General features: G+C 38.4%; 8 protein-coding genes across 12 annotated transcripts in view; 3 read left to right on the forward strand and 5 right to left on the reverse strand.

Moving 5' to 3' along the window:
* LOC130562132 (gastrula zinc finger protein XlCGF57.1-like) overlaps positions 1-2,190 on the reverse strand; it is a 2,492-nt gene extending 302 nt beyond the window's left edge. The window contains exons 1-2 of the mRNA XM_057346989.1: positions 1,700-2,190; positions 1-1,501 (exon numbers count right to left, since the gene is read on the reverse strand). The exon at positions 1-1,501 is cut by the window's left edge and continues 302 nt beyond it. Of these exons, the coding sequence (XP_057202972.1) occupies positions 1-1,501; positions 1,700-1,754 (1,556 nt within the window). The 5' untranslated portion in view covers positions 1,755-2,190. The remainder of the gene's footprint in view (positions 1,502-1,699) is intronic.
* An 8,520-nt stretch (positions 2,191-10,710) lies between these two features.
* Positions 10,711-35,608, forward strand: LOC130562133 (gastrula zinc finger protein XlCGF57.1-like). Of its 4 annotated transcripts, none has more exons than XM_057346993.1 (3): positions 10,711-10,985; positions 30,888-31,082; positions 33,591-35,608. In XM_057346993.1, exons 2-3 carry the CDS (start codon positions 31,028-31,030, stop codon positions 34,814-34,816), a joined length of 1,281 nt encoding a protein of 426 aa, XP_057202976.1. In that variant the 5' UTR covers positions 10,711-10,985; positions 30,888-31,027; the 3' UTR covers positions 34,817-35,608. The 4 variants fall into 4 exon arrangements, with proteins under 4 accessions (XP_057202976.1, XP_057202977.1, XP_057202974.1 ...); XM_057346994.1 differs by lacking the exon at positions 30,888-31,082 and adding an exon at positions 13,442-13,614 and having other exon boundaries at positions 10,971-10,985; XM_057346991.1 differs by lacking the exons at positions 30,888-31,082; positions 33,591-35,608 and adding exons at positions 13,442-13,614; positions 13,813-15,615 and having other exon boundaries at positions 10,971-10,985.
* A 1,550-nt stretch (positions 35,609-37,158) lies between these two features.
* Positions 37,159-49,706, forward strand: LOC130562137 (gastrula zinc finger protein XlCGF57.1-like). Of its 2 annotated transcripts, none has more exons than XR_008963903.1 (3): positions 37,159-37,248; positions 39,606-39,800; positions 45,094-47,624. XR_008963903.1 is itself a non-coding variant. In XM_057347006.1 (3 exons), exons 2-3 carry the CDS (start codon positions 39,746-39,748, stop codon positions 48,931-48,933), a joined length of 1,344 nt encoding a protein of 447 aa, XP_057202989.1. In that variant the 5' UTR covers positions 37,159-37,248; positions 39,606-39,745; the 3' UTR covers positions 48,934-49,706. The 2 variants fall into 2 exon arrangements, 1 of the variants encoding a protein (XP_057202989.1); XM_057347006.1 differs by lacking the exon at positions 45,094-47,624 and adding an exon at positions 47,645-49,706.
* A 2,843-nt stretch (positions 49,707-52,549) lies between these two features.
* Positions 52,550-55,022, reverse strand: LOC130562139 (gastrula zinc finger protein XlCGF8.2DB-like). Its single transcript, XM_057347009.1, has 2 exons — positions 54,831-55,022; positions 52,550-53,549 (listed from the first exon to the last, which is right to left on the reverse strand). Exon 2 carries the CDS (start codon positions 53,486-53,488, stop codon positions 52,562-52,564), a length of 927 nt encoding a protein of 308 aa, XP_057202992.1. The 5' UTR covers positions 53,489-53,549; positions 54,831-55,022; the 3' UTR covers positions 52,550-52,561.
* A 2,231-nt stretch (positions 55,023-57,253) lies between these two features.
* LOC130561252 (zinc finger protein 850-like) lies at positions 57,254-81,998 on the reverse strand. Its single transcript, XM_057345456.1, has 3 exons — positions 77,530-81,998; positions 73,336-74,074; positions 57,254-59,614 (listed from the first exon to the last, which is right to left on the reverse strand). Exons 1-3 carry the CDS (start codon positions 78,481-78,483, stop codon positions 58,542-58,544), a joined length of 2,766 nt encoding a protein of 921 aa, XP_057201439.1. The 5' UTR covers positions 78,484-81,998; the 3' UTR covers positions 57,254-58,541.
* LOC130562135 (gastrula zinc finger protein XlCGF57.1-like) lies at positions 62,378-66,894 on the forward strand. Its single transcript, XM_057347001.1, has 3 exons — positions 62,378-62,661; positions 64,850-65,046; positions 65,245-66,894. Exons 2-3 carry the CDS (start codon positions 64,992-64,994, stop codon positions 66,636-66,638), a joined length of 1,449 nt encoding a protein of 482 aa, XP_057202984.1. The 5' UTR covers positions 62,378-62,661; positions 64,850-64,991; the 3' UTR covers positions 66,639-66,894.
* LOC130562148 (gastrula zinc finger protein XlCGF49.1-like) lies at positions 67,982-73,315 on the reverse strand. The gene is made up of 2 exons (XM_057347022.1): positions 71,059-73,315; positions 67,982-70,158 (listed from the first exon to the last, which is right to left on the reverse strand). Exon 2 carries the CDS (start codon positions 70,056-70,058, stop codon positions 69,402-69,404), a length of 657 nt encoding a protein of 218 aa, XP_057203005.1. The 5' UTR covers positions 70,059-70,158; positions 71,059-73,315; the 3' UTR covers positions 67,982-69,401.
* A 6,208-nt stretch (positions 81,999-88,206) lies between the features above and the next one.
* Positions 88,207-92,362, reverse strand: LOC130562145 (gastrula zinc finger protein XlCGF49.1-like). Its single transcript, XM_057347018.1, has 2 exons — positions 92,185-92,362; positions 88,207-90,360 (listed from the first exon to the last, which is right to left on the reverse strand). Exon 2 carries the CDS (start codon positions 90,333-90,335, stop codon positions 89,604-89,606), a length of 732 nt encoding a protein of 243 aa, XP_057203001.1. The 5' UTR covers positions 90,336-90,360; positions 92,185-92,362; the 3' UTR covers positions 88,207-89,603.
* Between the last annotated feature and the right edge of the window lie 20,008 nt (positions 92,363-112,370).

The raw sequence follows: 112,370 nt of genomic DNA on the forward strand, positions 1-112,370 counted from the left end.
CGCTCTTCAGAGTGAATTCTCACATGCTCCCCAAGCGCTGATTTTTGTTTGAAACTCTTTCCACAATGAGAACACGTGTATGGGCGCTCTTCAGTGTGAATTCTTATATGTTTCACAAGACTTGATTTATCTCTGAAACTCTTTCCACACTGAGGGCATACATATGGGCGCTCTTCAGTGTGAACTTTCATATGTCTCGCAAGATTTGATTTACTTGTGTAACTCTTTCCACACTGAGAACATGTGTATGAGCGCTCTTTGTTGTGAATTCTCATGTGCTCCTCAAGAATTGTTTTGCAATTGAAACTCTTTCCACAATGAGAACATGTGTATGGGGGCTCTTCCAAGTGAATTTTCATGTGCATCCCAAGCGCTGATTTTTGTTTGAAACTCTTTCCACACTGAGAACATGTGTATGGGCGCTCTTCAGAGTGAATTCTCATGTGCTCCACAAGTGTCAATTTGAGTTTGAAACTCTTTCCACACTGAGGACACGTGTATGGGCGCTCTCCAGTGTGAATTCTTATGTGCTCCACAAGCGCTGATTTGTGCTTGAAACTCTTTTCACACTGAGGACATGTGAATCTGCGCTCTTCAGCGTGAATTCTCATGTGCACATCAAGAGTTGTTTTGCGATTGAAACTCTTTCCACACTGAGAACATGAGTAAGGGCGCTCTCCAGTGTGAATTATCATGTGCACCTTTAGATTACACTTTTTTCTGAAACTCTTTTCACACTGAGAACATGTGTATGGGCGCTCTTCTTTGTGAATTCTCATGTGCACATGAAGAATTGTTTTGCGATTGAAACTCTTTCCACACTGAGAACATGTGTATGGGCGCTCTTCCAAGTGAATTTTCATGTGCACCCCAAGCGCTGATTTTTGTTTGAAACTCTTTTCACACTGAGGACATGTGTATGGGCGCTCTTCAGTGTGAATTCTCATGTGCTCCACAAGCGCTGATTTGTGCTTGAAACTCTTTCCACACTGAGGACATGTGAATCGGCGCTCTTCAGCATGAATTCTCATGTGCACATCAAGAGTTGTTTTGCGATTGAAACTCTTTCCACACTGAGAACATGCGTAAGGGCGCTCTCCAGTGTGAATTATCATGTGCACCTTAAGATGATTTTTTTTTCTGAAACTCTTTTCACACTGTGAACATGTGAATCGGCGCTCTTCAGCATGAATTCTCATGTGCACATCAAGAGTTGTTTTGCGATTGAAACTCTTTTCACACTGAGAACATGCGTAAGGGCGCTCTCCAGTGTGAATTGTCATGTGCTCCTCAAGATAACGTTTTCGTTGGTAACTCTTTTCACACTGAGGGCAGGTGAAAGACTTGCCTGCTTCTGTCCTTTGCTTTCTTTTTGGTGAGAAATTCTTGTTCTTCTGCAAACTACTAGAAGAGATTTCTAGCATAACAAGATTCTGAGGTTTCTTACACTGATGTTTCTCCTCATCTTCATTCAGTTCATTGCCTTCTTCTTTCAACAAATCTAAAATGAAAGACATTTTATATTATAGATTACAATTAGGTGTTTTTGCATTCCCATGACCATAAAATCATAACAAAATCTTAGATACATGCTATACTTCTATAAGGTAGGTACCAATCCTATGATCTAAATTTAAATGATTACATTTCATGAAATTTCTCACCAATCATTAGTGAAGAATCAAGAATGGACACCAACCTCTTTGTTCCTCAGTATCTTCATGTTTAATTCTGCATGTGTCTGGATCACTCATGTCTTCAATTGTTCACAAGAGTGTGTCACACTGGATTTGCTTTATGAGTACGTTTGAATGAAGTGGCCCCTTCACTTGCAGGATAAGAGGAATTATTGTGTGATATGGTGGAACAGACCTGCCAAAATAAATACATTTTCATATAAGCAACCTTTAAGAAAAAAGTTAATTAAGACAGAAGCTTCGATATTACAATTCACCATGGTTACAACACGTCTGCATATGTTAAAAAAACACAACTGCAGAAAGTCCACAAGAGCAATGCACACTTTCTCTACCGCTGTGCATGCAGTGGCCTTCCTAATAAACTCTACATTCCTAGTGTTATAGACCAAGATGTAAACAACGCTAGTCCATAAGCATTTCCTGTTTCAGCAGTGGCGGCCGGTCAATAGGGGGCGCTGGGGCGCCGCCCCCTAAAGTTAGCCAGAGAAGAAAGCTACTTTAATATGCCAACAATAAGTATACTATATATCGCAAATTAATAACGTAATAAAATAATTTAGTCGTACTATTCCACCGTTAGTCATATTATCATTTATTAAAAAATCTAAATTGTATTTTGTTCATACGTGTGTGCGGGGCGCCGGACAAACGAGTGTGTATGTAGGCACGTACATTTTTGAAAAGCATGTGATTTGAGGCTGAGCTCTAATTGGCTTGTTTCAAATCGTTCCACTTTTGTTGTAAGCGAATCAATATTATTTTTATATTTTTGGCCTCATGTGATTGGACCGTTCTTAACGCCTCTCATTACCGCTCAAGGAGCTTGGTAGTGGTGGGCGATACTGTAAAATTTAGTATCGATCCGATACCAAGTAAATGCAGGGCCAGTATTGCCGATTTCGATACCGATACCAATACTTTTTACTTTTAAAAAGCATTCACTTGAATTTACATTTACTTTCCTGAAAATGAAATGTCATGCTTTATCAGATGAATGCATCATTAATATGCTAAATCTGAATACATTTTCATGACTACTAAAATATTTTGTGATTTGTGCTCNCAAAACAGTGCTGCGTTTGTTTGAGCAGCCCGACACAGCGTCATCCGTCTGTCGACCAATGGCAGACGAGGAGGTGTGTTCGAGAAACATTTGCAATAGTGGTGGGCGATACTGTAAAATTTAGTATCGATCCGATACCAAGTAAATGCAGGGCCAGTATTGCCGATTTCGATACCGATACCAATACTTTTTACTTTTAAAAAGCATTCACTTGAATTTACATTTACTTTCCTGAAAATGAAATGTCATGCTTTATCAGATGAATGCATTTTTAATATGCTAAATCTGAATACATTTTCATGACTACTAAAATATTTTGTGATTTGTGCTCTTAATGTGCCTGTAGGCTAATTTATCATGTAGATGTTAAAACACTGGACATGATTTAAACCAAATAAATCTATTTATTTAGTTAGTTATTCCTGTAATCAAATTTGCAAACATGAACTTTGCACCAAATTATTACTGGAAAATAGTAACAATAACAGATTAACAGAACAGAAAAACGATATATAGCAAAACAATTTCTCGTTATCCCAGTACTACTTCTCTAGCTTTAAAAAAAACAAAATGCACAAAATTATTACTCAAGAACAAAGATTTTAAAACTGCTTTTCCGTTTTTGTTCAGTGTTATGTTTAGACAAAATAATAGAACAAATTAACGTTTCCCTTTCATTACACTTTTTTAAGTGAATTTATAAACAAAGTGCACACTATTATTTAAGCACTTTATTTACTTTGTGTCTGAAACAATAAAGTACTTTCAATCTTTGGCTTTTTACCCGCAAAGGCCCACTGCCATACATCGCAGCTCGCAGTGTTGAAAAACTCCACACGTCGCTCCTCTTCTTTTCGCTGGCTGCAGCAGCGTCTGCGCGCTTGGCGCTGCTGAGTCACGTGATAGCGGACTACAAAACACAGCAGGGCAGGGAGGAGCAACGTGTGCATAGGTGTATGGGAAATAGTTTTTCTTCATTGTACAATTATTAGCTACATTAGTAAATAAATAAAATCAGTAGTAAAAACTAAAAACACATTAGTATCGATATTTTTATGTTACGATCGATCCTTTTCGATACAACCTCAGTATCGAAAGTATCGATACTTCAGGATCGATCCGCCCACCACGCTCTGACCGCACGAAATCCCAACGCATCGCTGTTTCACAAGAATTCCAGCTGGCGGACAGATAGAAGAGACGAAGACCAATAAACCTGCAAAGTTGCTAGCGCTTCCATCAAGGAATCTCCTGTCTTACAGCCGAGCTCCGCTTGATAGAAAACTTGGCTACCATGATGCGATCCATGGCAGATCATGATACATTTTGGGCTATTTATGCTGTTATCAAAGAAAGCGTATTCAGGAATGGCAGCCGATCCTAGACATCCTGCGTAGATGGAATATCAATTGGAGGACCAGATACCTTTTGAATTCACAACTTTGTTGGAAACTGACTGTGCTACATGACGGAGCTTTGGAGTTGAAATAAGACTGAACGTGCTCAAGTTGACAATCACATACGATCTTTATGAGACTGAATTATTCATGTCTTTAAAATTTCGCAGTCGACCAGGTTAGAACTTTTGTTATATTGTCTCTCATCCATCATATTACTCGTCATCATACCAGAATCTTAGTGCATCCATTCGTTTCTACCAAAAAGATCGAGGCCATATGAATTGCTTAGTTATAAATTACTACTATTATACAGTGAGGGAAATAAGTATTTGATCCCCTGCTGATTTTGTAAGTTTGCCTACTTACAAACAAATGAAGGGTCTATAATTTTTATGGTGGGTTTATTTTAACTGATAGACACAGAATATTTAAAAAAATCAGGGGAAAAAAATGTTATATAAAGGTTATAAATTGATTTGCATTTCAGTCAATGAAATAAGTATTTGATCCCCAAGCAAAACATAACTTTGTACTTTGTGGAGAAACCCTTGTTGGCAAGCACAGAGGTCAGACATTTCTGATAGTTGGTCACCAGGTTTGCACATTGTCCGGATACATTTAGTCCCTCCTCTGTCAATCTTTAAGGTTTCTTGGCTGTCGCTCAGCAAATTGGAGTTTTAGCCTCCTTCACAGAAGTTCTATAGGACTAGGGTCTAGAGACTGGCTAGGACATTTAATGTGCTTCTCCTTAAGCACTATTTGGTTGTCTTGGCAATATGTTTTGCGTCTTTGTCATGTTAAAGGCTCATCCATGACCCATCTTCAGTGACCTAGTTAAGGGGAGGAGGTTCTCGTCCAAGATTTTACGGTACATGGGCCCGTCCCTCAGCCCCTCAATGCGGTGAAGTCATCCTGTATACCTGTAGCAGAGAAAAAGCCCTAAAGCAGAATGTTTCCAACACTGTGCTTCTCTGTAGACATGATGTTCTTGGGCTCATAGTCAGCATTTCTCTCCCTCCAAACACAGGAGTCCATTTTGGTCTCACAGCAGTGCCAGCACTTTCGCCAAAGCCTTTTCTGAATCATTTTTATGTTCATTGTCAAACTTAAGACGAGCCAGGCGGGCCTTCTTGGGCAGGAGGACCTTGCGGGTGCTTCAGGATTTCAGTCTACTGTGGCATAGCGTGTTACCAATGTGTTACCAATGTTTTGCTTGCTAACTGTGTTCCCAACTGTCTTGAAATCATTAACAGGCTTCTTCCGTGTAGTTCTGGGCTGATCTTTAACATTTCTCATGATCATCTTTACCCCATTGGGGAAATATTGCAGGGAGCTCCAGAACAAGGGCATTTGATAGTTATTTTTATATCTTCTATTTCCAAATAATCACACCAACAGTTGTCTCCTTCTCACCAAGCTTCTGTCTGTAGCCTATTCAAGGTTTGTGCAGGTCTCCAATCTTGTCGCTGACATCCTTTAAAACCTATTTGGTCTGGACCATGGTGTTGGAGAGGTTGAACTGGAAGATACAGATTCTGTTGGCAGGCATCTTTTATATACATAACAAGCTGATTTAGGAGTACTTTCTTAAAGTGACAGGACTAATCTGTGGTCCATATAGGCACATAACCAATCTGTGGAGCCAGAATTCTTGCTAGTTGGTAGGGGATCAAATACTTATTTCACTGACTGAAATGCAAATCAATTTATAACCTTTATATAACATTTTTTCCCCTGATTTTTTTAATATTCTGTGTCTATCAGTTAAAATAAACCCACCATAAAAATTATAGACCCTTCATTTGTTTGTAAGTAGGCAAACTTACAAAATCAGCAGGGGATCAAATACTTATTTCCCTCACTGTATATATGGTATAAAAATACCCACGTAATATTAAATAGAAGATCATTATTTATTAACCATACTTTTCGGAGCGGTTGTTTTTCGTTAGAAATATGTTGGGCTAACTAATGCTGATTTCAATAACTTAAACATTAAAATGTAATTTCACTGCAACTAATGTTAATAAATTTGGCCTTAGCATAAGACTGGTACCTTTCTCCATACCTAAAGCCTGCATTTTCCTCCTAAGAACTTCAGGGTCGTCGCCTTCAAGTTATAGCCTGTAAATAATCCGCACGGGTGTTTGTTTTAAAACGCTTGAAATTCTTTAGTTAGGTTAGTTGAATTTACTTATTGATGTTAATGAATGCAAAGCTAAACAAGACAGACACTGACCATGAAACGACAAAGAAAACAATATTTGCGGTGGTGATCAGCAGAATTAGTCTTCTTCCTCAAATGCCGGTCACGTAATAAACAACAAGCACTAAAATGGCTCCGTCTTTGTTTTTAGGATCAATTAACAGTCGGTATGGAGGTATCAAGAAGCCTGTTTACTTTATTTATTATCAACATTATAAACAATAAAGCCAGATATTCTTGTCAGATCTGGGTTTTGTTACCGGGAGTTAGAGAAGACAACGCAACGCATTATTCACATTCTCCGCTGTCGGCTTGTAAACTGTCGGCTTGTTGAACAGACTTTCAACAGAGTAAAATAGACCTACTGTATTATGCTTGTTTTTCTTATCAAGAACAGTTAAACAAAATAAACAAGATAACCATATATCACAGACTTTCAATTGCGTTTTGTTTTGTATGTTTGGGTTTTTGTATGATTTCGCTTGCGCAGGTTTAAATGCGTTTTTATGTATTTTTCTATTTTTCCAACGTTGCTAATCTTTTCAACATTAAAAACCCTATATACAGGATCTAATATTAGTGCATTATGAATATTTAATGATAGTTATAAGCTTGATGTGAAATTGTGACTAAATAAAAACGAAACAAATTACTATTTTTTCACTTAATTTAAATAAACGAATATTCGTTTTTTATGAGCCAAATATTCTAATATGAAATTATTGAAAAATGCCATCCCCAGTGCTAGCGCTGTTTGGCAGTATTTCAGAGTGACCAACCAGCCAGTAAAACTGCGACTTAAGAAAAATAAATAATATTCTGTCAAATGTCTGTCAGATAATAAAAATACTCTCTAATTTACTGTATGTATTTGTTCATGTTTTATTAAGAGAAAGTCTAAAGCACACCATAAAATAATTATATCAATTCACACAGGGCTAGTATATACAGCTGTATACAATACACACCCTGGTATCGGATCAGTACCGGTATCGGCTGATACCCTGAGCCCAGGTATCGAATCGGTATCGGGAAGGAAAAAAGGTCGCGAACACCACAACAACAGCGGTTTGCGAATAAAACATCTCTCTGATAATGCAAGCGACATCGAAAGTAGCCGCAGCCATCTTGACAATGCTATGAGCCAGTTTTTTGGAAGCTCAGCATTGCTGAACAGCTAGAGAAGGCTACAGATTGCATTAGAAGGCACAATGAAGAGGTCCACAAGTTTTTTTCTGCAACTTTTCCACAACATCATGCCACACGTGGACATCCTCTATGCCAAACTCCAGAAGAAGGACATAGATTCAGTCCACATTAAGGGAGCATCCAGCAGTTCCAGCAGGACATACAGAAGATCAGGTAGCAGCTGTATTCCTTCTTTTGAATTTGTTATCATTATTATTGTTATTAGTCATACATTTTCTTAATCCTTTGCAGAAATTCTCTCCATTCTCTGGTTAACCAAAGCAGTGAAGGAGCTTCTCAACCAAAGAGGCGGCGGTTGCTTAGTCCAGAGTCCATGAACGGATTGCAACAGAGGTAAGTTTATTGTAGCCTTGTTACTCTGCAGTTTTTCATAGAAAAGCTATCAAAGGAAGCTATCAAAAAGAAAGTAAATATTAACAACAAGTTAAACGGCATGGTTTCATTTACCCTCTTTGGGTACTAAATGTGTTCTCATGTCTTTGAGTTTATAATTTTTTTGCTTAAATATTGTAGCAAAGAGTAGATCCTTTGATATTGGGCTTTATTAAACTTTATGAAACTATACTACATTTATTTGCAATGCATATTTTACTACAAGTCAATCTATTTAACCATTTTCATAGTCTTTAAATTGTGATCTAAATAGATTTGTTATTCTTAGGTTTCCTCTAGTGGTGTGCCCTTTTATCTGATTGATATGAAAATGGCTGATAATAAAAAAATGCTATTAGCGCCCTAAGCATCAGAAGTTCATGAAACTGGCATGTTTGTCTAGTCCATATTACAGTGAGGGAAATAAGTATTTGATCCCCTGCTGATTTTGTAAGTTTGCCTACTTACAAACAAATGAAGGGTCTATAATTTTTATGGTGGGTTTATTTTAACTGATAGACACAGAATATTTAAAAAAAATCAGGGGGAAAAAATGTTATATAAAGGTTATAAATTGATTTGCATTTCAGTCAGTGAAATAAGTATTTGATCCCCAAGCAAAACATAACTTTGTACTTTGTGGAGAAACCCTTGTTGGCAAGCACAGAGGTCAGACATTTCTGATAGTTGGTCACCAGGTTTGCACATGTGTCCGGATACATTTAGTCCACTCCTCTGTCAATCTTTAAGGTTTCTTGGCTGTCGCTCAGCAAATTGGAGTTTTAGCCTCCTTCACAGAGGTTCTATAGGACTAGGGTCTAGAGACTGGCTAGGACATTTAATGTGCTTCTCCTTAAGCCACTTTTGGTTGTCTTGGCAATATGTTTTGCGTCTTTGTCATGTTAAAGGCTCATCCATGACCCATCTTCAGTGACCTAGTTAAGGGGAGGAGGTTCTCGTCCAAGATTTTACGGTACAGGCCCGTCCCTCAGCCCCTCAAAGCGGTGAAGTCATCCTGTATACCTGTAGCAGAGAAAAAGCCCTAAAGCAGAATGTTTCCAACACTGTGCTTCTCTGTAGGAATGGATGTTCTTGGGTCATAGTCAGCATTTCTCTCCCTCCAAACACAGGAGTCCATTTTGGTCTCACAGCAGTCCAGCACTTTCGCCAAAGCCTTTTCTGAATCATTTATGTTCATTGTCAAACTTAAGATGAGCCAGGCGGGCCTTCTTGGGCAGGAGGACCTTGCGGGTGCTTCAGGATTTCAGTCTATTGTGGCATAGCGTGTTACCAATGTTTTGCTTGCTAACTGTGTTCCCAACTGTCTTGAAATCATTAACAGGCTTCTTCCGTGTAGTTCTGGGCTGATCTTTAACATTTCTCATGATCATCTTTACCCCATTGGGGAAATTTGCAGGGAGCTCCAGAACAAGGGCATTTGATAGTTATTTTGTATATCTTCTATTTCCAAATAATCACACCAACAGTTGTCTCCTTCTCACCAAGCTTCTGTCTGTAGCCTATCAAGGTTTGTGCAGGTCTCAATCTTGTCGCTGACATCCTTTAAAACCTATTTGGTCTGGACCATGGTGTTGGAGAGGTTGAACTGGAAGATACAGATTCTGTTGGCAGGCATCTTTTATATACATAACAAGCTGATTTAGGAGTACTTTCTTAAAGTGACAGGACTAATCTGTGGTCCATATAGGCACATAACCAATCTGTGGAGCCAGAATTCTTGCTAGTTGGTAGGGGATCAAATACTTATTTCACTGACTGAAATGCAAATCAATTTATAACCTTTATATAACATTTTTTCCCCTGATTTTTTTTAATATTCTGTGTCTATCAGTTAAAATAAACCCACCATAAAAATTATAGACCCTTCATTTGTTTGTAAGTAGGCAAACTTACAAAATCAGCAGGGGATCAAATACTTATTTCCCTCACTGTATGAAGTTTGGATAAATCAGGGATTCAAACACTGAAACTGGTCTCCGTCTCTTTATAACTTAAAAGTGATCATTTTAAATGTTGCAGTTGAAATACTGTGGGTTCCATTGCCAAAGGATAGACTTTAATATCAAAGATACAAAAAGGCGAGCTGTCTGCAGAACAACTGACATCTCTTCATCCAGCCTAGTTTAAGTATATCACATCTACAGATGGCTTGAAGAGGTCTTCAAAGATAGATACAATTGATAAACAAACAGGTACTATTAAGTCTAAACTACAACACATAAAGTAACCTGAAAACATGACATTTTGTTATGTTTTTACCTCAAATATTGCTGAGCATTAAATCCGCTCGGTTAGCGCAGCTTCTCTGTTGTCGCGGTACACTTTCATTGAATATATATTACCGTAATGATAGTTATACACGCGCACGCTCACTTGTCCCAAGTCAGAAAAACGATCGATACAGAATCAGATCACTGTTTTATGATGGACAGCTGAAATCATGCGGTTTTAGGATATGAGCTTGTACTTTTCTAAATGATCTAACTAACAATAAAAGAGACAAAGGGAAGTGCAGGAAACGTTTTCAGGCAACATTTAGATTATTCTCTTGCTATCTATTCTACCTCGGGATGCTCATCCCATTTAAATGCAGTAACCCGTTTTTAGCTAAAGATTTGTCGGCTTTCCTTCTAAAGTGGCTTTGCATTCGCTCACTATTTCTCATAAAAGGCGAATCAAAGTTTTAGTTTTCATAAGTCGTAGGTTTCATGTGACGTCACGCACTTAGGGGAACGCCCCGCTGGAGGGCAAGAAAACGCTCTCGCTCTCTGCTGTTGTCCGCCATATCACGGAGTTATTTGATTTCGCCTAAATACTGAATATTTTTTGTGCATTCAAATTCACCAACCGACGAGGGGACACGCCTGAGCGAGCGATGCTTCTACAAAATCTCGTCCGCGAAAGAAAACCGCAAAAGGAGGAATTTGTGTCGTAAACGTGCCTCGGTTCTCAGGGAGGTGAAACAATGGCAGCGCCCTAGTACACTCGTATTTGGAGTAAACACGTCATCAAAGGTAACCTCACGTGAACACCGGGTATTTAAAGTTGAATATGTTTTGCCATGTATCATATCTTGATGTAATTTTCTTTGTAATTTATTTGTATTGTTGTTGCAGACGAGGCAACCAACTCCTGTATTTAGTTACACTTAGGTTACTGTTAGCTAAAGTTTTGTGAGGCAGTGTTAGACGTACATTATACAAAGTGAAAATGCAATGATTTGCAAATGCTTTTGCACTTTTATTCGTCCATTGTGTAATACTATGGCCCGGTTTTATAGACAAGGCTTAGCTTAAAGCAACGAGTCGTTTTGGTGTACTGTATGGTTACCCCATGTGGTTGATAAGCGCAATTGTCTGAAACGTGTGTCGTAAATACTGTCGCAAAGTTTCCCCGTTGTCAGCTCAATAAACTGCAGTGTGTATTTCTGATGATGGAGTTGCAAATTAGTGGTGGGCGGATCGATCCTGAAGTATCGATACTTTCGATACTGAGGTTGTATCGAAAAGGATCGATCGTAACATAAAAATATCGATACTAATGTGTTTTTAGTTTTTACTACTGATTTTATTTATTTACTAATGTAGCTAATAATTGTACAATGAAGAAAAACTATTTCCCATACACCTATGCACACGTTGCTCCTCCCTGCCCTGCTGTGTTTTGTAGTCCGCTATCACGTGACTCAGCAGCGCCAAGCGCGCAGACGCTGCTGCAGCCAGCGAAAAGAAGAGGAGCGACGTGTGGAGTTTTTCAACACTGCGAGCTGCGATGTATGGCAGTGGGCCTTTGCGGGTAAAAAGCCAAAGATTGAAAGTACTTTATTGTTTCAGACACAAAGTAAATAAAGTGCTTAAATAATAGTGTGCACTTTGTTTATAAATTCACTTAAAAAAGTGTAATGAAAGGGAAACGTTAATTTGTTCTATTATTTTGTCTAAACATAACACTGAACAAAAACGGAAAAGCAGTTTTAAAATCTTTGTTCTTGAGTAATAATTTTGTGCATTTTGTTTTTTTTAAAGCTAGAGAAGTAGTACTGGGATAACGAGAAATTGTTTTGCTATATATCGTTTTTCTGTTCTGTTAATCTGTTATTGTTACTATTTTCCAGTAATAATTTGGTGCAAAGTTCATGTTTGCAAATTTGATTACAGGAATAACTAACTAAATAAATAGATTTATTTGGTTTAAATCATGTCCAGTGTTTTAACATCTACATGATAAATTAGCCTACAGGCACATTAAGAGCACAAATCACAAAATATTTTAGTAGTCATGAAAATGTATTCAGATTTAGCATATTAAAAATGCATTCATCTGATAAAGCATGACATTTCATTTTCAGGAAAGTAAATGTAAATTCAAGTGAATGCTTTTTAAAAGTAAAAAGTATTGGTATCGGTATCGAAATCGGCAATACTGGCCCTGCATTTACTTGGTATCGGATCGATACTAAATTTTACAGTATCGCCCACCACTATTGCAAATGTTTCTCGAACACACCTCCTCGTCTGCCATTGGTCGACAGACGGATGACGCTGTGTCGGGCTGCTCAAACAAACGCAGCACTGTTTTGNGAGCACAAATCACAAAATATTTTAGTAGTCATGAAAATGTATTCAGATTTAGCATATTAATGATGCATTCATCTGATAAAGCATGACATTTCATTTTCAGGAAAGTAAATGTAAATTCAAGTGAATGCTTTTTAAAAGTAAAAAGTATTGGTATCGGTATCGAAATCGGCAATACTGGCCCTGCATTTACTTGGTATCGGATCGATACTAAATTTTACAGTATCGCCCACCACTACCAAGCTCCTTGAGCGGTAATGAGAGGCGTTAAGAACGGTCCAATCACATGAGGCCAAAAATATAAAAATAATATTGATTCGCTTACAACAAAAGTGGAACGATTTGAAACAAGCCAATTAGAGCTCAGCCTCAAATCACATGCTTTTCAAAAATGTACGTGCCTACATACACACTCGTTTGTCCGGCGCCCCGCACACACGTATGAACAAAATACAATTTAGATTTTTTAATAAATGATAATATGACTAACGGTGGAATAGTACGACTAAATTATTTTATTACGTTATTAATTTGCGATATATAGTATACTTATTGTTGGCATATTAAAGTAGCTTTCTTCTCTGGCTAACTTTAGGGGGCGGCGCCCCAGCGCCCCCTATTGACCGGCCGCCACTGCTGAAACAGGAAATGCTTATGGACTAGCGTTGTTTACATCTTGGTCTATAACACTAGGAATGTAGAGTTTATTAGGAAGGCCACTGCATGCACAGCGGTAGAGAAAGTGTGCATTGCTCTTGTGGACTTTCTGCAGTTGTGTTTTTTTAACATATGCAGACGTGTTGTAACCATGGTGAATTGTAATATCGAAGCTTCTGTCTTAATTAACTTTTTTCTTAAAGGTTGCTTATATGAAAATGTATTTATTTTGGCAGGTCTGTTCCACCATATCACACAATAATTCCTCTTATCCTGCAAGTGAAGGGGCCACTTCATTCAAACGTACTCATAAAGCAAATCCAGTGTGACACACTCTTGTGAACAATTGAAGACATGAGTGATCCAGACACATGCAGAATTAAACATGAAGATACTGAGGAACAAAGAGGTTGGTGTCCATTCTTGATTCTTCACTAATGATTGGTGAGAAATTTCATGAAATGTAATCATTTAAATTTAGATCATAGGATTGGTACCTACCTTATAGAAGTATAGCATGTATCTAAGATTTTGTTATGATTTTATGGTCATGGGAATGCAAAAACACATAATTGTAATCAATAATATAAAATGAATTTCATTTTAGATTTGTTGAAAGAAGAAGGCAATGAACTGAATGAAGATGAGGAGAAACATCAGTGTAAGAAACCACAGAATCTTGTTATACTAGAAATCTCTTCTAGTAGTTTGCAGAAGAACAAGAATTTCTCACCAAAAAGAAAGCAAAGGACAGAAGCAGGCAAGTCTTTCACCTGCCCTCAGTGTGAAAAGAGTTACCAACGAAAACGTTATCTTGAGGAGCACATGACAATTCACACTGGAGAGCGCCCTTACGCATGTTCTCAGTGTGAAAAGAGTTTCAATCGCAAAACAACTCTTGATGTGCACATGAGAATTCATGCTGAAGAGCGCCGATTCACATGTTCACAGTGTGAAAAGAGTTTCAGAAAAAAAAATCATCTTAAGGTGCACATGATAATTCACACTGGAGAGCGCCCTTACGCATGTTCTCAGTGTGGAAAGAGTTTCAATCGCAAAACAACTCTTGATGTGCACATGAGAATTCATGCTGAAGAGCGCCGATTCACATGTCCTCAGTGTGGAAAGAGTTTCAAGCACAAATCAGCGCTTGTGGAGCACATGAGAATTCACACTGAAGAGCGCCCATACACATGTCCTCAGTGTGAAAAGAGTTTCAAACAAAAATCAGCGCTTGGGGTGCACATGAAAATTCACTTGGAAGAGCGCCCATACACATGTTCTCAGTGTGGAAAGAGTTTCAATCGCAAAACAATTCTTCATGTGCACATGAGAATTCACAAAGAAGAGCGCCCATACACATGTTCTCAGTGTGAAAAGAGTTTCAGAAAAAAGTGTAATCTAAAGGTGCACATGATAATTCACACTGGAGAGCGCCCTTACTCATGTTCTCAGTGTGGAAAGAGTTTCAATCGCAAAACAACTCTTGATGTGCACATGAGAATTCACGCTGAAGAGCGCAGATTCACATGTCCTCAGTGTGAAAAGAGTTTCAAGCACAAATCAGCGCTTGTGGAGCACATAAGAATTCACACTGGAGAGCGCCCATACACGTGTCCTCAGTGTGGAAAGAGTTTCAAACTCAAATTGACACTTGTGGAGCACATGAGAATTCACTCTGAAGAGCGCCCATACACATGTTCTCAGTGTGGAAAGAGTTTCAAACAAAAATCAGCGCTTGGGATGCACATGAAAATTCACTTGGAAGAGCCCCCATACACATGTTCTCATTGTGGAAAGAGTTTCAATTGCAAAACAATTCTTGAGGAGCACATGAGAATTCACAACAAAGAGCGCTCATACACATGTTCTCAGTGTGGAAAGAGTTACACAAGTAAATCAAATCTTGCGAGACATATGAAAGTTCACACTGAAGAGCGCCCATATGTATGCCCTCAGTGTGGAAAGAGTTTCAGAGATAAATCAAGTCTTGTGAAACATATAAGAATTCACACTGAAGAGCGCCCATACACGTGTTCTCATTGTGGAAAGAGTTTCAAACAAAAATCAGCGCTTGGGGAGCATGTGAGAATTCACTCTGAAGAGCGCCCATACACATGTTCTCAGTGTGAAAAGAGTTTCAAACAAAAATCAGCGCTTGGGGAGCACGTGAGAATTCACTCTGAAGAGCGCCCATACACATGTTCTCAGTGTGAAAAGAGTTTCAAACAAAAATCAGTGCTTTGGGTGCACATGAAAATTCACTTGGAAGAGCACCCATACGCATGTTCTTAGTGTGGAAAGAGTTACACAAGTAAATCAAATCTTGCGAGACATATGAAAGTTCACACTGGAGAGCGGCCACACACATGTCCTCAGTGTGGAAAGAGTTTCAATCGCAAAGCAAATCTTAAGGAGGCGCGGGAGCTTCTCGGCATTACGTCTCCTGATTGAAAGTTTTTTAGACAATAACGAGTGAAAATGGTTAGGTTCGATACATTTGAGTAGGTCTGTTTTGTTAAAAATCGATAGCTGTAATGCTTCGGTACAGAAGGAAGCCCGTGAGCCACGAAGGTAAGTTTGCGAGCAGATTCGGCTAATTTCCGCCTATTAGACAGCCTAGTCAGCTCATCGTTTTTTGTATTACATCACTTATAGTTCTTAAACCTCTAAAATAGAGTTTAGGAAGATGTATGCAACCACAGTTGTTAGCTTTGGTTAACTATTTTGAAGCCTGGTCTGTTGTCAAAAGGCTCAACGCGACCGCAGACTTTGATGAACACTGCTGGCAGCAGCGACGTCTGTGTCCGTAACATTCTTATCAATGACAGCGTAATCTCGTATCTCCCAGCTCCCAAGTTATAAACCTTGTATCTCCGATTAAACATGGTTTTGGGAAATGTGTTAATGTTGGTACACAACAGTATATGATAGCAATATAAGGTATAATACCAACTTTAACGATACAATGTTTAATAACTCAAATAATATGCAGTTTTTTTAACTTCCTGAAAAATAATGGTTTTGGAGATACGAGGATTCCGCCCGACAGCGACAATATAAGAATTCACACTGAAGAGCACCCATACACGTGTTCTCATTGTGGAAAGAGTTTCAATCGCAGAATAATTCTTTATGTGCACATGAGAATTCACACTGGAGAGCGGCCACACACATGTCCTCAGTGTGGAAAGAGTTTCAATCGCAAAGCAAATCTTAAGGAGCACATAAAAATTCACACTGGATTTGTAGCTCCAACTGTGGTCATTGATGACTCATACAAAGCGTATTCACTGGTACCTCTTCTCTGAAAGTCAAAAAGGCAGATGCAGGCAAAACATAATCCCAACAGCTTTTGATATATCGTTATATACAGAAATCAAGAACAGTGCTAGTTGAAATTTCATGTTCTGATATCAAGAATGAACATTTCTGTGAGTGAAGACATCATTGTTGAGATAAAAAAAATCATGTTCTTACTACCGAAAATCTGTATGTGTCTTATATCAAAAATAGTCATGGTTACTGGTAGAAATTTAATTCCTGTTATCAATAATTATAATTTTAAGTAGTGAAAACTGAATTGTTGATATCACAAATTCATATTCTGCCAAATCAAATTGCTTGACAAGGGTATTGCAAAATTCTACTAGTGACAATGTGATCACAGATATAAAACATAAAAGTTTTTACTACTCAAAATGTAATTTTTTTGATAAGAATTCACATTGTTACTAGTAGAACTTATATTTCTGATATAAGGAATACAGGAATAATCATTTTTACTAGTAAAAAAATCTAAAAGACATCTGAAGAATGTATATAATCAAACAACATTAACCCCCCCTTGACTTCCATTGCATGGCACAAAACCCCAGTGATATTTCTCAAAATATCTTCATTTGTGTTCCACAGGAGAAAGAAAGTCATGCAGGTTTCGAATAAATTACTGTAAGGGTGAATAAATTATGCAAGAAATTTAGAGAACGTTTATAACCTATATTTTGCTCACTGATAGTCATTTAATCATCATATTCTTTGTGTAATGATTGTCTTAATCTGTTTCTTTAATCATTTATTCGTTTGCATGTTTAACTACATCCTTGTTGTTATATTATGTTTGACTATTTTAATATGATGTTGCTTGTTATCTTTTCTGAACTGTCAAGGCCACTATGACCTATTGAATAGTATACTAATAAAATGTATGCAAGACACGTTTTTTGTAAATCTCTAGGTGCTCTGCTGTACTCTTTACTCCTCTTTAATCTTCTTTTTTGAATGCTTTATATTTAACCAATATTTAGGCCAATATCTAAATATTCAACTTTTGGTACAGTAACACACATTTATAAGATGACAGTGAAGTTCTCGGAAAGATTTATTTATTTTGCCTTGTATATAAGGCCTTATGTGAGGCAGTGTCAATGGCAATGAACATTGATGTGCTTCACACCCTATCAATATGGAATGTGAGGCAGCTCTGAGCAAAAAAAGGAGAGGAGGCTTGAAGAATAAATGTTTAATTTGCAATTTTACTACAATTAAAGTACAAATAATGAGGGTCAGAGGCTTATTTTGAGCAAACTTGCACATCATTGTGTCATTTGAAAACATGTCTAGCATGTGTCCTGTCCTGTCCAAATATCTTTCTCTGTTTATCAGGGAATTTTTTTTTACAGATTTGTAAAAACTTTAGGGTGAGTAAATTAAGACAGAATTTTCATGTTTGTGTGTAGTATCCCTTTAATGTAATCTACGTTGTCTTAGCCTTGGTAATCATGGTATCAAATAGATCTTAAAGTCTGTGTTATAAAAGGACTGTTTAAAATGTGGCTTGGTGTTTATATTCCAATTCAGTTTATATTATTCATTTCAATTTTAACATTAATTTAAAATCTGGTTGTTACGTAGACTTGCAGTTGAGCAAGCGATGAGGAATGCCACAGTCTTCACATCTGAACCTTTATTATGCAACTAAACATACATTTATATCACCTATCAATGTTGTGGTTATTTTAATGCTATGAAGAATCACTCACAAAACTGTGGGTTCCATTGCCAAAGGATAGACTTTAATATCAAAGATACAAAAAGGCGAGCTGTCTGCAGAACAACTGACATCTCTTCATCCAGCCTAGTTTAAGTATATCACATCTACAGATGGCTTGAAGAGGTCTTCAAAGATAGATACAATTGATAAACAAACAGGTACTATTAAGTCTAAACTACAACACCTAAAGTAACCTGAAAACATGACGTTTTGTTATGTTTTTACCTCAAATATTGCTGAGCATTAAATCCGCTCGGTTAGCGCAGCTTCTCTGTTGTCGCGGTACCCTTTCATTGAATATATATTACCGTAATGATAGTTATACACGCGCACGCTCACTTGTCCCCAGTCAGAAAAACGATCGATACAGAATCAGATCACTGTTTTATGATGGACAGCTGAAATCATGCGGTTTTAGGATATGAGCTTGTACTTTTCTAAATGATCTAACTAACAATAAAAGAGACAAAGGGAAGTGCAGGAAACGTTTTCAGGCAACATTTAGATTATTCTCTTGCTATCTATTCTACCTNAACGTGAAAAAAGACAACATAAGTCCTAATAATCAGTAATTATGTTCCAACTAGAGGCAACAAATGTCGTGTTTATAATGGGGTTTATTGTCTTTGTTGAGTAGCGTCGAGATGTGGCCAAAGCGCTCGCGTTATTTATTATGTTTAATGCGAGCTTGTTTCTATCTCACACAAACTCTGTATGCTGTATGTGGTTGTTTGTTTATAGTCTTTGTAACGTCGTATATAAAAGGTAAAACAGTTAGCTATAGTTTTTAACTATTTAACATAATATTTTTTTAATAAAACCTTACCAATCCTTTACATCATGCTCAAGTCGCGCTGGCAAAGTTGATGTATCGGCTTGATCATCCTCATTTTCCGTATCAGATTCGGGCTCGAATTGATATAAGGAAGTACCGATGACATTTGATCACCTGTCAGGAGAATTGCGTGCGAACATGATGTTCCGAATATGGTAAGAGGCGTTACATTTCCGTGAAACGCTTGCAGTATTCGACCAATCACTAGGCACTGGTTAACTGGCCAATCATAGCACACTTCGCTTTTCAGAGCGATGAGCTTTGTAAAAAAATCAGCGCGTTTCAGAGAGGCAGGGCAAAGAGGAGATACAAACATGCACGGTATGTGGAAAATACAGCGTTTTTGAACCTTAAATCCTGTATACACATTACATTACATCTAAAACAAACCGTAATATTTGTTTTAGCCATGTCATATGACCCCTTTAATTTAAAATCTGGTTGTTATGTTGCAGTTGAGCAAGCGATGAGGAATGCCACAGAGTCTTTACATCTGAACCTTTATTATGCAACTAAACATACATTTTGCTATGAAGAATCACTCACAAAACTGTGGGCAGGGGCGGTCCTAGACCATTTGGTGCCCTAGGCGAGCTTGACTGATGGCGCCCCTTCCCCACGAGAAAAGAACTCATGTCCAAAGAAGTTTAATTTATTTTTTATGTCAAAGTATTGTTGTAGATAGAGGGATGGCAAAAACTGTTGAAAAAAATAAATAGACATTATAATTTTTATTATATATTTTTTTCTCGCCACATATTTGGCGCCCCTCAATAGATGGCTCCCTAGGCACGCGCCTATGTCGCCTGTAGGAAGGACCGCCACTGACTGTGGGTTCCATTGCCAAAGGATAGACTTTAATATCAAAGATACAAAAAGGCGAGCTGTCTGCAGAACAACTGACATCTCTTCATCCAGCCTAGTTTAAGTATATCACATCTACAGATGGCTTGAAGAGGTCTTCAAAGATAGATACAATTGATAAACAAACAGGTACTATTAAGTCTAAACTACAACACTTAAAGTAACCTGAAAACATGACCTTTTGTTATGTTTTTACCTCAAATATTGCTGAGCATTAAATCCGCTCGGTTAGCGCAGCTTCTCTGTTGTCGCGGTACTCTTTCATTGAATATATATTACCGTAATGATAGTTATACACGCGCACGCTCACTTGTCCCAAGTCAGAAAAACGATCGATACAGAATCAGATCACTGTTTTATGATGGACAGCTGAAATCATGCGGTTTTAGGATATGAGCTTGTACTTTTCTAAATGATCTAACTAACAATAAAAGAGACAAAGGGAAGTGCAGGAAACGTTTTCAGGCAACATTTAGATTATTCTCTTGCTATCTATTCTACCTCGGGATGCTCATCCCATTTAAATGCAGTAACCCGTTTTTAGCTAAAGCTTTGTCGGCTTTCCTTCTAAAGTGGCTTTGCATTCGCTCACTATTTCTCATAAAAGGCGAATCAAAGTTTTAGTTTTCATAAGTCGTAGTTCGTGTGACGTCACGCACGTAGGGGAACGCCCCGCTGGAGGGCGTGCCTCGGTTCACAGGAAGGGGAAACAATGGCAGCGCCCTAGTACACTCGTATTTGGAGTAAACACGTCATCAAAGGTAACCTCACGTGAACACCGGGTATTTAAAGTTGAATATTTGTAGCCATGTATCATATCTTGATGTAATTTTCTTTGTAATTTACTTGTATTGTTGTTGCAGACGAGGCAACCAACTCCTGTTTTAGTTACTCTTAGGCTACTGTTAGCTAAAGTTTTGTGAGGCAGTGTTAGACGTACATTATACAAAGTGAAAATGCAATGATTTGCAAATGCTTTTGCACTTTTATTCGTCCATTGTGTAATACTATGGCCCGGTTTTATAGACGAGGCTTAGCTTAAAGCAACGAGTCGTTTTGGTGTACTGTATGGTTACCCCATGTGGTTGATAAGCGCAATTGTCTGAAACGTGTGTCGTAAATACTGTCGCAAAGTTTCCCCGTTGTCAGCTCAATAAATACACGTGAATTTGTTTACAAAGCTGATGTAACCGGCGTACACAGATACATCGTTTTGAAACTATATCCACCGATCAGGTGAAGCAGCCCGTGCTGCCATGTGTTCTAGATATCATTACAAAGTTTTATGTATTTTATGTAAAGCTTCCCAGTAGTTCAGAGGTAAGAGTAGCGTTAACAACGCCAAGGTAACGTAGACTAAAGGCGGGCATACACTGTGCGAGTTCGGTCCGAATTTGAGTGGAATTCTGAGTCGGACGACTCCTTTTTGAGTCAGGCCGAATTTATCCTTTCTCGTACGTCGTCCAGTGTACAGTGGGATTCGAGAGCCGATTACCCTCTCCCGACCGGCAATCGGAAGGTCGGACGAATATCTGACATGTCAGAAATGTTGGTCGCCGCTCGTGAGTGTATCGCACTGTTGAAGCCGAGCTACGAGCCGATTTTTCAAAATTCGTTATGTTTTCTCTCACTGCGCCTGCGCGAAAACCAAACCATGGCTTCGCTGCGTGTGAAGATGGAGGCAAAACTCGTCGAATTATGGTAGCAAAATTCATGTCTTATTGTGTGGAGTCACTTTCTCAAAGAGGAAATGAAAGTCCTCCACAGACATTCTAAGAAGGTCCCACGCCCTTCATATCATCCATTTACATGCACAATTTCAAGACCAGAAATGGCACAGTGATATCAGCTCATGAAAACAGTGAAATACACGTTTGCTGACTTAAACATACAAGTGAAGCTTTAATATGATGTATTTTTTTGTAAGTAGGTAGTATGTATCACTTTTTGTGATAGACTGAGTACATACAATCTTGTATTTTACCGTGAACAGATTATATTTAGCTTGAAGATTTTATGATGAGCCACAATCCATTCAAACAGATAATCTTTCTTCGACATAAAACGCAAAGAGTGAGGTCTGTTGCTTATCTCAAGTTCGCGTTGCAAAATAGATAAAGCACATTGGCCGCGTCTTCCAAGCCACCTGCGCATCCATATATGCCGGCGTCTCTCTTTTATTTTTTAGGCGTTTCGACACAGAACTGCGAGGATGGCCAAGGCAGTGCGTTTCTTCGTTGAAAGCATGTAGTAAACTGCCACACCAGGTGATCGGAGTTCCCACGTGTGTATTTCACACGCACAGTGAGAGAGCAGCAAGTCGCAGAGCGAAAATCGGACCGCACAGTGAGAGCACATAAATCGCGAGCTTGATATTTACTTCGCATACGGTTTACCTGTACAGTGTGAGTTGGTATTTCACAAGAACTTCGCTGAAATCGCACAGTGTATGCCTGCCTTTACGTAGACTTCACACCGCCGCCGTCGAGAGCGTCAAAGTGGCCGGAAGTCATTCATTTTCAATGTGAGCCGGCGGCGAGGTGCGGCGCATCTTGGCCGTTGAGGGCGTCAAGGAGAGTTGAAATCAGGTCAACTTTATGGTAATGAGCTATGACACGGTTCGGCGGCAACCAATCGGAACGTAGAAGTCCATCGCTTGAGATGATTCAAGAGAAAGCAGCCCAGTAAACTTTGGTTCCGACCACATTAGTTCCCAAGCAGAATGGAGGAGAAGTTGATAATTGCTGTGGCGGGTTTCCCAATCCTATACGACGCGTCCCTGTTTGCGTACAGGGACATAAATTTTAAAAAATGATGCGTGGACCAAGGTGTCTGAGATTGTTTGTGTTCCTGGTGAGTTGCTGATGATGTGCATTAACGTTATACATTTTCTGTAAATAAGCGGGAATTTCATGCTAACTTTAGCGCCAGAGCATGCAAAACAGTGTTACTGCTGCAGAATATTTCCGCTTTGACCAACTGCATTAAAGCTAACGTTACACATCGACCAGGAGAGTTTGTAATGTAGGTTGCACACAAATTAATGTTAATTAAAGACCAAGGCTAGTAAATGTCTCCTATAATGTTGAAATTAGACTTGCACTTAACCATGAACACAAAAGCCACACCACACCAATGGCTTTTAATTGGTTTATTTCGTTAGCAAATGTGTAACTACAATAAAGTTCTTTCCAATGATCAATTTCTTGTTGTCAGTCTGCACAAGATCAACAAGCTTGTTTGCTTGCGGCCCCTTTAAATACAAGATAAGATTTCGATCTAAGTCAGAGCTGCCCAAGACTCTTTCTACAGCGTTGTTGGCAGGGCGGCCAGAGCGATTTTTCGACGCTCTCGACGGCAGCGGTCTGAATGCACAGTAACTGTGTTCCGTACAAAACGATGTTCCGTACAGGTGACCTTTTACCGCAAACCACTTGAATAAATACTTCTGAGTCATACATAAAACATATATCTGTGTAATCCTTATTTTCACCTCCGATCAAGACGGAGACCCTACCTCCATCTGTCCCTGAGATAATCCAGTAAATCTGCTGGGTGCGCCCTTTGCGCTTCAAAATGGATGGTGGGCAAGCTTCCGCCTCTGACTCTGGAGCAGCAAAAATGGGGATTTCGATTTTCGATATGAAATGAATAATATGTTATCACAAATTGTTAAATATGTTACCTTTTGTTGAAAAAATGCTTTGAAATGGTAATATTTTATGTCAAAAACCAGTTGCGGCCGATGACCGCTTGGAGCCTCCCAGGAAGCACGTCTGTCAGCACGTTTGCCCATCATCCTGTGTTCTGTGATCATGTTTAACTTGATTTAGATTATGCTTTAACAAATTAAGCATGAATTAATGTTATAAATTGACTCAATTGTTTGTGATGTTTTTCATTGCCAATTTTTCATGAAAAGTAAAGTTAATCACAATAATACGATATTCACACATATTTAATAACATTTCATACAAAAAGTTATATAACAGTTAAAGTATAAGTTAAAATAACAATTGTTAGATAGTTAAATGTCCATTTTCGCAGCTGAAATCAGGTTTTGCGCTCTGTACGGAACATCATTGCATCATGTACGGAACATCGTTAAACCTAATCATCTTCTGTACACGTGCGGAGGAGGTACATTTCCTCACTTTTCTCAAAAACTACTGGTCCAAAAGACATCAATCAAAGTCTGGATCATGCAATAGGCCTTCCCCCAGAGAATGAGCACACTAACTTGCTTGTCCGTCTCTCAGCAGGGGTCGCTGGCGTGCGAAAAAAGGCGAAAAGTGTACGGAACACAGTTAGTCTACGTTAGTGGGTTCGATCCCAGGGATTGCACAAATTTATGTGGGCAGTCGTGGCCTAATGGTTAGAGAGTCGGACTCGTGATCAGAAGGTTGCCGGTTCGATTCTCAGGGCCAGCAGGTAACCTTACCCCCACTTGCTTTTGGGTTAAATGCAGAGGTCACATTTCGGGTATGGGTCACCATATCTGACAAATAGGTCACTTTCACTTTAAACAGGTTTCCTTGCACCTGGCTGTACCATGAAATAGTTTCAATGCCACGTTGCAACAACCTGCACAAACGCTCTGGATAAATAGCTTTGCTGAAAGCGGCAACGTTCACAAATCAATGTTAATTCTAACACGCAAGCATAGCGTACGCGTAATTTGGCATGGCAGCCAATATGAAAAATAAAAAACATTGCCTTACCTAATGCAGCAAAATCCTGCATTTGGACTTTGCATCATATGCGCTAATGATGTCTTCAATGTTTAGTGCTGCTATGTCATGTCACTCTCAATATGCAGCAGGCTCAAAGATGAAAGTCTTTCCTGGCACATTGTTGAACGCATCCAGTCCCTGACGCGTCGCATAGCTGAAAACGATCTCTCACATGTCGCCGTCCCCACAGGTAAAGTCAGTGCCAGCTTGAAAAGTTTTTCGAAGTTTGGATAAAATCCAGTGGACAGTGCCTCCTTCACAAAGTCAGATGATGTGCGTGGTGAGTTCATTTTGACTAAATTCATCTCGGTACAGGCCAATTTGGGGTTGATAGAGAGGGCGGTTGAATATTCATTCAAAAGACATTGCGCGCCTTCTGGGTCGCATTTTAGCACCGCATCAACACTCCTTGCTATTTCCATGGTCTGGGTGGAAAACCGGGACTGACACTCACCGAGCAGAGTATCCAAAACAGGAAAGTAGAGCCTTTGGGCCCATTTCTCTTTCACACTTTATGTTGTATTGCTTTGGTATTCCCTTTGTCCAACGGAACCCATCACAACACAGGAATCCAGCGCAACAGTTCTTTTTACAGGTCGCTTGTGCGTGTGTTCGCGTTCATCTTCATTTACTTGAATGTCGAGTGAATTACAGAATGCTTCAATCTCCATTCATAATTCCTCCCACTTGTCACTGGTCCTCATACTCTCAAGACTTTTTATTGTCAATTCCATGACACTTGAGGCCTGAGAGAGTGTTGTATCTTTCTTTTGGAGGCACACACAGAACGCGGTCTTTTTGAGCTTGCTTAAAAGACCAGATGCTTCAACGAACCTGCGAAAGGGTGGCACGGCGAATTCGGAAAGAGTGGAGAGCAGGGCTCTCATTGAACTCTTTACAGCTGCTATGTTCTTCCATCGACATGCCCATCTCGTGTTGCTAAGAGCCGTCAGTTCAGCTTTAACTCCTAACTCCTTTTGGTGCTTCTGGTATGCATGGTGTGTGCCTGGCTGTGAGAAAAATGCATACAGACTCTCGATGATGTGAAAAAACATGTTTGCTGTAAGATTCACCTTGCAGGCATCTACCAAAACCAAATTCAACTTGTGGGCCATACAGTGTATGTACACTGCACATGGATGGTCTTGACGCAATTTCTGCTGAACTCCGTTTACATGACCGGACATGACAGCCGCTCCGTCATAACTTTGTCCAACAATGGGCAAAGAGTATATCCCACACGCACCCAGAAAGTGCTTTATATAGCCATAAATTCCAGTAGCGTCAACTCTTTCAGAGCAGTCTACAAATCCTAGAAATCGTTCCTTTATCTCCAACTTTACTGTGTGCCTTATACACACGGCCATTTGTTCCTCTTTAAAACTGCGTGCTTCATCCACTAGAACAGCAAAAAAGCTATTCTCTTCGATGCTGTGGACTATCTTGTCTTTTACTAAATGAGCAGCTATTTCTAAAAATTCGGGACTCGTTAGATTGAACGGGGCATTTAATCGGGCACTGAAAGCCCTGTCGTGTCTGGCATACCAGTTGCACAGCTCCAAAAAGTTCCCACGATTTGCTGAAGTTTCTCCCTCATCGTGCCCTCTCTGTGAAAGTCCTTGTTTTCCTAAATAGAGCAATATATCAACAATGGTTTCTGCATATTCCCTATTGGCCTGCACCGTGGTCTTGTGAGATTCACTTAACGGTGTAGCAACGGAACCAGTAGCTTTGGTTTGCTCAAAGCAGTGCCACTGCTCTGTACACTGGCGATGCGGTGCTCCGTCTGCATGTTTCTGTAATTTTGCTAATATGTTCTTCCAGTCACGTACTCCATTTATAACAAAAGCTGGATCTCTATATGCGGCGCTAGAACTGCACTGAAACAATCGACAGGGGAAGCAGAATACCGCATCTGCCTCTTTGCTGTATTCAATGAATTTATGTCTTGTAGTATTCTGACGAAAATGACCGATTCTGCTTACCGAACAGTGTTTTTGGGTATTTTGGTAAACAAGGCTGTGATGGTCCAGTGTCCTTAGTGCCTAAATCCACGGGCGTGCCACTTTTATTGGTAACATTACCAGAGTTATCCTCTCGACCCTGACTGCTGCTGCCAGGCCCAACGGCTGTACAATCCGTTGGCAACTCTTCTACATTTTCGCCCGACTATAGACTTGAATTTGACGTGTTGTTGTTCAAATCAGTAAAACATGAAGTCTTCGACTTAAAAAATGTTCTTATGTCCATTTTGTTAAATTTCTAAAGTATTGGCTGCCAGCACAAAAGTAAGCTGCAATTAGTGCAATCTATTGCACTCACCAACCCACGTTTTTAGGCGCGTAGCCCACCGGATATGAGAGACTCATAAAATATTTGTATTCTTTGCACATGCGCACGCTATGCAATTACGTTCCCCACAACTGTTGATCTAGGTTTTCTCATTATTTGCATTTTGGGTCAGAGAAGACCGATCCAACAGTTGAGCGCAGCTTTTCCATGTAGAAACAATCAGAACTATCAGCAGGCAGTGGTCATTTGCGCGTGAATATAATTCCACAGCGATTTGAATCACTCGTCTCAAGTCCGTGGCCAGGCCACCAGTGGGAGGCTAAGCCCATGAGGACAATGCAATGTAAGTCAATGACAACAAAGAACGGTAGACCAGTTTTTTTTGCGCGCATACGTTAGTTGTTCTTGTGTATATACGCTGTTTTCATAGTGAGTTGAGTGTAGTTATTACCCAAAACACAACGCATGGATGTGAATGTGTTTATTAACCTTTAGTCATTTTCTGTTGTTATTTTTTTGGAGGGCAGCAAAAACACAATATACAATATAGACAATTATGTATGTACAGGTCTGATATGTGCAAATTTGGTGAATAAATAATGTAAAATAGAGTTGTGTATTCCGCGTTTAATGTCAAGTGTTCATAAGATGGATTGCCTGAGGGAAGACACTGTTCCTGTGTCTGGTCGTTCTGGTGTTCAGTGTTCTGTAGCGTCGACCAGACGGTAACAGTTCAAAAAGGGAGTGTGCTGGGTGTGAGGGGTCCAGAGTGATTTTACCAGCCCTTTTGCTCATTCTGGATGAGTACAGTTCTTGGAGAGTGGGGATGGTTGTACCAATGATACGCTCAGCAGTCTGGACTACCCTCCGTACTCTTCTGAGATCAGATTTGGTAGCTGAGCTGAACCAGACAGTTACAGAAGTGCAGAGGATGGATTCGATGATGGCAGAGTAGAACTGTTTCAGCAACTCCTGTGGCAGGTTGAACTTCCTCAGCTGGCGAAGGAAGTACAGCCTCTGCTGGGCCTTTTTAACAATAGAGTCAATGTGAGTGTCCCTCTTCAGATCCTGAGAAATTTTGGTGCCCAGGAATCTGAATGACTCCACTGCAGTCACAGTGCTGTTCATGATGGTGAGTTTGGGGAGAACAGGGGGCTTTCTCCTGAAGTCCACGATCATTTCCACAGTTTTAAGCGTGTTAAGCTCCAGGTTGTTAAGACTGCACCAGACAGCCGGCTCCTTGACCACCTGTCTGTGAGCAGACTCGTCACCGTCCTGAATGAGGCCGATCAGTGTGGTGTCATCTGCAAACTTCAGGAGCTTGACAGAGGGGTCTTTAGATGTGCAATCATTCGTGTAAAGGGAGAAGAGCAGTGGGGAGAGAACACAGCCCTGAGGAGCTCCAGTGCTGATGGTGCAGGTGTTGGATTTGAATTTACCAAACTTTACTAACTGCTGCCTGTCTGTCAAGAAGCTGTTGATCCACTGACAGAAAGAGGTGGGGACGGAGAGCTGTGCCAGTTTATTCTGAAGGGTGTCCGTGATTATGGTGTTAAAAGCGGAGCTGAAGTCCACAAACAGGATCCTCGCATGCTGAAGGATGAAGTGCAGTCCCATGTTGACAGCATCATCCACAGACCTGTTTGCTCTGTAGGCAAACTGCAGGGGGTCCAGTAAGGGACCAGTGATGTCCTTCAGATAGGCCAAAACCAGTCTTTCAAATGATTTCATGGCCACAGACGTTAGAGCCACAGGTCTGTAGTCATTAAGTCCAGTAATTATGGGTTTCTTTGGGACTGGGATGATGGTGGAGCATTTGAAGCATGAGGGGACTTCGCACAGCTCCAGTGATCTGTTGAAGATCTGTGTGAAGATGGGGGCCAGCTGGTCAGCACATATTTTTAGGCAGGCTGGTGACACACCGTCTGGGCGTGGTGCTTTCCTTCTTTTGTTCTTTCTGAAGACCTGGCGCACATCTTCAGTGATCTGAATTGTAGGTGTGGGGGAGAGGGGGGTTGCTGAAGGTGTGAATGGTTGTGTGGAGAGGTGTTCAGGGCGGGTGTGGGGTGTTTTTTCAAACCGGCAATAAAACTTGTTCAAGTCGTCAGCTAGTTGTTGGTTCTCCAAAGTGCCGGGGGATGGTGTCTTGTAACTGGTGATATCGTTCAGACCTTTCCACACTGAAGCAGGATCACTGGAAGAGAATTTGTTCCTTAAGTTGTCAGAATAATTCCTCTTTGACCCTCTGATCTCCTTTTCCAGTGTGAATTTGGCCTGTTTATACAAGACTTTGTCCCCTTTCCTGTAAGCATCTTCTTTGGCCTGACGGAGCTGTCTGAGTTTTGCTGTGAACCACGGTTTGTCGTTGTTGTAAGTTAGATAAGACTTGGTAGGGATGCACATATCCTCACAGAAACTGATATATGAAGTTACAGTTTCTGTCAGCTCGTCCAGATCGGTGGCAACAGCTTCAAAAACAGTCCAATCAGTGAGAGAGAAACAGGCTTGTAAATCCTGCTCTGTTTCAATAGTCCATCTTTTAACAGTTCTTAATACAGGTTTTGCAGATTTAAGTTTCTTCCTGTAGGACGGGATAAGATGAACCAAACAGTGATCAGAGAGTCCTAAAGCTGCTCGTGGAACAGAGTGATATGCATCCTTTATTGCTGTGGAACAGTGATCCAATATATTACTGTCTCTGGTGGGACATGTGATGTGCTGTCTGTATTTTGGCAGTTCGCGGGAGAGATTTGCTTTATTAAAGTCCCCGAGAATAATTAAAACAGAGTCCGGGTGTTGTTGTTCTGTGTCTGTGATCTGATCAGCGAGTTTCTATAAAGCTGAGCTCACGTGCGCTTGCGGAGGAATGTAAACACTCACGAGAATGAACGAACAGAACTCCCGCGGTGAGTAGAACGGCTTGCAGTTAATGAAGAGTGTTTCTAGATCTGAACAGCACATCTTCTTTAACACGGTTACATCTGTACACCACCTCTCATTGATGTAAAAGCACGTATCGCCGCCGCGCGATTTCCCCGTTGATTCCGCGTCGCGATCTGCTCTGATCAGCTGGAAGTTAGGAAGTTGTAACACGCTGTCTGCAATAGTGCCGTTCAGCCAGGTTTCCGTGAAATACAGAGCAACAGAGTTAGAAAAGTCCTTGTTAAACCGGGAAAGCAGAAGGAATTCGTCCGTTTTGTTGGGTATAGAGCAGAGATTCGCCAGATGGATGCTAGGCAACGGCATTCGAAATCCGCGCTGTCTGAGCTTCACAAGCGCGCCGGCTCGCTTCCCCCGTCTACGCGTCCTCCTGAAGCGTTTGACAAGAGCTACGGCTCCGCCAACAACAATGTCCAGCAAAACGTCAGAAAACTCAAAAACCGGTAAAAGATTTTAAAAACTAGATGGTTTCTTCTCATTGTTAGATGTTGGCTAACTTCACCCAGGCTATGAGTAAAATGTGATGTATGCTGTAAAGCAGGTGATGGGTGGGGCTTGTGAACGTACCCGCGTACCAAAGTTACAAGTGTGATTTCAGCCGATAGAGGGCTGCTTAGGTAGCAGCGGCAGTAAAATTAGTCCACTTAAGAGTTGTCCCACCACTAAAATAATTTTAGAGAGATTACTTTAAGGTCGAAAAACGGCTCGTTGTTGCTTTAAGATAGGACTATGCCTTAGTTAATTTAGGCAATTTAAGTTGCTTTTATTAAAATGCCGTAGAAAAAAAACAACTGGTGTGCATCTTGAAGCAAAACAACGCTCTTGAGGAGTTTCTGCAGTTGTGTTTTTTTAACATACTGTATGCAGACTTATTGTTACCATGGTGAATTGTAAAATCAGAGCTTCTGTCCTAATTAACTTTTTTCTTAAAGGTTGCTAATATGAAAATGTATTTATGTTGGCAGGTCTGTTCCAACATACCACACAGAGGTATTCAATAAATACCAGAATAATTCCTATAATCCTGCAAGTGAAGGGGCCACTTCATTCAAACGTACTAATAAAGCAAATCCAGTGTGACACAGTCTTGTGAAAAATTGAAGACATGAGTGATCCAGACACATGCAGAATTAAATATGAAGATACTGAGGAACAAAGAGGTTGGTGTCCATTCTTGTTTCTTCAATAATGATTGGTGAGAAATTTCATGAAATCAAGTCATTTAAATATAGATCATAGGATTGGTACTTACTAGGGGTGTGACGAGACACTTATCTCACGAGACGAGACACGAGACTGGGTTCACAAGAATGAGACGAGATTTTTAAACTTTTTAAAGAAATCCTCAATGATGAAATATATAACCTTAACACAAAATATAAAAAATGTTGGCATTATAAAATCAACTTGTACTTTATGAACCACATTAAACTTCTATTTTAATGAATTATATTATGCAGTAATAAACAATATGTAAACACTGCAAAAAAAAAACCCTCAAATGACAGGCAGTTATTGCACAAAATGTATGCTTAGTAGCTTTTAGCTTTTTAACAGTAGTAGCTTTTAGTAAAGCGCTGTGGTTGTTTTCTCTAAATGCTTTTGCATAGTGCTGATGTTAGCAGAGGTGGAGATCATATTTACATTTATGCATTTGGCAGACGCTTGTATCCAAAGCGACTTACATTGCATGATGCTATACATTTGTATTTGAATATGTGCAATCCCTGTGATCGAACCACATTGTCAATCCTCCTTCCTCCACTTACTGAACCCTCATAGCCTTCAGAGAAACAGTTAAAGCTACATAAACGCATCATGTTTTATGCTTACATTGCACATATGTAAGAGACTGATGATCTGTTATGAAGAGGTTTGCCTGTGAATGTATTTAAAATAACGTAATGTGAACTTGCAGTTGCTATACCAGGGCTCTAGAGTGCGACCAAATTTCTCAATGGTGCGATTAAAAAAAATCTGAGGTCGCACCGGTGCAACCAGCCATTCGAGGGGAAAAAAGTCTCTGCGACTCTGATAGTCTCCCTGTGGTTCAACAACAGACACATTAGGCCCATATCGTAATTTAAACCAATCAGAGATAGTGAAGGGCAGACCCCCCCTGATTGGCCGTGGTCCAGATATTCCTGTACGTGTGTGTACGTTTGAAAATGCGTGTGCTGCAGTCAGACAGAGAGAGGTGAGTAGCCTAGGCCCGTCAGATAAACAGAGTGGATGTAGCGGATGATGAGAGAATATGAAAAGAAAAATTGACAACTTTTTCGTTAAGAATGTTCAGTTAAGGCCTGATATGTCCGAAAATAATAACCAATGCTCTGACAAGGAGCCATCAACCTCACAGGTTATGTCAATAGGTCTCTAGCTGCGACTAAATGATCACATCGTTTTTCTTAATGGTCGCACCGGTGTGACTGCCAAACTGATCAATATGTAATTTTTGCGTATTATACATTTAATGCACAGAAATGTTATATTGTATATCGTCGCTGTCGGGCGGAAACCTCCTATGTCCAAATTTGGTCAATTTCATATTTTTTCACAAATCGATGCTATTGGTCAGTCCCCATGTGGGTCTGTTATTTTTACAAATTATGAACCAATCTAAAGTGTTGAAAATAGCTTGAGAGCAAATCTCTTAACGCCATTGGACACTTCAACTGTCTGAGAAGTCTCGTAACTCCACCTCTTCTTCACTCCGCGGGAGCTTCTCGGCATTACGTCTCCTGATTGAAAGTTTTTTAGACAATAACGAGTGAAAATAGTTAGGTTAGATACATTAGAGTAGGTCTGTTTTGTTAAAAATCGATAGCTGTAATGCTTCGGTGCAGAAGGAAGCCCGTGAGCCACGAAGGTAAGTTTGCGAGCAGATTCGGCTAATTTACGCCTATTAGACAGCCCTAGTCAGCTCATCGTTTTTTGTATTACATCACTTATAGTTCTTAAACCTTTAAAATAGAGTTTAGGAAGATGTATGCAACCACAGTTGTTAGCTTTGGTTAACTATTGAAGCCTCGTCTGTTGTCAAAAGGCTTAACGCGACCGCAGACTTTATTTGCGTGAAGATTAATTTCCGCCTATATTAGACAGCCTGTTTAACGTTTTATTTTGGTATTGCATCACTCATAGCTCTAACGTTTAAAATAGAGTTTAGGAAGATGTTTGTAACCACAATCATTAGCTTTCATTAGCTCTTAAAGCCTCGTCTCTTGTCAAAAGGCTCAACGCGACCGCAGACTTTGATGAACGTATTATGACAATCAATGAATACTTAACAAACGAATTAAATAAAACGAAAGTGAAACTAAACATTAACTCTGATGCATCTACAGTGTCAACCTAAACGAGATTTAGAGCTCGTCTTTTAGTGCAAACTCTTTCTCAGCTTCACGTCCGCCCTCCGCTATATGCGTTTTCACTTCACATATGAGCTGTGAATGGGTCTCACAAAGAAATACGTCATCAACTAGAATTTATCGTTTATATCCCAGGAAGACTAACTCCTATCGTGTGGGGAATTTCTACCGGTATACCGCAAACGATATAATATCGCCCGTCCCTAATATACGATAACATCGTCACATTGCCCAGCCCTAATGGGAATGCAAAAACACCTAATTGTAATCTATAATATAAAATGTCTTTCATTTTAGATTTGTTGAAAGATGAAGGCGATGAACTGAATGAAGATGAGGAGAAACATCAGTGTAAGAAACCTCAGAATCTTGTTATGCTAGAAATCTCTTCTAGTAGTTTGCAGAAGAACAAGAATTTCTCACCAAAAAGAAAGCAAAGGACAGAAGCAGGCAAGTCTTTCACCTGCCCTCAGTGTGAAAAGAGTTACCAACGAAAACGTTATCTTGAGGAGCACATGACAATTCACACTGGAGAGCGCCCTTACGCATGTTCTCAGTGTGAAAAGAGTTTCAATCGCAAAACAACTCTTGATGTGCACATGAGAATTCATGCTGAAGAGCGCCGATTCACATGTTCACAGTGTGAAAAGAGTTTCAGAAAAAAAAATCATCTTAAGGTGCACATGATAATTCACACTGGAGAGCGCCCTTACGCATGTTCTCAGTGTGGAAAGAGTTTCAATCGCAAAACAACTCTTGATGTGCACATGAGAATTCATGCTGAAGAGCGCCGATTCACATGTCCTCAGTGTGAAAAGAGTTTCAAGCACAAATCAGTGCTTGTGGAGCACATAAAAATTCACACTGGAGAGCGCCCATACACGTGTCCTCAGTGTGGAAAGAGTTTCAAGCACAAATCAGCGCTTGTGGAGCACATGAGAATTCACTCTGAAGAGCGCCCATACACATGTTCTCAGTGCGGAAAGAGTTTCAAACAAAAATCAGCGCTTGGGGTGCACGTGAAAAGTCACTTGGAAGAGCGCCCATACACATGTTCTCAATGTGGAAAGAGTTTCAAACAAAAATCAGCGCTTGGGGTGCACGTGAAAATTCACACTGAAGAGCGCCCATACACATGTTCTCAGTGTGGAAAGAGTTTAAAAAAAAAATCAGCGCTTAAGGTGCACGTGAAAATTCACTTGGAAGAGCGCCCATTCCCATGTTCTCAGTGTGGAAAGAGTTTCCATCGCAAAACAATTCTTGATGCGCACATGAGAACTCACACTGGAGAGTGGCCATACACATGTCCTCAGTGTGGAAAGAGTTTCAGTCGCAAAGCAAATCTTGAGGACCACATAAGAATTCACACTGGAGAGCGGCCACACACATGTCCTCAGTGTGGAAAGAGTTTCAATCGCAAAGCAAATCTTAAGGAGCACATAAAAATTCACACTAGATTTGTAGCTCCAACTGTGGTCATTGATGACTCATACAAAGCGTATTCACTGGTACCTCTTCTCTGAAAGTCAAAAAAGCAGATGCAGGCAAAACATAATCCCAACAGCTTTTGATGGTATATCGTTATATACAGAAATCAAGAACAGTGCTAGTTGAAATTTCATGTTCTGATATCAAGAATGAACATTTCTGTGAGTGAAGACATCATTGCCATGGTTACTGGTAGAAATTTAATTCCTGTTATTATATTATATATCAATTATATTTTAACTAGTGATATCACAAATTCATATTCTGCTAAATCAAATTGCTTGACAAGGGTATTGCAAAATTCTACTAGTGACAATGCGATCACAGATATAAAAAGAATAGTTTTAACTACTCAAAATGTAATTTTTTTGATATCAAGAATTCACATTGTTACTAGTAGAACTTCTATTTCTGATATCAGGAATAATCGTTTTTACTAGTAAAAAAAATCTAAACATTAACTCCCCTTGACTTCCATTGCATGGACACAAAACCATTGTGATGTGTAATATCTTCATTTGTGTTCCACAGAAGAAAGAAAGTCATGCAGGTTTCGATTTAACTACTGTTAGGGTAAATAAATGATGCAAGAATTTTTTGAAAGTTTTTTTTCATATTTTGCTCACTGATGGTCATTTAATCATCATATTCTTTGTGTAATGATTATGTCTTAATCTGTTACTTTAATCATTTATTCATTTGCACATGTTTAACTACATCCTTGTTGTTATATTATGTTTGACTATTTCTATATGATGTTGCTTGTTATCTTTTCTGAACTGTCAAGGCCACTATGACCTATTGAATAGTATACTAATAAAATGTATGCAAGACACGTTTTTTGTGGATCTCTAGGTGCTCTGCTGCACTCTTTACTCCTCTTTAATCTTCTTTTTTGAATACTTTATATTTAACCAATATTTAGGCCAATATCTAAATATTCAACTTTTGGTACAGTAACACACATTTATAAGATGACAGTGAAGTTCTCGGAAAGATTTATTAATTTTGCCTTGTATATAAGGCCTTATGTGAGGCAGTGTCAATGGCAATGAACATTGATGTGCTTCACACCCTATCAATATGGAATGTGAGGCAGCTCTGAGCAAAAAAAGGAGAGGAGGCTTGAAGAATAAATGTTTAATTTGCAATTTTACAATTGCACACTACAATTAAAGTACAAATAATGAGGGTCAGAGGCTTATTTTGAGCAAAGTGTTGCACATCATTGTGTCATTTGAAAACATGTCTAGCATGTGTCCTGTCCTGTCCAAATGTGTTTCTCTGGTTATCAGGGAAACATTTTTTTAACAGATTTGTAACAACTTGAGGGTGAAGACAGAATTTTCATGTTTGGGTGTAGTATCCCTTTAATGTAATCCACCTTGCCTTAGCCTTGGTAATCATGGTATCAAATAGATCTTAAAGTCTGTGTTATAAAAGGACTGTTTAAAATGTGGTTTGGTGTTTATATTCCAATTCAGTTTATATTATTCATTTCAATTTTAACATTAATTTAAAATCTGGTTGTTACGTAGACTTGCAGTTGAGCAAGCGATGAGGAATGCCACAGTCTTCACATCTGAACCTTTATTATGCAACTAAACATACATTTATATCACCTATCAATGTTGTGGTTATTTTAATGCTATGAAGAATCACTCACAAAACTGTGGGTTCCATTGCCAAAGGATAGACTTTAATATCAAAGATACAAAAAGGCGAGCTGTCTGCAGAACAACTGACATCTCTTCATCCAGCCTAGTTTAAGTATATCACATCTACAGATGGCTTGAAGAGGTCTTCAAAGATAGATACAATTGATAAACAAACAGGTACTATTAAGTCTAAACTACAACACCTAAAGTAACCTGAAAACATGACGTTTTGTTATGTTTTTACCTCAAATATTGCTGAGCATTAAATCCGCTCGGTTAGCGCAGCTTCTCTGTTGTCGCGGTACCCTTTCATTGAATATATATTACCGTAATGATAGTTATACACGCGCACGCTCACTTGTCCCCAGTCAGAAAAACGATCGATACAGAATCAGATCACTGTTTTATGATGGACAGCTGAAATCATGCGGTTTTAGGATATGAGCTTGTACTTTTCTAAATGATCTAACTAACAATAAAAGAGACAAAGGGAAGTGCAGGAAACGTTTTCAGGCAACATTTAGATTATTCTCTTGCTATCTATTCTACCTCGGGATGCTCATCCCATTTAAATGCAGTAACCCGTTTTTAGCTAAAGGTTTGTCGGCTTTCCTTCTAAAGTGGCTTTGCATTCGCTCACTATTTCTCATAAAAGGCGAATCAAAGTTTTAGTTTTCATAAGTCGTAGTTCGTGTGACGTCACGCACGTAGGGGAACGCCCCGCTGGAGGGCGTGCCTCGGTTCACAGGAAGGGGAAACAATGGCAGCGCCCTAGTACACTCGTATTTGGAGTAAACACGTCATCAAAGGTAACCTCACGTGAACACCGGGTATTTAAAGTTGAATATTTGTAGCCATGTATCATATCTTGATGTAATTTTCTTTGTAATTTACTTGTATTGTTGTTGCAGACGAGGCAACCAACTCCTGTTTTAGTTACTCTTAGGCTACTGTTAGCTAAAGTTTTGTGAGGCAGTGTTAGACGTACATTATACAAAGTGAAAATGCAATGATTTGCAAATGCTTTTGCACTTTTATTCGTCCATTGTGTAATACTATGGCCCGGTTTTATAGACGAGGCTTAGCTTAAAGCAACGAGTCGTTTTGGTGTACTGTATGGTTACCCCATGTGGTTGATAAGCGCAATTGTCTGAAACGTGTGTCGTAAATACTGTCGCAAAGTTTCCCCGTTGTCAGCTCAATACACGTGAATTTGTTTACAAAGCTGATGTAACCGGCGTACACAGATACATCGTTTTGAAACTATGCCCACCGATCAGGTGAAGTAGCCCGTGCTACCATATGTTCTAGATATCATTACAAAGTTATATATAAGTTTATATATTTTATTTAAAGCTTCCCTGTAGTTCAGAGGTAGTATTATGACAACAAAGAACGGTAGACCAGTTTTGTTTTTGTGCGCATACGTTTGTTGTTCTCGTGTATGTACGCTTTTTTCATAGCGAGTTGAGTGTAGTTATTACCCAAAAAACCATCACCATGGCTTGTACTTGACTTGACTTGCGTTGAACTAGATGGTCTCGTCTTATTGTTAGATGTTGGCTAACTTCACCCAGGCTATGAGTAAAACGTGATGTATGCTGTAAAGCAGGTGATGGGCGGGGCTTGTGAACCTACCTGCGTACCAAAGTTACAAGTGTGATTTCAGCCAATAGAGGGCTGCTTAGGTAGCAGCGGCAGTAAAATCCGTCCAGTTAAGAGTTGTTCCACCACTAAAATAATACGCCCTTTTCACAATGACGTCACTTAACTTCCGCCTTTTTGCAAAGCAGTGTATCATAACATCCGTCTTGCAACAAACAAGAAGAACAAGAAGAAGAAGAACTTCCGTTTTGCCGTCGCGCTGGAATTTAACAACAGTGAGAAAAAAAACGGACAGAACAGTATTCAAGTACTTATCCTAGCACCTTCGCTAACACAAAAAGAAAACAAAACACTTACCTTCATAATCAAACAGGTACTGTTCAACGAAGAATTTGTATCCTTTCTCTAGCTTTGATCTTGTCGTTAGCAAAAATTTGTCTGCAAGACGTTGTACATCATCTAGACGTATTTGTGGCAGATGTGCAAGCCACTTGGTAAACTCCATTCTCAGGCGCGAGCGGAAGTAACTTCTTCTTCTTGAGTTTTACTAGCGGTTGGCAAATCAGCTTATAGGTGCATTACCGCCACCTTATGAACTGGAGTGCTAGCGGAAGTAATGATACACTGCTTCGCGGCAGAACGGAAGATGCGTGACGTCATGTGAAAAGGGCGTATTTTAGAGAGATTACTTTAAGGTCGAAAAACGGCTCGTTGTTGCTTTAAGCTAGGACTATGCCTTAGTTAATTTAAGTTGCTTTTATTAAAATGCCGTAGAAAAAAAACATAACTGGTGTGCATCTTGAAGGAAAACAATGGCACTGACATATTCGGGCAAGTTATTTTCTGTTAAGACAGCTCAAAATGTATTTTAGTCTGGGACTAGTCTTAAGCCTTGTCTGTGAAACCGGGAAATAAAAAAGCTTTATTGTTGTTCAATAAAATTATAATATAATACAATGCAATATAATATTAATATAATCACGGTAGTATAAGGTGAGGTATTCGCCACAAAATAGATGTTTAGTGACTAAAATACTGCGGCAAATGCTGTATTTGGATCACAAGTGCACAAACGTGTTTAAATCTTGGTTTTTCTTCTGTTGAGAGGTGGTTTAAATATTCGTGGCTTGAAGCGGAAGGAAAATTGACCGGCTTGTGCTGTGTCTCTAGCCCAATGTAAACTTTTTTGCAAAAAATCAGCCAAGTAGAGTGTGAGGGTGCAATTAGTATTGAAGATCCCACTCCCACTTTTAAATCATAAAAGTAATTCCTAAAAATAAAAGTAAAATGACATTACAATTACAAGCTGATTTCAAAATGCACCAACTCTTTTGCATTTTGTGATTATAAAATATAATTTTTGTATTATTTTCACCATGTATGATTTCACATTTCAAGAATAGTAGAGAAAGTGTGCAATGCTCTTGAGGACTTTCTGCAGTTGTGTTTTTTAACATATGCAGACGTATTGTTGCCATGGTGAATTGTAAAATCAGAGCTTCTGTCCTAATTAACTTTTTTCTTAAAGGTTGCTAATATGAAAATGTATTTATGTTGGCAGGTCTGTTCCAACATACCACACAGAGGTATTCAATAAATACCAGAATAATTCCTATAATCCTGCAAGTGAAGGGGCCACTTCATTCAAACGTACTAATAAAGCAAATCCAGTGTGACACAGTCTTGTGAAAAATTGAAGACATGAGTGATCCAGACACATGCAGAATTAAATATGAAGATACTGCGGAACAAAGAGGTTGGTGTCTGTTCTTGTTTCTTCAATAATGATTGGTGAAATTTTTATGAAATCAAGTCATTTAAATTTAGATCATAGGATTGGTACTTACTAGGGGTGTGACGAGACACTTATCTCACGAGACGAGACTGGGTTCACAAGAACGAGACAAGATTTTTAAACTTTTTTAAAGAAATCCTCAATGATGAAATATATATGGGGAAAATATAGTCTTTTATTCACCTTAACACAAAATATTAAAAATGTTGGCATTATAAAATCAACTTGTACTTTATGAACCACATTAAACTTCTATTTTAATGAATTATATTATGCAGTAATAAACAATATGTAAACACTGCAAAAAAGACCCTCAAATGACATGCAGTTATTGCACAAAATGTATGCTTAGTAGCTTTTAGCCTTTTAACAGTAGTAGCTTTTAGTAAAGAGCTGTGGTTGTTTTCTCTAAATGCTTTTGCATAGTGCTGGTGTTAGCAGAGGTGGAGATCATATTTACATTTATGCATTTGGCAGACGCTTTTATCCAAAGCGACTTATATTGCATGATGCTATACATTTGTATTTGAATATGTGCAATCCCTGTGATCGAACCACACTGTCAATCCTCCTTCCTCCACTTACTGAACCCTCATAGCCTTCAGGGAAAAACTACATAAACACATAATGTTTTATGCTTACATTGCACATATGTAAGAGACTGATTATCTGTTTTTGAAGAGGTTTGCCTGTGAATGTATTTAAAATAACGTAATGTGAACTTGCAGTTGCTATACCAGGGCTCTAGAGTGCGACCAAATTTCTCAATAGTGCAATTAAAAAAAATCTGAGGACCATGGCTGGTCGCACCAGTGCAACCAGCCATTCGAGGGAAAAAAAGTCTCTGCGACTCTGAAAGTCTCCCTGTGGTTCAACAACAGACACATTAGGCCCATATCGTAATCTAAACCAATCAGAGATAGTGAAGGGCAGACCCCCCTGATTGGCCGTGGTCCAGATATTCCCTGTACGTGTGTGTACGTTTGAAAATGCGTGTGCTGCAATCAGACAGAAAGAGGTGAGTAGACTAGGCCCGTCAGATAAACAGAGTGGATGTAGCCGCGGATGATGAGAGAATATGAAAAGAACTATTGACAACTTTTTCGTTAAAAATGTTAAGTTAAGGCCTGATATGTCCGAAAATCATAACCAATGCTCTGACAAGGAGCCATCAACATCCCAGGTTGTCAACAGGTCTCTAGACTGCGACTAAATGATCGCATCGTTTTTCTTAATGGTTGCACCGGTGCGACTGCCAAACTGATCAATATATATAATTTTTGCGTATTATAAATTTAATGCGCAGAAATGTTATATTGTATATAATTGTTATATTCAGTCACTCATTTTCTTATCTATAGTCACACATTCACTTATCTATCAGTGCCCCCGCCCCCAAAGACGTAATTCACAAAGGACCAAAAGAGCAGACGAGTGAAGCGCTTAATCTTGCAACTGAAATAAATATGCACAGTATACAAGAATTTCCTTAAGGTACAAAACAGCAAAGATAACGAAATGTGTTGCGAGTATTGTATGCATGTGAAGCTAATGCAGGAAACATGTGTTTAAACTTTAAGCACTGAACTTGTATAAAGCTCTCTAACAATACTGCAAAGCATACAAAATGTTATACATCACGCTAAATACTATTTATTTGTAAGTCGCTATTGATACAAGACAAACGTGTATCAGCACAAATGATGTTCGACTCCGTCAATCGGAGATCACAAAAGATAACATTAAAGAGGTGTGTGAGCTCGCAAGCATGATGTCAGACACTGTAATATTCTCTGGCCCCCTCAATGCTTATCGTGGTGATGAGATTTATAGCAGATTATATTCACTAAATGGCTGGTTGTCTGAGTGGTGCCTGCAGAATGATATAGTTTTTATAAATAACTGGAAGAGTTTTGAGGGCAGACCTGACCTGTTGAAACGAGATGGTCTCCATCCCTCCTGGGCTGGGACTTCCATCCTGTCTAGAAATATGGCAAAAAGTCTTAATGCTAATGCTAAAACTTGACTCGCTGGGGCCCAGGTCAGGGAGCAGACAGTATGGCTTAACCAACTGTCTGCTTGCCGTCTCACGTCGCAGAATACACAAAATGTACAACATGTAGTAATCCGTTCTCCCAAACATCACAAAATAGAGACTGTGTCTGTCCCCCGGATTAGCAAACATAAAATAATGCGTAAACCTCTTGAAAGTAATTTAATAAACGTTAAACAAACTAAACATGAACAAAATACAGATAATCAACTGTTACGACTCGGATTGCTAAATATTAGATCTCTCTCTAATAAAGCACTTTTTGTTAACGATATGATAACAGATCATAAAATAGACATGCTCTGTTTGACAGAAACATGGCTAAAACCAGATGATTATATTGCTTTAAATGAATCTGTCCCCCAAGATTATTATTATAAACACGAGCCTCGTCTAAAAGGCAGAGGGGGAGGTGTCGCAGCACTTTACAATAACTCTCTTAGCATTTCCCAGAAGTCGAACTCTAAATATAATTCTTTTGAAGTCATGGTTCTTCATGTTTCAACACCTAATACTAAAGATAAAACACTTTTTAAATTGATTCTAGCTATTGTATATAGGCCTCCAGGGCACCACACAGATTTTATTAAAGAATTTGGTGGGTTCTTATCAGAACTAGTACTGGCCGCAGATAGACTCCTTGTCGTTGGTGACTTTAACATCCACGTAGATAACGTTACAGATGCCTTAGGAATGGCTTTCAAAGACACTCTTAACTCCATGGGCATTAGTCAACATGTGTCAGGACCCACTCACCTTCGTAATCATACTTTAGATTTAATACTGTCTTACGGTATAAATGTGGACGACGTTAAAATCCTTCAGCAGAGTGAAGACATTTCGGATCATTATCTGGTATTATGTTTGCTTCACTGGCCTACGGCTGCAAATAAAACTCATTGTTACAAATATGGTAGAACAATAACTTCAACTACCAAAGATGCGTTTCTCGATAATCTGCCCGAATTGTCTCAAATCATGAGAAATAACGTTGAAGATCTTGACATTACCACTGAAAATTTTAATTCCACCTTCTCGGTAACGCTAGACAAAGTTGCTCCACTACGTTTAAAGAAGATTAAAAATGGCAGCCCCACACCGTGGTATAATGAACACACTCAGGCTCTAAAGAAAGCGGCCCGAAAAATGGAGCGCAACTTTAAGAAAACTAAATTAGAGGTATTTCGTACAGCATGGAAGGATAGTATTCGAAAATACAGGAAAGCCCTAATAACTTCTAGATCCGCCTACTTTTCATCACTAATAGAAGAAAACCAGCACAACCCTAGGTTTTTATTTAACACGGTGGCTAAATTAACAAAAAATAAATCGTCAGTGACTTCTGATCCTGTATATCAGCATAGCAGTGATGAATTTATGAACTACTTCACATATAAAATCCAAGATATTAGAGAAAAAATTATAACAATGCAATCAGAAGTGAAACCCGCTGAACAAACTAACTACAGCGCCCTTAAGGAGAAAATGCAATTATTTTATACCGTAGATCAAGATGAGCTGTCTAAAATTATTAGATCATCTAAATCAACAACATGCATACTAGACCCTATACCTACAAATCTACTGAAAGAGATGCTCCCAGAAATTATAGATCCTCTTCTTGGTATTATTAACTCATCTCTGACATTAGGACATGTGCCTAAAGCATATAAGGTGGCTGTTATAAGGCCCCTTGTCAAAAAACCCCAACTCGACCCTAGAGAACTAAGGAACTACAGGCCTATATCGAATCTACCTTTCATATCTAAAGTTCTGGAAAAAGTAGTTTCAACTCAATTATGCTCCTTCCTCCAAAGGAATGACATCAATGAAGAATTCCAGTCTGGATTTAGAGCATGTCACAGTACAGAGACTGCTTTGATCAGAGTTACAAATGATCTGCTATTGGCGTCTGACCGAGGTTGTATCTCGTTATTGGTGCTGCTAGACCTTAGTGCTGCATTCGATACCATTGACCACAGCACACTCCTACATAGACTCGAAAATTATGTCGGCATTAAGGGAATAGCTTTGAAATGGTTTAAATCTTATTTATCCGACCGTTTTCAATTTGTAGCAATAAACAATGAGGTGTCACGCAAATCGCAAGTCCAGTACGGTGTACCACAGGGCTCAGTCTTAGGGCCTCTGCTCTTCGCATTATACATGCTACCTCTAGGAGATATAATAAAGCGACACGGAGTTAGCTTTCACTGTTATGCTGATGATACTCAACTTTATATTTCCTCGAAGCCTCATGAAACACAGCAGTTCCATCGAATAATGGAATGCATAGTCGATATAAAAAACTGGATGAGTAACAACTTTTTATTACTGAACTCGGACAAAACGGAAGTGTTACTTATTGGACCGAAAACTGCTATAAGTAACAACCAAGAATACTGTTTAACTATTGACGGATGTTCCATAAAACCCTCGTCGTCAGCAAAGAATCTTGGCGTTCTATTCGATAGTAATCTGTCATTTGAGAGCCACGTCGCCAACACCTGTAAAATTGCGTTTTTCCATCTTAAGAATATATCTAAACTACGTCATATGCTGTCAATCTCAGATGCAGAGAAGTTAATTCATGCATTCATGACATCAAGACTAGATTACTGTAATGCACTGTTAGGTGGTTGCCCTGCAGGCTTATTACAAAAACTCCAATTGGTCCAAAACGCGGCAGCTCGAGTTCTTACACGTACAAAAAAGTATGAACATATTAGCCCGGTTCTGTCAACCTTGCACTGGTTACCTATAAAGCATCGCGTTAACTTTAAAATCTTGCTTATTACCTATAAAGCCTTACATGGTTTAGCTCCTCAGTACTTGAATGAACTCCTTTTGTATTACAGTCCTTCACGTGCATTACGCTCTCAGGCGTCCTGTCAGTTGGTAATACCTAGAATTTCAAAATCAAGTGCAGGTGGTAGATCCTTTTCCTATCTAGCGCCTAAACTTTGGAATAGTCTTCCCTGCACTGTCCGGGAGGCAGACACACTCTGTCAGTTTAAATCTAGACTAAAGACGCATCTTTTTAATCTTGCATACACTACTCTTCCATAATATAAATCTTCAGAGGGTTTAGGCTGCATTAGTTAGATCAACCGGAACCAAAAACACAACTGATGTACTTGTTGCATCAAAGAGTACAGAACAGTACTCTACTCTCAGCCAGTCTTGTCTCATTGTTCCAAGGTTACCACAGCGAGCAGGATGCAGTTCATGGCCTGACCTGATGGTAGAGCGGAGAATGGGAAGTGGGGACCTGACAAGAGCTGAGATGATAGAGCTGGATAAAGAAGGACGCGGTCTCTTGACATGTCTTCACCACAAAATTTCAAATGCTATTAGATTATTAATGATAATCTTAAACTATAATTTATTTTATTATTAAGTTTATTTATTTTATTTAGCCTTGTTGTGCAAGTTCTCTGGAGCTTGTGCAGAGGCAGCAGCTTTTGCCAGAGGGGAACTGGAATCCCCTGGTTGGGCCTGGGTTCTCCTGAGGTTTTTTTTCTCGATTAGAGTTTTGGGTTCCTCGCCACCGTTTGCATACTGTTTTTGCACTATCTGCCTGACCGGGGGGGCTGCTTTAGAATCTTAAAGTTTTACTTAATTAATATTGCATATAGGAATTTATTATCTGTTATATTTGACCTGTGCTTCTCTCTCCTTTATCCTAAATATCCTAAATGTGTGCTCTCACTGAGCGTGTGTGTGCGTACTTGTCTGTGTACGTACGTGTGTGTGTGTGTGTTGTGTGTGTGTGCGTGCGCATCCGTGTGTGTGTGTGTCTCTGTGTCTGTGTGTGTTGGTGCGTGTGCGTGTTCTGTGTGTGGAGTGTTTTGTGTGTGGGTGTGTCTGTCTTCTGTGTTTTCAACCTTTTCTTCTTTTTGCAGGTACAACTTTGATTGTTTTGCTTGTAGTCAATGTGTCTCATGTGCAGCTGCTTTGTAACAATGAAAATTGTAAAAGCGCTATATAAATAAAGTTGAGTTGAGAGTTGAGTGTATCAGTGCTTCATGAAGAATAATCACTACAAGCCTTCAGGTCTCGCGGGTTGTTGGAGATATGCGCGTCGCCCAGAGAGTCAGAGCACAAAATACTAAACGGAGTTCGCTTTCGCGCCTTCTTAATCTGAAATGGACATATAAACACAAAATAACATCAAAATTCCCATATTAACAAGAAACCTTGTAAAGGTATTCAGTTTCGTGACCAAACAGTTGGGAAACAAAACACGTGTTCTAGTATATTGCACGAGCTCTTAAGGGGGCAGCAGCATAATAAAGATCTCTGTTTATAATGTTCATCAAACAACAAAGGACAGGTCCAAAAACACTAACTGATAATAAACAATTGTGTTCTCTTGTAGGCATTGTTCACAACAAATAAAGGAAGAAAGTAGCTTTAAGAAAGATGTGCTTTAAATATGGTAAAGTGTTGAAAGAGAGTTTACATATACAATAAAAATAATTCAATCATAAACAATGATTTGTATTAATTTCTAAACGATTTATTAATGTATTAAATACATTTTAATGACGTTTTAGTGATTCTTTTTTTATCTCACGGTGCTATCAAATTAAGGGGTGGTGCCACCAACTGAATAACTTGGTAGCAAAAAAAGTTGGTAAGAAAAAAGTTAGGCGCACCAGTGCAACCAGTCCAAAAAGTTAGTCTAGAGCCCTGTATACTGTGCTTGTGGTACGGACAGCTCAGCTCCCAAAGCGCTGCTGGCAGCACGAATCGCTGTAAATACTAGTGCTTTTATGCGCAAGGCTCTGCAGATGCGGGAAAAGGTTGAAACTTGCCATCTAGCACGTGTTTACATAGAAAAACGGTGGGAAAGTAGCACCGCTGGATGGAAAATCACGTTGTCTATGAATGGCCGGGCTGGTCACTGTAGCTCGGCACGGCACGCACATACTTTGTGAAGTTATTAGTGTGTTCTGTACAGTAATGAAAACAGGTCACACCACAACAAAATGTGCACTCACACAAATGCTCCCAAATATATTTTGAGGTCGCACAGGTTAGATTTAGGGAGCATATGCGACCAAAATGGTCGCAATTTCGAACCCAGCACTCCATCATGCCAATTACGTAGACCACACATGGGATCTCGCGAGATCTTATCGCACCCTTAGTACCTACTTTATAGAAGTATAGCATGTATCTAAGATTTTAATATGATTCTATGGTCATGGGAATCAGGGCTGGACGATGTGTTTAAAAAAGATTATCGACTTTAAAATCATAGCGATATCCGATATTATCAGGTGTGTTTGACTTCATGCAACATTGCACAGACAATCGGCGTACTGATGTCATACGCTGATTTCATAGCTTTTACGCAGTACAAAAATGTTGCCGGTACCTCCCCGCAAGCGTGAGGTTTTGCTCTGCCGATGCAGCTCGTCTTTCTCTGGTCTATCTGTGCAGCGACCGGCACAAAACAGCAGCCCATTCAATTGACCGCAAAACAGCGTTTCCAAAATTCTGTCACTGTTACTTACTGCCTGGGCATATGAACATGAACGTTCATGCTAAAGCCTACGTCACATGATAATGTTATAATGCGTATTTTCCATTATTATCAATTATCGTCTGGTATCTGTCTGTTGTAATCAACATCTTGATATTTGCGAGACATCGGCGATGTACGATAACACCCAGCCCAGCCCTAATGGGAATGCAAATACACCTAATTGTAATCTATAATATAAAATGTCTTTCATTTTAGATTTACCACATCAAGGCGATGAACTGAATGAAGATGAGGAGAAACATCAGTGTAAGAAACCTCGGAATCTTGTTATGCTAGAAATCTCTTCTAGTAGTTTGCAGAAGAACAAGAAGCAAAGGACAGAAGCAGGCAAGTCTTTCACCTGCCCTCAGTGTGAAAAGAGTTTCAAACGAAAACATTATCTTGAGGAGCACATGAGAATTCACACTGGAGAACGACCATACACCTGCCCTCAGTGTGAAAAGAGTTACAAACGGAAACATTATCTTGAGGAGCACATGAGAATTCACACTGGAGAACGACCATACTCATGTTCACAGTGTGAAAAGAGTTTCAGAAAAAAAAGTCATCTTAAGGTGCACATGATAATTCACACTGCAGAGTGCCCTTACGCATGTTCTCAGTGTGGAAAGAGTTTCAATCGCAAAACAACTCTTGATGTGCACATGAGAATTCATGCTGAAGAGCGCAAATTCAAATGTCCTCAGTGTGAAAAGAGTTTCAAGCACAAATCAGCGCTTGTGGAGCACATAAGAATTCACACTGGAGAGCGCCCATACACGTGTCCTCAGTGTGGAAAGAGTTTCAAGCACAAATCAGCGCTTGGGGTGCACATGAAAAGTCACTTGGAAGAGCCCCCATACACATGTTCTCAGTGTGGAAAGAGTTTAAAACACAAATTGACACTTGTGGAACACATGAGAATTCACACTGAAGAGCGCCCACACACGTGTTCTCAGTGTGGAAAGAGTTTCAAACAAAAATCAGCGCTTTGGGTGCATATGAAAAGTCACTTGGAAGAGCGCCCATACACATGTTCTCAGTGTGGAAAGAGTTTCAAGCACAAAACAATTCTTGATGTGCACGTGAGAATTCACAATGAAGAGCGTCCATACACATGTTCTCAGTGTGGAAAGAGTTTCAAACAAAAATCAGCGCTTGAGGTGCACGTGAAAATTCACTTGGAAGAGCGCCCATTCCCATGTTCTCAGTGTGGAAAGAGTTTCAATCGCAAAACAATTCTTGATGTGCACATGAGAAATCACGCTGAAGAGTGGCCATTCACATGTCCTCAGTGTGGAAAGGGTTTCAGTCGCAAAGCAAATCTTGAGGACCACATAAGAATTCACACTGGAGAGCGGCCACACACATGTCCTCAGTGTGGAAAGAGTTTCAGTCGCAAAGCAAATCTTGAGGAGCACATAAAAATTCACACTGGATTTGTTGCTCCAACTGTGGTCATTGATGACTCATACAAAGCATATTCACTGGTACCTCTTCTCTGAAAGTCAAAAAAGCAGATGCAGGCAAAACATAATCCCAACAGCTTTTGATGGTATATCGTTATATACAGAAATCAAGAACAGTGCTAGTTGAAATTTCATGTTCTGATATCAAGAATGAACATTTCTGTGAGTGAAGACATCATTGCCATGGTTACTGGTAGAAATTTAATTCCTGTTATTATATTATATATCAATTATATTTTAACTAGTGATATCACAAATTCATATTCTGCTAAATCAAATTGCTTGACAAGGGTATTGCAAAATTCTACTAGTGACAATGTGATCATAGATATAAAAAGAATAGTTTTTACTACTCAAAATGTAATTTTTTGATATCAAGAATTCACATTGTTACTAGTAGAACTTCTATTTCTGATATCAGGAATAATCGTTTTTACTAGTAAAGGTACCTAAAAGACATCTGAAGAATGTAGATAATCAAACAACATTAACCCCCCCCTGACTTCCATTGCATAGACACAAAACCATTGTGATGTGTAATATCTTCATTTGTTGTGGTACTGTTATGGTAAATAAATGATGCAAGAATTTTTTTTCATATTTTGCTCACTGATAGTCATTTAATCATCATATTCTTTGTGTAATGATTATGTCTTAATCTGTTACTTTAATCATTTATTCATTTGCACATGTTTAACTACATCCTTGTTGTTATATTATGTTTGACTATTTTAATATGATGTTGCTTGTTATCTTTTCTGAACTGTCAAGGCCACTATGACCTATTGAATAGTATACTAATAAAATGTATGCAAGACACGTTTTTTTGTGGATCTCTAGGCGCTCTGCTGTACTCTTTACTCCTCTTTAATCTTCTTTTTTGAATGCTTTATATTTAACCAATATTTAGGCCAATATCTAAATATTCAACTTTTGGTACAGTAACACACATTTATAAGATGACAGTGAAGTTCTCGGAAAGATTTATTTATTTTGCCTTGTATATAAGGCCTTATGTGAGGCAGTGTCAATGGCAATGAACATTGATGTGCTTCACACCCTATCAATATGGAATGTGAGGCAGCTCTGAGCAAAAAAAGGAGAGGAGGCTTGAAGAATAAATGTTTAATTTGCAATTTTACAATTGCACACTACAATTAAAGTACAAATAATGAGGGTCAGAGGCTTATTTTGAGCAAACTGTTGCACATCATTGTGTCAATTTTTGAAAACATGTCTAGCATCGGTCCTGTCCAAATATCTTTCTGTTTATCAAAAAAAAAACATTTTTAACAGATTTGTAAAAACTTGAGGGTGAGTAAATGAAGACAGAATTTTCATGTTTGGGTGTAGTATCCCTTTAATGTAATCCACCTTGCCTTAGCCTTGGTAATCATGGTATCAAATAGATCTTAAAGTCTGTGTTATAAGTCTGTCATCATTAAATTACCATACTGTAACAGATGACCTAAACTACTGTGCAAAAAAAATAATTCATGCATAAATTCTTCAATCCATGCATAATTTACGACGCCCAAGTGTAAGCATCATTTTAAAGACAGTTTCTGATCAATCTGCAGAGTGTGCTCTAATATTTTCTGTAGCACTTTAACGTTAGGCAGGAAACTCATGCACATTCATGTTTGCTCCGCCCAGCATCACAGAAAATCTCAGGCACCAAATACTTCAGAACACCCTGCAGGTGGAGGTGTGAGGCTATTGGCTCAGCGTGGCTTGATGAAAGCCCTGGCTTGCCTATGGAACTGCGGCTAATGTCCTTGAGGGGTCCCGCCAGTGCTTGGGCTTCAACCCAATTGAAAATCTTTGTAGAAACCTGAAAATGTCCGTCTACTAGACTTCAAGAAGATCTGAGGAGGAAGAATGGCAGAAAAATTGCCAAATGCAGATGTGTAAAGTTTGTCGCATCATACCCAACAAGACTAGTGTGTAAAGGTGTTTTAACAAAGTTATTTAACGAAGGTTATTAAATAAGTACCTTGCACTTGTTTAATTTTTTTCTTTTAAAATTTGTCACAAATATAACAACAACAAAATGTGGGAAAAATGAAGGTGTTTAATATAGGTACTGTATATGTCTATATACGTCCATATCTATGTACATGTACAGTCGTGGCCAAAAGTTTTGAGAATGACACAAATATTAATTTTCAAAGTCTGCTGCCTCCATTTTTATGATGGCGAATTGCATATACTCCAGAATGTTATGAAGAGTGATCAGATGAATTGAATTTTATTGTGAAGTACCTCTTTGCCATGAAAATGAACTTGTTTTTTTTTGGACTATGTACATTCTATTTCAACCCTGCCACAAAAAGACCAGCTGACATCATGTCAGTGATTCTCTGGTTAACACAGGTGAGAGGGTTGACGAGGACAAGGCTGGAGATCACTCTGTAATGCTGATTGAATTAGAATAACAGACTGGAAGCTTTAATAGGAGGGTGGTGCTGGAAATCATTCTTCCTCTGTTAACCATGCTTACCTGCAAGGAAACATGTGCAGTCATCATTGCGTTGCACAAAAAGGGATTCACAGGCAAGAAGGTGAAGAAGGCTTCAGGGCGCCCAAGAAAGTCCAGCAAGCACCATGATGGTCTTCTACAGTTGATTCAGCTGCGAGATCGGGGCACCACCAGTGCAGAGCTTGCTCAGGAATGGCAGCAGGCAGGTGTGAGTGCATCTGCACGCACAACGAGGCGAAGACTTTTTGAGGATGGCCTGATGTCAAGAAGGGCAGCAAAGAAGCCTCTTCTCTTTAGGAAAACCATCAGGGACAGACTGATATTCTGCAAAAGGTACAGGGATTGGACTGCTGAGGACTGGGGTAAAGTCACTTTCTCTGATGAATCCCCTTTCCGATTGTTTGGGGCATCCGGAAAAAAGATTGTCTGGAGAAGAAAAGGTGAGCACTACAATCAGTCCTGTGTCATGCCAACAGTAAAGCATCCTGAGACCATTCATGTGTGGGGTTGCTTCTCAGCCAAGGGAGTGGGCTCACTCACAATTTTGCCTAAGAACACAGCCATGAACAAAGAATGGTACAAAAACATCCTCAGAGAGCAACTTCTCCCAACCATCCAAGAACAGTTTGGTGATGAACAATCCCTTTTCCAGCATGATGGAGCACCTTGCTCGGGGACCAAAACATCAACATTTTGGGTCCATGGCCAGGAAACTCCCCAGACCTGAATCCCATTGAGAACTTGTGGTCAATCCTCAAGAGGCAGATGGACAAACAAAAACCTACAAATTCTGGCAAACTCCAAGCATCGATTATGCAAGAATGGGCTGCCATCAGTGAGGATGTGGCCCAGAAGTCGATTGACAGCATGCCCGGGCGAATTGCAGAGGTCTTGAAAAAGAAGGGTCAACACTGCAAATATTGAGTCTTTGCGTAAACTTAATGTATTGTCAATAAAAGCCTTTGACACTTATTAAATGCTTGTAATTATACTTCAGTATACCATAGTACTGACAAAAACATGTAAAAATCACTTGGTGAAAATTAATATTTGTCATTCTCAAAACTTGTGGCCACAAAATCATCACTGCTACACTTAGGAAATAATGTCACCATCTTAGTAAGTAAATGAACAGCAAATCTACATTTGAAGGTGAAAACTCTCTCCATACTGAAGTTATGTTCATGGATGCTGTCCAGCATGAATTCTCATGTGCTGATTAATTGTTGATTTGCGTCTGAAACTCTTTCCACACTGAGGACAAGTGTATGGGCGCTCTCCAGTGTGAATTCTCAAGTGCTCCTCAAGATTAATCTTCAGTCTAAAACTCTTTCCACACTGAGGACATACGTATGGGCGCTCTCCAGTGTGAATTCTCATATGCATCTCAAGCGTTGCTTTGCGTTTGAAACTCTTTCCACACGGAGTACACGTGTATGGGCGCTCTTCAGTGTGAATCCTCACGTGCAGTTTAAGATTATTTTTCTGTTTAAAACCCTTTCCACACTGAGGACATGTGTAGGGGCACTCTCCAGTGTGAATTCCCATGTGCTCCTCAAGCGTTGCTTTCTGTTTAAAACCCTTTCCACACTGTGGACATACATATGGCCGCTCTCCAGTGTGAATTCTCGTATGGATCACAAGATTTGATTTATTTCTGAAACTCTTTCCACACTGAGGACATGCATATGGGCGCTCTCCAGTGTGAATTCTCATATGTGCTGCAAGATTTGATTTACTTGTGGAACTCTTTCCACACTGAGAACATGTGTATGGGCTCTCTCCAGTGTGAATTCTCATGTGGCCCTCAAACTGACTTTTGTGTTTGAAACTCTTTCCACACTGAGAACATCCGTATGGGCGCTCTCCAGTATGAATTCTCATGTGTGCCTTAATATTTGATTTACCTCTGAAACTCTTTCCACACTGGGGGCATGTATATGGGCACACCCCAGTGTCAGTTCTTATGTGGCTCTCAAAATGACCTCTGTATTTGAAACACTTTCCACACTGAGGGCAGATGAGAGGCTTGCTGTCTTCTGTGCTTTGCTTTCTTTTCGTTGAGAAAATCTCGTTCTTTTGCTCACTACTCGAAGACATTTCTAGCATTACAAGATTCTGGGGTTTCTGACACTGATGTTTCTCCTCAACTTGGTATGGTGGAACAAACCTGCCAAAATAAATAAATACATTTACACATTAACAACTCTTAAGAAAATATTTTAACAAAAAAGGTTAAAATATTATCTGGGACAGATTAAAATTGGGGTGCAGCAGGGTCGTTCAGTTTAAGAACAGCTGATTTAGAGGGATAGTTCACCCAAAAGTGAATATTCTGTCGTCATTAACTCACCTTCCGAGTTGTTTTTGTTCTTCTAATGAACACAGAGAAGGATGTTTGGAAGAATGCTTTAACCAAACAGCGCTTGCCCCCTTTTGACTCCCATAGTAGGAAAAATTACTTTATCATTTTTTTTGTTCTGTTGAACACAAAAGACATTTTGAAGAATGTAGGACAGCAAACAGATCTGGGGCACTTTTGACTCATTGTATTTTTTCCTACTATGGTAGTCAATGGGGGGGCAAGCTCTGTTTGGTTATAAGCATTCTTCCAAATATCTTTCTCTGTGTTCATCAGAATAAAGACATTTATACAGATTTGGAACAAACTCGAATGCGAGTTATTAACGATGACAGAATTTTCATTTTTGGGTGAACTATCCCTTTAAGTTAGTTTAACTCCGTGTAGGCTGACTCACCCTGCATCCCAATTTGCACACTCCCCGTCCTAAATAGTATTGGATATTAACATTAGTATGTCTCAAACAAACAATAGTATGATATAATACATTGCAGAAATACTTAAATGCAAAGAGGAGCTGTATTTTAATGTGCCTAACTGTTAACCACCTTCTTTTCATGTTTGTTGTAACAATGTGTGAACTGCTTTGCTACACGCCAGAAAAGAATATACTTTTCTACAACAAAAACAATGCATAATTTTATGGCGTATTAAGTAGGCAAAATGGGACACAATATGAGTTAAGCGCATGTACCATGACTATAAGAAACATGAAAAACCCATCAATGAAGCTCAGATATTACAATTTACCATGACAACAACACACGAAGAAAAAAAAAGAGGCCTGCGTATTTTCCCCAGTAGAACTGGATTGCAAGTATTTCGAAAAAAACCAGCGCGGCTGCGGAAAGTGCTTTCAACGTTACACTTCATAATAGTATTATGTAACTTATGTTTATAAAAAAGGGTACACAGTCAAACGAATCATTTAAACGTGGCTAACATTAGCAAGTCATTATGTATCACATCTACAGATGGATTGAAGAGGTCTTCAAAGACAAATACAATTGATAAATACACAGGTACGATTTAGTCTCAACTATAACAGTTAAAACAACATGAAAACATGACATTTTGTTATGTTTTTACCTCAAATATTGCTGAGCAAAAAATACGCTCGGTTAGCGCAGCTTCTCTGTTGTCGCTGTACTCTTTCATTGACCTGATATTACCGTAATGGTAGCTATACACGCGCATTAATTGTCCCTAGTTAGAAACGCGATCTATACAGAATCAGATCACTGTTTAATGATGGACAGCTGAAATCATGGGTATCATTTGGGAAACACGAGCTGGTTACATAATGTATTGGTCAGTTTTCACTTGCCAGCTGGCAACGTATCTGGCACGTCCCAGGCACGTAATTTCTTTACCATTAAATTACCAATTCATGACGTCGCCTGCACAAACTCCTGACGTTACAAGTTAACCAAGGACAGTCCAGTTACGTACTATATTCAGAGGCGGATTAACCATATGGGCAATTGGGCAAGTGCCCAGGGGCACCAAGACTTTAGGGGCACCAAATAAACCCGCAATACAAAATATATATTTTTTATAAATGTACATAAGCACTTGTTTTTTAAGACTTAAGTCACGCATCTGCGCTAAATAGGCGTGGCACCATGTGCGGGAATACCCCCACTTTCAGATAAAAATGGTTCTGTCCTCCGCACTTTTTCGACAAACCTCCGCCAAAATTCCCGCCTATGTTATCTGGTTAGTTACATAAATTTGAGTGAATTAACATTCAGCCACTCACAAGTGACTGTTATGAGGCGAGTCGTCTTTCGTGTAGCCTACACTTAATTTTCAAACAGATGGAAGCGGGAACGATGCAGAGCGCATTGTTGTAGCGGAGACTAAAAATGCGGGGATTAGCACTGATTAATAAAGGTATATATACATGGCATGCGTCAGAAATAAGATGTTATAGTGCCGATAATGTATGCTAATAATAGTACGTGGAGGTAAGGCCACTATTGAAGATCCAAACCTGGGTTTTAAAGTGAAAGTGAAGAACGGTCGGTGTCATCACTATAGCAATCAATTCATATGTGTCCTTTTTAGTGGAGTACACTTTTATCTTAGTACTTATGTGATCGTTTAGTAAGAAGAATATACACATACTGTGCTTAAATAGAGCGTTTGAATAGCTGTATAGCAGTTAAAATAGTAACAATAACGTTTCATGTCATTTTTATGAATAACATTGCTATACATTGTAATCTGGTGAATGCCACTTTGGTGAATTAAAGTCCCAATGTCCTGAAAATCTGTACATTGTTCCATTGTCACCCTAATGTGAATACATACATGCAAACTATAGTGTGTGTGTGTGTGTCCCAGTACCCCCATTTTGTGGCACGCACAACATTTACACATGTTAAAAAAATGTTAGTGATTTTTTTAAACTACATCAAAACCTGAAATGTAACATTACAACAGAAAGCAGGTGCCCCTTAACTACAGTAGGCCTAATTGTTAAAAATACTTAATGGAAAAGAGTTGTTTTTGTGTTATATTCTACAAAAGTGTCATGTTAATGTATAATTCTTGTAAAATAGTATATTGTAAATTGCTGAGTTTCATTCTTATAAAATCTTTTAATATATAAATCTTTTAATGAGTGGATTCTTGCGTGTGGGTTGATGGGGGGACACCTCTGGGGCTGTTGCCCAGGGGCACCATGAGGTCTTAATACGCCTCTGACTATATTCATACTATTTTGGTAATAACATGACCTACGCGTAACATAAGTGGCACGTAATTTCATTACCAATAATATTTTGATTAACATCCCTGATAGCGTACATCTGGCAGACATCTATTTGATGACTGCATTTTCATCTGCAAGACATCTGGCAGATGCTGTTTGCTCATCTGTCCTACATCTCCGAGACGTCTGCTGTCAGATGTCATATAGACCTCTCTCTAGAAGATGTCTGTAAGATGTGTATGATTTAGAATGAATGTACAACAGCTCTTTCTAAGATGTTAAGCAGTTGACTTTACACAGCAGATGTTTTCCAGATCTTTAGCAGCGCCTCCTGCGCGCTCATGTTCAGAACAGCGCGTACCCAGCAAAGCTGCGTCTAACAGGAGGACCGATAGTTTCTCCAAAGTAAAGACATGTTTTAATTTCACAATTGTCATTTAATTCTTGTGAAAAACAAACGTAAACTGATTTTTAACTTGTATTCTGACAGAATATCGTCTGACAGCAGTACGCTTTTTTGAAGGGATTCTGTACTGACAAAGTTCCTCTGACAGGAAATTTTGTTTTATCAGGTAAGACTCAACAAATAAATCCCCCATAATCGCTATAGCCATATGCTGTACATGCAGTATAATTGATTATTTTCTACTCTGAACTTCATGCACGAGTCCACGGTATTTAACGTTACTATGTGTAGTTTAAATCTATTCTACATGGATGAAGACACACACACATTCATGGGTAAAGAATCACTGTTACAAAGTTAAGAGACACACAGTTTTTACCGTGAAAATAAAGCTCTTTAATGCACGTCGATCACACCCGATATAATCACTATGGCCATACTGTAACGTCACATACATATAAGGACTGACGACCCGATTTCCATATATTTTTCATCCCGATGTAGTGAACAGTTAGTTTGCTGATGTCAACGTTGTGGATCGAGTGGCCCATGGTGGTGGTGGGGTTATGGTATGGGCAGGCGTATGTTATGCACAACGAACACAGGCATTTTATTGATGGCATTTTGAATGCACAGAGATACCGTGACGAGATCCTGAGGCCCATTGTTGTGCCATTCATCCACGACCATCACCTCATGTTGCAGAATGATAATGCACGGCCCCATGTTGCAAGGATCTGTACACAATTCCTGGAAGCTGAAAACATCCCAGTTCTTGCATGGCCAGCATACTCACCGGACATGTCACCCATTGAGAGGGATGCTCTGGATCGGCGTATACGACAGCGTGTTCCAGTTCCTGCCAATATCCAGCAATTTTGCACAGCCATTGAAGAGGAGTGGACCAACATTCCACAGGTCACAATCAACAACTTGATCAACTTTATGCAAAGGGGATGTGTTGCACTGCGTGAGGCAAATGGTGGTCACACCAGATACTGACTGGTTTTCGGACCCCCTCAATACAGTAAAACTGCACAAACTGTTTTAAAACTAACTCATCACATTACAGAAAACCAGCAACTTTAAAACATGCGTTTATCGCATTGAACTGACATTACAAATTGATTTGGGGCCGATATCTAAATATTCAACTTTGGGTACAGTAACACACATTTATAAGATAACAGTGAAGTTCTCAGAAATATTTTGCTTTGTAAATAAGGCCTTATGTGAAGGGGTGTCAATGGCCATGAATATTGATGTACTTCACACCTGGACAGAGTAAGACCCAACCCCCTAATGGCCCTATCAATATGGAATGTTAGGCAGCTCTGAGCAAAAAAAGGAGAGGTGGCTTGAAGAATAAATGTTTAATTTGCAATTTTTTCAAATAATGAGGGTTACAGCCTTATTTTTGAGCAAACTGTTGCACATCATTGTGTCGTTTTTGAAAACGTGTCTAGCACTTTAACGTTAGGCAGGAAATTCATGCACATTCATGTTTGCTCCGCCCAGCATCACAGAAAATCTCAGGCACCAAATACTTCAGAACACCCTGCAGGTGGAGGTGTGAGGCTATTGGCTCAGTGTGGTTTGATGAAAGCCCTGCCTATATGCCTATATACAGCAAATACATTTGAAGGTGAAAACTCTCTCCATACTGAAGTTAAGTTCATGGATGCTGTCCAGCATGAATTCTCATGTGCTGATTAATTGTTGATTTGCGTTTGAAACTCTTTCCACACTGAGGACATGTGTATGGGCGCTCTCCAGTGTGAATTCTCATGTGCACCTCAAGATTAATTTTCTGTTTAGAACTCTTTCCACACTGAGGACATACGTATGGGCGCTCTCCAGTGTGAATTCTCATGTGCTTCTCAAGCGTTGCTTTGCGTATGAAACTCTTTCCACACGGAGTACACGTGTATGGGCGCTCTTCAGTGTGAATCCTCACGTGCATCTTAAGATTATTTTTCTCTCTAAAACTCTTTCCACACTGAGGACATGTGTATGGGGACTCTCCAGTGTGAATTCTCATGTGGCCCTCAAGCGCTGATTTCTGTTTAAAACTCTTTCCACACTGTGGACATACATATGGCCGCTCTCCAGTGTGAATTCTCGTATGGATTCCAAGATTTGCTTTATCTCTGAAACTCTTTTCACACTGTGGACATACATATGGGCGCTCTCCAGTGTGAATTCTCATATGTGCTGCAAGATTTGATTTACTTGTTGAACTCTTTCCACACTGAGGACATGCATATGGGCGCTCTCCAGTGTGAATTCTCATATGTGCTGCAAGATTTGATTTACTTGTTGAACTCTTTCCACACTGAGGACATGTGTATGGGCACTCTCCAGTGTGAATTCTCATGTGGACCTCAAACTGACTTTTGCTTTTGAAACTCTTTCCACACTGAGAACATGCATATGGGCACTCACCAGTATGAATTCTAATATGTGCCTTAGTAGCTGATTTATGTCTGAAACTCTTTCCACAATGGGGGCATGTATATGCGCACACCCCAGTGTCAGTTCTCATGTGGTCCTCAAAATGACGTGTGTATCTGAAACACTTTTCACACTGAGGGCAGATGAGAGGCTTGCCGTCTTCTGTGCTTTGCTTTCTTTTCTTTGAGAAAATCTCGTTCTTCTGCCCACTACTTGAAGACATTTCTAGCATTACAAGATTCTGACACTGATGTTTCTCCTCAACTTCATTCATGGTGGTATGGTGGAACATACCTGCCAAAAAAAAGAAATACATTTTCACATTGACATCTCTTAACAAAATATTTGAACAAAAAAGGTTAAAATATTAACTGGGCCAGATACAAATTGGGGTGCAGGGGTGCTGTTTAAGAACAGCTGACTTAAGTTAGTTTAGCTCTTGAGTAGGGCTGCACGATATATCGAAAAATTATCATTATCTCGATAATAGTATATGCGATATCCATATCGCAGAGAGTTGTGATAAATTAAATTTGTTTCATGTGTCAATCATTTGTGTGTTGCGTGCATAAATTGTCCAAATTGGACCAATCAGAAGGGGTATTACTATCTTTATACCCGCCAAGTAGGTGCTATTATACTATTGGCTAGATCGCGGGCCCAAAGGTGAACCTAGCGGCTCAAAGCAGAGAGCGGAAAATAAATATGGCAGGAATAGAGACGAGCGAGGAAAATGACAGCGACGAACTTGTGCCTAAAAAGAATGGTACGTTATGTCTGAAATATGGCAATATTTTGCAGGGCTCAACATTAACGCTTGTCCGGGAGAAGTGAATGTTTTGTATTGGCAAGTGAGAGAGAATTTTACTTGCCTGACCGGACAAGTAACTTGAAAAAAAGAACAGTGCTACATATATGTAGAATAATAAGAATATGTGCATTAGACAGAGCTGCGTGTTTGTCGTGGTGGTGCTTGTTTGTGTGTGACAATAATCAATGGCGCACTGCACTGAGTCCATGCGGACGTGGAATCCTGTTATTTAAATGTCATCTGGCTGTTCTGCGTGTCTGAGTGAATTATGTGCACAGTTTAACATACAACACAAGTGATGGTCGAGGATTTATCTGCGCTGCACTGTATGAGGATATGAACACATGAACTTCATCTCCAGAGTTGCTCTTTGAGTTTATTTTACGAGCGTTTTATTGTTTGAGTGAAGCTATCTGCAAACAAGCCTCCTTCCAAATACCCGTCAAAATAAAAGTCCCGTTAAATTGAACACTCAGACAAAAAATACTGTAGTGTACTATTGAAAATTGAAGTGCCCTTGTAGTCAATTGATAAACACTGTATACTTAGTAAAGTTCAAAAACAATATAGTAAGAATTTTACTGCAGTTTACTATAGTAAATACTACAGTATCCTACAGTAATGTATGTAGACAAATATACCACTATTGTATAGTAAAAAAGGAAAAACACAGAACTTAGAAATATTCAAACAAATTTTGGTAATCTAAAATATATATGGCCCTAATTTATCCATCTGTATGTAACATTAATGTTTTTTGTCAGTTACATCAGAAGAATATATATTACCTGTTTATTTCAGTATGATAATTTTTTAAGCTTTCGTGTGGAGCTCTCCAGTTAGTCTATTCTTATTTTTAGTCTATTCTTATTTTTTACTTGTACATATTTACATACATACATAGCTTTACACTCTCTATATCTTTATCTTATGTTTATTGTATTGTATTTCTTAATTTTTTTATACCCATAGGCCCTTATTTAAATCATTGTGTACTGTATTCTATTGTGTTATGGTCTCTGTGCACTGTTGTTGCTGATTCTGTGTTCTGGATGCTCCTGTCACCAAAACAAATTCCTTGTATGTGCAAACATACTTGGCAATAAAGCTATTTCTGATTCTGATAATTACATATATATATATAAATAATAAAAAAATAGCATTTCTATAGGAAATGTTATATCGCAAGAAATATCGTTACCGCAATATTCAACAACAAAACCGCATATCGCATATTTTCTCAATATCGTGCAGCCCTACTCTTGAGTAGGCTGACTCTAACCCTGCATCCCAATTTTCTTACTACCTGTAACTGGTATTGGAAATTAACATTAGTATGTCTCCAAAAATTGTATGATTATATAATACATTTTAGAAATACTTAAATGCAAATAGGAGACGTATTTTAATGTGTCTGACTGTTTTTCATGTTTGTTGTAACAATGCGTGTACACTGCTTTGCTACACACCAGAAAAGAATATACTTAAAAAAAGAGGTCTGCATTCCCCCCAGGAGAACTGGAAGTGCAAGCATTTCGAAGAAAAGTGCTTTCAAAGTTACACTTCATAATAGTATTATGTAACTTATGTTTATAAAATAGGGTACACAGTCTGCACGTGGCTAACATTAGCAAGTAAACTTTTCATTATGTACAGATGGCTTGAAGAGGTCTTCAAAGACGGATACAATTGATAAACACACAGGTACGATGTAGTCTCAACTATAACAGTTAAAATAACATGAAAACATGACATTTTGTTATGTTTTTACCTCCCGGTTAGCTTCTCTGTTGTTGCTGTACTCTTCAGTGCTCTTTCATTGACCAGATATTACCGTAATGATAGTTATACACGCGCATCTCAAACAAGCCCCTTGTTAGAATCAGCTATATATACAGGGGTGCGCATACGTGGTGTGCATGCGCGACCAAAATTAAAAATGCGCTGTGTAAATAAGTTTAGAACGCTCATTTGCTTACTGACATGGTTGAAACCTTTTGATGCACAATCACTGTTTTAGACCGACTAAATGTAATACTGGATAAGATTTCCGTTTGAACTGAGTGCTGCTAAAACTACTGATATCTCGTTTGTTCCCGGTGTTAAACCGGGAACAAAAAAATCTAAAAAAAAAAAAAAAAATCTAAACGGGACCTGGGTGTAAATGATGAAAAACGCAGTATTGGTAGCTCCGCCTTTGTTGGTTCTGCTTTCGTTACTAGAGAAGCACGCGGCACGCGCAGCCTCTGTGAATGTCTGGAACTGCGCTGCGCTGCACGTCTACCAAAACGGCCAGATTACCGAGTTATCTATTTTGTTTCGCCTAAATACTGAATCATTTTTATGCAACCAACCGACGAGGGGACACGCCTGAGCGAGCGATGCTTCTACAAAATCCCGTCCGAAAAAGAAAACCCGGAAAGGGGGAATTTGTGGATTTTGTGTCATAAACGTGCAGCGGTTCACAGGAAGGGGAAACAATGGCAGCGCCCATAGTACACTCGTATTTGCAGTAAATACGTCATCAAAGGTAACCTCACGTGAACACCGGGTATTTCAATCAATGTATTTTTAGCTATTAATCATATCTTGACGTAATTTTCTTACCTGGATTGTTGTTGTGGACGACGAGGCAACCAACTCCTGTATTTAGGTACACTGTTAGCTAAAGCTAGCTTAAGTTTTGTAAGGCAGTGTCAGACGTACAGTAAATAAACGGAAATGCAATGATTTGCTTATCATTTTGCACCTATATATTCGGTATTGTGTATTTACTACACATGAACTGCTTTCCTGTGGCTCAGTGGTTAGAGCATGGCACCAGAAATGTCAAGGTCATGTGTTCGATCCAAGGGATTGCACATAGTCAGAAACAAATGTATAATACATTGCAATGTAAGTCGCTTTGGATAAAAGCGTCTGCCAAATGCGTAAATGTACTATGAGTGTTAATCTTGTGTTTAGACTGAGCTTTATTGTTTGTCAGTATAGGTGAAGTATTCTCCACATCATAGATGTTTCGTGACTAAAATACAGCGGCAGGTGCTGTATTTGGATCACAAGTGCCCAAACATCTGTGTTCATATCTTAGTTTATTCTGTTGAGAGGTGATTTAAATATCCGTGGCTTGAAGCAGAAGGAAAATAGACCGGCTTGTCTTATGTTGTCTGTATGGTGAGGCCAATGTAAACTTTCTTGCCGAGGACCAGGGTTGGGAACCACTGTCTGCAATTCACACAGTGTGCTCACTGCTCAGGCATGGGCGTCAGAACCATTTATTTTATGGTGGCACAGGACCCACCCACTTTTTAGGACCAATAATATTAGACCCACTCACTTTTACCATATCTCATTTTGCATATATGTTCTTCACTTTTCAGTGCACCGTCAGTCAAATCCATTCCACTTAAAGCAGGGGTTCTCAACCTTTTTGACTCAAAAGCCCCCCACTGTACTCAATAATATTCAAAGGCCCCCTCCAACTCACCAAACCCATGGCCGTAGCCAGCTATGAGGTCACCGAGGTCCGGACCTCTGCAATTTGTTCATATTCAAAAATAAAATGTAAGCTCTGAATGAATAATCACCAGTTTAAAATAGGGCTGTCACGATAAACCGACGATAAATATCACGTGATTTATGCACAGCTTTTGAGTGAAGTACGGGAAAATGCTGCTGCATCCGAAAGCCAGAGGGTGCTCTCGCGCAAAATCTGAATATAGGACAGTAGAAGAATGATGTACACACACTAGGGGTTGAACAACCTTAGATTTTTACTATTATGTGATAAAAGTCACTTCGACATAAACTAGTCGATGCAATTATTAAATAAATAAAATAAGAACTAGGAAAAGTTTTGCAACAAGATTTGATGGTGTGTGCGTGCGGGCTGCGGGAGAGTTGACATTTCAAAATTAAAGGTTATATTAGTAAAACTCAATGTGTGGCATTTGCACTTTTCAAAAAACATAATAAATACCCTGACTTTGGGTTTTATTTAGTTACTAAGCAAAATATCTAATAAAAAAAGATTAGATCCTAATCTTCCTCCGGAGGTCGCATTTATGGGCCATATTGCTGGCTTGTTTAAATAACCTTAATAAAACTGTATATTACTACTCGTAAATTGTAAAATAATAAAGTAATTCTTTCAAAATTTGCAACGTAATAGTACCGGTAAGGGTGGAATCTGCTCTGACCCAGATTGTTTGCTTGCTGCAATATGCTGTGATTGTTGCCAACTCGAAATACACTAGTGGGTAAATCGTCAGTGGGCGGGGCCACACGGACCAAAACAGAAACAGCATTTCTGCACGGAACGCACATTTCAGAGTGGATTATCTGACTATAGCATTGACAAACCAATATATGAACATGTTTCCTAAATGTCTACAAACATGTTAAGGTACTGTTTTGATTTAATACAGTAAAATTATTACATACAGCTCCTCTAATCCTTTTTCAGCCTCCGTAGAGCTATGAAAGGGTGTGTGGAGTGAGCCGCTGCTTGCAATTCGCAACCTCACCACTAGATCTTGCTAAAAATTACACAGTGATCCTTTAAAGACATTTGCTTCGCTCTTGAGGACTTTATACAGTTGTGGGTTTTTTTACATATGCAGACCTGTTGTTGCCATGGTGAGCTGTAATATCGGAGCTTCTATCCTAATTAATATTTTAACGTTTTTGCTAATATGAAAATGTATTTATTTTGGCAGGTCTGTTCCACCATACAACACAGAGGTATTCAATAAATACAGGAATAATTCCTCTAGTCCTACAAGGGAGTCCTACATTCAAAAGTACTATTAAAGCAATCCAGTGTGACACAGCTTTGTACAAAATTTAAAGATTGAAGACATGAGGGATCCAGACACATGCATAATGAAGCATGAAGATACTGAGGAACAAAAAGGTTGGTGTCCATTCCTGATTCTTCAATAATGATTGGTGAGAAAGTTCATGAGATTTAGTCATTTAAATTTAGATCATAGGAGTTTTACCTACCTGATAAAAGTATAGCATGTATCAAAGACTTTGTTATGAGTTTATGGTCATGCTAATTCAAAGACACCACATTGTAATCAATAATATAAAATGCATTTCATTTCAGATTTGTTAAAAGATGAAGGCAATGAACTGAATGAAGATGAGGTGAAACATCAGTGTAAGAAACCTCAGAATCTTGTTATACTAGAAATCTCTTCTAGTAGTTTGCAGAAGAACAAGAATTTCTCACCAAAAAGAAAGCAAAGGACAGAAACAGGCAAGTCTTTCACCTGCCCTCAGTGTGAAAAGAGTTTCAAACAAAAACGTTGTCTTGAGGAGCACATGAGAATTCACACTGGAGAACGCCCTTACGCATGTTCTCAGTGTGAAAAGAGTTTCCGAAAAAAAAGTCATCTTAAGGTGCACATGATAATTCACACTGGAGAGCGCCCTTACGCATGTTCTCAGTGTGGAAAGAGTTTCAATCGCAAAACAACTCTTGATGTGCACATGAGAATTCATGCTGAAGAGCGCCGATTCACATGTCCTCAGTGTGGAAAGAGTTTCAAGCACAAATCAGCGCTTGTGGAGCACATAAGAATTCACACTGGAGAGCGCCCATACACGTGTTCTCATTGTGGAAAGAGTTTCAAACACAAATTGACACTTGTGGAGCACATGAGAATTCACACTGAAGAGCGCCCACACACTTGTTCTCATTGTGGAAAGAGTTTCAAACAAAAATCAGCGCTTGGGGTGCACATGAGAATTCACTTGGAAGAGCCCCCATACACATGTTCTCATTGTGAAAAGAGTTTCAATCGCAAAACAATTCTTGATATGCACATGAGAATTCACACTGGAGAGCGTCCATACGCATGTTCTCAGTGTGGAAAGGGTTTCAAGCACAAATTCCATCTTGTGGAACACATGAGAATTCACTCTAAAGAACGACCATACACATGTTCTCAGTGTGGAAAGAGATTCAAACAAAATTCAACGCTTGGGCTACACATGAGAAGTCACTCTGAAGAGCGTCCATATGCATGCCCTCAGTGTAGAAATACTTTCAAGTACAAATCAGGACTTTGGAAGCACATAAGAATTCACACTGGAGAGCGCCCATACGTATGTCCTGAGTGTGCAAAGTGTTTCAAGCACAAATTAAATCTAGAGGAGCACATGAGAATTCACTCTAAAGAACGACGATATACATGTTCTCAGTGTGGAAAGAGATTCAAAAAAAATTCTACGCTTGGGCTGCACATGAGAAGTCACTCTGAAGAGCGTCCATACGCATGCCCTCAGTGTAGAAAGACTTTCAAGTACAAATCAGGACTTTGGAAGCACATGAGAATTCACACTGGAGAGCGGCCACACACATGTCCTCAGTGTGGAAAGAGTTTCAAGTGCAAAGCAAATCTTGAGGAGCACATAAAAATTCACACTGGATTTGTAGCTCCAACTGTAGTCATTGATGACTCATACAAAGCCTGTTCACTGGTACCTCTTCTCTGAAAGTCAAGAAGATACAGGCAAAACATAACCCCAACAGCTTTTGATGATATATCATTATATACAGAAATCAAGAATTACAGTGCTAGTTGAAATTTCAGATGTAAAGATCATAAATGCCATGTTTTTATATCATTATTACTAGTAGAAATTCTGTTTCTGTATCAGGAATGATTATTTTTACTATAAAAATTTTTTAATGAATAATCCTGAGAATTAATAAATATCAGTTCATGCAGCTTGCATAGACAAATGATGAATTTTTGAAAAAGTTCTTGCTAGCTAAGACTTATAATAAATGTTTTGTTATTTCACCAGCGAGAGTCTGGAATTGTAGCAATCATTCTTTATAACCTATATTCTACTCGCTGATTTTATCATGTAATCATCATATTCTTACAGATTACAGACTCACTGACTATGTGTTATGGCCCGGCGCTCACTGGGCCACAACACAAATCGGCTCTGGTTTAACATTTGGGGTATTTTATTAAACAGCCATAATGATCAAATAAAAAACAGCGAAGCACAATATGATGCCCTGTGGACAGTCAACAGCATCCTTATAGGGCCGGTAATGGAGCAGGCATACGTTTCAGTAACAGAACGTTGATGTACATTGTATCACCTGCCACCAGAGTTAGGAGACGTAACACTATGGCTGTGGCTCAATCAGCTCCCTTGTTCAGTAGTCAGGGCACTGACCAGGGAGGCAGCCATTTTAAGGGCATCTTATTCGCAAAATCCTTCTAGTGCACTGAAACGTTCCCTAAAAATTCCCACAATTTACCGCAAAAACCAGGGAGCATCGACGCTCCCTATGTTCCCTTACCGGAAATCACGTGACAAGTTTAACCGAAATCGCAGAAGCCAACTCAATGAACTTCATGAAACGCGATAGAACTTTGACAAAACAAACTTTGCTAGACAGGCAGGCAACACAATATTCTTAACAGTTAAATTTAATAATTGACCAAATTTGAGCACTGATATGTAGCAGAATAGTGAAAGTGTTTCTCATATGTACTTCAACCAGTATTTAAAAATAAAGTCAGAGAGATGTCGGATTTGCCGGTTGTTGACAAAAAAAAACAGCTAAATACAACTAACACAACAAAAACATCATAACATAATAAAAACTTTTTTTTTAAACGGAGTTATCACATTTTGGAATTAAACTCTTCAAATATTCATCTTTTACATTTTATACCATTTTACCAAACTGTTAATGAGCACTGCTCATCTTAAAATACAATTTTAATAACCTAATCTAAACTTTTTTTGTTCCAAATAAACGTTCTCAGAACATTGCATTTTTAGTCAAATGTAAGTGGAATGTTTTAGGAACATTATGCTAACCATAAAATAACGTTCCTTTTTTACGTTTTTGGAACATTTTAAATCACGTTGCCACAACCAAAACAGAACGTTTGGAAAACGTTTTTAGAACATAAATTTGTTAGCTGGGGACACGCATTTCAGCCTGTTCACACGCCACACCTTGTATTTATCATGCTGAGAGATCACTCGTCCCGCTTTATACAATTAATGGACGGGGCGAATGAAATGTGAAGATGAACGAAACGTGTCCGTTACAGCATTACGTTCACGTCCGATCACGGTGCATCACATATTATTTTCCGTGTTTTACTCGCAGCGCTGACCATCACACCCAATCATAGACAGCTCATGATCTTAATGACCAATAAGAAGTTTAGATGAGTCACTGGCATAGAAGAGTTTTGTTGCGGCTCGCTCGCACAGAGCAAATGAGCAGCATGCTCCGTTTCATCATCCTTTATAACGGGAGATTATACCTTAATTTAGTGACTGTTTTTCGCTGGCTTTCTGTTTATTCCTAGATTAAATAAAAGTTTATTTTTCATGCTAAGAGACAATGTCAGTAACCAAACAGATCGTATCCCCCATTTACTGCCATATGGAAAACAAATACTATAAATTACAATTACTCAACAGTTATTGATTCATTGCGGAGGTTTATCTTGTTGCCGCTGAAACCGTCTATAAAGAAAATGAATAAATAAAAAAGCAAACTTACCTTTTCGAAGTTAATGAAATGTGTTGCCTAGCAGCGACACCTAGTGTGTGGAAACCTTATAACAACTTCACCACACATTCATTTATCTGCTATTTACATACAGCAACAAAGAAAACATACTCATACACGAATGAAGTGATTCTGATTTAATAATAAATGTATGGTGAAAGAAAAATTTTAGACAACCACCACTGACAGGTTTATGTAGATTTTTTTATTAATTATACTGAGGAATGTAGATAGTTACAGCATATTTCAAAATACAGTATGTCATTAATAGAAGACAGAATCTATCAGTCACTTTACAGCTGTGAAACTGGGATTATTATTGTCAGTAAATTCTTAGACTGATGATTTCAGGTTTACATGCCGGTGAGAATTGTGAACATAATATAAAGATTCGAAGAAAACAACAATAACATTGATTTAAACTGTTTTACTGCTTTAAATCAACATGAAAACGAAAGTGACCCTGTTTACTTCATACATGTCAGTGGTCTTATGATTCATTTCAGTCACTCGGCTTCACATATAAATTCCACATTTGTAAACGGCTTTTTGCTTTAATACATTTGAGTTTACACGGTAGAAGATTTTATGTACAATATTATCTCTGAATTATAGCATAAAAAAGTGGCGTTTAAGACACACATCTCTTTTGTCTTTCATTTATGACTTCTTCCACACTGAAGGCATGTTCATGGACACTATCCAATGTGAAGTCTAATATGTGACTCAAACGTTGATTTCTGTATGTAACTCTTTTCACACTGAGGACATACGTATGGGCGCTCTCCAGTGTGAATTTTCATGTGCTCGTCAAGCGATGATTTGTGTTTGAAACTCTTTCCACAATAAGGACATATGTATGGGCGCTCTTCCGTATGAATTCTCATGTGCACCTTAAGATTATTTTTTTGTGTGAAACTCTTTTCACACTGAGAACACATGTATGGACGCTCTCCTGTGTGAACTCTCATATGCTCCTCAAGCGTTGATTTGAGTTTGAAACTCTTTCCACAGTGAGAACATGTGTATGGGCGCTCTTCCGTGTGAATTCTCATGTGCACCTTAAGGTGATTTTTCTGTGTAAAACTCTTTTCACACTGAGGACATGTGTATGGGCGCTCTCCTGTGTGAATTCTCATGTGCTGGTCAAGCGTTGATTTGAGTCCGAAACTCTTTCCACACTGAGGACATGTGTATGGGCGCTCTCCAGTGTGAATTCTCATGTGCCTCTCAAGACGACCTTTGTGTTTGAAACACTTCCCACACTGAGGACACACGAAGAGCTTGCCTGATTCTGAGGTTTGATTTCTTTTTGGAAAGAAACTCTTGCTCTTCTGCAAACTACTAGAAGACATTTCTAGCAATACAAGATTCTGATGTTTCTGACACTGATGTTTACCCTCAACTTAATTCATGGCTTCACTGAACATCTCTTTGGGGTATGGTGGAACAGACCTGCCAATATAAATAAAATAAATACATACATTTTCACATTTACAACTCTTAACCAAATATTTTAACAAAATGGGTTCAAATATGAATTAGGAGAGGTAATATGCAAATTGGGCCTCAGGGTCTGAGTTTTTGCATTAAGTTTAAATTTGTGTGTCCCAAATTATAGTATGTTGTTATAATGATGTAAGAACTAACGAATGAAGAAATACTTACATGCAAAGAGTAGCTGTATTTTAATGCGCTGTTAACCACTTATTTCGTGTTTGTATGTGCACGCACAATTCGTGTATTGCCATGCTACATACATAAGCGTATACTTTTCCATAACAAAAGCCATGCATGCTTTTAGGGTATATTCCCAAAATGGGACACAACACGAGTTAAGCGCATGAACTATGACATCATGAAAAAAAACACGGCTGCAGAAAATAGTACTTCTTAAATAGTATTAAAGCATTAAACCCAGCAAACACAGAACGTTCCACTAACGTTAGTTTTTGGTTCCGTTTTGGTTATTTTTTTGAGAACCAAAAAATAACGTTCTAAGAACGTTCTTTTCCGGTTTTATTTTTTGCAACCAGAAAATAACGTTCCCAGAACGTTGCAGGCTGGTTTTTTTAAATAACCAGAAAATAACGTTCTGGGAACCAAAAACTAACGTTATGGGAACGTTCTGGGAACCAAAAATTGTTTGCTGGGAAGTAACGTGTACATTTATAAAATAGGCTGCACTGTCAAACACATTAATTTAAACGTGGCTACTTTAGCAAGTAGCCATGCCATTCTACAGATGGCTTGAAGAGGTCTTCAAAGATAGATACAATTGATAAACATATACGACCATGATTTAGAACTATAACAGTTTTGAAAAAACTAAACATCACTTTGTTATCATTTTACCTCAAACATTGCTGGTCAAACAACTCCGCACGGTTAGCGCGGCTTCTCTGTTGGTTCTGATATTACCGTAAATACAGTGATAAGAGTCGCACACTATTTCATTGACCTGATATTACCGTAATGGTAACTATAGCGACGCTCGGCCGTCTTGCAGCTGTGTTATAGGGAGCCAAAGAGATGACGTGTTTTTGTATGCCAACCCGGAAGTTAGCGGCGCACGTGTTCCCTGGTTTGAAAGCCTGTGCATTTTTCCCATAGACTTTTGGAAAATCGCAAAAAATAAGCTCTGTGTTTAACAAAGGGTTATGAGACTTACACGTTTTGTCTATCAAGATAATCTTTACATTGCTGACACCACATTTGTTACTTTTGAAGCCGAAATACAATGGACAGAAGTAAAACGCTAACACAATGCTATCAACAGACTACACTTAAGGTGGCTCTAAATCAACGTCACCACCACCAAGCCTCCGACAACTCTTTCAAACTTTATTGCTATTTACATACAGCAACGACAACAACAAAAAACACGCTGACACAGTGATTCTGATTTAATGGATGTATTATATGTTGAAAGAAAAATGTTAATTATATTTAGGAATGGAGATAGTAACAGTATATTTCAAAATATTTCATCAATAGAAGACAGAATCTAGCAGTCACTTTTTTACTGGTAATTGGTCTTTATTTAAAACTTTATTTTTCTTGATATATGTAATTGCATTTGTAGTAGCAGAATTTTGCAATGTTCAATCATATATAATCACAGAAGTACAAATAAGGAAATAAGGAGACTCATCATAAGACTGAAAACAACACCAGACAAAGAAACAAATTCACAAGAATAACGAGGGCTAACAAGACACACATGACAAGTATTCACGGGAAACCAAAAGAACTACAAAAGAGTACAAAATAAAACAAGAAACAAGAAGTGTCACAAGTTACAAAGTGAAAGTCCAAAAAACACTGAACTTTTTCCAGTTTTCTTGTTGATGTTACTACACTTCAAGTAGTTAACTTGTACTTGTGGCATATTCAATTGAATGTGTATGAAGGTCTAACAGCTGAAAATGCTTATCAGAGCAAAAACCAAGCCACGAGGTAAGAAGAACTACCAGTACCACTCTGAGACAGGATTTTATCGAGACACAGATCTGAGGACGACTACAAAAAAATCTGCTGTATTGAAGGTTCACAGATGTAGCCTCCATTAATCATTACCAGAAGAAGTACGAAACAACCACATCTCGAGCTTTTTTTCCTGGCCAAACTGAGCAATCAATGGAGAAGGGTCTTGCTTAGAGCAGTGACCAAGCTGATGATCACACAGGTTGAGCTCCATGATCAATCATATATGGAGATGGGAGAAACTTATAGAAGGACAAACATCACTTTCATCCCTCCACCAATCTGGGCTTTATGAGAGAGTGGCCAAGCCTCTCCTCAGTGAAGACACATGAAAACTTGAAATGTGCACACGCAAAGAAAAACTTTAAAAAATCGTTCAAACTGTCAGAAACAAGATTCTCTGCTCTTATGAATCTCAGTTTCAAGCCTCATGTCTGGAGGAAACTGCTCATCACCTGCACAATATCATCCCAACAGTAAAGTGTGGTGGAAACAGCATCATGATGTGGGCGTGGGGGGACTTGTCAGGATAGAAGAAAGGCTCAACGGCATAAAATACAGAGATACCCTTAATGAAAACTTAGTCCAGAACATTCAGAACCTCTGAGTGGGCAGGAGGTTTCTTCTCCAACAGGACAATGATCTTAAGCACATAGCTAAAACAATGTAAGATTGGCTCAAGGACAACTCTGTCTATGAGTGGTCTAGCCAGTGCTTGAACCCAATTTAACATCTCTGTAGAAACCTGAGAATGTCTGTCTACTGACAGTCCCCATCCAACCTGAAAGAGTTTGAGAGGATCTGAGGAGTAGTATGGCAGAAAAATAGCCAATTACAGATTGTCAAGTCATACACAAAAAGACTTAAGGCTGTAAATGTGATTTAACCAAGAACTGAGTTAAGGGTATGAATACTTATGCAGTGTACTTATTTTAGTTTCACAAGTTTTAAAATATATATTTTTTGCTTCATCTTTATGGTGAATGGAGTGTAGATTGATGTGGGGAAAAAGTTACTTGATTTACTTTAACATAAGGCAGCAACATAAAATGTGAAAAAAAAACGAAGGGGGATGAGGGGGTTTTATATGCACTTTATTTGAAACCCTTTCCACTCAGTACATGTGAGAGGGTGCTCTTCAGTGTTTTCTCATGTGCTCCTCAAGATGACTTTTCTGTCTGCAACTCTTTCCACACTGAGGACATGAGTATGGGCGCTCTCCAGTGTGAATTCTAATGTGGACCTCAAAACTTGATTTCTGTATAAAACTCTTTCCACACTGCGGACACGTGTATGGTCGCACTCCAGTGTGAATTCTGATGTGATTCTTAACTGTTGATTTGCGTTTAAAACCCTTTCCACAATGAGGACATGGGTATGGGCGCTCTTCAGTGTGAATTCTCATGTGGTCCTCAAGTGTTGATTTGCGTTTGAAACACTTTCCACACTGAGAACATGAATATGGACGCTTTCCAGTGTGAATTCCTGTGTGCCTCTCAAGCGTTGACTTGCGTTTGAAACTCTCTCCACACTGAGGACATGCGTATGGGCGCTCTTCAGTGTGAATTCCCATGTGGTCCTCAAGCGTTGATTTGCGTTTGAAACTCTTTCCACACTGAGGACATGAATATGGACGCTTTCCAGTGTGAATTACTCTGTGCCGGTCAAGAGTTGACTTTTGTTTGAAACGCCTTCCACACTGAGGACATGCGTATGGGTGATCTCCAGTGTGAAGTCTCATGTGCACGTTAAGATTACCTTTCTTTTTGAAACTCTTTCCACACTGAGAACATGTGTATTGATGCTCTCTAGTGTGCATTCTCATGTGCTCCTCAAAATGACCAGAAGGTATTTCTTGCATCAAAATGTTCAGAGATGTCTTCTCCTAAACTTCAGTTAATTCATCCCTTTTGTTTTTCAACAAATCTAAAATCAAACAAAAGAACCACATATTTTACATTAGCATATAGATTACACTGTGATGTTTTAAAATATTTTCTGTCTTTCCATGTTCCCACAAACATAAAATACTAACAAAATCTTAAATACACGCTATAGTTTTTTAAGGTAACGTTAGTTAGGTAACACGTCACAATAAGATTGCATTGATACACATTTGTGAATGCATTAACTATTGTTAATTGTTTATTCATGTTAGTTCGTGGTGCATTAACTAATGTAAACAGTTATAACGTTAGATTTTACAAATGTATTTAGAAATGCTTAAAATAACACGAGCCAAAACAAACTCGTTTCATTTAGCAATAACCGTGTCGTTATCACATCTACAGATGGCTTGAAGAGGTCTTCAAAGATAGATACAACTGATAAACATACGACCACGATTGTCTCAAGTATAACAGTTAAAATGACCTGAAAACATGACATTTCGTTATGTTTTGTACCTTAAACACTGCTGGGCAAATAACTCCGCTCGGTTAGCGCAGCTTCTCCGTTTCTGATATTACCGTAAGTACACTGATAAGAGAGCAGCACACTCATTCTGTGACCTGATATTACCGTAATGCTAGTTATACACGCGCACTGTCACTTGTCCGCAGTCAGAAACACGATCGATGCGGATCGCCGAAGGCTCTACACAACCACGTGAAATTAGAAGAAAGATTTCCATATAGTGCGTGGAAGCCTTATAACATATTCACCACAGATTGATGTCCTCAGTAAAATGCTTATGAGCAAACTTGACCAATCAGGATCCGAAACAATTATATTGACACTTCAAATGAAATATTATTTTTTATCTTCGGACAAGTAATATTTGTACTTGGACAAGTGAATGACAAATTTACTTGTCGAAGGACAACCACATGACAATGCTTAATGTCAAGCCCTGTTAAGTAATTTAGTTTTTTAGTGATGGTGAATGTTATTTGATTGTTTTCTTCATATTCCCGTACAGTATATATATACCTGTAACAGTTAATTATTTTTGTTGAAATCTTGCAGTCCTCTGTAATGAGCGCCTTTTGTTTTATATTTATGATATACTCCTCAGACTCATTTCAGTTTAAAGACAAAACAGCCTTAAACTTTTTGTCCTTTTCATTATTCATATTTTTATAATGTACTTTATGCACTTAAAATGATATCTTATAACTTTATAATACACAATTGTTTTGTAAACAGTTATGGCACATTTTAAAAGCATTAAACAATCTTTGTAAAAAGCCATCAGAGATGCACCCTCTGCAGTTTAATGAAGGCTTGTGTTGATGTTAATAATGTTTTACTGTCTTTATGTAATTATTCTTATTTGTTGAATTAATTGATTCAATGTACAGCAAGTATTTTATATAAAAGATGCATTAACGTTAATAAAAATGCCCTTAAAAAGAACAACTATGCTATATGTTTGACTGACTGTTATATTTATCACTAAGATAGCATTTGGAATAAAGTCGGTTCACAATAAAAATTAAATTTAAAAAATAGCTTAGATGTAGTAAGCTGCCATATTGCTGTAGCTTAGCTAGTAGCTACATTTCCCAGTGCAGTTGGTAGCTTTAGTGTAGTGAAGCTTTGTAGAGTAACGTAACTGTTAGCTTAGCTCACTAACTTACATATTCCAAGTAGCTTGCCCAACACTGATCTACAAATGGCTTGAATTGGTCGTTAAATATAAACACAACTGATAAACATACGACAGTGATTTAGTCTCAACTACAACAGTTTAAATAACCTGAAAACATGACACAACTGATAAACATACGACAGTGATTTAGTCTCAACTATAACAGTTTAAATAACCTGAAAACATGACATTTTGTTATGCTTTTACTTTAAACATTGCAAGGCAAAATTCAGCTTTGCCAGCGCAGCTCGCTCCTGCTGATGATATTACCGTAAATACAGTGATAAATGCCGCACACTCTCTCATTGACCCGGTAAGACCGTAATGATTGTTATATACGCGCGCACACACTTCTCCGCAGTCAGAAACGCGACTGATGCAGAAAAATCACTGATAGCCACTTAGCAACCGACTGCAAACCATAGACATATAAATATATAAATATACATATCTATGGATAGTAAGATGAAAACGCACTCATCTGGCGAGATTTGGGCCTGTGGCTGTGTATCTCTTCTAGCCACAACCCTGCCAATACTTTTGTCCATGTGTATATACAACGATGTGGAGACTGGGCTGGATCCAAATAGTTTTATTGAATCATAAAAACATAAAGAACTTTAGAATCCGGAAACAAGGAGACACATCACAGAACTGAACACAACACCAGACAAAGAAACATGACAAAAACTGGGGTATAAATACACAAGATGAACGGCTAGCAAGATAAGACACACCTGGGAACTATTCAGGGAAACCAATAAACACTAGAACTACAAAGACTACAAAATAAAACAGGAAGTGACACAACAAAGTAAAAGTCCAAAACACTGAACATTTTTTACATTAATCTACACTCCATACACCATAATGACGAATATAAAAACAGATTTGTGACATGGCAAATTTATTAAAAATAAAAAGATTACATTGCATAAGTATTCATACCGTTTTTTTGGGAGACTTTAAATTTAGCTCAGAAACATTCCAGTTTTGCTTGTTGATGAAGACACATGAAGAGCATATGAATACTTACGCAATGTACTTAAGTTTTCTCTTTTTAAAAATGTTAATTTGTCACAAACCTGTTTTTTGCTATGTCATTACAGTGTATGGAGTGTAGACAGATACGAAAAAAGTAACTTAAAGTAGTTTAACATAAGCCAGTAACATAACAAAATGTGAAAAAAACGAATGGGTTGAATGGCCTATTTTATAGGCACTGTTATGACTATGTATACGGTATGTACATGTTTAGAACCACAGTTTGCAAAATGCAAAAAAATGATGATTAAATGCAAAACTGTAGTTTACATTTAGTCATTGCAGACGCTTTTATCCAAAGCGACTTACAGAGAGTTCAGGGAGCAATAAGCGATATGTCATACAGGAGCAATAATACAATAGGTGCTGATACAAAGTTACTAGTTCCAACAAAAGCCGGAACAATACCTGTTGAGAGAAAGAGAGAGGGATATTTTTTCTCTCTCATCTGTCTGTCAAGTATTCACAGAAGAGATGGGTTTTAAGTAGTTTTTTGAATGTTGTGAGAGATGTGGTTGACCGGACTGAGTTAGGAAGAATGTTCCACCAGGAAGGAGTTGTTAAGGAGCATGAGCGGGAAAGCAATTTTTTTTCAAGTTTGCAGCTAAAAATCATAACTATTACACTGAAGACACAATTTCACCATAATCTTGGTAAGTAAATTAACAGCAAATCTACATTCCACACTGAAGGCATGTTTATGGATGCTCTTCAGTGTGAATTTTCATGTGCAACTCACATGTTGATATGTGTTTGAAACTCCTTCCACACTCAGAACATGTGTATGGGCGCTCTCCAGTGTGAATTCTCATGTGCATCTTAAGTGATGATTTCTCTTTCAAACTTTTTCCACACTGAAGACATGTGTACGGACGCTCTCCAGTGTGAGTTCTCACGTGGCCCTCAAAATGACTTTTGTTTGTAAAACTCCTTCCACAATGAGGACAAGTGTATGGACACTCTCCGTTGTGAAATCTCATATGTGTCTCAAGATTTGATTTCTGTTTAAAACTTCTTCCACACTGAGGACATACGTATGGGCGCTCTCCAGTGTGAATTCTCATGTGGTTCTCAAGCGTTGATTTGCGTTTGAAACTCTTTCCACACTGAGGACATGAGAATGGGCGCTCTCCAGTGTGATTTCTCATATGCACCTTGAGATTATTTTCCTGTTTGAAACCCTTTCCACACTGAGGACATGCATATGGGCACTCTCCAGTGTGAATTCTCGTGTGCTCCTCAAGCGTTGATTTGCGTTTGAAACCCTTTCCACACTGAGGACACGAGTATGGACGCTCTCCAGTGTGAATTCTCATGTGCACTTTAAGATGGGTTTTCTGTGTGAAACTCTTTCCACACTGAGGACATATGTATGGACACTCTCCAGTGTGAATTCTCATATGCATCTCAAGCGTTGCTTTCAGTTTGAAACTCTTTCCACACTGAGGACATGCGAAAGGGCAATCTCCAGTGTGAGTTCTCATGTGGTCCTCAAGACGACATTTGTATCTGAAACACTTTCCACAATGAGGGCAGGTCAAGGACTTGCCTGCTTTTGAGCTTTGCTTTCTTTCTGGAAAGTAAATCTTGTTTTTCTGCACACTACTAGAAGACATTTCTGGCAAAACAAGATTCTGACACTGATGACTGAACTTCATTCAGTTCATCACTTTCAGTGGTCCCCTTACTTGCAGGATTATAAGAATTATGTCTCTATTTATTGTGAACAACTTCACTGAACATCACTGTGTGGTATGGTGGAACAGACCTGCCAAAATAAATAAATACATTCTCACATTAACAACTTTTAACAAAATATTTTAACAAAAAAGGTAAAAATGTTAAGATAATAGATAAATGAGATAATATGCAAATTAGGCCGCAGGGTCTGAGTTTTCGGTTTAAGAACAGCTGACTTATAGGTTTAATTAACACAGAGTAGGCTGACTCTCACCCTGCATCCCAATTCTGCATATTACCCCATCCTAAATAGTATTAGAATTTTAAATTAGTATGGCCAAAATCATAGTATGTTTAAATAACGAATGAATGAAGTGAATGAAACACTTGAATGCAAAGAGGAGCTGTATTTTAATGTGTATAACTGTTAACCACGTTTTTCATGTTTGTACGTCACAATGGGTGTATACTAATTTGCTACACACCAAAAAGTACTTTTGGTCTATGGAAAACTTTTCCATAACTATGCATACGTATTCTAAATTCTAAGTAGGCAAAATGGGACACAACCACTACGTCCAAAAGCTTAGGCAGCTAACTTGTTGCCTCGCTGCCCAATCAGGCAATGACTACGGAGGCAGCGTTTGCGCATGAAGGCAACTCTCAGAGACGGATTCGGACAGGCTTTATAGGCAGCGTAATTCTATTTGAATTATAAACAGAGATCGCCTGTGCACACACATCCACTATTTAACAGCATATACAGTTTATCTTAAAATTAAAAATTACGTTGTTTGTATTCCTCTTCTTTCCAAATATTCTGCCTATTGGTTGATGTCTCTCACGTAGACGTTGCTCTAATATGCATTCTATTGTAGTATTAAAAACAACCTGAGTAAATCTCTTCTGTGTTCTTTTTATGTGCTGCTAAGTATGTTTTAACATGGACGTTATCCTAATGTTATCCGACCACGCTCTCGTTTAACTTTGACTTTCTCCTATTTCCTTGTCCATAAAATTAAACCATTTTTACACGTCTCTTCATTTTTCGTTTGGATAAATAAGTAATTTAATTTGAGTAATTAATTGGTTTAGGGCTTATTTGTGTTTTGTAATTATTTGTTTATAAAAGGTGATTAGAAAGTTGAATTGCGCCGAAGTGTATCCGTTAAAACAACCTGATTAAAATTATCTTGTGAATAATTATAATGTATTTTGCTATATCTGTGAGAAAACATTTAAGTTATATATAATATTGTAAATGGCAAATATACAGTACATATAAAACACAAACGTAAATAAAGTGCAGAAAATCTAATGCTTCGTATTTAAATTCTATGAATTAAAACTATGCACAATATAAAACACGGTCAATTTAAGAACAAAGCAATGTTAATGTTACATTAGCTTTACAATAATTAACATGTTTAATTGTACATGAAAGTCGGCTGAGAATGTTGTGCGGGCTGTGCATGGTATTCTGTCCCGTGGGCTCATGGGATATAGAAGTATCTCAAGTGTCCGTCGCTGAGTGCTTAAGAATCTGGCCGTAATCAGTAAGCCATCCGGGAATTTCTCGGCCACTCTTTTATGAATACTGACGATTCGGACATACTACTCTACTCTGTTCAAGTACTGTTTTCTCCTACTACATAGTAGGTAAGTAGGCGTATTCGGAAGCAACATTAGTATACGCACGTCCAAGGGTGCTTCTCAATTCTTATTTGCGCATCCTCGTTTCCTTTCCTCGCTTCCTTTCCTCACGTCTTAGCTCCACCCCTTCAGGATGCGAGGGAAGGGAACAAGGAAAAGAAACGAGGACGGAGGAATATAAAGAAGTGAAATGGCATATCCTCGCTCCCTTTAGCATCACTTCAAAGCGTCGTCAATTAATGATGACTGTACACATTGCACATTGAAATATAAAAAATAAAGTTAAATACATACTTTAGGCAGATTTCATAATAAAAATAAGTGGTCAGAAATGTATATAATGTTTATCAAATATATGTTATACATAAATATTAACTATATTAATATATTAACTTTATGAATATTATCTATACTGTCTATAGGTATACACATTTTTGCATGTTTGAATATGATCTAAAGATGTGACGATGTGCAAGGGGAGGAGAATAATGCGCACGTCAGGTTTAGTGGATAAAACACTTCCGCAAAGGAAACGCGTGTGTATCCTCGCTCATGACTCCTCAGAAAGCCTCCTCTCTTGTCGATCCTCGCCTCCTCCCGGTGCAATAAGAGAATTGAGACATCCTTAACCGATCGAAACCGATCGAGCACGGGTCATAGGATGGAGAACGGAGGAGCGAGGAAACGAGGATAGTGATGGGAAGTTCGGATCATTTTACTGACTCGGACCTTTGAGTCTCGTTCAGCAAAATGAACAAATCTTTTTCGAGTCATATCGTTCATTTTGTTAATTTTAGCAAAATACAGTTAAAATGTTACATGTTACTTTCCTAACACATCTACTACTTATGCAAACGTTGATCACATTACAAACAATACAAACTATAATGCTATAAGAAACAGAAAAGATTAATTCATTGTTTACCTGGGTCTTTAGTCTATGATTAGCTCACCACACCTCTTATCTGACAAGTCCTCGGGTTTGACTCGTTCGTTCACGACGTGACAGCTTCGTAAGCTAAACCAATGCAGTCAGAGCCGGAAAGAGAATTGATTAGTTCACCTCCCGAGTCTTCGGGTTTGAGTCGTTCGTTCATCACGTTACAGCCCCCTACGCTTTACCAATGCAGTCTGAGCCGGAAAGAGAATTGATTAGTTCACCTCCCGAGTCTTCGGGTTTGAGTCGTTCGTTCTTTTGTCACAGGACCCATAAAATGTTGTGCAATGCGCATGCGCGACTGGACAAATCACTACTCGAGACGACTCGTTCTTCCCGAGTCACATTAAAGATTCGTTCATTTTCAAGAACGACCCATCACGAGGAGGCATATTGAGAAGCACCCCAAATCTCGCAAGAACTAGTCCACCAGGGTATTTCTCGCCTACTGCTTTTTGCCTACTATATAGTAAAGTAGTATGCCATTTCGGATTCAGCCAGTGTAATCCTGAAGACACTGATTAGCTTGTTCATGTGTGTTTGATTAGGGTTGGAGCTAAAATCTGCAGGGCAACGGCACTCCAGGACCGACGTTGCCTGTCCCTGAGCGCATGCATGCACCTCCATGACATGAAAAAAAAACACGGCTGCAAAAGTGCTATTAAAGTTACACGTTATGAATAGTATTAATGAATTAAAGTAACGTGACTATTTATCAAATTAAATACGCTAAATAGTAAAACAAATTCATGGCTAACCTTAGCAAATAAGCTTGTCATTATGTACATCTACTACAGATGGCACGAAGAGATCTTTAAAGATAAATATAATTGATAAACATACGACCGTGATTTAACCTGAAGTATAACAGTTAAAATAACCCGGAGAAACACTTTGTTATGCCTTTACCTCAAACATTGCTTGGCAAAAAATCAGCTCTGTCAGCGCAGCTTCTCTGTTCTTCCTGATATTACCGTAAATACAGTGATAAGTGACTCTTACGTTGACCTGATATACCGTAATTATAGTTATATACGCGCACACTACTTGACCCCAGTCAAACAATCTTTCTCTGTACTTTACTTTAATGTACGTCCCATATAGATTAAATGAATTCATAAGAAAAAGCAAACTTATCCCTTTCGAAGTGAAAGAAATGTGTTGCCTTTACCAGCAGATGTATCTGGTGAATGATGGGCTCAATGAAACGATAAAGAACACAAATTATCTCCAGTTTTTTTCTCAAAAAGTTTAATCTGGATCAGAATGATCTGGATTTGGAAGTCCCATGTTTTGCTAACTAGGATAATTTTGTGCCGGTTTTTCAAAGCAAAACCGGATTGGATCACCCTGATCCAGATATGGCTACTTAACGCTCAGTAGCCCTAAAGGGACATAGGGATGGAAAAACATGAGATGGGAAACAAGAAATGTATATATTTCAATGATTTTGCGTGTAAAAAATTGCATTGTGTTCACCCGAGAGACTTTGCGCTCAGCCACTCACCCACAAATAACTTTTTTTGACTGGTTCATCACTAATGGTTACCAGTGTAGTTTACAATCAGCGATAAAAACACTTTAAATTGCGATTATTTTATGCTGCCAAAATCTTTTTTTCTCTACTGTCGGCTACTGAAAAGCTTAATAGGAAGCCTAATGTCTATTTCAAATTTTTACTTTAACCTATCAAGATAAAAATATAATGTCTGTGTGTATATTATATGATACAAATGTTGTATTTTTGTCCAGTTTTTAAGATTTATTACATTTTCTGTTCCTGAAATACACCCTTCTGCTGAGATCTCAAAAAATTTGAATATCATGAAAAAGGTCAATATTTTTTGTCACTCATTTCAGAAAGTGAAACCCATATATTATATAGATTCATTACACATAGAGTGAAATATTTCAAGCCTTTATTTCTTGAAATTTTGATGATTATGGCTTACAGATAATGAAAACCCAAAATTCAGTGTCTCAGAAAATTAGAATATTACATAAGACCAATAAAAAAGGCAATTTTAAACAGAAATGTCAGGCTTCTGAAAAGTATGTTCATTTCTATGCATTGTTGGATCTGGTGTGTCTCTCGTCTTCCTCTTGACAATCATAGATTGACTGTGGACTTCAGAAAACACAGTGGACCAAAGTCCTCTATTCAGATGAAAGTAAATTTTGCATTTAATTTGGAAATCAAGGTCCCAGAGTCTGGAGGAAGAGAGGAGAGGCACATAATGTTGCTTAAAGTCCAGTGTAAAGTTTCCAGTCAGTGATGATTTGGGCTGCCATGTCATCTGCTGGTGTTGGTCCACTGTGTTTTATGAAGTCCACAGTCAACGCAGCCATCTACCAGGACATTTTACAGTACTTCATGCTTCCTTCTGCTGACCAACTTTATGGAGATGACTTTGCTTCGTCCGCAAAAACACTGCAGGTGGGAAAAAAGATGATTCATAGGTACAAATACAATGACGAAAATACCCAGTGTTTACGTGAGGTTACCTTTGATTAAGTGTTTACTGCAAACATGAGTGTATCATGAGCGCTTAGGGCATAAAATTCACAAAATCCTCCTTTCTGGCTTTCTTTCTCATGCTGGATTCTGTAGAAGCATCACTCAGGGTTATTCACTCGCAGGTTGGTGCATTTTAAATGCACAGTAATTACTCGGCATTTAGGCTAAAAATGATCACTCATTTCGTAATCTGGCGAACAATTTTAGAAAGCGTTAATTTGCCCTCCAGCGCGGGGGCGTTCACCGACTCCTAAGTAGGGTTGGGAATCGTTTCAATTTTATCGATTCCGATTCCAATTCCGCTTATCGATTTCGATTCTTATCGATTCCCAGTTTCGATTCCACAGTTGAAGTAAAACATTTAGATATCAACCTGTATGGTCATTTAGCCTGCTTATTGACTTGTTTGCAAAATATATTTATATATTTATGAGTAGGGTTGGGAATCGTTCAATTTTATCGATTCCAATTCTGATTCTGCTTATCGATTTCGATTCTTATCGATTCCGTTTCGATTCCACAGTTGAAGTAAAACATTTAGATATCAACCTGTATGGTCATTTAGCCTGCTTATTGACTTGTTTGCGATATATATATATGTATATTTATGAGCACCGTTTTGTGTATATTTAAACATAGAAACACAGCTTTTCTGATTTATTACAATTTGTATTATCACAGTTGAACTACATCATGGTTAAACTGCAGTTACTTTAATGCAACTATGGTTAATTTGTGATTCCTGTGCTTTAATACAAATTCTATAGCTAAACTATGCTTACTATAGTAAAAAATATCGATAATTTTCATAAGGGCTTTTATTGAGATATCAGCAGATCATGCAACGCATGTACTTTTCTGAAAATATGCACACAGGAATTGATAAGAGGAATTCAAATTTTAATCTCAAGTATCCGATTCCTATTCCTTTCGATTCCGATCCGATTCCTAGCCTTTCGATTCCGATTCCAAATTGGAATTGATTTTCGATTCCCAACCCTACTCCTAAGTGCGCGAAGTCACGTGGAAACTACGGATCATGCTATTTTAAAAATGTACTTGCGGGGAAATTACGGTGACGCGAGTGACATTCGTTACGATTATTGTTAATATCTCAATGATTATGGAAATTTTAATGCAAAAAGAGGAGTAAAGGTGGTGGTTTTTTTTCGTGCTCCTGTCCCCATAGTGGTGTGAGGGAATATTGCAAACTGTTGTAATGACAGAAATCATTTGCCAGTTGCCACATCGACCAAATTGTTTAATACTAGATCCTTTCCTCTCATCCGAAGGCGTGGAGCTAAAACGCGCCGAAAGGAAATGTTTGCACAAAGGTAGACAAATAAGAAATGAGAGCACCTCATGACATAAACATCTATGTCTGACCACACTGGGGACATGTGTATGGGCGCTCTCCAGTGTGAGTTCTCATGTGCTCTTCAAGATGATGTTTGTGTTTGTAATTCTTTGAGGACATGTGTTTTGGCACTTTCCAGTGTGAGTTCTCTTGTGTTGCTCAAGACGACCATTGTACTTGAAACACTTTCCACGCTGAGGGCAGGTGAAAGACTTGCTTGCTTCTGTTCTTTGATTTCTTTTTGGACAGAAAATCTTGTTCTTCTGCAAACTACCAGACGACATTTCTAGCATTACAAGCTTCTGAGGTGTCTGACACTGATGTTTCTCCTCAACTTCATTTGGCAAACCTATCTTAACAAATCTAAAATGAAACCATGATCATAAAATCATAACAAAATCTTAGACACATGCTATACAGCTATAAGGTAGTTACGACTCCTACAATCTAAATTTAAATGACTAGCCTAACCAATCATTATTGAAGAATCAAGAATGGACACCAACCTCTTTCTTCCTCACTATCTTCATGTTTCATTCGGCACGGGTCTGGATCAGTGCTCCTTTTTAACAATTCAATTGTTTCACAAAATTGTGTCACACTGAATTTGCTACCTTTAAATGAAGTGGCCTCTTTACTTGTAGGATTATAGGAATTGTTCCTGTATTTATTTGTGAACGGATTCACTGAATATCTCTGTGCAGTATGGTGGAACAGACCTGCTGAAATAAAACATTACATTTTAGTTAAAATATTAATGAGGACAGAAGCTCGGGAAAAACGGTTAAAAACACAGCTGCAGACAGTCCTCAAGAGCGATGCACATTTTCCACAAGCATTTCCTTTTTCAGTTTTTTAAACTAATTATTATAACTAATTACAACCAACAGAAAAGTTGCGAAAAGACTGTCTTTACTTTTTTACATATGTAAAAAAAGAGGAAGTGCCAGTGTTGTTTAAGACTTGTGGTCATTTATTTATAACATCAATATATGAAGAGTTTGGTTCCAAAATGAGAAAATTTTCGAAAATCATGTTTTTTATTATGTTATGTTTTTATTGTGTTAGTGAGCTAGTTATTATGGCTTAAATCAAAACAAACAAACCAACTGCAGTTTGATTGATATTAATTGGAATGCACAATAAAAAACATGATTTTTGAAAAATGTTCATCTCAATTTGGAACCAAACTCTTCGTATATAATATGACCGCAATGCTTAAACAACACACTCTTTTTTTATGGGTATATAGTAATAAAAGTAATTTTAACATTTTTTTGGTATTTGAATATATGTGACCGAGTCTGTGAAACAAAGTCCGATTATCATAAAGACTAATATCATTTTAATCTTTGACATGGCCTTACACAATCAATAGCCTATTAGATATTAAGGTTATATTTTCACAGAATGTTCTTCAAAGATGTCCATAACATAAGATAATTATCTTTCTCTATAAAATCAATATGAACATATATAGATCTTCATTTATGAAAATTATGCATGGTCTAACTTCAAATATCATATTTATTTGTATTAGACAAATACGAGTTTATGAACGCTGCCATTGTTTCCCCTCCCTGAGGACATAGTTTTGACATAAAATCCACAAATCTCGCTTTTTCTCGGACGGAATTTTGTAGAAGCATCACTCAGGATTGTCTCCTCGTCGTTCAGTGCATTTTAATGCACAACCATTATTTAGCATTTAGGCTAAAAGACAACGGACAACTATTTTTATTTTTAATGGCAAATGGCAAACTAAACTGAAAAGGCGCATTTCCGCCACCAATTGGACTGGAGTGTGGCGCACGTCATGATAAGAAAAATGACCTAAATTCTATTCATGGCAGCGGACTACGTCAGAGATAGAGATCGTTCTCTTGCCCTCCACCGGGGCGTTGCTCTAAGTGCCTGATGTCACGCGAAAACTATACTTTATATGCTATTTTAAAAATGCACTTTTGGGAAAATTATCGAGAGGTGGGCTGTTTAAAATCGTTTGGTTCAGAGCACTCAAATCAGTTGTTCGGAGTTTCAAACCCAATATTCAAACGGGCCATGTCACGAAATTTCAGCAAAACGATGCTTCGTTACGTCATAGCTGTTCCTGACCAACCCCAGCAGTACTTTGTACAAGATTTAAAGACATTAAGCCAATTCCTACCTATGCTACCAACTGAACTAGATTGAAATGATAGGCTGATCAGAATTTTTTTCACCCCCCAACCCACCCACATGAAAGAATGTTGTAGTTTATAGTATTTGCACAGCACTATAGTTTTATTACAATAATATAGCCTACTATAGGTTTCTGTAGTAATAACTACAGTAAATTGAACAAATAGTATACTTTAATATTTACTATAGTAAGGTTCAAAACAATATGAGTTACTAAATTCCTTTTTCAAGACCTTTTGTCTAATTGGTATCTGATTGGTCGTCAGGTTTTATCTAGGACCAACAAGGAGGTTGACTCTATATGTATAAAGAGGGGTAGAAGGGATAAGATTTGAATTATGTAAGGCTGGCCAAGGTGTCCACACCAAACAGTCACCACATCCTAAAAAACAAAGAACTTCATCCAATACAATGAACTCGAGCTTGCATTTCCATCTCAAACAGCACACCCTAATGAATAAAAATGGCAAACTCACACCTCCACATGTGTTCTCTTCTCCCCCTCTCCTCTTTCTCCCCCACTCAGCTCAGATCACCATAAAGCACAAATATGAACAGTGTGGACAAATAATTTAAATACTCATGTTTGGTATCATTTGAAATGTCTCACTGTTGGCTCATTGTTGAGGGTGTGTCTTTCCCAGAGCCCTTCATGCACAGGGTTCTTTTTTTAATGTAAATGATGTCACCATGTGAAAGAAATGTGTTTTGGTGTGGAAGTTTAACCCCAAACACACTTGACACATACACACACACAAACTGTTTTTTGTTTTCAGGTATGCATCTTAAGGTTCTATTTGATTGTCACAGCTGAACCCATACCTGTTGATGTTTTTGCTGATGATGACTAAACCAAGCCACATTAAAAGTCATAACCTAGCATTTCTTAAGATATTGGCCCCACATCAATTTGTAACGTGAGTACATGATGTGATCCAGTCAGATGAGTCGATCTATTGTTCATTTTAAAACATCAATTTACTCTAAGTCATAACATATAAATACATAAAACATAAATACACACATATATATGTGTGTGGGTGTGTATATACATGTATGTTTCAAAATATTTTATTAATAAAGGACAGAATCTACGAGTCACTTTATAGTTATGACACCAACAATTATTATTTATCAGTTCTTAACAATTATCAGTTCTTAAGACTGATGATTTCAGGTTTACATGGTGAGAATTGTCAACATAGTACAAAGATTCTAAGAAAATAATAATGTGTTGATTTAAACCGTCTTAGGCTGTGTTCAGCCTTGACTTCTTTTTTGAAGCTGCTAGCGTCTGTTTTACATTATAATCCTATGGAGTAAACCGTGTTTTGAAAAACGTCCTCCTGAGCGCTTTTTTAAACGCCAGTGCCGGCGTCTTTTTCTGCAGCTCAGAGCATCTTTTGAGGTTGAAAAAAGTTCAACTTTTCTGACTACTTCAAGCTCATTTTTCACAGCTAACCAATGACAGAGACCTGTTGTTTCCATAACAACATGCGAGGAACATGATTGGTCGAGAAGGCTCAAGCTCGAATAAATTAAATGGCAGCCGAAACGCCTGTTAGAGCATAGTTTTGTATAAAAGTAAGTTTAATTTTCACTTTCAACAACTTCTGATTGCATTTCTAGCGAGAAATTAGTATTGTAGTTTTTAAACATGCAATTAGTTACTGCAAAGACGCTCTCTGTTTATAATTCAAACAGACTTCCGTTACGCTGCCTATATGTTTCTCTGGGCTGCCTTCGTCCACAGACTCTGCTATTTGTAACCAAACGCGGCCAGCGTTTGTTTTTTTTCTAAAAAAAAGCACCTTTGTCAACTTTTTCAAAAGAGAAGTCAAGTGTGAACACAGCCTTACTGCTTTAAATCAACATCAAAACAAAATTGACCCTGTTTAGGCTACTTCATACATGTCAGTGCAGTGATCTGGTACATATGATGTTTTCGTAACAAAATTCTACATCTGTAAACGGCTTTTTGTTTTAATGCATTACAGTTTGCACTGCAGTTGATTTTATATGTAATATTATGTCTGAATTAGAGCATGAATATACCTCCTGAATTATTTTGTTACCAAATGTATTGAACGCAAACAGAAACATGAATGTCCTTAGAAGGTCGCACAGACCTCTACATGCCATTAAGTATCAGGATGAAATCCTCAGAACAATTGTCAAACCTTACACTGGTGCAGTGCAGGGCCTTCCTGGTGCATGATAATGCCCGGCCTCGTGTGGCCAGAGTCTGTAGGCAGTTTCTGTACGACGAAGGCATTGATGCCATTGACTGGCCCTCACGTTCCGCAGACCTAAATCCAGTTGAGGTGAAATTTTAAGGTGAAAACTCTTTCCACATTGAAGTCATGTTCATGGACACTTCACGTTGAAAGCATGCATACAGGCGATTGCCAGTGTGAATTCTTGAAACTCGATGAGGACATCTGTATGGGTACTATTCAGTGTGAGCTCTCATGTGCACCTTAAGCGCTGATTTCTCTATGAAACTCTTTCCACACTGAGGACATACAAATGGGCGCTCTCCATTGTAAATTCTCCTATGTTTCTCCAGATTTGATTTCTGTTTAAAACTTTTCCCAGTCTGAGGACATACGTATGGACACTCTCCAGTGTGAATTCTCACGTGGATATCAAGCGTTGATTTGCGTTTGAAACTCTTTCCACACTGAGGACACGAGTATGGGCGCTCTCCAGTGTGAGTCCTCATATGCAGCTCAAGATTATTTTTCTGTTTAAAACCCTTTCCACACTGAGGACATGTGTATGGGCACTCTTCAGAGTGAATTCTCATGTGCACATTAAGCGTTGATTTCTGTTTAAAACTCTTTGCACACTGAGAACATATGTACGGGCGCTCTCCAGTGTGAATTCTCATATGTGCCACAAGATTTGATTTATCTGTGAAACTCTTTCCACACTGAGGACATATGTTTGGTCGTTCTCCAGTGTGAACTCTAATGTGGCACTCAAGTTGACATTTGCGTTTGAAACACTTTCCACACTGAGGGCAGGTGAAAGGCTCGCCTGCTTCTGTTCTTTGCTTTCTTTTTGTAGAGAAAATCTTGTTCTTGTGCCCACTACTTGAAGACATTTCTAGCCTTTCAAGATTCTGAGGTTTCTGACACTGATGTTTCTCCTCAACTTCATTTATGGCTTCATTGAACATCTCTGTGTGGTATGGTGGAACAGACCTGCCAAAATAAATAATTCATTTTCACATTAACATCTCTTCACAAAATATTTTAACCAAAAAAGTTATATTAATATTAATTGGGACAGATAGTATGCAAATTGGGCCGCAGGGTCTGAGTTTTCTGTTTAATAACAATCAACTGCTTAGTAGACTGACCCTCAGCCTTCATCCCAATTTGCATACTACCAATCCTAAATAGCATTATTGGAAATTAAAATTAGTATGTCCCAAATTAGGGCTGGACGATATGAACAAAATTGATATTGAAATGTATTTATTCATTTCGATCGATACTATATAACTCCAATAACGCTATGAACAAAATAACAAAAAGCAAAATGTAAGATATAAGTTGAGAGAGATCTCTGATAACAATAAAATGCTGATCAAAATCATTCTAGATGCCAGCGGGGTGCAAAGCTACATATGTTAAGAATAAATGTTTTTGTATAGGACTGTACCCATACCGTGTGTAAGTATCAAATATTAGAATCATGTTACCAATAAAAGAAAGAATAACTTCTCTAAATGTGCTTCAAAGCATAATTCCATAACTTCAAAATGTGCTTTAAAGCATAGGCGTATCTTCAAAGCTCTACTGCGGCATAGGCCTCCCATTACTTGACGCTTTTTTCATGAAAGCCTGCTTTTGACATAATCTAAATCTAAATGAATAATCTTCAATTATTAACGTACACTGAATTTTATGTATGACTGTATTTACAGTTTTTTTTTGTGTCAAAACATTATACAAGATTTGCAATGCTCTCCTGCAAGTTGACATTAAGAACCATTTAAATTAGTTTCAGTGTCTTTCATAGGCCCTACAGTGTGCTTCAGTTTCTGGGGCACAACGGAGTGCCGCTCCATAACACCAGTAGCCGCAGAGCCAGGGCTCAGACCCGGACGTGTAATGTATATTGAAATATCGAAAATGTGTTTAAAAATCATATCACCGTTATCGAAATTAAGTCTATCGCGATATATATTGTTATCAAAATTATTGCCCAGTCCCATCCCAAATCATAGTATGTTTAAAGGTTACACTTTATTTTAGTGCCTGTGTTACAGTGTAATTATACATTTAAGTACTGAGTAAAAAAAGTTAACTACATGCACTTACTATAGGGTTAGGATTAGGGTTTGGTTCAGGGTTAGTTACACGTAATTATGCACAATTTATAGTAAATACATATGTAACAAGGGCACCGTAAAATAAAGTGAGAAAAATGATACACCGTGATACATGCAAGAAAAAATGAATGAAGAAATACTTAAATACAAAGAGGAGCTGCATTTTAATGTGTCTACCTGTTAACCATTTTCTTTTTCGTGTTTGTACGTCACAATACGTTTATACTGCTTTGCTACACACCAAAAAAACGGATATACTTTTCCATAACAAAAACAATGCATACTTTTACGGCATATTCTAAGAAGGCAAAAAGAGACACATCATGAGATAAGCACATCAATGAAGCTGCGATATTACAAATCACCGTAACACCCGAAAAGAGGTCTGCATATTCCCCCCCAGTAGAACTGGAAGTATACTACGAGCATTTTGGACCAAAGCAATGGACACTTCATATATAGTATTAATGTAACTTGCATATTTATAAAATAGTCTACACAGTTAAACAAATTCATTTAAACTTGCCTAACTTTAGCAAGTAACCTAGCCATTATAGGCCTATCACATCTACAGATGGCTTGAAGAGGTCTTTAAAGATTTATACAATTGATAAACATACGACCATGATTTAGTCTCAACTATAACAGTTGAAATAACTTGAAACATGATATGTTGTTATGCTTTTACCTCAAACATTGCCGAGCAAAAAATCCGCGTATTAGCGCAGCTTCTCTGTTGTTGCTGATATTACCGTAAATACAGTGATAAGAGCGGCATACCCTTTCGTTGACCTTATATTACCGTAATAATACATATACACGCGCGCTCTCACTTGTCCCAGTCAAAAAGAGAGGGATCTCTGCAGGTCGGAGAATTGGCTATGTGCACGCGTGACTTCCGCGTTTCACAGGAAGAACTCTGGGCAGTTTCCGGTTGGGGAGACTTAAAGGAGAGAGAAATGTTAAAATGAGAAAATAGTTCAATTTAGCAGATGCTGTACATTGCGGCACACAGTAGTGGTATAGAAGTGCTGTTCTACCGTATTTGAAGTGATACTTTCTTAAGTTAACATTTCGTTATGACATTAAAATACGGTAGAACCCCACTTCTATATACCACTGCTGTGTGCCGTAATGTAACGCATCTGCTAAATTGAACTATTTTTCTAATTTTTCCATTTCTCTCTGCTTTAAGTCTCCCCAACCGGAAACTGCCTAAGAATCTTCCTGTGAAACACGGAAGTCACGCATGCATAGAGCCCATTGGGCGTGCCGAAAGGTAGAGGAGTGCTGAAAGGTCTTTTTAATTGCTCGCGAAAGCTACCTGTTCAACATGAGCTTAAACGCTATTGGCCTAATAGTTACATCCAAAGCCACCTTTCATTGTTGCGTTTTATAATAAGATTTAAAATATGAAACCAGGAATTTGATTTATAAATTTGGTTGATTTATAAAGATAGTGCCTATTTTAAAATTGGCTTCGGCGTGTTCTGAGGTGTGAGTTCCACGTTATCACCGGTATGTCAACACATACACCTAAAACTGGACGCTGGCTCTAATGTCCCTTTAGTGGTAACATAGGATATTATTAGTTTAGGTTACATTTCATAATGGGCAGTCGTTGGTCTGACGAATCTATTTGTTCCCAGACTAATCATTTTGACTGATTTTCATACATATGTATTTACAGTGTTGGGTGTAACTAGTTACTAAGTAATTAGTTACTGTAATTTAATTACTTTTCCCTTGAAAAAGTAAAGTAAGGGATTACTCTTGTTTTTTCTGTAATTTAATTACAGTTACTTTTGATGTAATTAAACTAAATACTTTGTGTAATATATGTGTGTACAATAGTGGAATTGACATCAAAATGCAAAGTCTAACTTTAAAATCTGTGCTTTAATGTATAATTCTCACATTTGTAATACTTTGGTCAGTTAATAAGAGTACTTTATGTAGTTTAATATTATTTATTTGAATGAATAAAAAGAGCCCTTTCATGCCTATCCTTGAATCACTTAACTAACCAAGGTTGATGTAGGATATAGAAAGTAATTAGTAATAAGTAATTAAATACTTTTTGGAGAGAGTAATTTGTACAGTAATCTAATTACACTTTTGAATATGTAATTAGTAACTAGTAATTAATTACTTTTTGAGAGTAACTTACCCAACACTGTGTATTTATTACTTAAAGCTACAGTTTGTAAAAACCGCCGCTAGAGGGCGCACGATCAAAACAACAACAATGCCGTAGCTTGATGACCTGTGAAGGAGCATGGAATGATGGGATCGTCGTCTTCAACTCTACCGTTGATGGCCATTAATCACACGGGAACGAAAAATCATGTTAGCGGATGAGGTAAAGTAATAAAGTTTTATAAATGTTGTGTATAATTGTGGTCCATAAATAAGTGACTGTTCGAAACAAGCTAGTGGCTTGCTAGACACTACTTCCGCATTTGTCCACGACACTGTTGTCATGCGGTTTCTACGTCAGTAAAGGCAGTAACAAAGGGTAACGCAGATATGACGCCATTGACAGGCGACTGCACAGCCCGTGTCACTGTTTAGAATGGCGATTTTCTCACAATTTACAAGTAGTTGGAAACATTTGAGATATTGTAAGTACACAGCTAAACAAAATATATAACACTGGCCTAGTGGTTTTAGGATATTTTACTGCAAAATTGTCACAAACTGCACCTTTAAATGTAGTCTTGGAGCGTTACCTGTAGACATTTCACTGAATTGTTTTTCCTAGTTATGCAAACTTATATTTTACAATAAAACATTGTGTTTTGTATCATATTTCATTTGTTAAAAATGTAAATGAAAATCAGATCAGATTACCTGAACCTGAAGCAGGGTTGTGTTAATATCATATTGCATTTTATTGTAAATGTAAAATGATGGTAAATGGGTTTGCAGGTATGAGTAAGTTAAACTATTGAGAAATAACTGATATTCAAGGAATGGCTGATGAGGGTCACAACCAAAAGCAAATTACAATTATTATTTAAAGGGTACAAATGTCTCTAAAATAACACTTAAAATTGCACTAGCAGTCAAAATAATTAGCTTTTCTTGGTGTCATGAAAGAATAGCAACAACATAGCTGTCATTCAGTAAAATATATTTCTATAGTTTTAGTACAACTATGATATAGTAGATGTAAATAAAAACATGTAGAAAAGACTGAAATACTCATAAAACATAACGACAGCTGCTTCTAGATGAGCAAGGGCTGTTTAGTTACCTTCTGTAATTTATTATTAAGCAATTTAGCAAAAATACAGACTTATCTGACCAATTTTAATTCGTTTTTAAGGCCTTATGTTTACAAGTTTGCAAACTTTGCTTTGCATACCTTACCGCGACCTTCTTCCTGTTTAAAGAAGTTACGCATCTTTGTGGTTAACTCAGTTGCCAAGGAAGAGCACTTTTGACCAATGAGAAACCTTACGCCCTCACTTTTCAGGACTACCATAACTCCGACCTGCAGAGACACCTACTTGGGGCTCTCACTAAATCCTTGGTGTTTCGAGTCTGACGTCATCACGCAACCGTGTTTTTTAGGCAATTTTAACAATCATAGGTAGTTTAGATCAGTGGTTCTCAAACTTTTTTGTTGTAAGGCCCCCTTTGTGTAGAGTGCATTGCTTTGCGGCCCCCCAAATAAAGACTTATAATCTTAAACTTAAAATTTTAATTAAACCAAGAAAATATTCAGTTAAACAATGCTAAAACATCAATTCTTTTGGTTGGTGGTGTTGTTTTTCTGATGTTTGATTGCACAAAATGTATGATAAATATCTATATTTCTAAAATGCCACAAAATCTGTGGCCCCCTGGAACCATCTTGGGGCCCCCAGGAGGCCACGGCCCCCAGTTTGAGAACCACTGGTTTAGATGGTTAGAGTAAGGTTAGGGTGTGGGTTAGGGTAAAGGTTTCGTAAGACTTGAAACACCAAGGATTTAGTTAAAACCAACAAGCCACGCCCACGGATCTGACTCAAAACACCAAGGATTTAGTGAGTATCGCGAGTCAAAGTGACCTTTGAGAGGAAAATGGATGGAGGAAACAGATGATGGAGTTCATCATCCTCTATAAATGTTAAATATAGTTCTGCGCCTTACTTTAATGTACTACCCTTATAAATAAAATAAATGGAAAAAATTACCCTCTCAAAATGAAAGAAATGTTGCCTATACCAGCAGATTCATCCAGTTTCAGTGAAACAATACAGAACACAGAGGAATCACAGCAACACCTAGCGTGTTAAAGCCTTATAAAACCTAGTCTCAGCCTCGGACGTCACCCCTATAGACCGTTGGCTAAACATCTGATGCATAAGGCACACTTTTCTGGAAACACTTCAGCACGTTCTAAGTCATCATATGATTGGTTGAATTTCACAGGATTTCCGGGAGATGTGCGTGTCTCGTTCTTTAACGGTCCACTTAGAAACAACACAAAGCCGTCTGATCTAAGAAGTGAGCTGTTGTGTTTACAACGGTTGTAATAAGAATTCATCACATTCACAATCTACTAAACGCTTAATTCTTAAAAGTATGCAAGGTTCACAGCACAAACGTATAATCGTTGTTGCTGTTAACTTTTGACACGTTCGTGAATGTACACCGGTCTGTTACGGCGGGGACATTTCAACGCCTCTGAACATGACACGGCACAATACGAAACGTGATTGGTTGCTTTACCTGTCAGTCATATGGCCTCTTGGCCAAAGAAAGTGGCAAGACTATAAAACACCTTCACCACATATTCATTTATCTGCTATTTACACACAGCAACAACAATATACTTATTTACTAACGAAGTTATTCTGATTTAATGGATTTATTATGCTGAGAGAAAAATGTTAGACAACCACAACTGACAGGTGTATCTATCTTTTACTAAAGGGTTAGTTCACCTTGTTTCATAACCTTGTTCATTTTCATTTTTCAAATATTTAATTAAAATGACACCTTGCAGATATGTCATTCAAATATTAAATTTAACAGGTCTGTTTTTTTAACATTTTTGAAAATTTAATTTAAAACAAAAATCTAATATATGTCTTTGTAATTGTACACATTTTACTGGTAAAAACTGTTAATTCTTTATCTAAAATTTTATTTTGATTAGTAAAACCTTTTTCTTGATATCTGTCATAGCATTTTTACAAGCAGAATATGTTATACAATTGCAAGCCGTAACACACACAGGTTTGTTTTACCATACTAGTCAGGACAAATTATAATCACACAAACATGTGCAATACATTAGATTTAAAGAAAAACAGTATTTGACCAAATTATGAGCATTTTTATTAATTGAGGACCAGTAAAATGTCAACAAGTGGGTTGTAATGACTGTTCACTGTTACTGAGGACCCTCACAAATATAGCTAAAAAAGGAACAGTGAAGAAATAATGTCACCATCTTGGTGAGTAAATTAACAGCAAATCTACATTTTATGGTAAAAACACTTTCTGCACACGTTCATGGGCGCGCTCCAGTGTGTGTTCTCATGTGCATCTCAAGACTTGTTTTCTGAAAATTCTGTGAACTTACATATGTGCCTCAAGATTTGATATATGTTTGAAACTCTCAAGGCAGTTCGTGGCATAGGTATGACATTTATAATCTATTGATTTGTGTTCATGGACACGAATTTCCCCCTTTGTGTCAGTCAGAACGACTTCTATTCATGTCACTCGGCACAGACTGCGTGTGTATTTACATTAACACATTTATAAACTGATATCAAAATAAGTCATACATACTTTAGGAGGTGGCCAACCAACACCTTTCCTCACCCCAAACCCTAAAATCACAGCTGCAAAAGGGTAATTTTGCTAAAAACACAAGTTTCACGAGGTGGCAAAGCAATGATAAATGGCTATTATAACCCCCACCCTAAACCTAACATCACAGGGTAGTATCACAAGTAAAATCATATAAAAATAAGAATGAGATCGTAGGAAATAGGAATTCCCACGAACGACTGACACAAAACAGAAATTTGTGTCCATGAACATGAATGAATAGATTTAATACAGTTTGTAACAATGTCATGAACTCTGGCGAGACCGTGTTGGTTCTCCAGTGTGAATTTTCACGTGCACCTTAAGATGATTTTTCTGTGTGAAACCCTTTTCACACTGAGGACATACGTATGGGCGCTCTCCAGTGTGAATTCTTATGTGGTCCTCAAGATGATTTCTGTGTTTGAAACTCTTTCCACACTGAGGACATGTGTATGGGCGCTCTCCAGTGTGAGTTCTCATGTGCATCTCAAGACTTGTTTTCTGTTTGAAACTCTTTGCACACTGAGGACATGTGAATGGACGCTCTCCAGTGTGAGTTCTCATGTGGTCCTCAAAATGACTTTTGCGTTTAAAACTATTTCCACACTGAGTACATGTGTATGGGCGCGATCCGGTGTGAACTTTCATGTGCTCCACAAAATGACTTCTGCGTTTGAAACACCTTCCACACTGAGGACATCTGAATGGGCGCTCTCCAGTGTGAACTTTCACGTGGTCCTCAAAATGACTTTTGCGTTTGAAACACTTTCCACACTGAGGGCAGGTGAAAGACTTGCTTGTTTCAATCCTTTGCTTTCCTTTTGGAGAGGAAATCTTGTTCTTCTGCAATCTACTATTAGAAGACATTTCTAGCATTACAAGCTTCTGAGGTTTTCACTTGATAACTTTCAGTGGCCCCTTTGCTTGCAGGATTATGGGAGTTATTCCTGTATTTATTTGTGACCGGCTTCACTGAACATCAGTGTGTGGTATGGTGGAACAGACCTGCCAAAATAAATAAATACATTCTCACATTAACAACAAATCTTCGTAAAGTATTTTAACAAAAAAGTTTAAAATATGCAAATTGACCTCAGGGTCTGAGTTTTCCGTTTAAGAACAGCTGTCTTAAGTTCAGAGGTAAGAGAGTTGGTTGATTCTCAACCTGCATCCAAATTTGCATATGACCTGTCCTAGATAGCATTGGAAATTAAAATTAGTATGTGCCAAATCATGGTATGTTGAAATAATTAAGTAAGAAATAATGAATGTGGAAATACCTACATACCGAATACCGGTGTGTGTTTTTGTTATGATATGAATTTTTTATATACCGCATTACCGGTGTATGTCGCTTAAACAACGTACGGAACGCGGCGCAGCGCGACACTGTTGCACTGTGACCGGCCATTCACACAGAATGTGTCTTTCTATGCCGCGGCACTATGGCTGTGTCCCAATTCGTGGGCTGCGTGGTTTGAAGGCTGCATTTTAAGACCAATTGCGTCACAGCAGCACGACTGAAGGCTGGTAAGGCTGTCCCGATTCAAAGGTTGCTTCAAAAGCAGCCCCAAAATGCGACCTTATTTCCGCAGGTTTTTAAGGATACAACAAATGTATCCTTCACAGCTTTGGCTATCCCGAGATTCATTGCGTGCCTGTAACGGCTTAAAATTGTTTAATAATCTATCAAAACTTTAGTTAAATAAAAGTAAGTAATTCACAAAAACGGTCAATTTCAGTGTTTTAATATTACAAACCCGATTCCAAAAAAGTTGGGACACTGTACAAATTGTGAATAAAAACAGAATGCAATGATGTGGAAGTTTCAAATTTCAATATTTTATTCAGAATACAACATAGATGACATATCAAATGTTTAAACTGAGAGAATGTATCATTTTAAGGGAAAATTAAGTTGATTTTAAATTTCATGGCATCAACACATCTCAAAAAAGTTGGGACAAGGCCACGTTTACCACTGTGTGGCATCCCCTCTTCTTTTTTATAACAGTCTGCAAACGTCTGGGGACTGAGGAGACAAGTTGCTCAAGTTTAGGAATAGGAATGTTGTCCCATTCTTGTCTAATACAGGCTTCTAGTTGCTCGACTGTCTTAGGTCTTTCTTTGTCGCATCTTCCTCTTTATGATGCGCCGAACGTTTTCTATGGGTGAAAGATCTGGACTGCAGGCTGGCCATTTCAGTACCCGGATCCTTCTTCTACGCAGCCGTGATGTTGTAATTGATGCAGTATGTGGTCTGGCATTGTCATGTTGGAAAATGCAAGGTCTTCCCTGAAAGAGACGACGTCTGGATGGGAGCATATGTTGTTCTAGAACTTGGATATACCTTTCAGCATTGATGGTGCCTTTCCAGATGTGTAAGCTGCCCATGCCACACGCACTCATGCAACCCCATACCATCAGAGATGCAGGCTTCTGAACTGAGCGCTGATAACAACTTGGGTTGTCCTTGTCCTCTTTAGTCCGGATGATATGGCGTCCCAGTTTTCCAAAAAGAACTTCAAATTTTGATTCGTCTGACCACAGAACAGTTTTCCACTTTGCCACAGTCCATTTTAAATGAGCCTTGGCCCAGAGAAAACGCCTGCGCTTCTGGATCATGTTTAGATATGGCTTCTTTTTTAACCTATAGAGTTTTAGCCGGCAACGGCGAATGGCACGGTGGATTGTGTTCACCGACAATGTTTTCTGGAAGTATTGCTGAGCCCATGTTGTGATTTCCATTACAGTAGCATTCCTGTATGTGATGCAGTGCCGTCTAAGGGCCCGAAGATCACGGGCATCCAGTATGGTTTTCCGGCCTTGACCCTTACGCACAGAGATTGTTCCAGATTCTCTGAATTTTTGGATGATATTATGCACTGTAGATGATGATAACTTCAAACTCTTTGCAATTTTTCTCTGAGAAACTCCTTTCTGATATTGCTCCACTATTTTTCGCCGCAGCATTGGGGGAATTGGTGATCCTCTGCCCATCTTGACTTCTGAGAGACACTTTTTATACCCAATCATGTTGCCAATTGACCTAATAAGTTGCAAATTGGTCCTCCAGCTGTTCCTTATATGTACATTTAACTTTTCCGGCCTCTTATTGCTACCTGTCCCAACTTTTTTGGAATGTGTAGCTCTCATGAAATCCAAAATGAGCCAATATTTGGCATGACATTTCAAAATGTCTCACTTTCAACATTTGATATGTTATTTATATTCTATTGTGAATAAAATATAAGTTTATGAGATTCGTAAATTATTGCATTCCTTTTTTATTCACAATTTGTACAGTGTCCCAACTTTTTTGGAATCGGGTTTGTATATATGATGTTGTTAATTAAGATTATATGTGCATTATTGTGTTTTTTGAATTTGTAAGGTTGGTTAATTTAATATACTGTTGGGCTGTTTTAATCTACATATTCTCGAAAATAAAATATAATTTTTCTGGCTCCGTATTTGTTTAAAAAAGTCAGAAACGTCTCTGCTGTGTCCTGCTGGCACCATGCAACAGAAGCAGCAGCACGCAAATCACGCAATTAGGAAATCCTCCACGAGGTTAGACCGTCTCATTTCAGTTCGCTTCTTGAACTTTTGAGGCTGCGTGCTTTGAAAACCAAGTCCTTGTTTTTAAGTCCGCGACCTTAAAGGTTGCAGCCCCTGAATTGGGACACAGCTTATATTATATTTTTTCTGTTTCTTGTCACATGACCTGCGGTGCGCTTGGGGCTTTCTGAAAAGTTGAGATTTTTTCATCTCGATGCGCCTGAACAAAAAAGAGCGCGTCGCAACCGCATCACCCCCTATTTTCGCGCGCCTGCCGCGCGTCTACATTTAAAATAACGAATATGCGCACGGAAAAGACGCAAAATGTGAATCGGGCCTTAAAGAGAACATTGGTTGTAATATTTTTGTACCCATGCTTTACATTTTTAGACTTTTGCGTGTGTTTATATATTGATGCATTATTATTATTGTATATAGATGGCCTGGAGGAGATGAGTGGGGATGGGACCTAGTGGGCCGGTAGTTGGGTGGTTAGAAGACATGACCTTGGAGACATCATCTTGAGATAGGAGAGAGAAAGAGGGGAACGAGCATGTGTCGGAGCTTTGGGCGTGATCAAGAGGCGGCGGCACAGAGACCTGACTGCTGATGGTGGTCGTTTTCTTTACGAAGAAAAACGCAAAATCATCAGCTGTTAAGTCGGATGGAGGTGAGGGGGCAGGCGGGCAAAGAAGAGCAGAGAAGGTTTTAAAGAGAGTACGAGAGTCAGGCGAGTCTTTAACTTTAGCGTGGTAGTACTGGGTTTTTGCAGAGGAGACATCAGCAGAGAAAGAAGAGAGGAGAGACTGATAGAGACTGAGGTCAGTAGGTTCTTTAGATTTGCGCCACTTTCTCTCAGCAGACCTGAGCCTGGTGCGATGCTCACGGAGAACATCAGATAACCAGGGGGCAGAAGGGGATGCACGAGATGGCCTAGATGTTAGAGGGCATAGGTTGTCTAAGCAGGAGGATGTCATGTGATCCTTGTACACAGGTATAAATTGGGGTTCATTAGTGTTGTTGAATTGTCTGATGAAGAGCCTGTGTGCTCGAAACGTTACGCGCCATGCGAAAGTTTTTTAAATAATAAAGTATTTTTTATATATTTTTGGAGCTCTGGTGTGCCGACTTTTTACTACTTCGATTTACTCTCTTGGTCGAGCTCCCATTTGAGATTGATGTGCGTGTTTTTGTCCTCTCTTACATTTTTAACAAAATGTTACCTGTGAGTAATCAGTAATTAGAGGACCCCTTGCAGTTCCACCGCGGACCCCAGGTTGAAGACCCATGATATGAACTCTAGAGCAAAATTTGGAGATGAAGTTCATGTCCTTATACAGTAAGACACAAATCCAAGAGCATCAAGTCCGATTTTTACTTCTGCGTCCGACGGGTCGGTTGTCATTTATACTTCTACGTCGTTGTCCGCGTCGACAGGCAATGACCACTAGGCATCAGTGTCCACGCGCATGTTGCTTGTGTAACCAAGACAAGAGCCGAAGAAGAAGCAGCTCGTTTGAGAAGCATTAGCAGTGATAGCGGCAAGTAAACAGTCACTTTTGTTGCAGATTTGAGATGTTAAATACAGAAGCACAAATAATTTACTTGGATAATTCATTCGGAAATGCGTTTGAGTAAACATGACACTTTACATGTATAAATAAAATGTACATATAATAAGGCACTACACTGTAAAACATTATAGCATCATTAAGTTATGTCTACTAAGAATTTCTATTTAATTCCAATAATCATGACAAGTTTTATATATTAAATTTAAGTTTATACGTTTTTAAAAACTCAGACTTAAATTTACAAGTTGTCTGAACTACTTATGAGTTGTCTCTGGGTAGTCAACATTCATTCATTCAACTCACTTCTGTAAATTATAAATTAGAAGGAGGGGGAGGGGTGTTTGTTTTCTAAAAGACCGCGGAAAGTTCAGTTACCTCAGGCGCCACTAGTGCTGCTCAGCAGCTGAATTGTCATTAATACATGTTATATACGGCGGCGAAGAGGTAAGTTATCATTTTTGTCTTGATTCAATGGAGTTATGATTTATTATATATAAAAGACATTTTTATAATGTTAAAAGAAAGTTTAGCACTTTGACGATGCTCTGCGAGTGCGACGGCGTCACGGCCTGAAAACCTAATCCACGAGTCTATATCGGATAATGTAGTTAGTGAGGGCGTATATAGATTTTAAATGCATAGTAACGTTATGGCATAGTTTGCATTAAATAAATATTTTGATTTTCAGTGTGTGTCAGGGAACGCAAGTTAAGCTAGCTGGCTGCACTATCAAGGCTAACGTTAAATATTCAGGGGCATGCACGTCTATTTTTATATATCAAAGTAACGTTAAGTAAATGGGTTATGTACTGTAGTTTTTATGGGGCTCTCAGTTGGACACACAGGTGGACTAACGTCACCAGATTTTGGGAAAGTAACGTTACTCGAGATCTGTTTGTTGGATGGAAACATATCTTTTATTATCGAACTGTTCAGTGTTCACAGCTGGGTTCTTGGAGCATCGAAGGTGTTGTGAGCTTATCAAAAGAGACCCCGCGGTAACTGTGGTGGTGCAACTACATCCCCCTGGTTGCATAAAGTTACCCTGTTGAAGGAAAGCTGCTCGACACCTCGAGGACGTTCACGTTACAATAAGGTGTTGTTAATGTACTATTTGCCTAATGCTATAATTTTAATACATGTGCTGTAGATTGTGTAGTTCTTTTCTCAATGTACATTGTCTCCTCGTCTTTTTTTTTTTCAGTCTTATTTTGTCACTGTGCCTCTCATTGGTTGCATACCCTGTTGAAGGAAAGCTGCTTGTCTATCGAGGACGTTCACGTTATAATAAGGTGTTGTTAATGCACTGTTTGCCTAATGCTGTAATTTTAATACATTTGCTGTAGATTGTGTAGTTCTTTTCTCACTGTACATTGTGTCTTTTTTTTCAACGAAGAAAGAAAATCATAGGTGATGAGCCACTCATCTCTGTAGTCAGAGGTGGACAGTAACGAAGTAAATTTACCTGAGTACTGTACTTAAGTACACTTTTTGAGTATCTGTACTTTACTTGAGTATTATTTTTTCTGAGTACTTATGACTTTAACTTCACTACATTTGAAAGACAAATATCATACTTTTTACTCCACTACATTTATAAAAAGGTCAAAAAGTAGAAAATGGTTTCTATGCAGCGGGGTTTCCTGTGTGCACAATTTATCTGGCTTGCGATCTGCCAGGACCTTTTACTGTTGCCAAGTATTTCAGTTTTTCTATGCTCGCGGTTTTCCGGCAAGCTTTGAATGGCCATTTGGCAGTTTTTTAACGGAAATCTGGCAACTCTGGGATCTTCCCCGCTAAACTAATGTAAACGTAAGCGCTGCTACACCATTGATAGTGCTCTAAAAAGACAAATAGAACAATAAAAGACGAAAAAGGCACGTTAAAGTGTAGTGTAATCATGTGTGGGTTACGATCGGTCAAAGAGCGTAGAAACATTGTCATGAAAATGATCGGCATAACGGCTAAACGGTAAATAAGCATCACATAGGCTACACCTTGAGCTACACGTGCGTGTTAACTTCTGATCTGCTGCTATATCATCTAAAGCGATTTGGAGAATGAATGATGTTTTTACTGAAGTAACTATAGTTGAAGTATTCCTGTTGAAATAAAAACAATAGAACCCTGCCCAAAATACAACATAAAATGTAATGGATTTAATGGTTATAATGGGACTTGTACTATGGATACTTGTTGTCTAGTTGTATGTGATGGATTCTATTGGTGGGATGGTAAATCCTATTGGAATAAAACCCAAAACACACTACAAAGAGGAATTTAATTTAAAAATCTCATTCTAATTCAAAAATTCATTGTTTTTTTCAGCAGGGATGGTATTTGCAGTAAAACCACAGTATCAACATATTTACCATTTTCTATATATGGGAACCATACTCCAATTAATAATCTTTAGTAAAACCACAGCAACTAAACATATAATGAACATAGTTCATTATACTAGCTATAGTTTACAGTATGTTTGTAGTTAAATTATGGTAATACAAATGGTAATAAATCCAACAAACACATGGCTTCTACACTTTACTATTTACAAGAACCTTACTACTTACTGGTAAATTGCTGCTAAAACTGGTAAAGGGAATATACAAAATAAAAGAACACTGCTCATAAATACATATAGGCCTAGGGGGCTAATGAGGATAATTAGGCTAAATCATCATACAGGATTATATATAAACTAAACATACATGTGCTAAACATATAAAGCTCTTAAAGGAGTTGCTCACTGCAAAATTTGCCCCCATTGACTTTCCACAGTAGGAATAAAAACTACTATGGAAAGTCAATGGGGGAAAATTTTGAAGTGAACTACTCCTTTAATACCACTGATACTGTGAGCTACTCGGTGTATTCAGTAGGTTGCTTCAGAGGCATAAGGTATACGACAATAAAGCAATGCACAACTGACATAAAGGACATTTACTTTTAATACTTGAGTACTTTTAAAAGCACGTACTTCTGTACTTTTACTCAAGTAAGAATCTGTCTTTACAACTTTTACTTGTAGTGGAGTAATATTTGACCAGTAGTATCTGTACTTTCACTCAAGTAAGGAAGTTGTGTACTTCGTCCACCTCTGTCTGTAGTCATGGACAGGTGGCCTGCTTATGTGATCAGAGACAGGTAACATGTTTTTTAAATGTGATACATAAATAAACTGTATTGTATTGTAAGTATATTCTGATGACAGTATTTGCTCTGAATTTCAGAATAATTTTCAATTGTACTTACTGTGCCTCAACTTTGCTGTTTTCATTATTCAATTACCTCATTACCACTTTGCTGTCTTATGTGTCTATTTCAGATAAGTGCAAAGTTCAATAGAATAGTCACTACAGGTTTGTTGCCGTCCAGCCGTGGTGGTGGAGGAGACGATTGTTCTTTATAACTTCAGAGATGTGCTCACTGCTTTTGCTATGCTAATGGAAACCTACTGCCTAAACCTCCAATATGAAGTACTCGTTTGAATTCCTGCAGAAGGTTGTCATGAGGATTAAACCTGACCATTGTTCAGCTCGGATACACGGACTTAGAAATAAACTGCTGAGGTATCCTTTATAGACTGGTGCCAAGCCTTAAAGGAATAGTTTACTTAAATATTAAAATTCTGTCATATTTTTCTTACTTTCATGTCATGCTAGGTGTATATGATATCCATTCTTTAGTGTAACAGAGTTATTGTGACTCTTCCTTGTTTTATAATGCAGTTGATGGATATGCGTGAGGAATGGAAGTCATACACACCTAGGATGACTTGAGGGTGAATCAGTTATAACAGAATTTTCATATTTAAGTAAACTATTCCTTTAACTGGATGGAGATGGTGTGCTGACTTGTATAGGCGTGTTCTGAAAAGGACATTTAAATGCTGGTATATCTGAGAGCTTTAGTTACTTGACTTTGTTAGATTAATTTGTAATTTTGCTTACTTAAATGAAAACTGTCTGATTGTTTTGCACTGTTGATGTTTTGTTAGTATTGAATATATCTGTTTTTATTGCAACTAAGAACGATTTTACTATGTTAATGTTCAGCGTAATAAATGGTCAAGTATTGTTTGAACCATTCATATGTCAAAAAGGTATGTGAACTGGTTCATAAAGTACAACTTTAGCTTTTTTACGTATTTGACAACTGGTTGTGTTGTACACAGTCCATTTCTGGTTCCCTAACTTCTTTTTATTCATCTTACTCTTTATCTTTCTCCCAATTAAACATTGAAGAAGTAATATTTAAAAATTGATGTTTTTAGAATATGTTTGTATGTTGAAATGCATTTTCAAGCCAATGTTAAAATCTGCATAACATGCTTGTTAAAATAAATGTTATATTTTTGGACTAAAGTTGCAAGTTGATTGTGTGAATAACATTAGTCAATGTGAAAATTAATTTAAATAAGATGGGAAATTTAAATTAACAAAAAAAAAGAGTTTTCTGTAGTTGATAATGTAACAAAGCAAGTTATTTTAACTCAGATTTACAAGTTAAAACGACCCTGATAGCACACATACATCTGGTTTACGTGTATTTGACGTCTGCATTTACATCTGCAAGACATCTACAATACATCGTTTGCTCATCTGCAATACGTCTCGGAGATGTCTGCTGTCAGACGTCATATAGACATCTAGAAGATGTCTGTAAGATGTTTATGATTTAGAATGGATGTACAACAGCTCTTTCTAAGATGTTTAGCAGATGTTTTTAAGCAGCAGATCTCCAGATCTTTAGCAGACGTATTACAGACGTTCAGACGTCTCCGAGATTTAGGCTAAACAACAAAATACCACCAGATCTGATAATTCCTGAACGTTCTGTTTTAGTTTTTAACACTACACAAACGTTTCAACAAAATGCAACTAACAGAACATTTATAAACAAACCAAACTGTTAAATGCATATCTGTAGATTTAATTACAGAAAAATGAGAAGTACAGCGAAGTGATCTATACTAGGAATGAATATCTGGCAATCCAAGAACCAGACCAGTGTTTTGAGCTGCCGCCTGGTACAATAGGGGAGGGAAGCAGGCAGGAAAAATACAGTTGTGGCAACACATGACGATGCAACATCCAAATAAAGTTTGTCCCAATGAAACACGGACTCGTGCATTTCTGTGGTTGCTCAGATCATTTCCCACAGAAGACCCCTCAAGCACCCTCGGGATCTTTTTAGAATTTAAAGGGTTGTGTTATCAAAAGCATGCAGACATTTTTATGAACTTACCTTCGAGTGTGTTCTGGGAAACACTAACGTGAATGGACTTCAGCGCAATGTTCGGAACTATCCAAGTAGCCTATGGGTCGCTGCAGCCTCCAGGTGACGAAGGTGCTATCCAAACACAATTCACGATTTGAAACCTTAACAAATCTTTTATGCGCATCAGTGGTTCGGAGCGCGTATCAAACACTGATCTGATCAACGACTGGATTGCACACAGAATGCGAGACCAAGGGAAGAGATCGCGCCGCCATTGGTGCACAACCGACAGAGGGCGTCATTCTTCTTCTTGTAACGTTTATTGGCGGTGGGAAAACCAACTTTTGGCGCATTACCGCCACCAACTGAACTGGAGTGTGAAGTGACAACGGGAAAAATAAAATATTGCAAACTAACGTATATTCTCATGAAATTTCCTGTGTCTATTATATAACTTAGGCCTATAATCATTTTTCTGAATTTTTTGTTACCTAATATTAGCTCTAAAGACATATTATCTGTGCCTTCTGTCTGTAACTTTTTTCTAGAATCTGTCTGTCTCTACAGTATCTACACTGTAATAAAATATGCTCAACTGTTTCAGTTTCACCACAATATATACATAATCCAGAAGGATGTTTCCTGATTTTAGATGAATGTCCTAATCTTTGTCTTGTTATTATTACTTCTTTTAAAGTCACTTCCTGTCTCATTATTTTGTAATACTTTCTTTAGAATTTTATAGAAATGTCTTCCATATCCCATTTATGTTGCCAAGATTTAATAACAGCTTGTTTGATACTTGTGAAGTGACTAACTCACAGTCAAAATGATAATCTAAAATCAAACGTTTTGAAGCGTGCTAGATTTATCTGAAATCTATGTGCAAATTAATTGTTACCTCAGATATTATTTGCAATGTTGTGCTTATTTCTGACAAAACAGCGATTTATAGAACGTTAGGGTGTGTATTGCACACTGTTGTAATGGCACAGGTGTAAATGTTTAGAAATAAACATGGTTTTAAGAGCAGTCAGCGTTATTTCTCTGAATCAGCTGTAAAGCCATATTTCCTGTCTTTTTATTGACCTACATCCAAATTGCAACGTATATGGCTTGATATAAACATGGCAGTCTGCATAAGATTATGAGTACATTCGGCTATATATTGTTAAACCAAATATTAGTTTCACCAGCGTTTTTGGCGTTATGTAATGTTAAGTTACATAAGATTAAATTAACATTAAAATACATGGCGTTAACAAAATCGTTTATAGGAACAGAAAACAACAGTTCTTTATTATTATAGAGATCAGTGGTATCAAACTGGCCATATGAGCCAAAGGGCTATACAGTCCAATGTTCATTAACATATTAAATAGTATTGATGTAAACCACTAAACATGAACAAAATACAGATAATCAACTGTTACGACTCGGATTGCTAAATATTAGATCTCTCTCTAATAAAGCACTTTTTGTTAACGATATGATAACAGATCATAAAATAGACATGCTCTGTTTGACAGAAACATGGCTAAAACCAGATGATTATATTGCTTTAAATGAATCTGTCCCCCAAGATTATTATTATAAACACGAGCCTCGTCTAAAAGGCAGAGGGGGAGGTGTCGCAGCACTTTACAATAACTCTCTTAGCATTTCCCAGAAGTCGAACTCTAAATATAATTCTTTTGAAGTCATGGTTCTTCATGTTTCAACACCTAATACTAAAGATAAAACACTTTTTAAATTGATTCTAGCTATTGTATATAGGCCTCCAGGGCACCACACAGATTTTATTAAAGAATTTGGTGGGTTCTTATCAGAACTAGTACTGGCCGCAGATAGACTCCTTGTCGTTGGTGACTTTAACATCCACGTAGATAACGTTACAGATGCCTTAGGAATGGCTTTCAAAGACACTCTTAACTCCATGGGCATTAGTCAACATGTGTCAGGACCCACTCACCTTCGTAATCATACTTTAGATTTAATACTGTCTTACGGTATAAATGTGGACGACGTTAAAATCCTTCAGCAGAGTGAAGACATTTCGGATCATTATCTGGTATTATGTTTGCTTCACTGGCCTACGGCTACAAATAAAACTCATTGTTACAAATATGGTAGAACAATAACTTCAACTACCAAAGATGCGTTTCTCGATAATCTGCCCGAATTGTCTCAAATCATGAGAAATAACGTTGAAGATCTTGACATTACCACTGAAAATTTTAATTCCACCTTCTCGGTAACGCTAGACAAAGTTGCTCCACTACGTTTAAAGAAGATTAAAAATGGCAGCCCCACACCGTGGTATAATGAACACACTCAGGCTCTAAAGAAAGCGGCCCGAAAAATGGAGCGCAACTTTAAGAAAACTAAATTAGAGGTATTTCGTACAGCATGGAAGGATAGTATTCGAAAATACAGGAAAGCCCTAATAACTTCTAGATCCGCCTACTTTTCATCACTAATAGAAGAAAACCAGCACAACCCTAGGTTTTTATTTAACACGGTGGCTAAATTAACAAAAAATAAATCGTCAGTGACTTCTGATCCTGTATATCAGCATAGCAGTGATGAATTTATGAACTACTTCACATATAAAATCCAAGATATTAGAGAAAAAATTATAACAATGCAATCAGAAGTGAAACCCGCTGAACAAACTAACTACAGCGCCCTTAAGGAGAAAATGCAATTATTTTATACCGTAGATCAAGATGAGCTGTCTAAAATTATTAGATCATCTAAATCAACAACATGCATACTAGACCCTATACCTACAAATCTACTGAAAGAGATGCTCCCAGAAATTATAGATCCTCTTCTTGGTATTATTAACTCATCTCTGACATTAGGACATGTGCCTAAAGCATATAAGGTGGCTGTTATAAGGCCCCTTGTCAAAAAACCCCAACTCGACCCTAGAGAACTAAGGAACTACAGGCCTATATCGAATCTACCTTTCATATCTAAAATTCTGGAAAAAGTAGTTTCAACTCAATTATGCTCCTTCCTCCAAAGGAATGACATCAATGAAGAATTCCAGTCTGGATTTAGAGCATGTCACAGTACAGAGACTGCTTTGATCAGAGTTACAAATGATCTGCTATTGGCGTCTGACCGAGGTTGTATCTCGTTATTGGTGCTGCTAGACCTTAGTGCTGCATTCGATACCATTGACCACAGCACACTCCTACATAGACTCGAAAATTATGTCGGCATTAAGGGAATAGCTTTGAAATGGTTTAAATCTTATTTATCCGACCGTTTTCAATTTGTAGCAATAAACAATGAGGTGTCACGCAAATCGCAAGTCCAGTACGGTGTACCACAGGGCTCAGTCTTAGGGCCTCTGCTCTTCGCATTATACATGCTACCTCTAGGAGATATAATAAAGCGACACGGAGTTAGCTTTCACTGTTATGCTGATGATACTCAACTTTATATTTCCTCGAAGCCTCATGAAACACAGCAGTTCCATCGAATAATGGAATGCATAGTCGATATAAAAAACTGGATGAGTAACAACTTTTTATTACTGAACTCGGACAAAACGGAAGTGTTACTTATTGGACCGAAAACTGCTATAAGTAACAACCAAGAATACTGTTTAACTATTGACGGATGTTCCATAAAACCCTCGTCGTCAGCAAAGAATCTTGGCGTTCTATTCGATAGTAATCTGTCATTTGAGAGCCACGTCGCCAACACCTGTAAAATTGCGTTTTTCCATCTTAAGAATATATCTAAACTACGTCATATGCTGTCAATCTCAGATGCAGAGAAGTTAATTCATGCATTCATGACATCAAGACTAGATTACTGTAATGCACTGTTAGGTGGTTGCCCTGCAGGCTTATTACAAAAACTCCAATTGGTCCAAAACGCGGCAGCTCGAGTTCTTACACGTACAAAAAAGTATGAACATATTAGCCCGGTTCTGTCAACCTTGCACTGGTTACCTATAAAGCATCGCGTTAACTTTAAAATCTTGCTTATTACCTATAAAGCCTTACATGGTTTAGCTCCTCAGTACTTGAATGAACTCCTTTTGTATTACAGTCCTTCACGTGCATTACGCTCTCAGGCGTCCTGTCAGTTGGTAATACCTAGAATTTCAAAATCAAGTGCAGGTGGTAGATCCTTTTCCTATCTAGCGCCTAAACTTTGGAATAGTCTTCCCTGCACTGTCCGGGAGGCAGACACACTCTGTCAGTTTAAATCTAGACTAAAGACGCATCTTTTTAATCTTGCATACACTACTCTTCCATAATATAAATCTTCAGAGGGTTTAGGCTGCATTAGTTAGATCAACCGGAACCAAAAACACAACTGATGTACTTGTTGCATCAAAGAGTACAGAACAGTACTCTACTCTCAGCCAGTCTTGTCTCATTGTTCCAAGGTTACCACAGCGAGCAGGATGCAGTTCATGGCCTGACCTGATGGTAGAGCGGAGAATGGGAAGTGGGGACCTGACAAGAGCTGAGATGATAGAGCTGGATAAAGAAGGACGCGGTCTCTTGACATGTCTTCACCACAAAATTTCAAATGCTATTAGATTATTAATGATAATCTTAAACTATAATTTATTTTATTATTAAGTTTATTTATTTTATTTAGCCTTGTTGTGCAAGTTCTCTGGAGCTTGTGCAGAGGCAGCAGCTTTTGCCAGAGGGGAACTGGA

This window comes from Triplophysa rosa, linkage group LG11 (assembly GCF_024868665.1).
Source record: "Triplophysa rosa linkage group LG11, Trosa_1v2, whole genome shotgun sequence".
In the NCBI taxonomy this organism is placed as follows: domain Eukaryota; kingdom Metazoa; phylum Chordata; class Actinopteri; order Cypriniformes; family Nemacheilidae; genus Triplophysa; species Triplophysa rosa.

Excerpts from the sequence above, each read along its gene's own strand:
- LOC130562133 (XM_057346991.1), top strand. The coding sequence starts at position 13,560 with ATGAGTGATCCAGACACATGCAGAATTAAACATGAAGATACTGAGGAA. Across the intron at positions 13,615-13,812 it reads AGATACTGAGGAACAAAGAG|ATTTGTTGAAAGAAGAAGGC; the intron begins GTTGGTGTCCAT and ends ATTTCATTTTAG.
- LOC130562137 (XM_057347006.1), top strand. The coding sequence starts at position 39,746 with ATGAGTGATCCAGACACATGCAGAATTAAATATGAAGATACTGCGGAA. Across the intron at positions 39,801-47,644 it reads AGATACTGCGGAACAAAGAG|ATTTACCACATCAAGGCGAT; the intron begins GTTGGTGTCTGT and ends CTTTCATTTTAG.
- LOC130562139 (XM_057347009.1), bottom strand. The coding sequence starts at position 53,488 with ATGCTAGAAATGTCTTCGAGTAGTGAGCAAAAGAACGAGATTTTCTCA.
- LOC130562135 (XM_057347001.1), top strand. The coding sequence starts at position 64,992 with ATGAGGGATCCAGACACATGCATAATGAAGCATGAAGATACTGAGGAA. Across the intron at positions 65,047-65,244 it reads AGATACTGAGGAACAAAAAG|ATTTGTTAAAAGATGAAGGC; the intron begins GTTGGTGTCCAT and ends ATTTCATTTCAG.
- LOC130562148 (XM_057347022.1), bottom strand. The coding sequence starts at position 70,058 with ATGTCTTCTAGTAGTTTGCAGAAGAGCAAGAGTTTCTTTCCAAAAAGA.
- LOC130561252 (XM_057345456.1), bottom strand. The coding sequence starts at position 78,483 with ATGAAGTTCAGTCATCAGTGTCAGAATCTTGTTTTGCCAGAAATGTCT. Across the intron at positions 74,075-77,529 it reads AAATTCACACTGAAGAGCAT|GAGAAGACATCTCTGAACAT; the intron begins CCATAAACATGC and ends ACTGAAGTTTAG. Across the intron at positions 59,615-73,335 it reads TCTTGAGGAGCACATGAGAA|GTATGTTCCACCATACCACC; the intron begins AACACTGAAGAG and ends TTTTTTTGGCAG.
- LOC130562145 (XM_057347018.1), bottom strand. The coding sequence starts at position 90,335 with ATGTTCAATGAAGCCATAAATGAAGTTGAGGAGAAACATCAGTGTCAG.